The sequence below is a fragment of the Podarcis filfolensis genome (genome assembly GCF_964270895.1).
Source record: "Podarcis filfolensis genome assembly, chromosome: 3".
Classification (NCBI taxonomy): Eukaryota; Metazoa; Chordata; class Lepidosauria; order Squamata; family Lacertidae; genus Podarcis; species Podarcis filfolensis.
Genome location: NC_139606.1, coordinates 42898857 through 43042967, shown reverse-complemented (window position 1 = coordinate 43042967; position 144111 = coordinate 42898857). Strand labels below are relative to the sequence as shown.

The window sequence follows — 144111 nt, the reverse complement described above, 5'->3', positions numbered from 1 at the left end:
TTTGAAGAGGGGAGGAAGACAAAGCTAGCCTGAGGCTTGCTGCAGCACATCCTCATAATGCTGAATGGTTATATATAATTATGTCAGATGGCAGCCAATGTCTGATGAAAATATAAATATGCTTTCCACCAGTGCTGTTGTATCATCACCTGGTGCAGTAGCCAATCATGTGAAGTGGAAATAAAAAGCACAAGTGTTAGTTAGTTCACAACATGAGAAAAACTTTTGTGTGATTTGCATGTTCAATAGCATGCTGTTCTAGTGTAGAGAATTATGTAAGACAGCTTCGGAACTTTTCACAGCTGTCTAAAGTTCTGCTGAAAACAGCTTATGCTCCCATTTACAGATATTCAAACTAGGTCCAGGAAAATGAATTATGTTTGATAGAGTTGTGGTCAGTGGCAGATCTACATTTTGGGGGCCCTGAAACTTGAATTGTTGCAGAGGCCCCATCGCAACCAGCAATGAGGTCTGTGTAATGACTGTTATCTTATTGTGTGGGTTTGTTCCACAACAGAGCACCACATTTTTGAAAAAATAGCTGCTACCTCTGGTTTTGATTAAAATTGTTGTACTGGATTATCTCACATGTCAAAGTCGCTGGTGTGAATAAAAAATTCCTATGCCTTATAGTTTTCAAGGAGGAGGAGGAGGAGTTTGGATTTGATATCCCGCTTTATCACTACCCTAAGGAGTCTCAAAGCGGCTAACATTCTCCTTTCCCTTCTTTCCCCACAACAAATACTCTGAGGTGAGTGGGGCTGAGAGACTTCAGAGAAGTGTGACTAGCCCAAGGTCACCCAGCAGCTGCATGTGGAGGAGCGGAGACGCGAACCCGGTTCCCCAGATTACGAGACTACCGCTCTTAACCACTACACCACACTGGCTCAGTTGATAGAGCATGAGACTCTTAACCTTAGGGTCATGGGTTCAAGTCCCACACGGGGATATATAGTCAGACTAGATGATCCTTGTGGTCCCTTCCAACTATTCTATCATTCTATTGTGGGGGGGTGAAAATTAGGGAAATGTTTTTACAAAGTCAGTTAAGCCCTGAAGCTGAAGCTTCATTAGTTTCATAGTAGATCCGCCCTGGTTGTGGTTCGTGTTCTTCATAGTTTATAGATCACATTTTAAATTCAGCCATGGCTTATATAGCATTCTGCACTCACTCTTTGAAGGAAAAGTTCTCCAAATAAGCTATGTCATTGCTGGAGCCTTCAGGATTTCTAATCAAATCTTGTGATGTTTTCAATTTATACCTCCCTCAAGCCACTAGATATGGTTTATGACCTATCAGCCCTTCAGAGAGAGGTAGCTCATTTACTCAGCGCTGACTCTTCCTTCTCCTGACCAAAACTCATAATCATTCATCATTAAACAGAAAATTATTATAAAAGTGTATCTTTTCTGTATTGTGAAGGAAGGAACTTGTTTTAAAATGGAGAGCATCCAGCATTAACCGTTTCTGTGCCTCACAAGTCAGCAGGATACCTGAATACTTCATTAATATTTGCCTTAAGGAATTTTTGTCATAGATATACATGTACTTAAAATGGCATAGCAAAATATCACTAGAGTCACTTTTCACATTACATTTTGACCATATGGGCCAACTTTCTGAGAGTCACACAAGAGTATGAAAATGTGTATCATTTTAGGGAGAAGACTAGTTTTGCTTAAGTAATGGTGGTTTGATTTTTAAGAATTTATATAGATTGCAGCAGCATGCTTAGCTTCCTGACATCAGTGCTCCTAAACACCAGTGCTTCCAAAGTAGCACAGGAGTCCCCTAGTCTGTGAGAGTCAGACACAGAAACAACATTTCTGAAATAATGCCTTCTTCTCCTTATCATCCTGCCTGGATGAGACTCTCCCTTCCAACTCTACAGTTCTATGCTTCTATATACCTTCTAATTATGTTATACATTGTATGAGAAACATTTTTATGTTCCTGCTTATGATGTATCATGTTTTATATAACCATATTTATTTATTTATTTAAGACCTTTATATATACTGCCTAAATATCTTATTTCTAAGCAATGTACATAAAAACAATCCACAGAAAATTTTGTAAACCATCCTGTGGCCATTTTTGGTGAAAGGCGGCATAGAACTAGAGAACCAAATAAACTCGTGTGGCTTTTCAGGACCAGGGACAGTTCCCAGTGAGCCATTGTGGTCCAGCAAAGCATAATGTGTCAGCCCTTTTTTCTTTACTTTTCATTAACCACATTTGTAAAGGTGACAACACTAAAGCATTGCTATTTTGTTTTTCACTTCCAATTCAATTGTTTCCCCATTCTTCAGCCCACCAGTGTCAACTGCTAATGCTAACCTGTCACCATTTCATTACTGTGGCACTTTATTCTTCATAAATCTTTACCTGGACAAGCACACAGAGTCATTTTCCTGTCATTCTAAGTCTTATCAATGCTGCATGTTAAAACAAATCATTCCAATGGCAACACACTCAACTCCCAGGAGTCAAGAGAGTTGCACACAAACTTTTTAGATGTTCAGTTAAAGATGCTGCTTCTTTAGAGCAAATTGGGGAGACAAAAACATCGCCTGAGTAATGTGCAAAAACATATTGGGATGAACAAAATTCAGTAGATGGCTTCTGTTTACAAAGGATCTCAAGAGTAATTTTGTCTTGTTTGTTGTTGTTTTCTATCATGAAACGGGACTTGAAATATTCTTCCACACTAGGCATTTACTGTGGAATAGCCACACTATATTCATTCAGGTTTTTTGTGGGGGGTGGGGATCATTATCCAAACATCTCCCTAATGCTTTCGCCGTTCAGATTCACCAGACATTTCTATGTACTGCATCCTTCAATCCACTTTACCAAGAAACATTATAAAAGAAACATTCCAAACAGGCAAAAGTGTGGAGTACAACTGGTACATTTGTCTTGTGAGCTGACAGTTCCCCCCATACATAAAACCCAAAGGTTATGCCCAGTATTAGTTGTATTTTGAGGTTTTCAAGGAATATAATCATGTGCTAAGAAAGAAGGTCAGATTAGAGAAATCACTGGATCCCTTATTCTCATTGTTTTAATCATCACCTCTAGTGGAATATTTTAAGTCAGAGGTAGGGAACATTTCTGAGCTTGAGGGCTTCATGCTTTCTATGTGCTCTACATTTTAATCTTAAAAGCATACAGTGCTTGTAAATCGGGTTACAAACACCTCGGGTTACAAACTCCGCTAACCTGGGAGTAGTATCTCAGGTTAAGAACTTTGCCCCAGGATGAGAACAGAAATCGTGCTCCGGCGGCGCAGCGGCAGTGGAAGGCCCCATTAGCTAAAGTGGTACCTCAGGTTAAGAACAGTTTCAGGTTAAGAATGGACCTCCAGAACAAATTAAATTTGTAACCCAAGGTACCACTGTATAGTATATGGTATTATTTATTTGGTTTTGTAGGAAACCGGTGATCTTTTAATTATTTAAGTAACTGTAAAGAAAGATGCTAACACACACACACAAATTTAGCAGCTTATACAGGTAACATGTCTGAAATTATTTCCTGCAGTATGGGTACTATAGAGAGATAACTGTTTCCAGATAAGGTTCTATACCTTGCTGTGTTGCTTTTATTCTTAATTCCTAGTCAAGTAAGCACAGTCAGCCTGTTCTCTTAAGCAGACTTCAAACAGACATGGTGGATTGTCATGCTGTCCCAGAAGTCTTGGCATGAATACATTGCATTTATTATGGTGCTTGTTATCACTCTGAAGCAACTGTTGACCTCACAAAATGAAAGCAAGTTGCTCTTCAGGGAATACTGAGCACAGAGCTGACATCTATTCCCTAGTTCATGGTAGAAGTTTGTGCATGTGTGTGTGTGTGAATTCAGCACAGAATCTCTGTCTGTCTGTCTGTCTGTCTGTCTGTGTGTGTGTGTCTACCACACTATCAAGACTGAGACACTGTGGGGGCCACAATCGTGCCATAAGATAGGGACCCTGAAATCCAAAGAGCTCCTTCATGCACGCTGAAGAACCTAGGTCTGCCCACTATAATTTGCTACCTCTCCCCTCAAATGCCAAATCACAGACTTGTCTCTCAGTTTCTAAAGATGTTTGCCAAGAGGCACTCGGCATTACTGCTTGAGAAAGACAAGTTCCTTAGGCACATAAAACTAATCACATTGTACTTTGGATCCAGCCTGGAGGATCACCAAGTCCAGCCCTACCTTTGGGCAGAGTGAAGCAGCCATCTCAGGCATTGGTTGCTGGTGGAGGCAGGCAGCAAAGTTAAATATTTGAAGAATAGCGGTGAGATGCTGGAGGGCAGAGCTGTCTGTGTCATGCAGCATCCCATTCACCCACTAAACTACCCCATTGTCCTTAGTTACAGCGAAGGATGCTGTCCATTGAAGTTGGCTTCTGTATATGCCATGGCAGGGTGCCATCTTGTCCTTTGTCATAGGTCAGTCCTGAGGAACGCATGCACTTGTTTTGTTTGTTTACAAATGTTTCTAGGCCACCCTTCAGTTAGGGTTCTCAGTAAACACATAAAATATTGCGGAAATAAAACAGCAGAAGCAGCAATTAAAACATGCAATTAATCAGAACGGATAAAACCAATAGCTAGTTCAACTTAGATTACATACCAAAGGTCTTTTTCTGGCACTGAAATCACATTCAATTTGGCACCAGGCAAGCCTTTTTGCAACAAGCATTCCACAGACCAGGCAACACAGAGAATCTGCAGGAAAAGTTCAACAAGCTACAACATGAAATAGGTGGTTTAATCTTCTTCCTCTTTGCCCTCCCCACCCCACCCTTTGACTCTTTCATCATAGCCATCGGAAATGCAAAATATATTCAGATGTTGCACACAAATATCATACGTATACATGGCAAGAGTTCAAATGATTACCACTCACCCCCACATATGATACATTTGCTAGTTACATGCTGGATGCAATTGGTTGTCTTTTTATTAAGAAATATTAAGATATTTTATTAAGAATTTCCAATTGGGAGGGGTAGAAAACAAGACAGAGAGCAACTGAAGACCCTCACAAAGCCATGCATATGTTATATATGCATATGTTCTGAGTTTTCAGAACTCTGATGTCTCCAGACATTTTGCATCAATCTATGATTGCTGTAAACAGTCATCTACTGCCTGACTGAAGTGAAAGATTGATAGATTATTAATTTTTTTAAAAGAATGTACCTTGAACACAGCAAGCATTTCAAGCGGCTGATAATTCATTGGATAGTTAAATACAGTTGCAGGAAAAAATGGATTTGCTTTCTCTGAATAGATGAGTAGTTAAGCATAACTATTTAGATTGGGCAGCTGTTTCCTTATGATCTCATTCCTAATGCATGTTAGTCCCTTTAGCGGACAAACTGTCACCTCAGACCTTCAGAGGTCATAAACTAGCCTCAGATGAACTTGGACTATCAGAGTCTAATATTGTTGCATGCACTACTAGGCAAAATGGTGGATTAGTCTGAGATATGATTGAAGGGGGCAAGATCAAATCATCAGGATCAGAAGAAGAGGGGCTACCGGCCCTTGAAATGAGTCCATTTCATGACTTAGGACTTGCCCCCTCACACCCTTAAGCATCATGTTTCAGCAGCCGCCTCTTAGATCTGCTTTGTTCCTCCCCTCTCCTTTACCTGGGCACTGGATCATGCAAAGCCAGGCATAAAAGATTTACAGTTCTCATGACCAATTAGCATTCTCAGGACATTGCCAGAGCTATGTAAAAAAAATAATCTCTCCCATTTCCCTTCAAAGCAGAACTATTGCTTGGTGTCAATTGCTTTGATTTTGTATGCAATTACATTTCACCCTTTGCTTATTTTGCAATGACGTGGGGTGCACCTCATACATTTGGAAAGTGAACAGTTCAGATAATTGGAAATGTTATTTTACATAAATTTATTTTATGTGGTGCTCTACGGAAGGGACGTTGTGAATTCAGATCATGATGCCACTGCACTGCATAAGCTTAATTTTCAATTTCAGTCTCCAAGGACTATTCCACGCAATCCAAAACATGGTTTCCCACGGACAGTATACTAAATATGGGGAGCAGTAGAATACACGTGTTTGCACAAATAGATTTGTGGCAGTCTCTTGCATTACATTCTTAGGTGTACAGTGGGGGAAGGAGAGAACTTTGAAGCCCCTAGTGCATTGCACAGAATGCTGCACATCTTAACCCACAAATTAAACATATTGTCCCTTATTTCTGTTTTCTGAGTGGACAGGGAACTGTGATTGCCTCTCTCTACCTAATTATACTCTGCATGAACTAAGCTGGTAAAGAAAACTACAATAAAAAAACTGTCACATCAATTTGTTCACTTGGGCTGATTATTTTGCTTTGATTACACAGACCGCTGGGCACAGCAGCCAACCTCTCCATCTTCGACCTTCTCCCCAGTTACCAAACGCAGCAAGTCAAGGTCAAGAGAGGCGTTCTTCAAACCTTCTAAGGGGTGGTTGGCATCTGACTGGGCAGGGAAATGGTCTATTCAAACCACTGAAGCTGATGGTGGGGAAAAACAGGATCGGGACCATGGCACTGGGGGAACAGCAATTTAACCTTTCCCCCTGCTCCATTTTCCCAATGAAAATAATCTCCTCTCAAGGTTGCTGTTTGCCTCATGATTGGCAGCAAATGGCCACCTAGTGATTTTGAAAGCATGATCTGCCAGGATTGGGACATGCACAGCAGTTTGAGATTAACTGGAGACAGGATCAAGAAAACAGACACCAAAATCAGGACCAAAGAGCAACTGAAGGATGCATATCCCTACCAGAGCTCAGAAAGGCCTTGTTGCTGCAGAAGAGTCCAATGGGCAGTGCAGATGGGCAGGATCAGCCCAGGGCCTAAGGATACATAGCTCCCTGGGTGGATTCTGCAACCTGTCGTTCAGTGGCTTATCAAAAGAGGGCAGCTGCACACAGGCCTGAAGCTTCCACGTTTGAGCCCCAGCAGCTCCTGGCATGATAGCATAATAAATATGGCCTCTTCATCATTGTAATCTTCATCACTGGTGTCACAGAATGACTGCACAACTGAGTGCTAAAAGGTAACTGCGAGCTGTTAGAATTTGAATACAACATATGATGGGCAGCTGTTGCTAAATTAAACTGGATAAGCCTTGCCTAAATGCCATGGGCTTTTGACTGACACATGGCGGGTGTGAATCAGTTGAGCAGTTCCCTGAGCCTTTAACTGGAAACAAACAGGCAGGCTTATCTCACTGAGAAGAGAAAAGAGCCATCTCTTTGAAATGGCAGCTGCTGAATAGGTCATTTAACATGTGCTGTTGCAGACGGACACAAGGGAACAATATTTTGTATTAACTAGGAATAATTAGCAGCAGGTTAATAGTCATGTCAAGAGCTGCTGGTTGCCATACAGCATTCTTCAAATGACAGTGATGTCCCCCTAAGTGCTGCGGAGGAAGGATGAATTGCTTTCCAGATTAGATGCAGGTCAATAGCTGATATACTTACATGGTAGCAATTGCTAAAGTCAATGTCTGTCTGCCAATTTAATCCACAAAATAATTCCAAGACAAAAGATTCAAACCCTACAACCAAGCTGTAGAAATAATTACACTGGCTGCATTCAGACATGGGGCTTGTTGTGTTAGTTTTGCTGGTTATAATGTTAGTGGTTCTGGAAATGCCAGCATCAAACATTTCCTTTACCAGTTGTGTTATGGAACTGTGGCTTTTTTACCAATATGCTGCCATGCTTCACTAAATTTTAAGTGACGGGAAATAATTGTCACCTGAACTTGAACTTTCTCTGCTCAGCCAGGGCTATGCCAATGTAAGTCCCTCACTTGACTGAGATATACATGTACTGGCATAAGTCCATCAACCTGGCTCGGCTGGTGGACCCTAAAACAGTGTAATTTAAGTTCCACAAAAAGGGTGTTCTGAGGGCGGGGGCAGGAAGGGGTGAAGATGGGACTGAGAAAAACTTATACCTCTTCCAGGCCTGTTTCTGTTTGGCCATGGGACCTAACAACCCTGTGGAACGCAGCCCACAAAAAGAATGGTGCAAGTCAGAAACAGAAGAATATTTATTTGCATCAGCCATAGCAAGGTGCAAGTCAAATTTCTCCTGGACAGAGTTTCTTTTTTTAAAAAAAATAATTTTTATTAACTGGCTAATCACATCAAATTAAATCACATCACATAAATTCCAAATTACAAAGCCAAATTTTTAAATTTTGTTGGGGGAACCCATACTTCAAGATCCAAAGGGGGATTCAGATCATCTTCTTATTACTGCGTTAATGTCCAAATCAGTCCCAATCAGTCCAAACAAAATTCATAATTCTATCCAGTCTTATCTTGGTGTTTCCACATCATATCTTGTTCATATAATTTCTATTTTTCCTTTACGATCTCTTCTGTTAGTCTCCTTAAGCCGATAAGCAAAATAATAATCCTGTGTGGATTTCCCGTTCCTCCACTAAGTCCAGATGGTTTCCATATATCTCCTTCGTAGATAGCATCGCTCTTTCCATCATAAATTTGGCATTTGTCGCTCTTAAGTCCCACCGAGAAGTTGGTCCATGATATGTAAACAACTCTATTTCTCTCTTTCTCCTCCCAGACCCAAGAGCTCCAACAATGCCTCCCAAAATGGCGACGGCATTTTTAACTGCGTCATTCCAAAACTCTTAGCTTTCCAGCTTCATCTTGAAACATTGCTTTGGTTCGAAAGTTTATCTCCACACAGCCTTAAATCCACAGCTTAAGTCCTTAGTTTCTGACTCATTAGGGGAGGGGATTCTTGTTAAATCACATAAGAAAAAGGAAGGCAGGTTTCCCCCCCTCCCCCCTCAGTCATTTGTCATACCGTATCTTGACATATCTTCTCATATTTTATTCTTGTCTTGTTATCAGAGATCTCTTCTGTCAGCAGTCTTTACTCCCCTTTTTCCTTGAAGCATGTGCAATTTATCTCGTTCAAATTGTTTCTTTTGAAGATGCTTGCAACTAGCGGCGCGAATCAGGGACGGCGTCCAGGAGTGCCGGAATCCCACAGGAGGGCTTTGTGCCTAGTGCCCCCACCCCCACAAATTCAGGGGTGGTATAGGGCACAGCAGGCAAGGGCCGTCCCCCCCACAATCCTGGGGGGGTTAAGGAGGCTAATTACCCCCATCATAGCCTCCAAATTACCTCATGTGGGTCGGAGAGATGTTATTGTCAGCCATCTTCTGATGCGCCACCTAGTGGCCCCCCCTGGACAGAGTTTCAAATGGGGTGATTTATGCCACCTTAGCGTACACCGGCTTTCTATAGTTAGGATTGTTCTATAAGTGTGACCAAGTCTGGATACAGCCCAAGTGCATGTGTTAGTGTTACTTTCATGGAACTCGGGACAGTTTACTTTTAAGTAAACACAGATAAGATTGGGCTGCAATTGCATAGCTTAGTTCTGAGAAATATTTTTTGCTGTTGTTTTTACTCTTGAACTATGCGTGGAGCTGTTAATGTGCTCATTTTCAGTTGACTCAAATTTGTTACCTAGAGACTGGGTTCTAGGTTCATGGGAAGTCAGTTTTTCCTTTTATTTAGAACCTTTATAGAACACGATTTTTTAAAAGAATGATCCGAACGGTGTATAATTTGAGAATAAGGGGCATAGTGCACAAATTAAAATGGGAGGTTCAGGGAAATGAAATATGGGTGTTTAAAAAAAAATGAGAGAGAAGGCACGAGTATGTGTTTGTGTGTGTGTGTCTTTGTGTGTGTGTGTGTGTGTGTGTGTGTGTGTGCGTGCACACACACACGCGTGTGCTCCCAAATTGTGTAGAGACTGAGATGCCTCTGCTGAACTACAGACCCAACAGTTTTTAACTGCCCTTGTCAGCTAAATTAAAAAAATTGTATCCATGAGGTTGGATCCAGTGTCAGTCATACTCAAAGTAGACCCATTCAAGTTAATTGACATGACTAACTTAGTTTCACTAATTATAATGGGTCTATTCCTTGGATGTCATGCATGGTCTGGCCATGTGCAGCGATGCTCTGCTAACCTTCCCTTGTCCCTGATATGATGACAGGATGGTGTGTGCCCCCGCCAGTATTCCATGTACAGAAGCCAGGCAGACTGGCAGATGAACATTACTTCAAGACTGACAATGAAACAGTATCCCTACACCACACTGGAGGGCAGCAGGATACCTTAGGGGGTTGAGGACACACTATGCAGCACAAACAACTCTGTTCTCTAATGCCTTGTTGCAACTCTCACCCGTTATCTGCCGCTTGAGGCAGTCATCTCGCTCTACCCAACAATAGGGCATGTATGATCTTCATAATCAATTGTTGATAAATTTTACAGCAGTTGTCTGGCATCTGACTAAAGCTAATTGGTTTTCCTTTTGAAATACTGTCTTTGCCTTCAAATGTGTTTTCAGCTCCGATCTATAGCTAAGGTGGTAGCAGATATCTAAAAATAGTGTGGCTCATGCAGTTCTTAAGAAGTAGTTAAGTTTGGAGCTACGGTGGCTCTGCCTAGAACAAACAAACCACCTCCAACTAGTCACATTGCATGCAAATATTTATGCCCTTGAACAAACTGTTTGCATGTAATTACAAAACATGATTGCAATTACTAGAGTGTTTAATAAGACCCCAACTCTGTGCTCTAGGGATTCATGGGTGCACCAGTGACCTTGCCTGTTATTATAAATGAAAGCTCTCTTTTCCAGCATGAAACAATGTCACCTGCTAATGAAATAGTTTGACATTTTGTGTGTATGTGTCTATCAGATGGCATTCTTTTGCCTTTTCACAGCCAATTAAATTACAAAGTGAGGATGACATGAGCACAGCTTCCCATCTCTCCACAACTCTTTGAGTGTGTAGCTGGGTAGGGGGAATCTGATGTGATGTTGTTGTGTTTGTGTTTCCTAGCCAATAGAATAATGCAAAGAAAGAGAGAGTGTTAAAAAATGTAAATCCATGTGTTCGCATCATAATACACTTTTTTTTTCAACTCCACTTCGTTGAGGAGATGAAGAGGGAGACTTGGGTCAGTGGTGCAAACATGCTCCCCAAATCATATGGTCTCAGCTGGCCGGACTTCAAGTATAGGATTCCACATCTACGGGTGATAGGTGCTTTGTGTATGTATATATATATATATATATATATATATATATATATATATATATACACACATATATACATACACACACACACACCAGCAGATTGTAGCAAGGCATGGTGGGATAAAGGAGCAATGTTCTTCCTTCGGGGAAAAAATCAATTAGAGACCAAAGCATCCACAGAGAGACCAAACAGTTAACACTACTGTGCACTTACAAAAAAACCTTCCCCATGAAATATCTCCCCCTCTGCAAAAAAAAACAAGTATGAAAATAAAAGGCCATAAAATGTTTAACTTGTGAGTGCATTGCATTGAAATGATGAACTGCAGAGCTTTGCATAAGCAAGCTGTATACATGACTGATCTTGCCATTTTCTCTACAAGCTCTCCATAAATTCAGACCTCCTGTTGACACCAAACCGATGCCCTAAATGCACCATAAGTAATCTGCCATTTCAACAGTAGTAGCTGGGCATTAAGTAGCAGGGGATTCTGACAAGCGTTCCCTAATGACAGTCAGTAGAGTTCTCGTTCACATCATTTACAAGATTAAGGAGCACACTTCCAAGTTTACTTGTGTCAAATGATGGAGAAAATATATACAAATAATCCTCGTTACTCTGCTTTCTGAAACTGACAGCTTAATCAGTTACAGCTGCCATTTGAAGAAGTTTGCTAGGAATTCATAGCAGTTCATTTTCTGACAAGATAAACAACACCTTGTTGGTAGGAACAAGAGAGATATTTAAGTGGCTTGTATTGGTGAGGTATAGCAGCTAGAGGCCACAGGGCCAAATTCAGCCCTCTAAGGGGTGCCAACTCCCCTCTATAGTGCAGGGAGAAGAGTACTTGTTTAAAAGCACATGGTTCATTATGATTAAATTCCGCATTCCCATCATGGATACCATAGAAATTTATTAACAGTACTCATACATTGATTAAAAATATCCATTAACCATTCAAAAACTTAGGCTGGTTATTTGCTTCATTTTGTTGACTACACACAGACACACACACAGGAGAGAGAGAGAGAGAGAGAGAGAGAGAGAGAGAGAGAGAGAGAGAGAGAGGGAGCAGTTGAATACGCACATTACAGTGTTGGGAGTACACACGGCCACTTTGCTTGACAGCATTCAACCTAGGAAGGGAAAAACACAATCAGAAAAGACAGGTATGATATAAGGACAGACACATCATCAGTGTTCCTGGAAGCTGCACCAGCGCCCATGAGGCCACATCCCACCCACACATAGAGGGAGACAATGAACACACAGTGATTGGGACAGACCCTCAAGACGTTCTCCTGTGTATCAGGCATTTTATAAAGGCATGTTACTATTTCATAAAACATTTCCCTGTAACATTCTGAGCCCCCCCCCCGCCATCTTTGCTCCTTTGTATTCTCCTTTGCATCTTCTCTTGCCTTCTTAATTCTGAGCGCAAGCCAGTATCTTTTAGGTAGGTAGCCCAAGATATCCTTCCGCCTAATCGGATGGACTTGTTCCCCAGTTTCATCAATTATTACCCCACTGGATCCATGCAAAATGAATCCTGCTGAGATGGTTCAGAAGCTCTTTTTTAAAAAAACACGATTCCCATTTCAAAAGAGCTAAAGCAATAGGATTAATAATATTCCTCTGTTTCCCTAATGCACCAGCTCGTCCGTGGGAGATATTTAAGAAACATTTCATAATCTACTTGCTTGTAAACATGCCTGGCTGGTTTGTTTCCTTCTGTAATCCGTTCCATGAAGGTAGTCTTCTCCAACCAGGTTCTTCATCCCTGACCATTGGCTATGCTGATTGGGGCTGGTGGAAGTTTGAATCTAAGAACAATGGGAACCCACAGCTTCTCCGCCCCTGCTGTGTAATGTACTTCATTCAACAGGGGTGTGGAACTGTTTTCTACCTGAGGACCACACTCCCTCATGAGCAACCTTCCAGAGGCCACATTCTGACAGGGGGGTGGAGTCAGAGGCAAAAATGGGCGGAGCAATGGATGTAAATCCTACCTTGCACAGTAGAATACATTCCAGCTGCATGGAAGCATCCCGAAGTTCCCTATCCCTGCTTACAATATCTTTTCATTCCTAAAGAAGAGAAGAAAGTTCTCAGAATCCTTCCTAGCCATAAGCATAAAGCAGTGAAAGCCGTCGCTTTATTGTAGGAAACGGCTATTGGGTAAGTGGCAGAAACCAAAAGAATATTTTCGCTCTGGTGAGAAAAAGCAGAGAGTTAACCACTAGACACAAATTTGTCACAGGAAAAGAGCGGCTTGACATTTCAGATATTAAACATTATTATGAAGCAACACAGCTCCAGGCTTTAGCACAACCTTCCTTAGCCTGGTAACCTCCAGATATGTGTGAGGTGTTTTTTTTAAAAAAAATCTTCAATACTAGCTATATCTGGAGTTCCAAAGGTTGCCCATGCCCATGCGTATGAGAGGGGAAATGATATGCCCCTTTTGGCTGATCTATGGCAATGTGGAAGAGGGCTGAGGTGAAGTCCTTCCCTGAACTTCTGCACCCTTTTTCATACCATGCTGTTGAGGGGACATTTTGGAGTGGCAGTGGTGGTTGTATGAAAAGACATGGAGTCTGCATGAACTTACTGGTGGTCACAGGCTGCATCCACACCATATATTTAAAGCACTATGACATCACTTTAAACCATAGGTAGGCAAACTAGGCCTGGGGGCTGGATCCAGCCCAATCACCTTCTAAATCCGACCTGAGGACGGTCCGGGAAATAGCGTGTTTTTACATGAGTAGAATGTGTCCTTTTATTTAAAATTCATCTCTGGGTTATTTGTGGGGCATAGAAATTCGTTCATATATTTTTTCAAAATATAGTCTGGCCCCCCACAAGGTCTGTGGGACAGTGGACCGGCCCCCTGCTGAAAAAGTTTGCTGACCCCTGCTAAACTGTCATGGCTTCCCCCAAAGAATTCTGGGAGCCGCAGTTTGCTAAGGGTTCTGAAAGTTGATAGGAGATGCCTTTCCCCCTTTGCAGAGTGACAATTCTCAGAGTTCCCTGATAAGAGGGATTGATTGTTACTCGAGAATGGGGGTGGGGGGAGAATATTTGCTTCGTGGTAATGCCGTGTGACTCTCTGCCCTCACTCTAAAGTCTGCCAGGGAGAAAGATGGCAACTGCTGCTGCTGCTGCTGCTGCCAGCAATCCAGGAACACAGGAAGCTGCTTTTGACTGATTGGTCCAACTAACTCAGCGTTGTCTTTCCTGATTAGGTAGCATCTCTCTTAGGTTTCAGTCTTCCCCAACCGTACCTGGAGATGCCAGGAGTTGAATCTGGGGCCTGCTCTCTGTGATGCATGGGCTCCACCATTGAGCTTTGGGACTTGGCCCCATCAAGCAGGTGATTGTAGCAAAACAGCTGATTTTGTGGGTTCTTTTATACATATGCCCCAAAGCCCTCCAAAGTTCAAGCCGAAAAAGTTCTGTGTAGCTCCAAATAAAACAGCAGCAATAAAATGGGTAACTTTTAAAGCAATAGAAAGCTGTAACTGGGAGGCAGTGTTTGAGCGGGGGGCAGGGAAGTAGGGAGATGGATCAACATAGCATCTCTGGTACTTCTGCTAAGCTTTTGAAAAAGCCATAGGATTAATCTTCTATATTCTGCTTTTGAATTGTTTTAATTCTATACAGAGCATAGAGAAAAGCCTACCTGTTTAAAAAAGATATACATAGCCATGGTGGAACAATCTCAGTTCTGATCACAAATCTGCAGGAAATCAGCAAAGCCGAGAGCTTTAGGTAAGCAGGGATTTATATGACTGAATAAAACCGCAGAACTTATCATCCCCCTGTCACAGGGAGCAGTACTTCCAAATCAGAGTGAGCAAGCTGTAAGACTTGAGGCAAGAGATTAAATTAATTTACCTGTGTTGCTGTGCTATCATAAGCATCGCTTGCTGCTAGAGCAATTGTGTCGCCTTTAAAACAAAAACCTGTCCCACATATGGGGCTAGACTGTGCCTTGGTTCGCTGGGGCCCCATCTGACCTCGCAAAGAAAACAGTGGGAAACAGACCACATTCAAACAGCCAATGCAATTTAAAGTCAGCCCTGGAATCCTGCCTTTTCAGCTCCAGCTATGAGTGTAGTTTAAATTTCATTCTGATAAAATGCCACAATCTTTGGCTGACTCTGAACCTAATTTGTTGTAAGTGAACCAGAGAAGGATTAGAAAGTCTAGCGCAGCATGTTTCATCACAGGTCTGGTAACTGCATCTTTTTCCCATGTCTGCCCACCACCAACCCCTGGTCAAAAGAAAGAATGCATTCCTGACCTACAGTCCTTCCCATTCTAAGTATGATGAATAAATGCTTAAAATGAAACTCGTAGTTTAATAAGACATATTCAAAGGGGGGGGCAGGATGAGCTATTTAATAATATATTTCTAGATCGATCCAGGTATTTACTTGTCCTGTGCCAGTTTCCTTAGTCCTTTGCAAGTAATCAGTTCAGACTGCTGTAAAAAGCCATTTTCCTCTCCCATGGCAGCCTACTGCATTTGGGGGGGGGGGCGTATCTGATTCATAGAATTGTAGAGCTGGAAGGGATCCTAAGAGTCACCAAACACCCTGCAACGCAGGAATATCAACTAAAGCATCCAAGACAGATGGCTATCCAACCTCTGCTTAAAAATCTCTAGTGAAAAAGAGTCTACCACCTTCTGAGGGAGTCTATTCTCCACTGTTGAACAGCTCTTACCATCAGAAAGCTTTTCCTTATGTTTAGCTGGAATCTCCTTTCTTGTGACTTGAAGCCAGTGCGTTCGGTTCCTACCCTCCGGAGCATGAGAAAATAAGCTTGCTCCATGTGGCAGCCCTTTAGATATTTGAAGATGGCTCTCATATCTCCTCTCAGTCTCCTCTTATCCAGGCCAAACATACCCAACTCTCCCCAAGCATTCCTCATTAGGAAGACAGAAAGAAAAAGGGTTGCCCTGCACACACTGACTTCATCCCACCCATCACCCCAGTCCCCAAGAGAACAGCAGCTTCTGAAGCAGGGGTAGGCAACCTAAGACCCAAGGGCCGGGTGCGGTCCAATCGCCTTCTCCATCTGGCCCACGGACGGTCTGGGAATCAATGTGTTTTTATATGAGTAGAATGAGTGCTTTTATTTAAAATGCATCTCTGGGTTATTTGTGGGGCATAGGAATTCATTCATTTTTATTATTTTTTTTCAAAATATAGTCCGGCCCACTACATGGTCTGAGGGACGGTGGACCGGCCCACGGTTGAAAAAGGTTGCTGACCCCCGTTCTAAAGAATGCAACCCTTGACAAAATAAAAGGCTTCTCTAAATCCACCCAAGTCTGTTCACCATCATTATCTGACTGCAATGTGTAAACAATCATAGCAGCCTGGAAACTTGGCATCATCACAACCAGCATCCATTATTACCTATGTGCATTAAACATTAGTTATGGATAGCGGTAAGAACGTGCAACTGGCAAGAGTAAGAAGCAACAGCATCAGCAAGCACAGAGGACAGAGGAACTAGACAGTGGATGAGGATTAGTGAGGGCAAGAATCCTTTCTCATCCCCTGAATCTGAAAACGAAATCACTGGTTCTCTTACTATATGCCATATCCTTCCTGCTCCCCCACTTCTGTGGCTGTGCACACACTATACTTTTAAAACATATTCAGAGCACGTTATTTCAAAGAATTCTGGGCACTGTGGTTTGTTAAGGGTTGCTGGTAATTGTAGCTCTGCTTGGGGAAAACTCTAGTGCCCAGGATTATTTGAGGGTTTAAAGGAGTAGAGTGTGTACATGGCCTTAGGTGTAAGCCAGGTTGGGAAAACTGTGGCCTTCCCAAATGTTGGTAGACTACAACTGCCCCATTGCCCCTTCCCATTGCCCAGGCTGCCTGGGACTGAGGAGAGTCAGGACTCAGCTACATTAGTAAAGAAAAAAGCATTTTATATGCGTTATAAAACCATGCCACCAGATGGTGCTATGGAGTTCCTTCTTCACCAATGTGATTTCGCACATTGAGGTTTACAACGCGTTTTCCCAAAACGCTTTTTTGATACGTCTAGACCCAGCTTTGGTGTCCAAAACCTCTGGAGAGCCATATGTTCTCCATTCCCCTGGGATTTAAGTGAGGGTGTTATTTCTAACAGCACACACAGAGGTAACTTGCCAGTGAATAGCACTGATTGACTATGCATGTTACCTGACACAAAAAAGGTGTTAATTAGTTTCAAATGATGCAATTGTGAATAAAGTCAATATGCATGTGAATAAATAAAATAGTTCAGAAGCAAAATGAAAAACCACTTGGGGTTTTTTTTATGACACATGTACATCGTAACAAGCACCACCTTTCCTTCTTGTGAGCTCCCATTGAAGTATTTAAGACTCTGCCTTTTATGAATGGCTGGTGAATGGTTGCTGGCTGGCTCTGTGTTCATTGCATGCCTGAATGTTGTGCAGGGCATAGAGTTTGTATGTGCATAGAAACTATATATTAGAGAAAATGACTCTAGACTAACCTTTCCCCTGACATGCTTGTTGTCTATCCACAGGGCTTTTGTGTACAGAAACAAAAAGTTTTCTATGTGCAGAAGTATTCATTTATGTGAATATCCCTCAGCACTCTGAAGCGGTTCGATCCAGACTCAGGTTTACCATCTAGGCCTATGTGTGCATGTGTACAAACGCAAGTACACAAATTAACAAGGCCTTGGGAATGGGAGAACTCTCTGGAGATACGTATATAGATCCTTTCCCATCTTGTTCTCTCCAGTTCCCTCTCTCTCATTTTTCAGAGTCAGATTCCAGCAGTAAGCATACCAATGTTGATTTATCTCCTAATATGCTGCTGATGCAAAAAGTGACACATGTCCCATGCGGAATGACCTTGCAATCTAAATAATATTGAGAGAAGTGTGTCAAGAATGAGAAGCACAGGCGGCAGCACAGTGCAGGTTTCTGCATGTTTTTAAAAAATCAATTCATGATACCCAGGAAAATAGAGAGGAAAATAATTGAAGATGGGCTTGCTGCTGTAAACAGCAGCTTATATAGAGTCCTTCCCCTCCATAATATGACCATGTCCTGGTGCTATTGTTAGCTGATGGCATTATTGATGACGTCATTGGCTGCTACTGCTGGGGTGGAGGAATATGCAAGGCGAGAACTTAAGGACATGGGCTAAGATATTACAGAGGGGAAGAAGGTATCCCTGGTGTTTCGTTGTGACCTTATGCTTCTTTAGTATGATTCATCCTTTGCAAGAGAGGAAATAAAAACTTGGCATGCAGTACCAAGATTTGCATTTCATCTTTATGAACAGGTTGTCATAGTAACAAACACCCAAAACTAAATAAAATTATTGTATTAGTCTTCTTTTGTATGGACCTTTATACCTCCTCTGTATACAAGACTACACCGTTCTGTTCCATATTAATTTATTCCAGAACAGTTTCCACCTGCAACCATTCCAGACTTGCAATCATTAATGTAGGTTAGAAGCCACACATCTGTCTGCATTGAAAAGTATTTTTGGAGGAAGTGATAAATCATATTTTGACATGTTTAGGCTCTCTGATATTAGACACAAATAGCTTGGCTCATTTGTCTCACAACACAAGCTTATCCACATCTATTCAGAAGTGGGGCCCATTGAATTCAGTGAGGCTTTCTTCCAGGAAAGTGTGCAGACATATTAGAGCCTTAAAGAGTATCTGTGTTAATTGAGCTTAAAAGTGACTACAGAAAATCAGAATCCAGTTTATTTTTTTTAACTATCCAAAAAAATTAAAAATAATGAGGAAGGCCTTTAAGCACAATGAAATAGCATTAAATAAAATGTGGATAATGTATTTTGCCATCTGATCCTTACTTTAGTTTCTCATTTGTATCCCTTTTTTCTGAAAGATCTCACAATAAGAAGAGCATTCCATTCCATTTTTTATTTCTGTACTGCCTTGCTACATTATTGTACTCAAGATGGCTGACAGTCCACAGAAAGGATAAAATGTAAAACAAAAACCACACTGCCGTCCTAACAGTTCAAAAGAGAACTAAAAGCAAGTTAACAAAATTCAGTAACCCATTTCTTACCTAGTAATAAATAGCAACAATGAAACAATACTTTGTAAAAAGGTACTCAGAGAGCACAAGGTTAGGAATTTTTTGCAGCTCTAAGTAAAGGTCAAGTTTAGCCTTCCCAAAGTAGTCCATCTGCTGTTGGACTTCAGCTGACATCAGCCCAAGCCTGTGTGGTCAATGGTCAGGGATGATGGGAGCTGGCGTCAAAGACCTCTGGAGGATGCCAGTTTGGGAAAGGCAAGCTGTGAGGTCATGAACACAGCCAAAAAGAATATTCCTATTGCTGTCCTGTATTGTGTATATATGCCAGAGAGGTCCAACCAATTCCTGCTTCCCCAATATGTGCTTCTCTTTTAAAAGGTGTGTTTCTTTTTTAGACATTAATAGCACAAAACTATGGCGCTGTGGGTTAAATTACAGAGCCTAGGACTTGCTGATCAGAAGGTCGGCGGCTCGAATCCCCGCGACGGGGTGAGCTCCCGTTGCTTGGTCCCTGCTCCTGCCCACCTAGCAGTTCCAAAGCACATCAAAGTCCAAGTAGATAAATATGTACCACTCTGACGGGAAGGTAAACGGCGTTTCCGTGTGCTGCTCTCGTTCGCCAGAAGCAGCTTAGTCATGCTGGCCACATGACCCGGAAGCTGCACACCGGCTCCCTCGGTCAATAAAGCGAGATGAGCGCCACAACCCCAGAGTTGGCCACGACTGGACCTAATGGTCAGGGGTCCCTTTACCTTTATGTATGTGTACTCATGTCAGCAAATTTCACTGTGTGCAGTGGGGCTTACTCACAGGTAAGTGGGCACAGGATTGTAGCCTAAAGTACCTCAGGTACACACTAAAAATCTACATAAGGTCTAGGGGTGAGCCACTTCACTGAGAAAGTTTTGTATGATGGGGTTCTACAGGACAGACTTTACTAGTCATTGCCAGATTCCCACAAAGAAGCCAAAGGCCTCTTCAGTCTATCACAAAAAGGATGCAAATTGGCCTCATCAAGCATCTAAATGGAAATGGATCATGGAGCACTAAATTTTAAAGCATACCTTTATGTGGGAAACAAAGATATCATCTTGCTGAAATAAAATTACCTTGGAAAGAAAACCTTCTACTGTTTGGAAGAAACAATTTGCAGTCAGTCATAGTACGCTTTACCAAATATAGTAACTTTGAGAATGACTATTTCTGTGTGTGTATTTTGAAGGAGGAAAGGCGCATTGACTTTAGCATGTTGATTTTTTAATTTTTTTGTGATAACTACTTGTTGGATTTTAACAGATTGCTGGCAATGTTTTCCAGATATACAAAATGGCTTATGCTTTCAGTTTGACACATTTTACAACCTGATAGCAAAAATGCATTGCAAGACAAAGTGCCAAATCATTTTGCCCAATGCTGTATAATTAATTGTTTCTGTTTATAGAGAAGTGAATAATTTAGTTTTCGGGACATAGGAAATGTGTCTGCTCTCATTTCACAGGAAATTCTACATAGAAGAAACACAGAGTGGCATAGCAATGGGAGGCATCCGCCAGCTAGCAAGTTTTTAAGGAGAAGCTGGATGACCATCTGCCATGGGTTGAGATTCCTGCAAAGCAGAGAGTTAGACCGGATGAGCCTCAGGGTCCATTCCAACTCAGCAACTCTGTGATTCTATTATTCTAATCTAAGTCTTTGCTAATTTGATCCCCATATGGGGCAGCCACATATTCCTTCATTGCAGGGTGTTGAACTAGATCAGGCTTTCTCAAACTCAGCCCTCCATATGTTTTTGGCCTACACCTCCCATGATCCCTAGCTAGCAGGTCAGGGATGATGGGAATTGTAGTCTCAAAACAGCTGGAGGTCCTAGTTTGAGGAAGCCTGGACTAGATTATCCTCAGGGTCCCTTCCAACTCTACAATTCTGTGATTCTTTGATTGCATATAATAGCACTATATTTAACACTATATATGCAGTATGGTGGCCTTCAGGTGCTTTAGACTACAACTCCCTTCAGCCCCAGCAAGCATTGCCAGTGTTCATGAAGTGTGGAAGTTGTAGGCCTGCTTTTTGAAAACCTTACACACCTTATTTGTTGGTTTCATACTATTTAGCATAGTACTTCTGTGCAGTAGCTGCTTGTTTGATTATTGTTAATACAGTGGTACCTCGGGTTACATACGCTTCAGGTTACATACACTTCAGGTTACATACTCCGCTAACCCAGAAATAGTGCTTCAGGTTAAGAACTTTGCTTCAGGATGAGAACAGAAATTGTGCTCCGGCAGCACGGCAGCAGTAGGAGGCCCCATTAGCTAAAGTGGTGCTTCAGGTTAAGAACAGTTTCAGGTTAAGAACTGACCTCCGGAATGAATTAAGTTCTTAACCCGAGGTACCACTGTATGTGATTGCACTGGAACTGCTTACTACATTTGATTGATGTTAATTGATAGTTATAAGAGCATCAGACAGCACTCTGTGTAAGCTTGCTATGGATCTCCTTTTAGGATTTGGTTCATCTCTAAAATAATAGATAGTTTTACACACCACTGCTGTCTCCAAACACTGCAAGATCCCAGGCCCAATTGACAAGGCATCTGACGCTCACCTGTATCTCATAGCTCTCCCGCAGCTGCCTCTGATTACTTATCATTTAACTCTTGGGGAAAATAATTAGCATCACACATCATGTGCATGGAAGTAGCAGAACAAGTCTTATCAGTCGCTGACATATGAGCGGATTTTATTTGCTGCTGTTCTGGGCTTCTGGTGCACCAGGGTTTACACCAGCGTAATAGAGTTGGCCAGGATGCCAGAAGGGATACAATTTACGAACTTTCTCCATTATCTGCACAGCAAGGGGTATTCAGTCAACAGTGTAAAGGCTGAGCTGAAGCATTCCCTGCTGGTTACCTGCTTTCAACTGTAGGGGTTGCTGTTTGATAGTACTCAGTTGGTTAGCTGTCAGATTCTAGAGTTCCCTATTGGTGGCTCTTAGGTAATTCACAAAATACAGAGTCCGTTCATAAAACACAGTGTTCATTCATAAAGCAGTAACATAAATCTCCATTGCTACATATTGGGTGTATATTTCAGCAGTTGAACGTACAAGTTTACGGCCATGCTGTAGTGTAGTGCTTATGCGACTGTAATAAAAGGTGGCTGAGCTCACTGTCTTGGGGTTTGGGGGGGGAGAGGTGACAAAACTGATTTTCAAAAAGTACCCCCCATTTATTTCCATAACAGGTCCTTGAGTCTGCACTCTGAATGGTGACACCAGGGACCTAGAAGGTGCAGGGCTTGTCAGTCCAACCCCTGTACAGTCTCATCAGGACTGACCTTAAGGCAACTGGAGCAATTTGGCCAAATTGGGTCCCGCAGGCCACTCCTAAGGGGGACCCTGCACCAGGGCAATCTAGATATAATAATAATAATAATAATAATAATAATAATAATAATAATAATAATTTATTATTTATACCCCGCCCATCTGGCTGGGCCTCCCCAGCCACTCTGGGCGGCTTCCATAAAAACCAAAAATACAATAAAATATCACACGTTAAAAACTTCCCTGAACAGGGCTGCCTTAAGATGTCTTCTGAATGTCACGTAGTTGTTTATCGCTTTGACATCTGCTGGAAGGGCGTTCCACAGGGCGGGCGCCACTACCGAGAAGGCCCTCTGCCTGGTTCCCTGTAGCTTTGCTTCTCGCAATGAGGGAACCGCCAGAAGGCCCTCGGCGCTGGACCTCAGCGTCCGGGCAGAATGATGGGGGTGGAGACACTCCTTCAGGTATACTGGACCGAGGCCGTTTAGGGCTTTAAAGGTCAGCACCAACACTTTGAATTGTGCTCGGAAACGTACTGGGAGCCAATGTAGGTCTTTCAAGACCGGTGTTATATGGTCTCGGCGGCCGCCCCCAGTCACCAGTCTAGCTGCCGCATTCTGGATTAGTTGTAGTTTCCGAGTCACCTTCAAAGGTAGCCCCACGTAGAGTGCATTGCAGTAGTCCAAGCGGGAGATAACCAGAGCATGCACCACTCTGGCGAGACAGTCCGCAGGCAGATAGGGTCTCAGCCTACGTACCAGATGGAGCTGGTAAACAGCTGCCCTGGACACAGATTTGACCTGTGCCTCCATGGACAGCTGTGAGTCCAAAATGACTCCCAGGCTGCGCACCTGGTCCTTCAGGGGCACAGTTACCCCATTCAGGACCAGGGAATCCTCCACACCTGCCCGCCTCCTGTCCCCCCAAAACAGTACTTCTGTCTTGTCAGGATTCAACCTCAATCTGTTAGCCGCCATCCATCCTCCAACCGCTTCCAGACACTCACACAGGACCTTCACCGCCCTCACTGGTTCTGATTTAAAAGAGAGGTAGAGCTGGGTATCATCCGCATACTGATGAACACCCAGCCCAAACCTCCTGATGATCTCTCCCAGCGGCTGCATGTAAATGTTGAAAAGCATGGGGGAGAGGACAGAACCCTGAGGCACCCCACAAGTGAGAGCCCAGGGGTCTGAACACTCATCCCCCACCACCACTTTCTGAACACGGCCCAGGAGGAAGGAGCGGAACCACTGTATGACAGTGCCTCCAGCTCCCAGCCCCTGAAGACGGTCCATAAGGATGTTATGGTCGATGGTATCAAACGCCGCTGAGAGATCCAGCAGAACTAGGAAACAGCTCTCACCTTTGTCCCTAGCCCGCCGGAGATCATCAACCAGTGCGACCAAGGCAGTTTCAGTCCCATGATGAGGCCTGAATCCCGACTGGAAGGGATCCAAATGGTCCGCTTCTTCCAGGCGTGCCTGGAGTTGTTCGGCAACCGCTCGCTCAATCACCTTGCCCAAGAATGGAAGATTTGAGACTGGGCGATAGTTGGCCATCGTGGCCGCATCTAAAGATGGTTTTTTAAGAAGCGGTTTAATAACCGCCTCTTTCAGCGGGTCTGGGAAGGCTCCCTCACGGAGGGAAGCATTCACCACCCCACGAAGCCCATCGCCCAGTCCTTCCCGGCTAGCTTTTATAAGCCAGGATGGGCAAGGATCCAAGAGACAGGTGGTTGGTTTCACTCGTCCAAGCAGCCTGTCCACATCCTCGGAGGTAACAGATTGGAATTGATCCCACTCAACTTGACTAGACAGAACTCTAGCACTCTCCCGCCCCGGCCCTGCTCCCACGGTGGAGTCTACTTCTTCCCGAATCTGAGCGATTTTATCTGATGGATTTTATTTATAGCTATATAAATAAATTTATAGCTATATAAATCCATTATCTGATGGATTTTATTTATAGATGGATTTTATTTATAGCTATAAGATTTTGCAGACTTTGGTTCTGAATTGGGCCCTACAAAAAAAAAAGTTGCGCCCCACTGCTTCAAATTGGGCCCCACTGGATACCCCTGAGTCTAATAGTTGCTGGGCCTGAGTTGCCCTGCCCTTGCATGAAGTCTTGGGTTTCCAATTTTGGAAGAGGGGGCACTGCGGCACTGGGGAGAGGGCAGGCTGGCAAGGCCCCCTAGAGGCCCTAGGCTTCAGCCTACTTAGCCTATACATAAATCTGGCACTGCTTGCCCTGGGTGCTGAGCTGAAGGGAGTGCTGGTCTGAGCTTGGGATCCACAGTGAACTACAGGCTTAGGGGAAATCAGTAACTGTTTTTGACCTCCCACCTGAGCTGCTTACAAACATGATTTTGCATCAGTTAGCTTTAAAGTACGTTTGCTTTTGAATTTCCATTTGATGTCATTTGTTCTAGATGAATGAGACACAGCTTTGAAGCAGCATTATGATGAAGCACTAAGAAATCCAATAAGCACTATCAGTTGGGGGGCCCCCCATAAAGTAGGTCAGGATCAGGGCTAGTGTAAAGGGCTCTAAGCCCAGCAGGGGACCCCACTGACACGAGCCCCCTGGACTTGCTGCAATGAGGAGTCAAACTCTCAAATCAAGGGGAGCTCACGGAGTGTGTTTTGCCTTCCAAAACCTGGAGCCAATATTTATCAGGAATGGATACAAAGAAAGCCAGGGAGGAAACCAGGAACTGGTTTTTGTTTGAAAGGATTGGGAGCTCAGTTCACTATTTTACACTTGGCTGCATCTGTCAGCCTTTGAGGTTCTCTGCAAAAACTGAGTAGCTCCAACAAGCTGGAAGTCCACCTGCCGCTGCTATAAATGAAAGAGAAACAAAATCTACACAAGAGGTCAATTTCAATACTGCATAACTTTTGATAACTTTCAAAGTCTGGATAATCATTTCAAAATTAGTAGGTGGCATAAGCCTTGCTTATGTTTGACTCTTACAAGGTGGTTGCTAGGCTCAGTCACATAGTTACTAGAGCTCCATATTTCAGGCCAACAATAACATTAAAAATTACGAAGCGCCACAAATTTTAATAGGCACTGAACAAAATCTCTAAGCAGCCAGATAAATATCACCAGATGTGATGCACACCACTCACAGTGGAATGGTTAAGTGGCCAAATAAAAGGGTAAGGGGAGCTCTGAGGTGAAGAGACTATGCCCCATCCACACTGTATGTTTAAAGCAGTATCATACCACTTTCATGACTTTCCCCAAAGAATCACAAGGAAATTTGTTAAGGGTGCTGAGAGTTGTTAAGAGACCCCCTTTCCTCTCACAGAACTTCAATTCTCAGTGTTGCCTGGGTAGAGGGCTTGATTGTTAAACCACTGGGGAAATGGTAGCTCTGTGAGGAGAATAGGGGTAGCCTAGCAGTGAACTCAGTTCTCCAAATGTAGCCAAAAGGACATTGATCCCATACGAGAGATATAAGCACACTTGGGAGAACCCCAAGGTTTGCACAGATGCAAACCCTAAAGGGAGAAAAAAATGGAAAGAGTCCGGTGAGGACTGAGTATACTCAATGGTCACAGAATGATGACTGATCATGAGAGGAAAATAGAATGCGGTAACTAAAGGAAGTCATGACTGGCTAAACTCTTGAACAGGAAAAGTCCATACTGCAATATTTCCATCTGTATCCCACTTTGTTGTTGTTAATAATGTTTCTTTGCTTGACTCTTGATTTAGAAAAATGGAAGCTTACTGTGGTCATTGGGCTGCTGTGAGTTTCCTAAGGCTACATCCATAAGAGTTTTCCTACTGCTTTAAACAACTCTGCCCATTTTCCCTTACTGCCCCTTAAGCCTGGAACTCTCTCATTATCCATTTCCCCTTTATGTCATGCCTTTTTGAATTGTAAGTCTATGGGCAGGGATCGTCTTGTTTGTAGTGGTCTGGAAGCCCTTTTGGGATGAAGAGCTATATAAAAATAATCAAATAAATAAAATAAGATTCCCTTGCTGGCCACGTGTTCCTCCGCTGTGCCAAGTCATCATGGTCAATCTCATTTAGGCCTTTCCACTAGAGGCATCACAGTGATGGGCTGTCACAATAGTGTGTTTGTATACAGACAAATATACGGTGACATAGAGTGGAAGATTTGTAGGATTTGTAAAATGAGATACCCCATTTCCCTCCCCATCACACCATGCATGTGCAAAATCTTTTTAACCTGTATCCATTCTGTGAGAACTTTCACTACCTTTTCTAGTGAGAAATTACTATTATTATTATTATTATTATTATTATTATTATTATTATTATTAACTTTCCTATCCAAATGGTTTAAGGATAGGTTTTTATTTCAATCACATTTTTTTTTACTTTTTAATAAATAAAATAATATTATAGAATCCATCAGAGAAAAGTGTCAATTTCAAAAGAGCCAGTGAATATAGTGAACACAACTTATTTCAACATATTCAGTCATCATCTTTTAACTAGAGTGTCCTAGAATGGGTTTGCCAGTTGAGACGAATTCAATCAAAAACTTCAGATTAATTTTAAACCTCTTTCTCACACAGGAATAGCAAAAGAAATAGAACAGGTTCCAGAAATCTACTGTATTTGGCTTAAACGGAGTAACTACGGTAAATACCTTGTGTTTAATTGCCCCCTACCGGTCATAAGTGTATGTTGCTGTCCAAACTAGTAAAGCCATGGTGAGTACTTTGAAATTAAGAGACATTTCCTCTGATTCTAAACACATTCCCTCAGAGTGAGACCTCTGAAATCCTGCACATTATGATCTGATGATTTCCTGTTCCATTTTCATACTAGTCAATACTCTTCTTTTGGAATACTCTCTTAACAACTCACCTGAAGATACATTAAATGAATTCTGAAAGTATGTCCTGAAGAGTGGTGTACTGTACTTGTAATATGTGCAAAGTTTGCTATCTGGGATCCATAAAAGTTGATCAGTGTCTTCAGGACAGCAAGGTGATCCTCCTAATGTCCAACTCTGTATTTGTGTAGCACCTCACAACTTATTTATTTATTTATTTATTTATTTATTTATTTACTGCATTTGTATTCCACCTTCTTCTCCCTGTAGCTCAAGGTGGTGGAAACGGTTCTCCTCCACATTTAATCCCAACAAGAACCCTGGGAAGAAGGTTAGACTAAGAGGAAGTGACTAGCCAAGGTCACCCAGGGAGCTTAAGGGCAAGTGGGGATTTGAACTCTGGTCTCCCAGGTCCAAGCCCAACACTTTAGTTTGTGGACCATACTATTTTAAATTGTGAACCACAACTCAGAACACCACAAGCTTGATTAGATCCATTTTATCTCTTACCTTGTAGGGTTATTGTGGCTGGAGAAATGGTGGAATACACATGGAAGACACACAATTTCTGTATGGCATTACACAGAGACCAGAGCTGAACTGGAATCTGATCACATCTGCTTTATCTCAATGTGTAGTAACTTATTTTTATTTTTCATACCTTGTCCCAGATGGGCCATTGTACACTGAACATTTCCCCTCAGATACAAAATTTCAGAATTCTCCATTGCATACCTTTTAATGGTGCTGGCAATAAACATTAAATCACTGCTTCAGTTTGCTTGGTAATAACTGCAGTAATAGCTCTTGCACCTATGATGATCACTGACAGTGTAGCTTTGTGCTGCTCAGTCTCAAGTTGTTTACACAGAAGCCTTTGCACAAAGAGCCTTTGACAAGGCTCCAATTATTATTTCATTCCTTTTATGGCTGGGGGGGTTTAATAGCAATCGGGGACTGTCAGAGTTTGGTTAACATATCCAGTGTGTGAAGGAAGGAAGGAAAGATAAACTTTGGGTATCATCTGGTAATGGAAGTTTTTCTGTTTATCTTACTAATAGCTTTAGCTATGTGGATGTAATTCACAACATTTATTATATTAACTTCCAGGGAATATAAAATAGTGCACTTTGAGTTATGATATGAAACTAGGCACAAACATAGTAACCCGCTCTAAACACACACACATGCCTCCCTAGTAATATCTTTTTAGATTGTTTTCTTCTGTATTTCTTTGTTCTATGTGAAACAAGCCTTGGTTATATATCTAGGCAGGGATAGCGAACCTGTAGCCTTCAGATGTTGTTAGATTCCCATCTGCCTCAGCCAGCATGGCCAGTGGTCAGGAATGACCAGAGTTGTAGTCCAACAGCATCTAAAGGCCACGGGTCCCCCTTAGTTGAGCTTGGGTATATCAGCTATGCATGCTTCCATGGGCATGATTGACATGAGATGTGGGGCTACCTTTGAAGGTGACCCAGAAACTGCAATTAATCCAGCATGAGGCAGCTAGACTGGTGACTGGGACTGGCCGCCGGGACCACATAACAGCAGTCCTGAGAGATCTGCATTGGCTCCCAGTACGTTTCCGAGCATAATTCAAAGTGTTGGTGCTCACCTTTAAAGCCCTAAACGGCCTCGGTCCTGTATACCTGAAGGAGCGCCACCACCCCCATCGTTCAGCCCGGACACTGAGGTCCAGCGCCGAGGGCCTTCTGGCGGTTCCCTCATTGTGAGAAGTGAGGTTACAGGGAACCAAACAGAGGGCCTTCTCGGTAGCGGCGCCCACCCTGTGGAACACCCTCCCTTCAGATGTCAAGGAAATAAGCAGCTATCCTATCTTTAAAAGACATTTGAAGGCAGCCCTGTTCAGGGAAGTTTTTAATATTTAATGCTGTACTGTTTTTAACATTTGATTGGGAGCCGCCCAGAGTGGCTGGGGAAACTCAGCCAGATGGGTGGGGTATAAATAATAAATTACTACTACTACTACTACTACTACTACTACTACTACTACTATGTGGGTCTGAATCCACATATACAGTGCTGTTCAGGTCCAGCACCAGAGGTCAGTGGGCACCTACTGAGGCTCACATCCAAATAAGAAGCTCATTACTGATCTTTGGAAGGCTCCAACTAAGCAAGCCATGAAGGCAAGGAGGAACGGCGACCTCTATACACCTTGACCTCTTGTTCTGGGAAGTGAGGTTAATTGGGCTGAGGCAGAGGTAAGCAGATGGGCAGCAGGTAACAGCGGTGAGGAGGTGGAGGTCAAGGACGCTCCATAACACTGTAATTCCTCTCAGTTTGGTGCCACCTCAACACCACCACCCTTCTTCATCATCCCCTGAGTGTTCTCTGTGTTGGGAAATGGTTCAAAGAGGGTCGGAGTTTGCAGCAGTGCTTTGAGGCTGGCATGGGTTACTTCAGGGAACTTGCTTGCTGCGTGGATGAGGAGGACGGCAACACTCCTGGCTTCTTCAAATTTCTGAATCATCCTGGACACCAACACCTGTGTGCCAGAGGGTGATCCATCAAGCAAAAGTGGACTGCCATCTCCTGTTCATGGGCCTGACCCAATTATTTGCCAGTGCAGAATAACCCTTCCTGTTTAGCGCCTCTTGTAAATATTTCCCATAAATACTAGAGTGCCCTCTTGTGTTTGAAGATTTTTTAGAGAGAGGAATGCAATACACAATTAAAAGCTCACACTGATCAGTTCAGATATTGTATGATTATAATGGTACAGTATTGCATTCCTTTTCTTCTCCTTGTCATCTGAGCCATAACCTCTTCTCAGCTGACCATGACAACCAGTTCCTATGCATGTACTATGCCACATATACTGTGTTACTGTTTCCTTTACTAGTAATCCTGCTTTTCTTAGGTTGGTAGACTGTTGTTGTTTTAATTTAGTTTGGGACCTTTTGATGGGATTTTGATGGGATTCATTGAGCTTCTTTGCAATCTCCTTTTCCTTTTCAGTATACTGAGCCCTTTGCTGCCTCAAAGTCCAATCACCTTCCTAGCTAGTTCCTGCTTTTAATGTATTGATTTTTTTCAAAAAAAGGGGGGGGGGTGTCTTAATGGCTTTAGCAATATTCCAAGGTGGGTTTTTAAAATCCTTTATTGGCTGCATTTATTTTACCAAAGTTTGTTTTCCTTTTTGTTCTCCTCATTTGGGCAGGTCTTCCATTTTCTGAACCAAGCCTTCTTGCCTCCAATAGCTTCTCTGACTTTGCTCAATAGGTATGCTGGCATCCTCTTGTGGTGCCTTTCCCAATTTGCAGTATGCATTGCAGCTGAATTTCTATTATTTTGGTTTTCTATAAAACCCTAAGTATTCTGGAAAGATTTGATCCTTGACTTTTTCCCTTTCAACTTCCTTTTTACTAAATCCCTCATTTTGATGAAGTCTCCTCTTTTGAAGTCAAATATGACTGTTCTGGATTTCATTACCAAACTAAAAACTATGGAGAGACCTGGTCTGAACAGATATATTGGATTCATTTCCCATTTCTAAAGCTAATTTTGGTCATCTATCCCTTTAAAAATCCCTTGCCCTTCACTGTGGAACCAACTGCCATAACAGTCATCAACAGTTATAAGGTTGAAGCAACCTCTGCTTCAGAGTATCTGACGAAGTGTGTATTACACAGGAAAGCTCATACCTTGAAAGCTTATATTTAGTTCATCTTAAAGGTGCCACTGGAATTATTAAAAAAGATTTTTTCAACTTTCATCTTGTTATTTATCATGTTCTGGATTTCCTTTGCAATTGTCCACTTACATATATGTTGAATTTGATAGCACTGTGGTCACTGTTCCCATTTGATTCAACCACACTTACATCTTGTCAGTTGAGATCATCAGACAGAACCCCCTCCCTGTTGAGCACCCAGCACCTACTGAATACTTTTTTTTATTCCAGCAGGTATTTTTAACTGAAGTCTGATGTAATCAATGTCAACTTTTTCTGCGATGTATTTCTTGTATGCCACTTCAGAGATGATTATAGTAAAGTGGTGTATAAGCTGTTTAAATAGTAAATAGTTAAATGCAATTTTTAAAATAATTGTATAACAAGGGGAAAAATACTTGTATCTGAACATATTTTAATTGACACAGACTTCAAAAAATAGCATCCTAGCAATAGGTTAATTTTATGGAGTTTAAAGCTAAGCATACAAGTTCTAAAAGCATGCCTTGAAATCCATATTAACTCTAGTATGCTGTGGGGGAAGAGGGAGGGGAAAGAGGAAGGATGTTGTTGGTTGAAATGAAGTCCGATCCTGTATAGATCACTAATGGAAGCACCAACAGAAACGTGTACAGATTCCACACGATCATGAGGAAGCCCGCATCTGGGCAGGACCTTGTCTCTTCGGCGTAGTCACTAGTGGAAGCGGAGCGGCTGTTATTCGTGGCTTCTCCACCCAGGTCTGAGACAACAGGGGTCGGGGGACGGGGGAGGCAAGAGGATGGAGCCCTATAAACCCCTCCACGGGTACTGTGAAAACAGACTCCTTTTGTCTGGATCTTCCCCGTGCAAAGTGGACGGCTGTCTTTGTATTGGTGCGCCTAAGTGTTTAATTTGTGTTTAATTGTGTTTAATTTGCCAAGTAACTGCAAAAAGCGACAGGAAACTTGCTCCCGAGTAGTATTGTTGAACCGTATGCAATTCCTCTGAGTCAGCCTGGAGATTTCAGAGGACCTGAAGGCAGCAAGAGGAGGAACGCCTCTCTCGGACCTTCATTCATTCAGACCTCAAAATAAGCAAAAATAAACAAATCCTGCCTTGTGTGGTCTGGCAGTTTAGAAAAAGCCTGGTTCCTTCCTTTTTTTATGTCTTATTTGGTGCTACAGCCCCTCCACCACGAGGTGGCTACGGACGAAGGCGGAGGGAAGTGGGATCGGATCATAAAGAAACAGAGAATCGTTCAAAGCGCCATGGAGGGAGACCCCTTGACAGCCTCGGCTTGAAACAAGCCACGCCTCTCTGCTTCTGCACAAGAGGAATGAAAAAAGAAAAAAGTCTACTCGAAAGCCTTTCACCTCCCCGCCCCCCCGCGCGCCATCCCATCCCCGCTCGTCTCTCTCCTGCATCCAATGAGAGACGGGTGGGCGTCGCTAGCCTCGTTCTGCTCCGAGGATTCCTATATAAAGCACCGGGAGGGCGTCGGTTCGCTCTTTCGCCTGGACCTCGAGGAAGTAGGTGAGCGTTGGGTGCGAGAGTAGCCGTTAAACGGAAAGGGCCGCCATTTTGTGGGCAGGGTGCGCTTCGTCGCTCGCGCTCTCGCTGAAAAAACGGCGCTTTACAAAATTATTTTCGCGAGCCTTCCCTCGGCGTTAGCGCACCCCTTACCTCGGTAGCTTTTGCGGGGCAACGAATGAAGGCTACGTGGAGGCGCTGCGCGTGCAGGAATTTCGTGGTGGGGTGTTGTAGGCTGGGATTGGCAGGCTCCCTCGCACGTGGAGGCTTGAATTAAGAGGATATTTTTAATGATGTGGTCAAGTGGGGGGGGAGACCCCTGTCTTATTGTTTGGCTAAAAGGATTGAGCAAATTTTTTTTATCCCACGTTTTTTCCCGCCGAAAATCGCTCTCCCACGTGTCTCCCCCCCCCCCGCAAATTTGGAACAAATTAAAAGTGGGGAAGCGCGCAGCTACAGGTAGGAAAACCACGAGGGAGGAAGAGAGGTTCTCGCCGCCCCTCTCTGGGGATCTCGTCTCCACCTCGCGGCTGATAGTTTATAAAAAGCACGAGGGAGGAGGTCAGGAGAACGGGCGAGCCCATCGTAAATAAATCCGGCTCTCAGGAGCAGTATATGACTGTTAATTCTTAGCAGCGGCCTTAAGTACTTGCTAGGATTTCTCCCAAATGAAATGAACGTGACTGAAATAGGGCTGGGATTGCCTTGGTTGCCTATTTAACATAGGCCAAATTTCTAACATAATCAGACTAATTTCATGAAATCTTGACCCACCAATCTACTGTCTTAATAACTTTGTTCACCTGCTGATTAAGATTTCACTAAGTCATAGAATCAGAAGGCACCACGAGGGTCATCTAGTTCGACCCCCTGCGATGCAGGAAACTATTCATGACTTGAACCCACAACGCTGAGATTTAAGACTCATGCTTTACCAGCTGAGCTCTCCTTTGGCTACATCTGATGAAGTGGACTTTAGTCCATGGAAGCTTGTGCCATAACAGTCATTATGTTGCCACAAGAGGTGCTCTTTGTTGTATGCTGCAAACCTGGATAGCTGTGTAATCTGCTTTTAACCCTGTCTTTATCTCTGTTCCAGGAGCTATGGAACTAAGATTTGTGTTACTATTGCGGAGACACAAAATGAGCTCTGTGGTATGTATCCAGTACTCTGCATCAAAATACTTGCATACTTTAGCTAAGATTTTGAAAGTATTCCAGATATTAATTACCGTACTTTGCAGCCAACTTTAAGTAGGTGTTAGACATTTGTGTACTTGGAATCCCCATTTTGAATAATAGTGGCATTACCTTATTAAAACACCTCTATTTCTGTGTATGCTTGACACTCTCCTGCAAATGAAAACCTTCAGCTGGAACCTTCTGACTTGTACTTTGTTCTTAACTATATACAACACTATAGCTCAGGTCATAGTATCCTGGATGCATAGTTCATTTTCTGAACATGCATGATTATGGTTTTAAATGGGTGCCTTCTAAGGGAGCAATCCTAACCCTGGAGGCATGCTGCTGGTAGGAGTTTGGAATTTGTGGAGATTGCCCTCTGCTGGGCTTTCTCTGCCAATGCAGGTCAGCCCATATACTGGAAAGGGACCCAAATTGCTGTGGGATAGCTGTTTCTGCCTGGAGCTGCTACAACAAGCATTGCAAAAATAATGCCCTAACCAACAAGGCAGCAGGGCTTTGGATGTGGTAGTGGCTCCAAGTGGCCATGGACCCGTTAGTTAAGTAGTACTAAGCACCAACCTGAAGTATGCATGCACATGAAAGCTTATACCAAGAAGAAACTTAGTTGGTCTCTAAGGTGCTACTAGACATTCTTTTAAATATATTTAGTCTGCGTCAGACCAACACTGCTACCTACCTGCATCTACAACCCTGTTAGTTGTTGTACTCGTGCATTAAAATACATAATTCAGGCAGAAGGAATTAATAGTTTTGTGATGAATCTTGTTTGCCAATTATGAGTCACAGTATTGGTATTCCCTGACTTTATTCTTTTATTGTGTATTACTATTTTTCTTGCTTCTGAACTTTATAAAATTTTATTTTCAGATTATGAAAACACCAACATACGTAGAAAAGTATTCTATGGAGAAGAGTGGATTTTCTTAGGTATGTTAAAATGCTGTTTGGAGACCAAAGTCATAAACTGTAAGGTTACTGTTTAGGAACTTAAAACTGCTCTCTCCTCAGCTTTTGTAAGAGGATGAGAGACTGAGAAACTAGGGAGAGGAAGAATTCCATTGCCGTAACTTAAGTCACTGTAGTGTGCCTTTACTAGTAAACACCATAAGAGTTCTTCTGGATTAGACCAAAGGTCTACCTAGTCCAGCATTCTTTTCTCAGTGCCCAACCAGATGTGCATGGAAATCCCATAAGCAAGGTGTGGATGCAGTAGCAGTCTCCTGCATGGTATCCCCCATGAATTTGTTCCATTTTCAAACCATCACAAGTTGGCAGACATCACTACATTTTTTGGGTGCGATTTCCATATGTTAATTATTTGAATAAATACATATTTGTCCTGAGATCTCCCACCATTCAGCTTTGTTGGGTAACCCATGAGGTGTCAAAACTAAAAAGCCCCAGATGTTGTAACCTTGGTTCATGTGAGAGTTGCTCCAGCCCCTTGTGTCAAACTCCATACCACTTTGGAAGATAATTTATTTTTTAAAATCAGCATGTGCAGGTGTAACATTGTCTCCCTGCATCCCATGATGTGCAGATTGGCTTCATGCAACTTTTCCTTGATGCCATTAACTATGGTTCTATTGCATTTGTACTGCTGTTTTCATGTCTGGTAAACTTGTTTTAAACCATGGCATGCAGTTTGAGCTAAGGAAACATTGGTTTGCACATTGTTGTGTAAGAAATCTCTATCACTGTTCTGCAGAATAAAAAGAAAATTGGGTTTCTTACCAGAAGGAGAAACATAAGAGAAAACATTTCCCTAATACTGTTTTTTCTTTCTTTTCAGGCTTGAAGCTACTTTATCCTAAAGGTATGTGAGTTAAATTTTCATATTGAGAATGTATTGGCATTGGTTCAACCAGTGATGAGCCTATCCCGAACCTGATACAGTTTGATGAAAAACTGCCAATATGGATCCGGCTTCTGAGACTACCACCAGTAAACCAGTGTTTGATATGTAGATAATCTATCAAATTCTGTTGACGCTGATGCTACTTTCTCTCTTCACTTAAAGGTTATAGCAGCTGAAATCCAGGCAGCAGTTCCTTATTCCTAACATACATTAAGCAGGTGGAATGTTTTGAATTGGTAAGTTGTATTCAAACAGGCAGGGGGGACATGCTGGTTTGGTGCCACTGCTTGAAGTGCCTTGGTGCAAAGTTAAGTCTCTAAAACCTTCCTTACGGACTTTTCCAAGGCAAGTGTTGTGTGGCCAGTAGGTTGCTGTTACTGGACTGAGCATCTTCCAAGCAGTAGCTGCACCCTATCAGCTTCTGATGAAGGTCTAGCATAATTGTTTTGCTGATGTGCCTAAGACACTACAGCCAGAATGGGGTACCTTTTGGTCCTCCAGATATTGGACTTCCACCAGTCCCAACAGAGTGGTTAGGAATGATGGGAACTGTAGTCCAGTAATATCTGGAAGGTGACAGGTTCTGTATGCCTGCTCTGTAGACATTTCCATGAAAACCACCAAATAACATGCTGGTTTCGTCTCTAACAACCTGCAGCTTCAAAGTTGGAGAAGATGGTTTGGTAGTTTTCACATTTGCCAGATTGTGGTGTCACACTTGATGCAGACAGGGATTATGTGAGCCTGTAAAAATCTTGGAACTGGGCTGGCTTGTTTTATGTTATTAGAAAGCCTCTGTAATATATAGCAATAATGGATGGGGTTTTTGTACCCCGCCCATCTGACTTGTTACCCCAGCGACTGGGCAGCTTGCAACAGATTGAACAAAAACACAACAGAACATCACATTAAAAGCTTCCGATACAGGGCTACCTTCAGATGTTAGCTTTCACTAACGTGCCTTCCAACTGTTTGGGACTAGAATTCCCATCTGCCCCAGCTAGCAGCGTCATGCTTCCTGTGATCTGTGGTCCAAAACATCCGGAGGGCCCCAGGTTGATGAAGTCTGCTTTGTTGGGCTTCAGTTTGTTAGCTAAGGCCAAACAAGCTTTTATCTTTGTAACTACCATTTAACCTCTGAGCTCAGTGTATAGACATGTGTCATAAAACAGGACTCTTAAGACATAAATGTTCCAGATTTATAATTAATATTTCTCTGTTGACTATAAAAGTTATTTAAAAGTTTCATCATTGCTTTCTGAATAGGGATGGGACGGAGAGCCTAGCCTGTAGGCGGAAGACTCAATTCATTTTTACAGTACCTATTGCAAAAACAGGTAAGAAAACATTTGCACTTGTTGATTTGCAAAGCACTTGAGAATCAAAAGTAGCAACCAATAAAAACCATATAAATGTTTGAAGTGGATTCTGATACGAATGAAGCTCCAACTGAATTATATTGAAGACAACAGTTGAGCGCCACCAGGATTCACAGTAATAAGACCTGAAATATTAAATAGTAAAGACTGGGAATAAGTATGTTGCTTAAATGTATTTCTACTGGTCTTAAATTATTGACCTAGAATACAATAGATGTAATAATCTGCATTAATCTTTTTTTAATTGTGTTTAATTTTTCAGTGATAAGAAGTAAATGCATCAAACAAGGTTATCTGGAATCTACCTGAATGAAGTTGCAGCGTGCATGTGTGCCTCCATTAAGGAATATCAGATTAATAATAAAATATAAATGAAAACCTTTCTTGCAGTTAAATGTTTATAACAATTATATGTAAAGTGGCTTTGCTATATTCAAAGTTTGATGTTCTCAAATGGTTCTTTTTCATGTCATGGGATCTTAAGTGGCTCTTGAGATTGAAGCAATGTTTCAGAATAAAGCTTTACAATCACTGTATTTTAGTTATTTAATGTATTACTTAAGAAACTTTCCTGAATAATTTAATTGGAACTCAAGCAGTTGCAGCACTAAAATTGTTTTGGGGTGTGTAGGTGTAGTTGGCACCTGCAGATTAAGGTGTTCAATTGTGCTGCTGCAGATACATTAAAAGTGGGGAGTGGAGCAATACTACTCCCATATTTTATTTTATTGGTCGCTTGAATATCCATATATAAAAAACTCCACAAGGGAGGGGGAAAGGGTATCATGCAATAGATTTAATGTATCATGTAACATTTATAGTAAAAATAAAAAATAATAATAAACCAAATACTCTCCCTAATTAGCATATAAACTATTTTCCCACTTCAACCTTCCTAGCCCACCTCTGCATAAAGTTTCTGCAGGATCATTGGATCCAAGTAACTGCTGCTGCATTTTACCTGGATTAAGCTTCAGATAATACAAAACTCCCCAAGCAGCATTTTGGAGCTTCCGTTGCCTCCGTGAGATACAACAGTAAATGAGTGGTAATTTGCATACTGCCATGAAATTAGATGGATTCAGTGGTTTATATAGATGTTGCCTGGAAAACCCACCTACTGGAGGGCCTTTTCTGTGGAACTGTCTATTGGAATTTCTTTAACCATTACTGTGCTTTTTAAACCAAGAGGTATGCTTTCTGCAGGCATCGGCTCTTATCACTCTAGAACTGAAGCCTGCTGTACTTTTAAGGCCCCCAATGGTGCACTAGAATCATAGAGTTGGAAGAGACCACAAGGGCCATCGAGTCCAACCCCCTGCCAAGCAGGAAACACCATCAGAACACTCCTGACATATGGTTGTCGAGCCTCTGCTTAAAGACCTCCAAAGAAGGAGACTCCACCACGCTCCTTGGCAGCAAATTCCACTGTCGAACAGCTCTTATTGTCAGGAAGTTCTTCCTAATGTTTAGGTGGAATCTTCTTTCTTGTAGTTTGGATCCATTGCTCCGTGTCCGCTTCTCTGGAGCAGCAGAAAACAACCTTTCTCCCTCCTCTATGTGACATCCTTTTATATATTTGAACATGGCTATCATATCACCCCTTAACCTCCTCTTCTCCAGGCTAAACATGCCCAGCTCCCTTAGCCGTTCCTCATAAGGCATCGTTTCCAGGCCTTTGACCATTTTGGTTGCCCTCCTCTGGACACGTTCCAGTTTGTCAGTGTCCTTCTTGAACTGTGGTGCCCAGAACTGGACACAGTACTCCAGGTGAGGTCTGACCAGAGCAGAATACAGTGGCACTATTACTTCCCTTGATCTAGATGCTATACTCCTATTGATGCAGCCCAGAATTGCATTGGCTTTTTTAGCTGCCGCGTCACACTGTTTGTTGGCTCATGTCAAGTTTGTGGTCAACCAAGACTCCTAGATCCTTTTCACATGTACTGCTCTCAAGCCAGGTGTCGCCCATCTTGTATTTGTGCCTCTCATTTTTTTTTGCCCAACTGCAATACTTTACATTTCTCCCTGTTAAAATTCATCTTGTTTGTTTTGGCCCAGTTCTCTAATCTGTCAAGGTCATTTTGAAGTGTGATCCTGTCCTCTGGGGTGTTAGCCACCCCTCCCAGTTTGGTGTCATCTGCAAATTTGATCAGGATGCCCTTGAGTCCATCATCCAAGTCGTTGATAAAGATGTTGAATAAGACCGGGCCCAAGACAGAACCCACTAGCAGGGGGCAGATGACTGGTTTACATGAAAATTATATTTATGAAAATTTACATACCATTTGATTGGGGGGGGGGAGTCTAGGTAAATGTGAAATAAAATACTAAAATTGTTGACAAAAAGTTACAGGTATTTTAAAACATTACAAAATATGATTAAAATAGGCTTTAAAGAAATAAAACTTATTTTTGGTACCCTGCACATTTTGACTGGGTTGACCCTGCCACTGGGCTGCTTCCAACATAAACTCAACACAACATTACACATTAAGTGTCTCGTTACAGGGCTGCCTTCAGATGTCTATGGTTGTATAATTGTTTATCTCTGGCATCTGACAGGAGGGCGTTCCACAGGGTGGGCGCTGCCACTATTGAGAAGACTGGTTCTGTGTAACTTCATTTCTCACAATGAGGAAACCGCCAGAAGGCCCTCAGAGCTGGATCTCACTGTCCAGGATGAACAATGCTGGTGGAGATGCTCCTTCGGGTATACAGGGACAAAGCCATTTAGGGTTTTAAACTGAATTGTGCTCAGAAACCTACTGGGAGCCAACGTAGATCCTTATGGCCAGTGTTATATGGTCCCAGTGACCACTCCCAGTCACCACTCTAGCTACTGCATTCTGGATTAATTGTAGTTTCCGAGTCACCTTCAGAGGTGGCCCCACATAGAGCACATTGCAGGGGAATGTATCTCTGGCACGACAGTGCGCAGGCAGGTAGTGTCTCAGCTGGCGCACCATGTGGAGCTGGTAGACATCTACATGTCTAGATAGGCTTACCAAACAAAAATGTTTTAAGCAGGGGATATGAAAAATAGTGAAGGAGCCTGCCTGATATCAATAGGCAATGACTTCTGAAGTGTAAATGTAGCCACAATAAAAGATCAGTTTCTTACAACTAAAGAATGAGTATTATGTGGTACCTGTAACAATGCCAGTTCTGTAGATCGAAGCATTTGAGTAGGCATATTTGGGGTAAGGCCATCTCACAAGTAAACTGGTCCCAAGCTGTTAATGACTTTATATAGTAATAATTACCACATAGAACTTGGCCTGGTAGAAAATGGGCAACCAGCACAGATCTCTGAGCAAAGCTGTTATATGCAGACAGGTTCTCACTCCAGTCAGCAACGTTGCTGCAGCATTTTCCACTAACTGCAGCTTTTGGATCAAGTGCAAAAGAAGCATTACACTACAGTAATCAAACCTAAAAGGTAAAGGTACCCCTGACCGTTAGGTCCAGTCGTGGACAACTCAGGTTACGGCGCTCATCTCACTCTATAGGCCGAGGGAGCTGGCGTTTGTCCGCAGACAGCTTGACTAAGCCGCTTCTGGCAAACCAGAGCAGCCCACGAAAACGCCGTTTACCTTCCCGCCAGAGCGGTACCTATTTATCTACTTGCACTTTGATGTACTTTCGAACTGCTAGGTTGGCAGAAGCAGGGACTGAGCAACGGGAGCTCACCCCGTCAGGGGGATTTGAACCGCTGACCTTCTGATCGGCAAGTCCTAGGCTCTGTGGTTTAACCCACAGCGCCACCTGTGTCCCTAGAAGTTACCAAATGGCTTCACAGGACAAGTATGAACCCACTAGATTTGGCTAGAACAGGCATGGCCAAACTTGACCCTCCAGATGTTTTCGGACTACAACTCCCATCATCCCTAGCTAACAGGACCAGTGGTCAGGGATGATGGGAATCGTAGTCCCAAAACATCTGGAGGGCCAAGTTTGGCCATGTCTGGGCTAGAGGGTCAGAAACAACCCCACCCCCACTTTAGACAATAGCCTAACTGTGTCCTGTCCCTACCACCTCCCATAATGGTTAAAAAATAGTCTTCACAATTCAGCTGTTCCTCAGCTGGCCTTCCTAGGAACTGAGGATTCAGCTCAACTTTACCTCAGCTGCCCTTCATGGGAATTCAGGAGTGTACGGAAAGTAGCATTAACTGGCAGCAGTGACTGTCATCTTCCTGTTTAAAGCTGTTTCTCTACTTGACAATATAATTATTGTTAGTTACTGCTACTACTGTTACTAATTTTAAATTGAATAGTACCAAGCTTTGCTAGGCTATGGTAGTGTGTGCAATTATTTTTTTTAAAAATGGAATGTCGAGTTTCGCTGTTATGTCTTAACTGCAGTGCTGGTTAACTACATTTTTAGTCAACACCAACTTCTAGTACACATCCAGGTTCCCCGAACGACTTTACACCGAACTTTAAAAACCCCCACAAATTAAATATATCTCTAATACACAGTATACACAAAAATTAAACAACGTGACGAAGCGTAAAAGCAATATTGCACTAATTGTCAAGAAGTTTATTGCAATAGCCGTGACAATCCGAAATAACTACGGCACGTTCAGAACGCGAAAGTTCCCTCAGTTCTCGAACGTGCCCAAGTGTCCCGGAGTGCTAATTAGGAGTCGCCCAAAGAGCGGGCGGCGGCGGCAGGGCAGGGGGCGCGCGCGCAGCGGAGGCGGGCAGCAACGCACGGAACGTTCTTTTCTCTCGCCTTCCGCAACGTTACAGCGTGCCGAGGACCGCCAGCCACCGTCTGGCTGCCGTAAGCGCATGCGCGGCCTCCCATTGGTCCGCTGCCTTGCCTAAGAATCTAGCTTTGCCAAAGTTAGCGGGCGGGGCGATAACCCTTGTGGATCTGCTCGGGAGACCCCGGCGTTGGGGCTGCGCCAGCGCGCGCGCGTTCTCTCTCCCTCTCTCTCACACGGCGGCGGCGGCGCCTCCTCCTCCCTCCCTCCTGGCTTCTCCCCGCCCTGCCTGAGCCGAGTGGAAGGGGGCTGGGGTTGGTTGGTGCCAGCAGCGGCGTGAGCGCTCGAGCGGCCGCCATTTTACGCAGGCTCCTGCCACATTCTCAGGACACGCTGAGGGAGCGGAGAAGGGGCAGCTCCGCAACCGCGCCCCCCGCCCGCGCCACCCCCTCCCTCTCCGGAGCCCTTTCGCGCGCCGCTCATCGTCCCTCCCCCGCCGCCGCCGCCAGCCCCTGCCGCTCGCCCCACACAGGTCAGCAGCCACCGGGGCTCGTCAGGCGCTGTGGAGAAGGGAGGGGAGAGGGAGAGTCGGCGGGGGGGGGATGGCTTATGGGGGGTGGAGAGAAAGAAGGGGCCCGAAGAGAAGGTTCTCCCCGGGGGGAGCGGGCCGGAGCCCGTGGAAAACGGAGGGAGAGCGGGAGGCAGCCTGCCGCCCGGCCGGTTCCGGCGGGGTGGGAGCTTGGATAAACAAAAGAGGCCGGCGGCGGCGGCCCTGTCCCGCGCAGCTTCTCCCGGCACTTAGCCACGCTAGGCCGCACGATGTAGAGGGAACCGAGGGGAAGCCCTCCCTGCTGGCCCCCTCCCTCCCGCGAGGGGCTCCAGCTGCCTCATTGTCCAGGCGGCAGCGCCATTCATTGGCCACGAGGCGCCTCCGGGGTGGGGTGGGACATGGTGGGAAGGCTGGAAGGAGCAGGGCAGGCAGCCGCCGCCGATGCCAATGTGGCTGCGGGACGACTTCTTTTTCTAATGGTGGTGGTGGGGTTTTGCCGCGTGCTTCGTGTCACGTAACGGGCCGGAGCCTGGGATCCGTGTCTTTCCAGCGCTCGAGTTGGAAGAAGCATGGTGGGAAGAAGGGAGGGAGGGTCTTGATTCTGTGCGTGCGTGTTTTTACCCGGCGGGAGGAGGAAAGGCATGGGAAGGCAGTCATTTTTGTTCGCACCCCCCCCCCCCCTCGTTCTTTCCACATGGCGAAATCGGGCCCAGGGTGTTGCAATTCTTCTCCCGGAGGGAAAAGTGGGGGAGGAGGAGGGACAGGCTGCTTTTCCGGGAGGGGGGGTGGGGTGGGGTGGAGGGAAGTTGGTCGCTGGAGGAAGTTGTAAGACATTTGAACGCGCCGAGCACGTGTTTCCAGCGGGCATATGGCGGCTGCCGCCGCTTGGGCTGGGTGCGGACTGGGAAGCGCTTTGTTCCTTTCGCCTGGTTGCTTTTAGGCCCTGTCAAAGAGGCGGGAAGAAGCTGTAGCGTAGGCAGCGGAACGGGATTTCGCGAGAGGTGCGAAGGGTTGAATGAAGCGATTCGGGTAAAAGCAGCAGGGAATGGCAGTGGCTGTGTCGCGCGTTGGTGGCTGCACGTTGTTCCGCGCCTTTTGCTTCTTGCTCCATTTCTAACTTCTCCAAGAGCTGCTTAGGGCGTTTTAGAGAGATAGAGAAGGGAGGTGAGCTAGAGAGTTCGGCTGGATTGTATAAAATCTGCAATAAAATCTTAATATCCTCGCTAGGCTTTGGTTATAGGGTATGCCTTTGCACTATTAGTCCTTCTCTTGAAAAAGCCTTGCGTGCTTTCTGATTGCGAAAGTAGTAGGGAAAACGGCTTACAGTCTGCGAGTCCCTAGCAGGTAGCTGCATGTATTGACTGATACACCAATAGTTCGGCTTTAAGGTTTATAGCTTAATTATGATGCTTATTGCGTTTGAACAGATATCTGGAAACATGGCTTCTGAACATGTTAATGGGAATGGTACTGAAGAGCCGATGGATACTTCTGCTGCAGTTACCCATTCTGAGCATTTCCAGACATTGCTTGATGCTGGTTTACCACAGAAAGTTGCTGAAAAACTAGATGAAATTTACGTTGCAGGTAAGATGTAAAACTTGCAAAGTCACATTTTCAATATTTTCTATTGGACTTTTCCTTGCTTTGGGCTAAAATAGCAACTTTTTGTGGTTTCCAAACAAAAAACAAAAACCCAAAGATGGGGACTGCAGTCTTCTTAGCAAGTGTTTGGATGATAAACAATAACGTGGCATTTATGCTGCTGTAGGTTAGTCTGTGGTACTGAGTGAATGGGTGGTGGTAGGGGAATGCAGTTGTACTTCAGGCAATAGGAAGAGTTCATAGTGGATTATATTTGTCTTTGGAGCACTGTGTAGTAAGTGAGGCAGTAATCATAAGCATCTCTTCTGGAGGATACCTGATTTAATGTTTGAACCTGTGGGTGCAAAGGCTACTGTGTTTTCAGTCATGTTCTGAAGCTCAGTTTTGGAGACCAATAGAATTGTTTGAGTGCTTTAGTCTTTTTAAACAGTTTCCTTAAGAGGCAGAAAAGTACTGAGAATCACTGCTCAAGTTGAGTCAACTGTTTATGCAAAATTATGACTTTTCAGAGTTTGTCAAAACTTAACAAGTATCAGCATATGTATTACAGTACATTTGTAGATTAAAGCAACTTTTTAAGTAAAGGGGAAATCCTGAAATGGGCCTCTGATCAGTGGAACTGCTTCTGAAATGAAATAACTAAAAATGCTAGAATATAATATTTCTTTTTCTAGGGCTAGTTGCTCACAGTGATTTAGATGAAAGAGCTATTGAAGCTTTAAAGGAATTTAATGAAGAAGGTGCATTGGCAGTGCTTCAGCAGTTTAAAGACAGTGATCTCTCACATGTTCAGGTAATGTACTTCTATAGTGGCATTTCTGTTCCTTGATAGTACTACAGTTTGTAGTAGCACATGTGAAAAACTTGAACAAGTCAGGATGATTGATTTAAAATTCAGCCCTTACACGTTATTTGTGTAATCTTTTTAGAACAAAAGTGCCTTTTTATGTGGCGTCATGAAGACATATAGACAGCGAGAAAAACAAGGGACCAAAGTGGCAGATTCTAGCAAAGGACCAGATGAGGCAAAAATCAAGGTATGTTTCCTTATAGGCCAGTATGCTTATGCCTTTAGTGCTTATTTCTGTGGTTGCATAAGAATGATTTGTGTTGAAGTATTTTTTTAACAATATTCTTCTTGGTCATCCCTTCATTGGTGCTTGCCAGTTGACATTTCTATAAGAGCAGCTTACTCTTATCTAGATTCCTCTGCACAGTATTTGTCCAGAAAAAGTTTCTGGATACAGGTCCTGTTCTGCATTCTGCAGAGGGAGATGTTAGCAGGGTGCAATTGTGAAAGTACCTCTGACATCTGATTCGTGCCACTAGCACTATGCCACAAATTGTTATAGAATGGCAGTTTTATACCCAGTCCATACATTTAATATTGGCATCATGATTTGTAGGCTTTCTCTTCCTTGTTTTTAGTAGATATACACTCACATCTGTTTTTATAGAGACAGGTCATGAATCATCACTATTGGCACTGTAATTTGAGATAAATTGTACCAGCCAGCAGTTGGAAGTTTAGTACAGCCTGACACTGGAAAGACTTCAGTGCTTCATGACTATTGAAGTATACCGCAAATACTTCAGCTTATTCTACCATGAGAAATTATATCTTTTGATAGAGTAACTTTTTATTGTGTGAAAGCCCACAACAATCAAGTACAGAAATTGTAGAAAAGCAATTGAATGTAGCATTTGCACACAGTACATATATTTTTCCATGGCTTGCTTGCTTTTGTTTTTTTGAGTACTCAGTTACTGGAATTCCAATACATTTTGTCCATTATTTCATTCACAAAGAGCTAATGAAATACTGAGCAGTATTTAATCTCTTTAGTCAAACTGAAGTATGCATGTCCACAGGACTGTAGGGCAGGCTTAGTGTTGATTGAAGCATTTATGTTTATGCTAATTCATCATACAATTTGGAGGAGGCGGAAGAGTGGCCTTCTATAAAAAGTGACCTGGACACTTCCAAGCTTATTGTGCTGCTGCTCTACTAGGCATGCTATGTTTCATTAGGCGTATTCTTTTAAACTTGAGGTCTCTCCATGCTTCACTTCTAGCATGCTCTCCAAATTCAGAGGGCACAACTATTCTCAATTGAAGCAGGCTCTGTGTATGGCCAAGAGAAGGCCGATGATGTCCTACAGCAGTGGTTCTCAAAGGGTGTGGTGCGCCACACTGGTGTGGCAAGTGTGAGGGGAAGATTCAAGGATAATCAGTATTATATTTGGGAATGATTAATGTTCTTATACAGCTGCGTTGTTTTATACTTTATGGATGTTCAGTGATCACATTATAAAGTAGTTGTGTTCTGTTTTTTAAATCAAGCACTGCTAGGAGTTGTTTGTTTCAGTTTCCCCATGTATTTCTTATCAATACAAAATTCAGGGTGGTGCAAGCAAATTTTAATTCTGAAAGTGGCCCAGAGAAAAAAGTTTGAGAACTACTGCCCTGCAGTGAGGCACAAACAGGCCTTCATTTGGTGGGATAAGTGTAGGATTCTTGGCATAACAGCTGCCTATGCAAACAGAAGGCAGCAAAACTGACTTTGAGAAGCTTTGCACAAAGGATTTAGGATTGAAATGTACAATAGGTTTTTTCGGAAGGGTGTGTTTTTGTGCAAAAATCAAAGCAAAAATCAAATTTGCTCAAAATTAGTATATACTCAGACATACTCAAAGCTGAGGGAATGCAAGTCGCTCTTAAAACGTAAGTGTCAAAGATTATTTCATTGCAAACATTTGTCTCCTTTTCCTATTTTAATTAGACCGTTTAATTACTTGGTAAACAGTTAGACTTTATTTAAAACTCTAAACTTAAATTTGAAGGCACTTTTGGAGAGAACGGGTTACACACTTGATGTGACTACTGGACAAAGAAAATATGGTGGTCCTCCCCCAGAGTGTGTCTACTCAGGACAACAGCCTTCTGTTGGCACTGAGGTAAGCAGCATCACATTTTATGATGGGGTGGTGTGTCCTTGCTACCCGTATGTGTGATCCTTTTTAAAATATTTTTTTTGTTACAGATATTTGTGGGTAAGATTCCAAGGGACTTATTTGAGGATGAACTGGTTCCATTATTTGAGAAAGCAGGACCTATATGGGATCTTCGCTTAATGATGGACCCTCTGACAGGCTTAAACAGAGGATACGCTTTTGTCACTTTTTGTAACAAAGAGGCAGCTCAGGAAGCTGTTAAACTGGTAAGATTTTTCTTACTGCATTCTTTTAGGATCACCCCTTTATCTAAAAGCAAGTACAAAAATCCCTGGCAGTGGCTGAAAGTATACTCTATGGTGTACATCATGATGTATAGATTAGAATTGTTTAGGTCTCGTGACCTCCAGAACCTCTTTTAGTTAAGCAGTTCTAAGAGTTCCTTTAACTTATTTATTCAGTTTGTTATGTTATATGCTGTTTGTTCTTTTTTTTCTTCCATCCCTCTGAGTGTCAAGGATAGCAGAAATGGAAATGCTTACAGTGCAGTCTTACACAAGTGTACATGGAATTATGTCTTGGGTTAAGTGAGCTCATACTGTACAATATCTTCTCTAATTCTATTAGTGGCTATATGTTAGAATATCATAGATGTGGGGAAAATGGAATTATTGCATGAAGAGCAGGATTTTGAACAAGTTCTTTTTAAAGGCTAAGAAACATGACCCTTGACCTGAAAGAAAACTAGCTGCCTACCATTTTACAAAAGATTTCTGTCTTACTTGCTTGAAAAAGATCCAGGCTAGTGACTGGGCTTATGAAGTACCATTTCTTTAGCTTAAAAGTTCCACACCCGTAATTAAAATTTTGGTTATGGTCTCTAATGTTGAATGTACTGTAGTGTTACATGGTACACTAAATTGGTATAGTGTGCAGTGCCTTCAAGTGGCTTAATTTGATATTAAAGTAATCTAATTGTCCCACTCTACTTAAAATGAGGGATCGTTCTCCATGGTCTCTGTTCCCTCTTTTGCTTTTCTACTTGAGGATTATAGCATATCCTTGGTCTCTGACTTGCAATTCAGGGAATGAGCACTGCCATAAAGGGTCAAGGGGAGCAGTATCTGGGGAGAGAGATTGACAAGGTCATCCTTTTCTCATAGTCAAAACAAGAACAGTGGGACACTTAGCAAAAGCCAAGTAGCTCCATAGGTAGTCTTAGGCTTAACTTTTCCTCACAGAGTGAGATGGCTTGTACAATTACTGAAGTATGGTAAGGATGCCTTCTACTCCACTTTATATTGATGTGTGTTTCCAGTGGGAGAGGATCCTGCTGCAATGCAGGCTGTAGTTGGTTTCTTTGAAACTAAGCGACATTTTGTGTATTAGGAGATGAAAGGCAGAGAATAGATGTGCTCAGGTACCACTGTTGCTGCTTTTCTCTGATCTAGGATTAGAGCAACACATAGGGTTTAACCCAAGGTGTCTTTGAAGATCATTTCCCCCAAATAATCTTAAGAGCTGTAGTTTAAGGGTGCTAGGAATTGTAGCTGTGTGAGGGGTAAGCTACAGTTTCCAGGGTTCTTGTATGCGTGTGTGTGGTGTCCACACAGCTGACAAGCATAGTGTACTCATTTACAGGGTAGCTAGGTTATTCTGTTGCCGCAAGAAAAACCCCATTATTGTGGCAATTTTTAAAAAATATAATATTATTATAGCGTAAACTTTTATGAACCAAGGCCCATGATAATAAAATCCCATAATAAAATTGTCAGTCTTTAAAGTGCCTCAATACAGTTCGTTGATACTGTGTCCAGTTACTTTTAATCAGGTAGGTGGAAGCAACCCAGGGCCATATAGAACCATCTATTTAGTGGCCCACGTAACTGCATTATCACATGGTTAGAAGCCACGCTGCTGAAAATGGTGCACTCCCAATACAGTGGTACTTCAGGTTACAGACTCCGCTAACCTAGAAATAGTAGCTTGGGTTAAGAACTTTGCTTCAGGATGAGAACAGAAATTGAGCTCCGACGGCACGGTGGCAGTGGGAGGCCCCATTAGCTAAAGTGGTACTTCATGTTAAGAACAGTTTCACGTTAAGAACGGACCTCCAGAATGAATTAGGTTCTTAACCCGAGGTACCACTGTACTTGAAGCACTTGCTCCTCTTTTGAAAAAAATACTACTCTGTATTGAGTGATATTTTTGCAAAGAAGTAAAAGTTCAAAGTTTGCAAGCAAGGAAAAGCATAAGCACTTTTGGATGACCTACCCTATATTACTTTCTTTCTTCTAGTATAACAATCATGAAATCCGCTCTGGAAAACATATTGGTGTATGTATCTCCGTTGCCAATAATAGGCTCTTTGTTGGCTCTATCCCTAAGAGTAAAACAAAGGAGCAGATAGTTGAAGAATTTAGCAAAGTAACAGGTAAGTTACTTTGTATCTTGGGTGTGTTATTAAAAGGAAATAATTCAAGTGATCAGTGATGAATTTTTTCACCATCTTTCGGCTGATGTTGAATGATGATGACATTGTAAACTGAGATCATAAGGAATATTCTTGACAGTAAGAAAGAGATGAGCTGGGACTGTGGCCTATCCTTGTGTCATACATTGCTTGAGGGAGGTTTTAACCAAAGCCTCTTATTCAGTAAGTTTGACTGTTTGGAAGAAATTATTAAAGGAGTAATTTTGCTCAGTTCTGCTAGATCTCGTTGTCAATCATTTAGAATATTCATGAACATTCCATGACATCGTAACAGCTTGGCTTCGTTTGCCCTTTATTTTATGTTAACACACTATACTGTGTTAAGATAAAATAAAGGGCAAATGAAGCCAAGCTGTTACGATGTCATGGAATATTCATGACATTCAGTAGAGACATACTATACTGGTCAGTTGCTGAAAATATTTGACTGGTCAAATATCTAGCCCCAAATTAGAGGCAAGTGTTGTACATATGCAGTCTTTTCTTGTTCAGTTCAGACTTTCTTTCTAGAAAAGTACTTTTGATGGGGAGTAAATTAAATTTTCTCTGTTGGTTATCAGTTAGTGCCATGGTATATGTGGGGGAAAGCATCAGAAGATAAGCTACCGTATGTTTCCGTGTATAAGACTAGGTTTTTTAATTTAAAAATTAGGTTACAAATTGGGGCTCATCTTATACACTGGGCAAGCTCCCCCCATTTTCTTAATTTGGAGTCCCCAAAAATGATACACATCTTTTACACAGGGACGTGTTATACACGGAAAAATACGGTATATAAGAAATTCTAACATTTTACTGGGGAATTTTAGCAAATCTAATAGTCCACTGTATCATATTAGGGTAAAAAGATGAATTGTCACAGTTTTACTTCTTTTTTTTAATAAATTTGTATGACTGCTTAACTAAACTCATGTGATTGGCTTCAATTTCAGAGGGTCTCACAGATGTAATATTGTATCACCAACCTGATGACAAAAAAAAGAATAGAGGCTTTTGTTTCCTTGAATATGAAGATCATAAAACTGCAGCACAAGCCAGGCGTAGGCTAATGAGCGGAAAAGTGAAAGTCTGGGGTAATGTGGTAACAGTTGAATGGGCTGATCCTATAGAAGATCCAGATCCTGAAGTCATGGCAAAGGTAAAAGATAACAGTGATACTTTTTTAAAAAAAGTTATAGCAAGCTGAAAGTTATGATTATTTTGTTAAATCTGTATCATATGGCAAATGCTCAGTGTTAGAAACAGAGATATGAAAGCTGAGAGCTAAACAACACCTTAAACCTAGGTTATGGGTGCAACAATGGAAGGCACACTTTTTTATAAGAAGAATGCAAAGCTGAAAATGAATGAACTGCAGCTAAAATATGTTCATTTTTCACATGGTCTAGTCTTTCCCCTGCCCACCCCCCTAATATTCTTAAGAGGGTCTCTTCTCCAGTCTTCAAACAGTTGCTGGAAGTGGGGAGGCAGAAAAAGGTCCTCCTTTCCTCCACTTTGTAGTTTTACTCTGAAATCTTACGCGCAGTACTGAGCTCAGAGCTCAGAAATTGCTTGCCCTAATGAAGTTCCCTGTTGCAAAATGCACCTACAACAATGGGAGTTTCAAACACTGCAAATGCTGTAGAAGGAATAATGCTTGCGAAATGATTTTCTTACAGTAACTTGAATGGCTTGTTCTGCACTCAGAGCAAGAACATTTGTGAAAGCCTCAAAAGTTTACTTAAATCTTCAACCAAACCATATAATGCTGATAACTCAACAGGTGAACATGTGACACAACAGGTGAATGACACAAAATTTGCAAATAGGATCATAATATGAATTTTCACTGCTTTTAATAATTTTTATACAAATTTTGTTTGCATGACCAGCATTTATCAGACTAGTATGACAAAACTAGTTTCAGTTAGGATAGGGACAGAACTTTACTGCATTATCTCATTACATTTTGTCAATACAAGTCCTGCCTTCTTTTTTGTCCAGTCTTAGTATCCCCATTGTTGTAGGTGATGGCTTCAAATCACCAAGTCTCATCACTGGGATCCTTTATTATCATTTACTGGAACTGGGTTTCATTTCCACATTAGGTAAAAGTCTGGGGGAATAGTGAATGTGCGTTGCTGGGACAGATGACTGCTTTAGGCAGGAGTCAGATGCCTTTCTATGCTGAAACTATGTCAGTACCTTTAATGTTCCAGCAGCTAACTAGGGACTTGGGTGCTGGGACTCGCAACAACATACCACCACTCTTACATATCCCAAGTGACATTGGAAGAATGAGTATACATTCAGAGCTAGTAGGCTTTTTTCCAGCTATAAGCATCTTTGAAAAAAATTGTGGGTGGAGTTGTTGTTGTTGTTGTTGTTAATAATAATAATAATAATAATAATAATAATAATAATAATAGCTTTTAGGGAAATATGTTGTCTGAATTCTTTATAATAGGAATTTGTAAATGTTGAGATCCAGAATGTGCACAACAGAACTTTGATCTTCCTTGTCTGCATCCCCTTGAACCCTTTCGAAACCTTCTGAGGGTTAAGGGGAACCCACAGGACTAGATTTTGGGTGTGCATGAGAAGAGGATGAAGGTCCTGTTGGGTGACTGGAAGTTGCTTTTGCAGTGTTTGATACAACTCAACGGCACATCCCAAGTGCTCTTGGCAAATGCCGGTATTTCAAAGAATGAAACAAAATTGTAGTCTGAATTAACCCTTGTTGCTTTATTTTAGGTGAAAGTGTTATTTGTGCGGAACCTTGCAAATTCAGTCACAGAGGAGATACTAGAAAAGGCCTTTAGTCAGTTTGGAAAGCTGGAGCGAGTGAAAAAGCTAAAAGATTATGCTTTTATCCATTTTGATGAACGTGATGGTGCTGTAAAGGTAGGTTTTGATTAACAGTGCAGCTATTGCTACATGATCAAATTATTTTTAAGTCACATGTTTAGCTAAAACATTTGTGTTATAAAATGCTTAAAGCTTTGTGCTGTAGTTTTGGGCTCTAAAGTGATATGAATACAGCAGTTGGCTGTTAATGTTCAGAGAAGTTTGGTGCTCATTTTTGCTGTCTGTCTCTCCAAGTAGAAAAATCATTGCTTCTCCTATGCTTACCTTGTCCTATACTCTTTTAAAAATAAGGATAGAATGCAGGCTGTTCAGTTCACTGATCTGCTCATTTTTAAGCCAGAGTCTACTCTAAAACCCTTGTGCACAGTGCAGAAACAGCTGAGTCCAGAGTTTTCATGAGTGGAATTCCATTTACAGAAACCTCCAACCTGGGCATTTACGCCTTTCCCCTGAAAAGCCACTCTGGAGGTCTAGGAGACCCCTGAACAGTGTAGGAAGTGACATGAGGCTTGTAGTAGGAAGGAGGAATTGGTTAAATCGCCTTTCTTCATTGAGAACCCCTGCTGCATCTCTTGTCTGTTTCATGAATGGGACCCTTCTATTTGCAAATGAAGTGTTGCATGTCCAAGTAGGAGTTAGAGTGGCTAAATATACCTGAGGTTTTCTAAACTTAATCATGACACCAAATGCAATCATTTACATTTCTGCCCTCCCCCCCCCCAAATAAAAATAGAATTGTCATAGGGGAAAACGCAGTTTCCAATTTTGGTCATCTCAGTATTTGAAAGCTGAAGAATTACATTTTGTTCTCTTTGTTTATACAATTCCCTATTCTCTTTGTTTTTACTTTGAACAATTTTACCTTGCAACCTATTTTGTGGGAATGTGTAGCTGCTTTAATTTCAAGTGTTTGCTTTGCAGCACAGATCTTTTTGCAGATCTGGTTTCAAGCCCTCATGGGTTGCAAGGAGTATTTTTGAAAACCTACACATTGGAAAAATCAAAGGACCTCAGAAAGGGCCTCTAGTGGACAGGAGGTGGGCTTTTAGGTGCTACATATCTACCAGCGGTAGATCTCTTACTACTACTCAACATCTCTTACTATTCATATTGTCTGCATTCTTTGCATATTATTAAAAAAAATACGTTTTTGGAAGAATTTATTGCCAATATGCATTTCAAAACTATTCTCCACAGGCAATGGAAGGAATGAACGGAAAAGATTTAGAAGGAGAAAATATAGAAATAGTTTTTGCAAAGCCACCTGATCAAAAGAGGAAAGAGCGGAAAGCGCAGAGACAAGCTGCTAAAAATCAAATGTAAGTGCTAAAGTGTGTACATTTGACACTAAATGACACTTATACAAGTGTTGTGGGTTTGCAGTTCTTGCTGTATGCTGAGCATACATACCATGGAAACATTTGTAAAAAAATGTAGGGTTCTTTGATGACATTTACTGCTCAAGATATCGACTTCCCTTTATGCATGCTTTTCCAAAAATAAAAGTGCAGCCTGCATCTTTTGGTCTATTTTTAAAAGTGGAGAGAGAATTACTGTGTTAACTACATAACATCTCCAGGTGAGAAGTAGTGTTCTGTTCGTTACTTAGGCCTGTATATACATTTTTAAAATAATATGTCCTCAGAAGTGATCAGGCAAGTGCAGCTTTCCCCCCCTGAGATACCATAAGAGAAAGTGGAAAAAGCAGTAGAGACATGTAGCTGATCAGAAAGTGTCTCTGGGTCTAGGAATTTCTGCTTATTTTATTCTCCTACATTCACTGCATTCAGTATTTAGAAGCTTTAGTCCTTTGTTACTAATCCTCACCTTAAGCTTTGTGTTGCAATTTTGTGTATCCTCTGTGGTTTTTCATGACACAATAATTGACTGCTGACAATATTCTATCCAATAATTTTAGAAAATTTAGACTGAAATCCTGTGCACATTTTGTGGTATGACAGGAACACGTGTGTAACACTCCTTGTGGGGGACAAACTGTATACCATAAATAATATACTCCTTTCCCCCCACTGTTTATTTGTCATCCTAGTAGCTATCTCAGCTGTTTCTACACCACATCCAATGTTGTACAAGTGCATTTCTACTTGTGCAGCAAGACATGCATTTCCTCTTCCCACTGCAGCCCTCACCGCCTCCAAATCTGTTCTGGAGTGTCCCCAACACTGAAGGAGATTTTGGGAGCATGGGGAGCTGCAGTGGGGATGGGAAATCTGCTGGTGGATGGACACCATTGAATGTCAGCCTTTTATTTGCATTTCTGGAATAAATTAAAAGGAAGAGTTACAAATATTCATGTGTCTCAAGCATTGCTTTACAAGAACTGTAAAAGATGTGCTAATCACAAAAGGCAAAACGCAGCTTTATGGGAGACTTGGGTTTGCTCATTGGGACTTGGCCTTTCCCCTGCAGTGCTGCACCCCGTCTCCTCATTCTCTGGAACATCCAAATCAGATTTTGTTGGTACAGGGAGGACTGAACTTGCTTTATGTGAGTGGAAGTCCATTCTGTGGGTGCAGAGACAGTGTTGGATGCAACTCAAAATGGAAATGATGCAACTCCTGATGGTGGTTCCAGGTCTTAGGCAACCATGAGCATGTATATATGTTAGCTGTTTATAGATCAACAGATTGAATTTGATTATACTGCTGGTTTTCAATTATGAATGGTGCATGCTCTGATTACATCCAAGGCTTATTTACTGCTAGTTTGTAATCTCATTTTAGTTGGCATATCTACCCTTTGAATGTATTCTGTCAATGAAAGTGCATGTTCAAAGAGGCTTTCCGATAGCACCATTCATCTCTACACTAGGTAGTCCTCAGAGCTATCATTTTGCATCACATATGGCTAATTTATGAAAAGTAGTGGCAGTGAGGCTTGATTTGCACATGCTGTCCCCTGCACTGCTACAGTGAGATAGTCCAGTTTTGTGCTTGACCAGTTAACATGCGACTGCAAGTGCGTGGGTCCTTTTGGACCTGGAAGAGGGCAAGAGGTGCTCCACTGACGTGTGTGGAGGCCAGGAATGGAACTCCCATGCAAAAGGGTCACTGCCTATACTTACTGTATCACAACTAATTGAGATAGAGGCCTTCTGAGTTTCCATGCGGGTTGTACCCTCCTGGTGGTGCAGCAGTAGTAATACTGCTAGCACATTTGTAAAGCTACACTTACATTTGACTAAATCCTGAACACATCTGGGCAGATCTAGGCTCTGGCCAGATTGGTTTGAGACACCCCTGGTCAAGTTGACTCACTTGGAGCAATTTGAGACATAATTGGGTGGGGAGGCAGGCAGGTTCTGCTTCATTAGCATGTTCCCTGCATGAAATGTGGTGGCGAAGCAACACCCAGCAAGGTTGAATTCCCTGCTCAATAGCTGGTGAACAGAGGGTTAAATAATGATGTGGGTGAAGGATTTAAACCCTGATTACGAATTTGGACTGGCCCCTGAATTGATTTGGTGTCAATCCAAAGTGCTGGATTGGGCGTGTATGTGCACAGACCTAATAGTTATCCAGCCCCAAGTGTCCTCTTTCTTTCTGCTTTGTGCTCATGTATATTCTCTTTGGCTTGAACCTGCTCCCTCTCTTCATGCAGTTCATATCCCTTAATTATTATTTGGTGGACAGTGACTCTCCTACTTTTCATGCTGTTAATGTCTCTTGGGCAGGTGCTTCTGTCTTTGCTCCCTATTCCACACTAAAGCATCAGCAAATGGTGTCTTTAGTCAATTTTGAAACATGTCTACGCTGTGGTAGTTTTTGAAATTAGGAAGGGGCCCTGCATCTCTTTCCCTGCCCCCTCCTTCTTGTTCATGGGTCTTTCTGTATTCCCTGTTAGTCTGTGACTAGCCCATTTCAGGCATTCTCTGTCCATGGAAGGGATGTAGAGATGTATGTGCTGACCCTGTTCCCTTTCTGATAATGAGGACTGTAAATGTTTCACTCAGGAAGATTGGGGTAGAGAGGGTGGGAGCAGTTCATACAGCTGTTTCATGGATACATTTCTAAAGAAAGCTTTAGTTGTCTAGTGTAACCTATTCTCTGGATGATAGCACTCCAAAATCTGGGTTATTTGGGTTCAATCTGTTAATTTTCAGCAGCTGGAGGATTCTGCTGTAAGATGATGAAAGGACCTACACAGAGTAGGTGTAAAGCATGTGGCATAGAAAAGTTTCTGAATCCATACGTTGTTGGACTGCAACCAGTGAAATGAAGCTGGAAATTTTTGTTTCATAAATTCATCAGTGACAATGAATATACTGTAATTGCAAACACAGTATATTAGGCAAGGGTCATAGTTTCAAAGTCTTCAGCTTTATTTACTAAATAGAAGTAAAAGAATTGTGATAGAACAGTGTAGGGCATCAAACGATTTTCCAATGAAGATTGCCCCATTTGCCAAAGAAAAAATTCCAGTACACTGAATGCAGTAAAAACAGTATGATAAAACCCAGTAGTAAACATTTGAGGAAGCTATTCTGATATTTGAATTAATCATTCTGGTGTGTATGTTTGTATTTAGATATTATACTTTGAGAGAGAAAATTAAAGTGCAACTTTTATCTCTTGCCAGGTATGATGATTATTACTACTATGGCCCTCCTCATATGCCCCCACCAACAAGAGGCAGAGGTCGAGGAGGTAGAGGTGGCTATGGATATCCCCCTGACTACTATGGATATGAAGATTATTACGATTATTATGGCTATGACTACCATAACTATCGTGGTGGATATGAAGATCCTTACTATGGTTATGAAGATTTTCAAGTTGGAGCTAGAGGAAGGGGTGGTAGAGGAGCAAGGGGTGCTGCTCTTTCCAGAGGTCGCGGGGCTGCTCCTCCCCGTGGCAGAGCCGGTTATGCACAAAGAGGTGGTCCTGGATCAGCAAGAGGTGTTCGTGGTGCGCGAGGAGGTGCCCAGCAACAAAGAGGCCGCGGGGTACGTGGTGCAAGGGGTGGCCGCGGTGGAAATGTAGGAGGAAAGCGCAAAGCTGATGGGTACAACCAGCCAGATTCCAAGCGGCGCCAGACCAATAATCAGAACTGGGGCTCCCATCCCATTGCTCAGCAACCGCTCCAAGGTGGTGATCATTCTGGTAACTATGGTTACAAATCTGAAAACCAGGAGTTTTATCAGGATTCTTTTGGGCAGCAGTGGAAGTAGAACAAATAGGGCTTCTGTAAAATTAGAGACTGATAGGTTGATCAGAAACTGGCCCTTAATCTGAACGGTTGCCGCTCTAATTTGTGACATCTGGCAAGATTCCCTATATGTATATATTTTAACAATCCGCTTGGACGTGAACAAAACCACACTTCTAACTGCTTCTGGCGAACTGATTTTATTTTCATTTTATTTTTTCAATAAAGGCATTCATAGTCATTAGTTTGCATACTGCTTGGGAAAACTTGGCTCAAGTCTATTTGGCTGTAGTGTGTGCAATGTTTCAGTAGTAGTTAGTCTTGATGTCTTTGGAAAAGGTAGTTGATAAACTTAAGTGTCTCTTCAAATACCTTGTGTCAGAGTATTTGTATGTTACCAACTTAAATTGCTAGGAAAAAGGTAAATTGATTACACAATTGCTTTTTAATTTAGATCTTTGAACTAATTTGGTTTTTTTCAATTCATTTTGGCTACCTGTATCTTTATGCTGTTGTTATTTCAATAAAAATTCACACCTAAATGTACACGTTCTAAAATTGTGTTTACAATTCGTTTTTGACAAATTTTATTGCAAATTTGGTTCAAATTTTATGTGGCATAGCAAGGCAGCTTAAAGGTCTTAATGCCTTGTAATTGTTGTATGGAATATGTTTGGCACACTATGCAATGCTGATTTATCACAATACTTTGCTTCTGGTATAAAAGTGATAGTTTTGCAACTGACTTCATGTTTCTATCAAATAATAAAGTTCTTGTAGTAAGTTAAGTTGGTAAGTATTTAAATTCAAAACAAGAACTACCAAAGTTTATTTCAATTAGTTCTCCATATGAAATTTCCAAAGCAAATTTCAATCACTAACATTTAATTTACTTTCACAATAAAATTTTGAAATCAAAACTGCTGTAGTAGTAGATACTGTAGTAGTAGATATTAGTTTCATTGAGCCTAGTGCATAGCTTTTGGATTCATAGGCAGAATCTTGAGAGAGCATGCATGTTGGAATTTTTAAAATGTCTTGCTTGTTACATCCTCTTTAAATCATAATATTTGTTTGAACCGTGTCCAACTTTCAAGCAGATGTGTGCACGTATGTATTGATTTTTTTGAAAGTTGCATTAAAGAGGATGTATGATCTTTAAAGCTTTTAAAGAATTCAGTTGGTATGCGTCCATGTGGTCTTCCGCCTCACCTTGAAAATTATCTTAAATGGTTGCCTATACTATATCTTAAATTTAATTTTCAATTCCCCTCCCCCCAAATTAGAGCATGCACCGTATAGCAATGAGGAATGCATGTAATTGGATAACTGTAATTTATACAATGAATATGAGAATTTTGAACTAAGCTATATAGAATTTTCAGTGTTCTTTTGATAACAGATAAAGTTGTTGAAAACATTCTAATGTAAAGTTGTTGAATGGAGTGCACAAAACCAAAACAAGTGCTGAATTATAAATAAAATCAGTTTGAACAAAATTTAAGGCCCGAAAAGGGTGGGGGGATTCAAATTTAGTGTTAATCAAATGACAAAATGTTCTTGGCTTTATTTATTGTAAATTATTTTACTCATTTTTAAACAGTCTTCCTGATTTGATTTTAAGATTTATCTAACTGATTCCTTTTGTTACCTGGCTAGCAGGGAAAAGGGGTCGAGGCCGGTCCTGACCTGTTACAATGAAGACTGACTTGCTAAGTGGGATTACACCAGAAGCTTGCAGTGGAGTAATGGTAAGGAAATCAAGCAACCTTAAGTATCGCGGCTGTATAGGAGCAAATTATTTTGTAGAAGATTCTTCGTGCGAAGATCATGGAATCAAATATGGGACACTTGGACTTTGATATGAATTTCTATTAAGTTTTCTCTGCAGTGCAAATTATAAATCTAAAGCTAATATTTTTCCCAATGTGTACAACAAATTCTTTATCTCTAGCATGGCCTCTTAAATAATGAAATCTTCTTAAAAATGAAAAAAACAAAAACATCTACTTAAAGTAGACCTTTCCCTGGTGTTTTTAAAATGGATTCCAAAAGTGGTATTCTTTTATCACACTGAGAAATCTACTGCAGTGATAGGTGAATATCATAATTGGCATCCTTAACTTTTTATTTCTGCTCATGAAGGGTTAATCATGGTTGTCTATATAGTAATCACTTTGAAATGTGTTCAGATACAGCAGTTTCAGGTGTAATCATCAGAGCTGGTTAGTCAGGCATTCCAGATAGTGGTTCTTTTCAGAACCTTTTTTAAAGGGTTGGTTAACTACCTCAGTAGCAGAGGATTGAACTATACCCTATCTGTACTGTACATAGAAATTTTTTGTAGATAAAATCAAGGCTTGTTTAATTATGACATGAGGGTAAAATATATACCAAATGTAACATTCTTAGTTGCCTTTAATTTCAGAGGCTTTGTAAAAGAATCCCTCCTGTTCATCATAACAGGCCTTGTTTTTGTCGTATTTTGTGGCTGAAAAAGCAGCCTTGCTTCTTCAGATATTGTAGTTATTTGGATGTATAATAGTTTAGCAAGATGTTACTTTTTGTAAGACATCAAATGTTAAAAAAGTGCATCAGCAACTTGTACTAAATACTGCAGTGTCCCTTTATAAAAGGTCAGACCAAACTGACAACTGTACAGTGAAGCCTGACATTTGGATATTTTGAAGTTTTTCATAAATCATAGAAGATAGTATATGGCTGTAGTTTAGCTTTTTAGGTAAAGGTATGTTTTCTCATTAGTGCATTTCTTATTGCTGATTGCTGTAAAAACAAGCAGATCAGCTTTCCATTTTCTCTTTATGCAGATCATGATAACCTGTAGAGTAGAATACAATCATTTGTGCTATGTTTTAATTTTCTAAAGCACCTTGATGACAGTGAGTGTTAAGTGGTGAAGCATCCTCTATTGAATCACCCTTCCAAAAAGTTCTGTCAAGTCTAAATATGCATAGGTAAGATAAATAAAACTATGATTTAATATGGGCTTGGCAGAAAGAGCTTCCCTTATACCCTTCCCAAAGGGATACTGCAGTTGTTACATACCCGTAGGCACCACAATAAGAACTGAGACACCGAATTAAGGTTTTATACACACCAGTTCCCCAGTAAATGAAAAAATTAACAAAAAATAGATGTCATGTTAAATGCTCATTGCAAACAATCATTTTGCATTCCTGCAAATAAAATTGTTTTATACTGTAAGCTGGAGGCAAGTGTAACTTATTTTTGTAATAAAGTTTTTATTTTTTTTATGTGTCATTAATATAAATGTGTGTTAGTGCAGAAATCTTCTGGTTTAAAAACTCGTGCGCACACATTTCAGTATGTTTACTTGTATTTACATTTCTTAGAATAGTGGTTTCCAGTAGTCTGTCTCTCACATTAATTGAATTTTTGTTACCTTAATAAATCATTTTAGTATATTGTATGTCAATTACTGGGATAGCTGGGACATAAAGTGTAATTTAAAATTTGTCAAGTATTCATGGGAATATGTAAATGTGCCTTGCTAGATAAGAAGAAACTAAGTGGCTGGATGGTAAAAAGTCACTGCTTAATGAGACACCTGCTGCCACAGTTTCATATACTGCCCATGGTAAAGTTCTACTTTCCATATTTGAGTAAGAAACATGAGTGTTGCATCAGCTTCTGAAATCTTAACCTTGATAGGATGAGGCTTATGGAACGTAGGTTTGCTAAATGTAGCCTTAAATACAACTTTGATTATATTGTAATCCTTGGTGCTGGCAGTCCCAGTGCCAAGGAGGTTTAAATGCTCCCTTCAATGAGGCTGTTGTGCCAACTGGCATCTTTACTGTCATAGTCTTATGAAGAACACTGTCAAGGTGTTTATGCCAAATTTGATCTGATATCTAATGGAGGTGTAGGAAGAGGGAGAAACCTTCTGACTAAATCTTCCACATTTCTCCCATTGCTGGAAAACAAACTTCTTGTAGGCTTTCAAGCATCACTAATTTTGGCTTGGGGAAGAAGGGAAATTAAAAAATTGGCGTTTTTCAGAATTGTGTACTCAGTCAATGCAAATGCAAAATGAAATTTGACAATATGAAAGATAAAATTGAGGTCAGATGGTCCTCAATTTCAGCTGTAAAAATTGTTGGGTTGTGGGGGTGCATGTTAAAATTGACTGGAAGTGGTCTGTATAGTTTGTAAAGCAATGGTGAGTAATAAGTACCGGAATCTTGACAGTGTTCTTAAATAATGATGAATTCAAGCCATTATGACTTTTACAATTAAATATTATTTGCACTGTTCTGACATTGGTGCAGTTTTTTTAGCATTATAATGAAAAAGCGACAGTAAAATGCATGTGGAAACTTGTATTGTGAAAAACGATATTTTAAAAAGAAATGTTAACATTGAAAATTTTAAAACAATATGTGAAGGGAATAAGCTTTCACAATTAGAAACTAAAGGTGCTGAATCATGATTTTAGATTATCTTTGACTGGTCACTTTAGGTGTTGATGTTACAGACTACATCAAGCTTTAGTGAAATTATTGGGACGATGCTTATATGGATATCATACATTATATTGGCATGGTAACACAGATTTCCTGTTACGTTGTAGCAGAAATTCTGATGCTATTCAGTTCTGTGCCAGCTTATACTAATGAGTCTACATATGTTCCAGAACAGATGAAGATAGTTTATGCTAGTTATTACTACAACTTATTTTTTCTCTTTAAGATACAATTTCCCATGAACTTGTGTTGACATAATTATTCCCAGTTTTGCATAGAATGCCATTCAGCATAAGTGAAGCTGATAGCAATATTTCTGGTGAGGACTGGAGAAAATAAATAAGCAGGGGTATGTACATTTGAAGACATTTTTATAGAAAGCGACTTGAGCTGACAACTAGTTCAGTTGCTGAAAAGAGAAGAGAACAGAAGTGCCTTAAAGGCATTGTGAAATTCCCTTTTGTCTATAAACAAAGATAATTCCTTTGGAAAGCTTCAGAAAGCTTTTCTGTATATTTTACATTCCCTATACATATGCTTCTCATATTCAGTTATGTTATATGAAGTAGATTGGAGAGGTAGTTGTAAACATTTCACATTACAGTACAAGCTAAACACACCCTGGCTTGAAAACAAAAATGTGAATCTTGTACAAATTGAATAGTAATATGTTCGTAATATGTTAAGTAACCTTTGATCGAGCAAAGAGATTGCATGGGCTGTTTGCAGAAATGTGAAGCTTCTCTAACTTTGCAATTCTGAAACTGACCCAACAGGGGTCTTCTGCACTGGTTTTGTTTTGAGATTAGAGGATAAAAGCTGAAGGTGACTGGCTGGATGCTGCAGTCTTCATCTTGCGCAGAAAGTTGTGGCTGCTAAAACAGGTCTTTGCCAGTGACCTGAGTACAACTGTGCTGCCACTTAGTGTGCCAATAAAACTACTCCTTTTTGTAGCCATTATATCACTGGATGAAAGCCCCCTCCCAGCAAAACTTTAGGATAAAAAGAGGGTTCTGCTTTCTGAAAATATTACATATTTGGAATTCTCTGAAAAGATGTAGTAAAGGAAGAACTGAACTAATAAGAATTGTTGGAACACAGCATTCCTTTTGGGACATTGCTCAACTTAAATGAAATGAAATAGCTTCATTATATATAAAGAGGAATGTTATCCTAATATTTAAATAAGAGAATCGCCTGAAGATGGTGGCACGATTCTCTGCTGTTCTGGATGCGTGGCTCAGGCAATGGATTACAGGTAAGCAAGTACACGAGGCTTGATTCAAAGCTGCTTATTCCTCCAGAACAGATGGGGGTGGGCAGACTGCAGAGGGAGTTGGCAAAAATTGCCTCCTCTATTTATGGATGCCTCCCACTGGAGCAATACTTCTAGGAGGACCAATTGGATTCCTCCCTTTGTTTGGTGAAGCCTCCACTGGATTTGAGCCTCTTCTGCAAATGGAAGTATATGTGTGTACTGTTTCCTAGTTTCCCCTTACAGCCTTTCACAGTGCCTCGCACTATTCTTGAGAAGTCCCTCAATCCCAGAAACGATTTTTAAGGAAGAGGAAGCTCAGGCCAAAGGGTACAATGTTCTAGAAGCAGAAGTCTGGATCTGATCATTTAAAAAGTATGCAAAATACACAAATCATAGAACATGATACATATTATAAGATTCATACAAAACTCAATCAGAACAATTTACATAAAGAAAATAAAAAACATGCAAAAGAATCAACTTTATAAATTCCTCAAAAAAGTAATCTTAGACAAAGCAGTAGTATGCTGTTTTGGATAGCAATCTAAAGGGGGGAGGAAGTACTTTTCCCCAATTACTAATGGGGCAGGTTACCAACCCTAAATTGCATCCTGGTACTACATTCTTCAAATAACAATAGAACCACTCTAGTCTGCTGCTGCCTCCCCCTCAGCCGTAGGGTGGCTGAGGGGGAAGCTGTGGGCAGACGCAAGCCCCATGCTGCCTTTTCGGGCAGCGTGGAGCCTGCAGGTGCTAGAGCCACCACGTCACTCCCAGGGTCAGGTCCCTCGGTAAGTGCTGCCCCCTGTGGTGTGGTGCCTATTTGCGCCCCGCCCCCTATCTATGCCTCTGCCCTAGGATCTGCTGGTAAGAGAATAGTCTGCAATTTCTTTATATTTCAGTTATCTTCAAAGATAATTGGAGACGTATAATTGGTTGGGAGACGGAGAAGTTTGGTGTCTCCACACATGTTAATAAAAATATTAATGTTTGTTATTTTCCATATTAAATAATAAACTGGGAAAGAAACAAGTGGATAAGAAGCTATTATAACAGGAAGAAGCAAATGTAAAAGGAGTGATGAATAAAACTTGCAATTTGTGTGGCGATATGAGTTGAGTGAAAGGAAAAAGTTATAGGTGAGTAAAAATAACAGGTGTGTGGGTGAGAAGGGAGAAATATGAAAAGACCTCCAGAGCCTCTGGATCAGCAAACTGAGGGGAGGCTGTCACAATAGCCTGTAGTTAGGTCTGTACTTAACTTGTGGGAACCTGAGCTGTGGAGCTTGTTGCCACAAGGAAAATACCATGGCAAAGAATTTAGATACTTACAAAGATGGATTTGATAACTGGAAAATTATGTCTGATTGCCATCTGATTATGTCAAGTGCTGCCAACATTTTGTGATTAGCTCTGCTCACCACTATTCTGTGATTGCTGGGCCTTAGCAATTAGTCACTGCAAGTGGGGCCTGGGAGTATAACATTTGAGAACCTCTGTTGTAGAACATTTTCCACATCTACACCATTACTATTCTTGAAATGCTAGTTTTTTATAATTGCATTTTGTTTAAATGATTATTATTTTAAATTCAAATGGAGCCTCAGATTCTCACAGTCAAGGGTCAATGCAAGGGTTCTAAATTTCTGTAACAGCATAGTCTGGAGAACTGCAGCTATAACTGCCATATCACAAACCCAACACCAGCATTGCTGACGTTGGGATTATAGATGAAAATTTTTTATGTGCACAGAAACCATGTTTGTCATATTTAAAGTCAAATGTAGATTAATTTGTTCAAGAATTTAACACTGATCCTGGGTAAAGTGCTTAAATGAAAACATCTGCATGAGATACTATGGGAATGAAGGAGACACATAGGCAAGGTGAGCTTAGCTCCTGTACATTTGACGGTCCTTTTTTACATCTGATAAGTAGAAGATGGATGTTTGCCTAATCTTTAATACCAGATCTTCAGAATGGGCTTGTAATGGTAGATAGACTAATTTATTGCTGTCTAGCAGGAACAACAAGTAAAAAGTGTTCCAGCTGTTGGAGTTTGTCTTCACTGAATAGCAAGTATTTATGCTAGGCCTACTGCTCAAATGGTGTAAGCAGAGTGGTAATTTGGATATGCTGCTAAGCATTAGTGCAGAAGGGATTGCTTTTGATTCATTCATAGATATCAACTAATCTGTAGTCAGTTATAGAACAGGACTTGAGAAATGAGAAAAATCTTGCCTCTTCCCTCCCACCTCGGGGAAATTGCCAATGAAGAAGAAACTACTTAAAATCCCCATCAATTCTATGCCATCTAGCATTCGTAGTGCTGTGCCTTTTTCGGTCATACAACATAGTCGGGGGGGGGGGACTTCTGTAAAAGTTTTGTGGACATGTCCTTCCTGTTCCGACGATGTGGATGGCTGTTTTAACTTATGCCAGTCGACCCTGTCCAACTGTCATTTCAAGCAACATGGACAAGGCTACTCTTAGCAAAAAGGGGTGGGCCAGGGAAAGGCGGCTGTATCATGCCAATTGCCGGGGAGGGGGAGTAGTCCCAAACCTGATTTGCTCCAGATGGTAAGACTCCAGTTCCCATCAGTCGCAGTAAGGGTGGCCGTGGTTAATAGTGATGGCAGTTCTAACCGAGAAGTGTGAGCGCGGCGCCTGGTTGGAGTAAATTGCTCTAAGCTGACAACAGGCTAGGTCACAACAACCTTTGACGTTATGTAGATGTCGGTACCTCCGTACCTGAAGGTACCACAGTATTCTTGGTTGGTTTATTATTATTTGTGCTCAAAGGGTGCAGAAACGATGCGAACTGGCTTTTCCTTTGTGGCGAAGGGTGAGCAGGTCCTGAGGGACGTACGTGTCGTAAAGACCACTGCTTGTTCGGACGCTGCGCCGGCTATTTAGTAGCGTACAAGACCTATGTGGTGCAAGACCTATCCTATTAGAGTTGGCGAATGTTTCCTTACTTCCCCCGCCCCAGCTTTCGTCGGGCCGCCATTTTGAGCGCTTTTACTTCCTTCTACAAATTGGAAGTCTGCAGGAATGGGCGGAAGTGCTTCAGCGGTTCCGCTTCTTTCCCCCGCCCTTTTCCGTTACCCACGGAATAGGGTGTCCAAGCGGGCGGAGGGAAGAGGCGGGCAGAGGGTTGCTGCGCTTTTCAGGGGAGCTCTTCCCCAAGAGACCGAGGGGAACCAAAATGGGAAAAACGCTTCGGGGAGCCGCTGGGCGCCAACTTCCTGCCTGGGACACGTGGCAGCATTGGCCCGCCTCTTTCGCGGCGGTGGGTGGGTGGGAAGTCACGTGAGAAAGCGGGGTGGGGCAATAGGTCACGTGAGAGAAACCGGAAGTCGGGAGCGCCGAGTCCCGGGTGTTTTCTTCCTGACCGCGGGGGCCGCAGGTGCAGTCGGCGTCCCGTGGTCCGCCACGGCCCCCTCCACCATGAGGCGGGTGCGCGCGGCCGGGGAGAAGCTGTGCCGGCGCGTGCGCGGCGCGGAGGCGCTGCGCGAGACGTGCCGCCAGTACCCGCTCTTCTGCTGCCTCCTCCTGGGGCTCAGTGCGGCGACGCTCCTGCTCAGCCGGTAATGGGGATGGGGGGGCGAAGCGGGTTCGGCGCTGGGGGTGCTCCCCGTCACGGAAGCGCACGAGCGGGGCAGAGCCCGCTCTCTTGCTCGCGGAAGGCGCTTCAGGTCGAAATGTATTTGCCACCAGTCAAATAAAACACATCCCTTAGTAGGTGTAGCCGGAAGGACGGCTGTGGAAGGGGCGTGATAAACCCTTTTTAGTAAACTGCTCGGGTTTTGTGTTTTAAGAGCAAAGGTAGGGCACAAAACTCAATAAACAGAAAGAAGGTTTGTCTTTACGTTACGTTGACCTTCGTTCGCCCCCCTCGCTGAAGTGAAATTCACGTATGGGGATCGTTTCCACGAACCACTATCCCCCACCTGTTTTCACAAGAGTACTTTTCTTTGCTGCAGCCTCTCCTTTCTGCGTGTCGAGGAGAGGCCCAGTGTGAGTATCTGTCACCCTCCTGCAACACCATCAAAATGCTGCTTGTGAGCAAAGGACAATGTGTGTGAATTGGCACCAGTTGGGGGCAGAGTCTCACAATGCCTAGAATAATTCGTATCATAGAGCTGTAGAGTTGGAAGGGATCACGAGGCTCATATAGTCTGACCCTCTGCGATGCAGAAATGTTTTGCCCAACATAGGGCTTAAACCCACAAATTCCGAGTCTCACTCTCTACTGACTAAGCTATCCCAACGGTTAATGATGGTCTCTTTGCAGCAGTGACTCTGATATTTTGGAGGAGTACCCGTATCTCTCTTAACATTTATGACTTTAGATGCTGCACAGTCACTTACTGCATTATGCTTATTCCCATTCAGGCTCCTAAGTCTTGGCGCTTGTAGGTTAGGCACTGAAATAAGCAAAGAGTTTCTTCACCATTTAGCACAAGTATGGAGAATTTGTAGGCTCCATAAATTCGTCAGGGATGATGAGAATTGTAGCCCGTTGGTCAAGTTGGTTGGGGTTGATGGAAATCTTAGTCCAACAGCATCTGATATGATTGTCTTGAAAGCTGTGTAAATTTCTGTTATAGTATATGTAGTGTTGAATATAGTTTTCCAAAGTTCGTAGTAGAAACATAACCCGATATACGTTTTTGTGCTGCTTTGTAGATTGTAATTTTTCTCTTTATTTTTGAGGTATCTTCACATTCTCATGACCTTCTGGTCATTTGTGGCGGGAGTTGTCACATTCTATTGTTCCTTAGGACCAGATTCCCTCTTACCCAATATTCTATTTACAATAAAACATAAAACCAAGGTAAAGTATAACTTCATTATTATGCTTTGATACCTCATATGGAAGAAACAACTGAATACTGCTTTCTTTTATCATTGTGGGAGCACTAGGTTTATGCAAATTTAACTGAAACATTAGTTAATGATCAAGAACTACTTTTAGTTGATGCTGCTGCAAGTTTACAGCATCTTTGTTTATTAAATACTGCATTTGGCACACTTCCTTCAATATCTCAAAAAGTACCTATGTTGAGACTTGGGTAATATACAAATTTAGATTAAATTAGTTAAAAGGCTGATGTTTAATGAAATTATTTCATAGCCATTTATTTTACTGAAAAATATAGAAATATTTGTAGATTGTATGGAACACATGCCACATCAAAATGTATTTGCAAAAGGCATACATGCTTATTTTGAAGAGACAGAGGGACTGTGCATGTACAAATATTTCTAAATGATGCTGTGTACAGTTTCAAGGGGAAGGGGGTGTGCGCAGGTGGAATATGCTAAGCTCTTCACCCCCTCAAAAAGCTGGGCTTACTTTTTCAGTGTCAAAACCCAGCTGGGGCTGAGTGGATAGATTTCATTGGGGGAGGGGGGGAGAAAGTACCAAATGAAGGAAAGGTTGGGATATTGTAGTGGGTGGCATGAAGTTCCAAGTGTGAGAGGATTCTTAGACACACTTTCCCTCCTCACCACCAGCTAAGGTTTGGTATCACTGATGCTTCTGCCATAAATGAAAAGAATGTCCTGGTATGAAGCTGTTGGTGAGAAGGGAAAAGATCCTGTAGAGCCTTCATCTCACTCCTTTCTCACCCCAGCTGAGGTTTGGCATTGCTGCCTTTCCCCCCATTTGCTTTAGACAGATTCATAGGTAGAAGAGGTAGTGGAAGAAATCCATTGCTGCTGTCCACTTATAGAATGGCATTTTATTTAGTGAAAGTGTCAGCTTATGTAACAGAAGGAGAGGCAATTTTTGTCATTTCCCCCTCCCTTTCCCTCTGCAGTCACCTATGTCCCTCTCAGATCAGTTCTGGAGGGTTGGAGTGTGGAAGGTATAATGCTATGGTGGAAGGAGAATTGGAAAAAAACCCCACCTCTTCTGTTTGGTAGATGCTTCAGCTGGATCAAGCATTGTTCCACAAGTGGGATAGCAGCAAGATAAGATTGTGGGAAGGAGCAGGAAGGTGAAAGCAGAATGAGTTTCGGAGAGTAGCCTAATTTCAAGACATTTGAGATGTGCTGTGGTGTGAATATTTGCTTGATGTTACAAGCCTTGTTTTTTTGGGGTGGGGTGGGCGGTGCAGACTGTTTCAGTATTTATTTCTGTGTTTTATACTTCTGTCAACATTTCTTCTTATGTGATTAGTTTCATTGCATAATCATTAAACGTGGCCAATGCTGAATTATTTCCTTAGGATTATGAGTAATGGAACACTTGTTTGTTTTCTTAGCAATTAGAACTGCAAGAACTATATCCTCAAGGTTACACCTGTACAGTATGTAGTAGCGTCAAATGTAATAGGCACAGGTAAGTGAAAAATAGCATTTTAATTTTCTTTTTTGTACCTTGAGGAATGGACCACTGCTTAACAATCTTCTTTATTCTGTAGGCCTACATTTCTGCTACAAAATTATCAGCCATGGCTGAACTTGAAAGTTCCTTCTAAAGTTGATGCATCTCTCTCAGAGGTAACTGTTTAGCATCACCAGGTGTTAAAACAAATCACTATCATCCTTGCTTTGAATACCAGAATTTTGCATTTGCCCTGTTTGTAAGAATTAGTAAAATATGGGTGGATCCAACATAACACTAAGCGAATGTTCAGCCGGTGCAAGGATTTCTGCTTGTGCAATAGAATGTCTTCCCTGTCCAAAATCTGTTCCAGCAGGAGAGGAGGGGAAAGGTCCAGTTTTGCATAAATGAAAATCCTTCTGCTGACAGGATGGATTCATTCAATACCACCTGCAAAGATCTTGCCCCTAAAATGTGGGGCCCATCCTTGGTGGGTCAGCTGGTGTCTAATATCCAGGGCTGCCACCAACCTTGCAAAGTATACTGCCATCACACCTTATGTGGTCTGGGCAAGGAGACTCCCATACCTTACTGGACACCCCTAAGATTCCAAAGAAGCAAAAGCTTAAAAAATAAAGAGCTAAATGCTCTCTGAGCCTCAGGCTAGCCAATTATTCAGTAACAATTAGTTAGGAACTGGATTCAGTACCAAGGCTTGTATCCAATCTGAAATAAGATAGCTCTATTAAAAAAGAACAAGAAGAAAATGGAATAAAAATAACTGCATGTAGGGGGGACCAAAGTACAGTTAATAGCTATATTTAGGAAATATAAATCAGACTAAAATAAAAAAGGTAAATCTGAATCCTGTATATACCACAAAACAGTGATTCAGAAATGAAAATCCATAGCATAGCAAATATGATCTCCCAGATAAAAAAGTCAAGGAAGGCAAAAGGAGACTAAATGGAAATTAAATGGAGAAAAGAGACAAAGGAGCAATGGCTAACCTAACATTAAAAATTATAGCAACTGAGGTTGAGTCCCCCAAACTAATCAGAAGACTTAACACCTAGAAGCTTCTAGCACTTTAGTGTACATGCTTTTCATAGCTGAAACCAGTTCCTAATTACCAAGCCCCAGCTCTGACCTTGAAACCTAGGAGCAGCATACCTAGGAGCAGCTTCAACTCTGTAAGATCACTCCAATTACTTGAGAGTAGCTCCCAGCTTTTTACATAGAGGCCTAAGCAAGTAAACTATTCCGTTAACACTGTCCTATGAATATTGATGAAAAACGAGCACTTTTATCCTTTTTAAAATTATAATTGATTGATTGTAAAAATAATTAAATAATGAGCACTGTGTGAGAGGGTGATTTTCTTTCTGTCACTGCATCAATGGGAAGGGAGATATTTTTGGCTTGTTGCCGTTCACATTGCTGGTAGTAAACAGACCAGTTGATTCTTGAAAAAAATGCATGCTCGCAGTTCTGCCGCCTCTCTACCAACATTGTATCCCCAGACCTGTACCACACATTGCTTTTTAAATGCTTTTGGGGCTGAAGATTCATGCAGTTTACACAGCTGCCTTTGTTGCTGAAATGCTTCTGCCAGTGGCATGCCATTCCTATGTTGCCTCTTTTACTGGGAATATTTTAACACATTATTTAATTTTTCACTGTGATTTTATCTTCAGGTGTTTGAGCTTGTGCTGGAAAACTTTGTCTATCCTTGGTACAGGTAAGATTCCTTCAATGAATCTTTATTCAGTGGTTTTTTAAATAGCCCTATATCCATCTACACATAGAAGTCACGAAGGATGGCATATAAGACAATTAATTCTTGTGTTGCAAATTCTTAACCTGTGGACGGTAGAAGTTCCTTGGATCAATATTGTATTTTAAAGCTTTGCCTCATTAAGACAGCAGAGGGAGCTGAAATACCATTTTGTCTTAAAATAAGAGCGCTTTGAGTATTTGTTCACTGATAAGGCTTAAAGTATATGAAACACATTTTGAAGCCTCATTTTGTATAATTATATATATTTAAGCCTCTAGATGTAGTTTTATTTATTTATATTTTATTGAAGTGATTTCAATTAAAAGAAATAAAGTGATACAGAAAAAGAAGAAGGAAAGGTGATGGGGAATAAAAAAGAACAAGTGGATTTTGTAATACTTAGAAATTAAAAGCTCACTTTAATTGTCTGGTGAGCATGAAAATTTGGGAGTATAGTTTGGGAATCTGTGAAATGTTGTTCAGTGTATCGTTTCCCGTAGATAGTGTCCGGAGCCGTATTAACCTAAATATTTATTTCATTGCTTGATTGTTAAAAAACACCACCACCACTCCAAGTGGTTTACAAAAAAAATAAATCAAGAAAAGATAGCAGGCATAATTTTAAAACATACAAAGGTTAAAATACTAAAATAGATTAAAATTACCTCAACTTTATAAGCATCCTATGAAATGACTAAGCAGAAACATAGATGAATGTATTTGCTTATTAATAATGATGCACAGTGCTTTCTTTTGAAATTTTGCAGGGAAATAACCGATGATGAATCATCTGTGGATGAATTAAGAGTAACACTGAGATTTTTTGCATCTGCAGTAATTCGCCGAATATACAAGGTAACAGCGCTATGGTGTTGAATCGAAAGTAAATCATTTTCGGTTGGGCTTTTTAGAAGAGGGTAGTAAAGGATTACTTGGGAAACACTGGGTGCACAGCCCCCCCCCCCCCGCAGACTCATATCTGTTTTATACCAGTCCAGTGCTTGCAGTATTTTTCAAATAATCTTGGGAATTGTATCTTAGGTTGATTGGGAATTTATGTTCCCAGCCCCCTCTCAGATGTACAGTTCTTGCGAGTTTTCAGGAGGCAGTGACTTTTAAATAAGTTTGTGTACTTACAGTCCTTTATGTTGGGACACTTTGACTGAATTAAGCTCTTGCATCTAATTTACAGTTAAAACAAGAACCTTCAATACTGGTCTTCTTTTTTGACACTATTTAAATTATGCAGCTTGAATGTTGCTATATAAGCAAATGCACTTTGTTGTCATCTTTTTATTAATAATAGGGAAAATGGTTTCTTCTTCTACTTCTCATCCAGGTGGATATTCCAACGGTTATTACAAGGAAAATGCTGAAGGCAGCTATGAAGCATATAGAAGTAATAGCCAAAGCCAGTCATAAAGGTAGCATTGACAGTACCATGCATTTAAATGGTTGTTAGCCTGGCAAAACCCCATTGTTATCTTTATGAAATGGTTGGTATCTCTTCAGAGTGCTTTCCTGGATAAAAACCCATGACAGTTTTTTTATATATATATACCCTATCATTACATTGACTGGGACAAAAAAGTAGCCTTGTGGCAAAAAATAATAATCAGGTGTACTGAATATCTTTTGTCTCAAGTGCTGTTTGTTTACAGAACAAAACCTGAATTGGCCAATGGATTGTTATCATGCTATTTTTGTTCAATTGGCTTACAACTGTTGTGTCTGTGTTATCATCGGCTGTTTTTTTTTTTTGTTAATGGCGCCTGTTAGTAATGTAATTATTGCAATCTGTCATTTTCTACATTTTATTCCCATCTGACCTCACCGTTCATTTCTGCCACTACCCCCTCCAACATGTATATCTGTAAATCAGAACATTACTTCATGCTTTTGATAAAGTGGTCAGTAGTCCATGGAAGCTTATCCAGTAATAAATACGTTAGTCTTTAATGTGCCACAAAACTCTTTGGTTTTTATGTGCTGCCAGAGAATTATCATGGCTACCTTTCTGGAAACAGTAAGTGACTGAAATATTGGGAGACAATAGAGTATCTTGTGTCTGTAAATTCTGTAATGACATATGCACCTGGTGTGAATTTTACCCAAATTGATTGAATTCTTCTTTCATCAACAAACTAAAAAGCTTTACTGCAGTGTATCTTGGCATAAGTTAAATGTTCCATGCCCAAATCTGTATTTGTGGCATTAGAAGAAAGTGTGCATCATAGTACTGAAACTTCCAGAGCCAGATAACACAACTTTGTACATGAGATTAATATTTGTTTTGAGTAGATATTAGCCCTTCCCTTTTTGGTATATAGATTATCCAGCAACTGTCTCAAAAAAAACAAATGAAAAACTGCTACAGTCAGGAATAAACTGAGTTTCTGGTAAAATGCTTGGGGAAACTTTGGCAGTTTCCCATGCTATTTCTGAATAATCCCCACCCCATCGCATATGGAAATTGGAGCAAATTCTGAGCACATCTTTTGATGAGAAATCATGGGTGTTTCTTACAGAAATATCTCCACCTTTAATGTGGATCGTTGTCCAACTGTTTCTTTTGTCTTGAGACTGCAAAGTTCTTTGTATTTATGGAATTAGTATGACATCACGTAACATAAAGTTCTCTGAATCACTTAGAGTAAGTAAGCTAGGTAAAAACATTTACGGTACAAAGTGAAACAGAACTCTCTGACTCTCCCCAGTCAGATTTGAAAACTAGCCCAGATTACCCAAGTTTTTAAAAAGAGATGGGTTAACACAAGGTGCTTCACTTGGTGCTGAAAAGTTCACATACATGGCTCAGTTGGTTAGAGTGTGGTGCTGATAACACAGCAAGGTTGCAGGTTCAATCCCTGTATTGCAGGGGTTTGGACTAGTCACGTGATGATCCTCAAGGCCCCTTCCAACTCTACAGGTCTGTTATTCTTTGGCTTCATGTGAACCAAGATGCCACTACTGCAAAGGCCCTTTCCCTTATGGAAAGGCAGCGTAGTCATATGCTGTTTCAGACTTTAAAGGTTAAAACTAGCACGTTCAATTGGGCCTGGAAAGGGCATGGGAGCCACCGTAGCTTGAAGCCCAGTCTGTTTCCAGACTGTTTTTTAAAAGGCAGCTGTACACAGAACACATTGCAATAGTCTGACTGAGCAGCTATATCAATATATCTCTAGAACTACAGCCGGTCACTCTTCATAGCTGCTCTTCACAGCTGAACTGTGTTGTAAAGTAAAATATGAAGGAATTGTTACGTAAAGCTATTCTATATAAATTTTATATAAATCTTGCTGAATTTCCTTTTCCCCTGCAGTGAAAAATGTTGAATATTTACAGCAAGCTGCTTTAGAAGAATATGGACCAGAGCTCCACGTGGCTTTGAGAAGTAGAAGAGATGAACTTCATTATTTAAGGAAACTTACAGAACTTCTTTTCTCCTTTCTTCTACCTCCAAAGGCAACAGACTGCGGGTATGCTATGAATTTAGGATTCTGATTTATTTGCATTCCATACTTTTTCGTTGTGTGGTTACGCACAGTAGAGTTCAAAAACAAATCTTGTAATCTCAGAAAATCTTACTTTGCTTCCAGGACTCTTGTGCAACTACACACCTGGCTAGGGTCAACACTTGGCAGTGTTCATGAAAAACCAGTTGTGTGGGAGTAGGTTCAGTATAACCTGGGCTTGGTTGTGATTCTTCTCAAAGGCTTCAGTCACAATCTCCAATTAGTAGGTTTTCCTTCCACACAGATCTCGGTTGTCACAGAGTGTTTGTTGTGGGGAAGGAAGGGAAAGGAGAATGTTAGCCGCTTTAAGACTCCTTCGGGTAGTGATAAAGCGGGATATCAAACTCTTCTTCTCTTCTACAGAACTGCTCCTCTTCCGTCTGCCCGCAAAGCTTAATGGCAACATCACCAAAGCGCCATATTCTTCAGTTATTTTGCACCCTTAATAGTAGTGATCAGTACACATTCAAGTGCTTCAAATTGGCTCTGGTCTGCAAGACAGAAAGGCCAGATCAGTGCACTGTGAGCAGCAGTGTGAGGAATTCTTGCATATTTTACAAAATATGCAACAGCAAGTGATTTTTCCAACAGTTTAGAATGAGTACTTTATGAAAGCTCCATTGCAATGAAAGAAAAAGCAGAAATGTATAAAAATAAGCTCTTTTATTCCTTTCAGGTCATTCACCATACTTATAAGAGAAATCCTTTCAGGTTCTGTTTTCCTTCCCACCATGGACTTCTTAGCTGATCCGGTGAGTTTTGAGAAGTTCACTTAGCCCTGTTCTCATTTTTCAACGAAATGCTACAGTTGGACTGCTATAAGAATGAATTATTGTATTTGTTTTCTTTTTATTATTGCATTTGCCTCAGACCTTTTCTCCAAGCTTAAGGTGCTGCTGTACGTGGTCCTCCTGTTCCTCATTTTATCCCTCATAACAACCTTGTGAGGTAGTTCAGGCCGAGGGACTGGGACTTCCCCAAGGTCGCCCAGTGAGCTTCATGGCTGAGTTAGGATTTTGAAACCTTGTCTCCCAGGTCCTAGCCTGACACTCTGATCCTTGTTTGCAAGGTTTTATTCATTTTATGTTCTGAGTGGCTTTAGGGTTTTTTATTAATATTAAAGAAAATCAGGAGATAAATTATTAAAATAAAGAAATGTTCTAGGAAAAGCCTCTGCAACATTATCACTTGAACTAGGCATTTACAGGGCGTCATTTGTAATAGCTATACTTGTTGAATATATAAGATTTTTCATTGTTCCAGCAATCATTTGATTGTATTCCCACTAAATGCATTTTTAGATTTTTTATTTTATTTTTTTGATGGCAGGTTTCAGTCTGCGAACGTGCTCATGCATTCATAAACAACTAGCTCATTATGATCTGAGCCAAAATCCTTTTACAGTTGTGGCTTGGCTTGTACATCTTCTTGGCTCATTCTGAGCCGTCTCTGCTCCTTTCCCTTTTCTGGAAACATACCTTCCAGCAGCAATGAAGGGGGAAAGCAGGCTGCACAAACTGGAGAACTGCTCTCCAGGCCTTGGTTCGGTCTTAAATCCTTTAACCGATACAAACTTCTCAGTGCACAATAATAAATTCCCAGGGCCTGCAAATTCTAGCAAACTGTGGTTTTGTTGTCAGAGTCTGATAAGCTGATAGGTTGTTGTCAGAGGTGAAGATTGAGGCCACCAGTCACGTTGCTTTGGATGCGTTTCAGCTTGTGCAATCCAAGGATTTGGCTGAGGCTGCTTGGAACATCGGGTGCCACCACCTGTGCATGAAATCATTGTCTTTTCTGGCTACTACAGGTTGCTAGGACCAAACATACTATCTGAACCATGTAGTGAGTCATCCTTCTCTGAGGGAAGGGATCATGACTGCTGCCCTGCCCATGTCCTTTGTTTTAAAAGATCAAATCTAGATCCAGTGGTCCTTGATAACTATCCCCTGGTGCCCAGTGTTCCATTTTTAAGCAAGGTCTGGAGTGGGTGGTGCTGCTGCAATTCCAAGCAGCCTTGGATGATATTGATTATGGAGCCATTCAAGTCTGGCTTTCAGCCTAGTTATGTGATGGAAGCAGCCTTGGCCATTTTGGTGGATGACTTACTCTGGGGAATGGATGGGGGATTGTAGCCTTGTTGGTTCTCCTGGGACTCTAGTGACCTTTGATAACATTGACTATGGTGCATGTGACCCAACAACTAGTGGGAGATGGTGAGCCAATCATCTAGTCACAGAAGGATAGACTCATAGAATTGTAGAGTTGGAAGAGATCCGGTGGGTCATCTAGTCCAACCCCCTGGAATGCAGGAATCTCAGCTGAAGCATCCATGGCAGGTGGCCACCAAACCCCTGCATAAAGACTTCCAGTGAAAGTTCAGTTCACCACCTTCCACCGTCTAACAGCTCACTGCCAGAAAGCTCTTCCTGATGTTTAGTCAGAATCTCCTTTCTTGTAACTTGAATTTGTTGGGTCGTGTCCTAGCCTCTGGAGCAGGAGAAAATCCTCTTCCACGTGTATGTGTGTAAGAGAGTGAAATTTAAGCGAAGTGCTGACAGCTGATGGTCAGCTAGGGACTGTCTGAGAGATTTTCTCTGGGTTAGACAGGAGGCTGGGATTAGAGAGAGGGACTTTCAGGGTGGGCAGAAGGGGTGTCTGACTTATCTGAGAGGACTCAGAGTTTATCTGTCATCGGGGACAGATAGGGAATTGGCTCTCAGTTAAAGATAGGGATCGTCTGTGGACAGGCAAGGTTCTCTCTCTGTGTGGGGGGGATGTTAGAATTCTGGAAGGGGCTAGGAGTCTTTTACAGGTAGCGTAAGACAATAGCCACCCTAGAAAGAATTTATCTGTCCAGTGGCAGGTTTATAGTGTGAAGTTAAGGAAGATCTTAAGTATCTCTAAGCAATAACTTTATTGAGTATAAACAAATGAAGTTCTAGTTTTGGTTCTAAGAGTGTCTCATCCTTACTCAGTTCACCTGGATGGGGGGTTGAACGGCCACAGTTTCGTGCTGCTGTAAAACCATTATTATTATTATTACTACACAGTGGCTCTGGTCCTTTCTGGTAGGGCACGCCCAATGGCTGGTGTTAGGGGACTTCTGTTCCACTCTTGGCCTTAGGCCTGGGAAACTGCTGGAGGAAGTGGAGGTTTGGGCTGCAGCGCCATTAACATGCAGATGCCACTTAGCCCTCATTTCCACCTCATAGTTCTGCGGAGGCAGTGGAACGTATGAGCTGGCAGTCTCACTCTGAGGTGGCTGCCTTTGTGGTCAATCATTAAAACCATAGCATAGAAACAGACCCTTAGTCAAAGGGAAAGAAATATAATATATGTTAGTCATAGTTTACATCTTGGGATCAAAGGGGTGGTGGTTGTTGTTGTTGTTGTTTATTCAGCGCCATCTATGTGCTTGGTGCTTTCTGAAGAACAGGTATGGAAGTTCCCTGCCCTAAAACAGATGCAGAGAAACTACACAGGAAGGCAGTGTCACAGAGCTTTCTTCACATGAACGCGCACAAACACCCTCCAAGGGGGGAAAGCATGACCCACACAGCTCCAGCTTTTCGGTAGTATTGCCACCACTCTTCCAATAAGCCTCTTAATCCAGGAATTGGGAAACTACCTGCATATTCTCTCTCCAGTCATCGCTGGAAGGCAGAGTCAGCCCATCCTCTCCTGATTCCCTGCCTGCCCAAACCTTGGAGCGTGTTCGGATCAGCTTAGCTCATAAGCTGTAGTGATCTCAAGCCACCATCCAACCTCCAGTATTACAAAACGATTATGTCTTTATTTAAAAGAAATAATGAAAAAGGAAGGGGGAGGAAGGAGAGCAGAGTGCAAGACAAATCAAAACGTAACATCTAGCTAGCTCACTTGAGCAAGCTATTAGGTTTAACTGAAATACCTGGAATAAACATGGATCTGCAAGTGTTCTGATGAGGACCAAATCTAGTAAAAACAAGCCCTCGCCTATATCTTGGGTGGGCAAGGGGTTGGTGGGGGAGCCCAACCAATGCAGAAGGGTTCATACGGCAGCAGGAGACAGGACACCTTTAGAGATTGGTGCTTTGAAAAGAGTAGGAAGTATGAATTTGAAAGATCTCAAGGGCTCCCATCAACAGACTTGACTAAAGAGAAAAAGCTAATGTATTGCGGCAGGCGTGCACATTCCTGAAACATGCCATTCCAGTCTTTGGTCTAAGGAAAATTGTGGATGGACAGACAGGTTTGTGCAGATCACCATGATGGGCTTTTGTGTGTGTAATGAGAACATGGTAGGAAGGGAAAGAAGATGTGGTTATTTCAGTTGCACATGTTTTGGATTGTGTGCAGTAAGGCTTCCTGGAAAAGAGGAGTTTTGAACACTGGCTTAAGGTGGTCAGATAGTGGCAGTTTAGGGCTTAAGGGGCAACAAGGGAAGATGGGCAGAGTCTTTTCAGGGAATAGGAGACATTTGGATAGATGGTGGTGGTAGAGCTGGATGAGCAAATGTCACAGGAAGGGGTGCGTCAGGAAAACAGAATGGAGAGATAAGGGGTGGCAAGGTAATTGGGGTTATCGAAGGTGACACAAGAAAACTTTTACAGGATCTCAATCTAGGACTGGGCTACTGCCAAATCTCTACAAGGAGGGTGGTGCTGCAGGAGCCTGATGTTTTTCTTAGAACTGTTTTTCTTCCAGTGAGTAGTAGTAGCCTCCACCAGTGGAAAAAAAACGTGTTTGAAACAGCAGTTTCAGGGAGCGGTTCGCCTCCTTCCTGTCCATTCTGTGCTTTAAATCCCTCCCGCAGGATTCCACAGACGCCAAGTTTCGTCAGGCTGTATCTCATCTCGTTTCAGCTTCAGATCTCTCTAGTGTTCTTAATGTTTTGATCTGAATTCAAGTTTCTGTGTCCAGAAGGATGAGCAGATGTGCTGCGGCTAGTAGCTTACAAGCATGTGTCTGATACCTCTTCCCACTGGCGCTGCTTTGGTGCCTTGTAGAGTACGACTAAAGACGGGGCGGTTTTTCGGAAATGGCAGGCAATATAGCCATTTTGGTTCCACATTAGGAGGGGTGCAGTGCTGCAAAGTTTTCATGCAGGTGTGGCCCTTTGGGCTCCAACTGTTGTGTGTAAAATATTTTTTCTTAATCTTCTCTTTAGGATACTGTGAACCACTTGCTACTTATCTTCATTGATGACAGCCCAGTGAGTACTGACAAAATGCGAATACAATTTTTCTGCTTCTGAAATCCCATGGTCTTGCTCAGTTGACTTGCTCTTCTTCTGCAGCCCGAGAAAGCAACAGAACCTGCTTCTGCTTTGGTTCCCTTCCTGCAAAAGTTTGCAGAGCCCAGAAGCAAGAAGCCCTCTGTAAGCATGAAACAAAAAGTTTAAATACTGTGCATGTTTACATTGTTGTTGTTCTTGTTTTCGTTATTGAAATTAAACAAGGAATTTTTAATTTATTTATTTTTACTTTTTATTCAGGTCTTACAATTAGAGCTGAAAGAAATTAAAAACCAGCAGGATCTTTTCTTTCTCTTTATGAACTTTTTGAAAAAAGAAGGAGCGGTGCATGTATTGCAGTTCTGCTTGGATGTAGGTACGGTACCGCAATAAGTTCCTACTGCACCTGTATTAAATAGCCATTATTGTGAGTGGTATGACTTAACTAGCTGAAAGTTCCCAGCGATGCTCAATAATTCTAATACACACACACACAAAATACTGAGATTTATAAATGTCTAATGTAATTCACTCATTTCTGGGGCTCTGTACAGCCACCCCCTCCCTAAGCTGACCGCAATAATATCCAACCAAAATCTTGCCCCGAATCAATTCAGGGTGAGGTTGATGTTTAACTGGGACATTTCAACTACATCTGCATTTGGGAGGGGCATCTCCTGCAGAGAGCAGGGAGCTTCTGTTCTTCTGGGTGCTGTTTCACAATGGCAAAGCAAAGCAAACCCTTGCAGTCAGCAAGATTGCACCCTTGGCAGGTGGCTCCTGCACTGCTGCATCACGGCCTGCCAGATCTGCTTTCCCTCCCCTCACTGCCGCCCCACCCCCATGTAATTGCCACCTCAACGTGCCCCAGCTCACTGCAGTTCAGACAACCCCATTCCTCTCTGTCACCGACTGCCACCTTCTCCCACTCTATGGCTGCCATCACCGCAATTGCATTATGGGAAGCGGCTGACTGAGCTGGACTCACCTCACTTGCCACTGATCCCCAAACCAACTCTTGCATCAGCACCACCGTGGTGATGATGAGCGATGGTGAGAGAACGGCCGGCATGGGGACAGTAGCTAGTTTTTTTCTCCCCCCTCTCCCTATGCCTCAGTCTCCTGCTTTGGGACCTTTGTGGTCTTGGCCATCCCCTTTTCAGTCCTCTTCGGTGTGTTCCCTTCAGATAACATGCCAGCAAAGCAGACCCCTGCAGCTAGCAGGATTGCACCCTCTGCTCACTGGCTCAGATTGACTGTGATGCATACCCGCTCCCTGACAGCCGCAGATCGCTTCAGGGTTTTCTTTGAAGGGAGTATTTGCAGTATTCAGAAATAATGCCTTTTTTTCATTTTCTTCCACCAACAGAGGAACTTAATGACAAAATTTTGCAGCCAGAATTGTCAGATTCTGAAAAGATGTCCCTTCATGAAGAAGTACAGAAAATCTACAAAACCTACTGTTTGGATGAAAGCATTGACAAAATTAGATTTGATCCTTTCATTGTGGAAGAGATACAAAGTAGTAAGTGAGACTGGGTGGAAGAAGTGGTCCCTTTGGTAGTTGGCTCTGCACCTGCAATTACTTTCTCCCTTATCTTGCCAGTTTCCACAGGATAATAGAAATGTTGGGCCAGATTGTACAGTACCTGTGTAGTCAAAGCACATGCCTTGATCAAACTTGGTGGCCTTGATATTCCCACCCCCACATGTCTCTTCTTGACTACCAGAATAACTGCTCTTGTCAACCTCCCAATATCAAGAGGGCAGAATTTGATGATTTAGTCCGTCCTGAGAATATCTAATCCTCCTATTACTGTGCATTTTTATGCAGCTGATATTTTGCACACCAACATTCTCCGCATTTTCACCTGTAGTTGCTGAAGGTCCCTATGATGAAGTTGTGAAGCTGCAAAGGATGCGATGCCTTTTTGAAGCCTATGAACATGTTTTCTCCCTCTTAGAGAGCGTATTTACACCTAGGTTCTGTCACAGTGGTGAGGTAAGCCCGAAGATGAGAGAAAGCTCATATTTATTTGGTCAGATGTATTTTAAAAGCAGAAATGCAATACAGTGGCTTTAATGCTTGCCCATTTGTTTTTAGTTAAGATGGTTTCCATTATTACAGAGTTTTGGTCTCTGCAATATGTTTAGCTCAAAGGTGCTTGTTATTCTTCCTGGGCAGAATTCTAATGTGGAGTGATAATGCTCTATTTTTAAAAATAGACCTCTGAATATAGATCTTCCAGTTGCCTTAACTGTGTAGGTGGGAGAGGAGGAAGAGCAAAGGAAGAGAAAGGCTTGACCCAAGCCCTTTACCCTTGCAGAAAATTGTGTGGGGAGAGAGTGAGGGTACAGCCTGTACAAACCCCTTCTCCTTACTTGCAAAACTCCGTTGGAAAAGGACTAGCATCAATGCACTTCCTGCAGAGGGCAGCGCCGAGTTGTTAAGCCTTGCCTGCTGAGGCAGGGACTTTTCTTGTTAAGGGGAGAGAAACTGTTCTTGTCAATGTCAATAACTGGGGGAACGCTCAATAGAACGCCATGGATATTGTTCCCCATTCATGATTCCCCCCACCCCCCGCCCCAGATTATATTATCACCTTGAGACAAAATAAGGAATCTGCCTTGAAATGACACTTCTGCTGATTAAGAGCAGGTTACAGAAATCCTTTAGATCAGTAGTTCCCAACTGGTGGTCCATGGACCTCAGGGGTCTGCGTAACACATGGAGGGAGTCCATGGCACCATTCACATAGCGAAAAACTAACAGAGAGATATCAACATTTTCAAACTCAAGGGGTCCATGGCTTGGTTTATGAAAAACTGTGGGTCTGCAGTACTTAGCTAATTGGGAACCACTGTTTTAGATCCTAGTAGTACAGTTAATTTCAAATTTAATAGTATCAAAATGTGTCTTTTTATTTTGAGTATTTCTGACAAATGAATCATCTGCTTTATTATGGAAAATATAATTATGAAATGAAAAAGATGTGCTTAGCCATTTTTAACTTTCTTTTCCTGGCTTAGTTTTTCAGACATCTCTTAAAAGTAGATGAATCTCCAACACGCAATTCTAAATCAAACAAGTAGGTGTATTATACTTGCATGTTTTGAAAGCTTTTTTGGGGGGGGGGACAACGACGGCAATAAGATTGTCAGATGTATTTGGCTTTTATTAAACTTTGTTTCAATACAGACTCGAGAAAACAGAGCGTGTTATGTTAAATAATCATTGAAATGAGTTGTCGTACATTGACCACAATACCTTCCCTGTCTTTGACAAGCTCCAGTTAAGCACTACAGCTCAGTGGTAGAGCATCATGGGTTTGCATGCAAAGGGTTCCCTAGTTTGATTCCTGGCACTCCCGGTAGGGCTGGGAGAGATCCCTTTCTGAAACCATGGAGAGCTGCTGCCAGGCATCCCCAAACTCGGCCCTCCAGCTGTTTTGGGACTACAACTCCCATCACCCCTAGCTAACAGGACCATTGGTCAGGGATGATGGGAATTGTAGTCCCAAAACAGCTGGAGGGCCCAGTTTGGGGATGCCTGCTGCAGACAGCACCCAGCTAGATGGACCCAGTTGTCAGACTTACGTTTTCTATGTTTCTGTGCAACCGGACACCCTTGGCACCAGACCACTTTATGGGGTGGGGAAAGGAAAGATGATCCCTGGACACTATTGATTGCCCACTGTTTGAATATGACCACAAATGGCAAAAAAATAAATGAAATTCAAGCTTTTAAAACGAATGCCACACAGTGCCTATGGGTGTGGGCAGGGTATCAGTGACAAGTAAAAATAAATAAATGCAAATCAACAATTTAAGTAAAGCCCATCTTCCTGGGTTTAGGTACATGCTAGTATCCTGTCGTCTTTGAGCAAGGAGAGGATTCGTGTCCTGAGCATTGCAGGTGTCTGCTTGCTTCGGGAAAGATAAGAATTAATGAATAGATAAGTGCAACTTGATGGTGGCAAGCAGCACATCATTGCAGACCCTCCTACTTGCAGTTTGCATTGGTATGGTTAAAATGCTCGCGCCACTTTATTCTTGGAGGGGATCTCTATTTCTGCATGTGCACAGATACTGTCAACCCAGATTTATTGATACACATGGCTGGGATCCAGAGTCACAGGTGTGCATTATGGCAGGCAGAGTTCTATGACTGTGAATGCACAAGTTTTCCAGTTGTTTTTTTGTGCTGAGAGTAGGGTAGCCCTATCTGCATACATGGGACTGGATTGCATGTGAAATGACCCTTGCCTATTTAGCAATAATACAGTCCTCTTATGCTTAGTGGTAAGTAACTTTTGCTATTCAGTCTCCTAATTAGCTACGTAGCTCCACATTTTGTTTGTAGATATTTCCTATCTAAAGAAGAATGGCGTGTGAAAAACAATTGCCTTTCTGGAGTATGCGCATGTTGTGTCTGTTTGTGTAATTCTCAGTATTCTAATATCTCTCATAAAATTCTTTATGATCTCATGTAATTGTTGGGCTTGGTTTCTGAGTTTAAAATAGTGCACGTAGCTAGTTTTTAAAGTATGTAATGTGTTACTTTATTGAATCAATATTAAGGCCAATTTTCTTTTTTAAAAAGAAAACACAGTTGGCTAACTAATCACGTGTGTGTGTAAGTTATATATTATCCTCAAGGTTAAGAGCTTACAAGAAGGTGGAGAGAGCTTGCCTTCTATCCTTCCAGCCATGTTAGGATTTTAAGTGTGGAAAGAGGGCTTGTGACAGCTCTCAAGCCAAGCCAAGGGAAGTGGTAAGACCACACCTTCTTCCAAGCGCCTCCAAAGCCCAGTGTCATGTCTGGGGAATAACCAGTTCATTGGCAACCACAAATTTTATCTGGTTATAAAACAGTCAAAAACTGAAGACATCTGCTTGGTGCTTACATGTTGCCATTGGATTAGTGTCAGTTGGATTGGAATGCAATGAAATGCGGCTAAAATAAGGGGCTAAAGAAAAGAAAAAGGGAAAAAGAGAACTAGTATGGCTTTCATTAGTATGAAAATAATTCAGGAATGACTTCCTTGCAGCCCTCAGTTATTCTTGCTACTTTTAAATCATTGCTGACATTTGTATTCTGGGAAGGATATTCTTTCCTCTTAACTGCCCACCCCAGATCTATGCAAGTGATGCATTTCCTGCCATGCAGATGCAATTACCATGGAAGTGTCACCTGTTTCTGTTGTCCTTTCTGGGTAGCTGTAAAAGGCACAGAAGTCCTGCCCCCCGGGGTGTGTGTGTGTGTGTGTGTGTGTGTGTGTGTGTGAAATGGGCCATCCTACTGCACCATTGTTTCAGGGCTCAAAGAAGGAGAAATCAGATTTCTGCTGTGATCTCACCAGTTCAGCAGACCACTTTACATCTTCGGTGCACAGCTTCGCCAAATGCATTACATTTAAGTTCAGCTCCAAGCAAGCATAACTGTGGTGTCACAAACTTTATGAAACAGTGCCAGTACTTTTTTATCATACTGTATATGTAAGCGAATGCAAGATCAAGCTGTTGTGAAGAAAAGCAGATACGTCCAAGTGCATTTGGAAATGACAGCCACTATAGCAGCTACTAACATTTTTAACTGCACTGTTCGAGTAGAATAGAAGTGTAATGGGATTCACCTTTTTCTTGGCTTGTGGAATACAGTACTATTAGTTGCCTAGCTGGAGAGGTAGTCTCTGCTTGGATTGTTTATAGTAAATTGAGCTGACATGCCATTGTTGCTTGTTTACGCTGTATCTATTTGTGACTATATCATATTTCACTTGTACACATTTTTAAAAAATTAATAAATACATGGAAACTATTTCCAGGCTCAAGTGATAGTTCAAGTAACTGCACATTTCTGTCTTGTTTTGAAACATCAGCAAAAATGGCATTCGGTTTGGCTTTAAGGCATAGCTTTCCTTGGATATTTTCTGAACTCTAGAAATCTCCCACTAAGCATTCCTAAATCACTAGCCACCTGTTGTACCCAGCCTAGTTTAATGATGCTGTTTTAATAACTGGGTCAAATAGTTGTGCATATTCCTTTTTCTTTAAATGCACTTCTTCCCCATTGAGGTTTTATATATGAAATGTAAATGCACACTGCAATCAGAATAGTAAGGGTTAACAAGGAGATATCTGAAGACCCTGTTCTGTTCAGCAGTGCTTTTGTTAGCAGAAAACACAGTCCAGTTATTCCATAGCTATTACCAGATGGTGCTCTCCTCCCTCCCCCCCCCCCTGTTTTTTTATTTACCATTACTACCGCTTTTTGAATAAGACCCACATTTTGTGTGGGGGTTTTTCCACCCCCACTCGGATGCTTGGTGTGTTTCTAGAGTAGGAAATGAAGTTGGCTTTGTTTGGTGTAAGGGCGTCAGGCCAGCGTGCATGCATGAAGCGGCTGTATATGTGAAGCATGGCTTTTTTTTGTGAGGAATGCAGATTTGTTGGCTAATGTCTGTCTTTTCATTTGAATTTGCTGCCTTCTGGATGCTCTGTTATAAGTTGCTCTAGCTCTGAGCAAGATTATAAGCCATGCATCAAGCCACCTTCTTTAGGGCAAGCCGCTTTCGCCAGCCAGGAGGCTTCGTCTGCGTCTGTTTTCCCTCATTTTCAGTCAGTCCTAACCCTCCCATCTGGCTTTTTTCCATCTCTCCCTGCTGCTTTAAAGTAAGTTAGGGCCGTCTCATATCACACATGCCTGTGCAAATGCTTGATTATTTATGTGCAAGTTTAACAATAGCTTAAGCTTACGTTATTCAGCATCCCCCCCCATCCCACTCACTGTGATTTTTGCAATATGAATAGCCAGTTTCCTTGATTATTGTCACTACATCAGCTTCTGTTTTGTATTTGCCAGAAAGGGTGCTATAGTAAGAAAACAATTAGTTCATTGCCCCCCACACTCAGCACTTGGAGCAGGCATGGCCAAACTTGGCCCTCCAGCTGTTTTGGGACTACAACTCCCATCATCCCTAGCTAACAGGACCAGTGGTCAGGGATGATGGGAATTGTAGTCCCAAAACAGCTGGAGGGCCATGTTTGGCCATGCCTGACTTGGAGGGATGCATTTCAGAAAGCTATGGGTTTTTGTAATCTGTATATTTTGAGCTGTTTCTTTAACATTCCGTCACACTTCTCTGGCCAGAAATAGAACCCTTCTCCAGACAGTATCAGGTGATGAAGAGGGAGCTGTGCAGACAGGAATAAGTTGGGTTATCAAAAGGTGGCATCATCAAGGCTAAGGAGCAGGTTTAGCAGCCCATCCTAGTGCTGTCCCCAAATGCTCCTCTTGCTTTCTCCAGTGTAAGAGACTGGTTGCTGAGCTTGGGCAGGAAGCAAAGCTGGCCTGCTGCACCTAACCCTGGATAGCCTGAGCCCTAGAGAAGTATTTTATGGGGCTAGAGGAGGGTGCAGTACGTTTACACATTAACAATGTTACTGTGTCTGAATTCACACACCCACACCCCGTCGAGGCCCTTGCAATATAAAAAGCATTCTTTCCATGTACCCAGCGTTTCACAGCTGATGATGTTTTCTGTTGTTGCTTTCGGATGTCAAGAGAAACCATGGTTTGATGTGACAGGGACAAGCCTAGCCTACCTTCAGATTCACATCCTCCCACTCTTCCTCCAGTGTAACATCATCATCATCATCATCAATTTATTATTTATACCCCACCCATCTGGCTGGGTTTCCCCAGCCTCTCTTAGGGAGCTCTCAGCTCCATTTCTAATTAATTGCAGTTTCTCGGATCAGTCAAACCCAACGAAGCATGATTAAGCTTAACTTCAAATCATGCGTTATCAGTCTGACATCTTTCACCAAACCACAGTTAAGATTAACCATAGTTTAGGATTTGGACAGCATGCTAAACTGTGGTAAGCTGAAATTGGCAGCAAAAGTTTCCTGTAATCCTCATGGCCGCTCTGGAGAAAGTGGGGGAGAGTGAGCATGCAATCCCAGAAGGGATAAACCATAGGTTATTGCAATTTCTAAATATAGTCATTTTGTGAAATTTACACTGTAAATCAGGGATGAGGAACCTGTGGCCCTCCAGATGTTGCTGGACTCCACCTCCCATCAGTCCAGCCAGCATGGACCAGTGGTCAGGGATGATAGGAGAGGTAGTCGGGGGGCAGGCTTTGGTATTATGGTGCCCTGAACTAGGCCAGAATTTTGCGCCTCCTCCCCAGCCCTCATGCTATGCTGGGCTTTTGGAAACAGGTGTGAGGATTCCTGCAGGGTCCTAGAGCCCCCTATCCCACCCCAAAGCAGGGCAAGTGCTAACTAGGCTTTAGAAAGGAGGAAAGAGGACCCTGTCAGAGCCCTCACACTTGCTTCCCATAACTGAACAAGTGTTTACTGGGCTCCCTTTCAGCTTGGTGCCCATTGCGGGGGAACCAGTTGTGCTGCCCTAAAACCACCTCTGATGTAGTTATTTTGAGGGCCAAAGGTTCCCCACCCCTGTTGTAAATGCTAAAGTGAAATAGATCATAGGCCCCAATCCAGAGGGCTTTGAATAGAGGACAGGGTATGCATGTGCCAGGAATGTGTCTCTCTCTTTACCAAGTGACCAGAAATATCAGAACTGGCAACATGGAACATCTGTTTGTATGGGTCTATTACTAGCAGAAGCCTAGTTCCTTTTCCCTTTGGTCTCCCCTGCTGGATTGGGGCAAAGAAATGTCCCCATGAATTGTTTGTGTTGTAGAGTCGCTTCAATGTTCCCTTTGCGGTATTTTGGTTTTCTCTCCTTGGAATAGCTATGCAGTATGCATTTCCTTTTTATTTCATGTAGGAGCATGCAGAGAAAAGGAGAATCGTCCGGAATCAGAAGTATTAGTAGCAAAATTAAAGGCGTGTTCAAGAGTACCACAATGGAAGGCGCAGTTCTGCCCAACTATGGCCTGGCTGAAGGAGAGGATGACTTTGTGAGTTGGTGGTTCTTTGTCCTAGCAGCTTTGACTGCACACTTGTCCTCTGTCCTGTTCACCACATGCTGCCACCAATCCGTTTTTTGATTGCTCCCTGTCCCGACTTCAGTCCATTCTGTCTTTGCTTCATTTTATGGTTACCGATTAGCAACACAAGTGCGAGAACACGATCACATGAGTTTCATCCTTGAAGAAGTTGATTGGCTCTCTTGAGAGCTTGTGTCACTTTGTATATATTGCGTTCAAGGCAGATTCTTTCAGACATAGCTAAATAAGGAACTGTTGTGGCAGTGCTGCAACACCCATCGTCCCTCATTTTTTGTCACACTGGTTGGAGCCTTCTTGAAACTTTAGATACAGTCTTGGTTTTTATCAGTGCTTTTTTTCTGGGAGTACGCAGGGGTACGCATACCCCTAAACATTTCCTGAATTTTTGTACTTTTGTCCATTTACTGTATTTATTTCCCCCGATTTGAACTATAAAATGGTGATTTTATTGAGTCAAAATGAGAGTGCCCCTAAACATTTTTTTATAGAAAAGAAGCACTGGGTTTTTGTTTTTTGTTTCATACAGTGCAATTTAATACTTTGTTTTGTCAGTTTTGAATTGTAAGCTTTCCTGAGCTCTGTGATTATAGTCAAAAGGCAAGATACATTTGTTCACATATGGAAACACATTTTAAGTTACCTTGAATAAAATAGGCTCAAAATGGTCTCTTGATGCATGAATCTTCCACTGTAGATTGAAGAAGGCATCGTGGTAATGGAAGATGATTCTCCCGTGGAGGCACTTAGCACACCTAATACCCCTCGCAATCTTGCAGCTTGGAAAATTACCATCCCGTATGTGGACTTCTTTGAAGACCCCCCTCTTCAAAGGAAAGAGAGAATTCCCGTATTTTGCATTGATGTGGAAAGGAATGACAGAATGGCAGGTACTGGTACCTTTACAAGTGTATGCCTATTTACCCTACCTGCCTTAATCCTCTTGATTTGCCAGCTCTGGTGCACACTCATTTTATCTTAGTTGTTTTCAAGATCCTGTGAAGTCTTGAAAAATATTAAGAACCAGCAAATCCAAATGCATTGTCTAAAACACTGATAAACTTTTATTGAACATTGCACCTGTTAGGATGACTGGGGTATTTCCTTTTGTATTTATAGTTTGACTGCAGCAGGATATTATTGCTGCTGTTGCTGATAATAATAATAATAATAATAATAATAATAATAATAATAATAATAATAAATAAATAAACAAACAAACAAACAAACAAACAAATAAATAAATAATAAAAAAAAATACCACCACACCTTCTGAGGACTTTTTCCATATTGTCTTACACTTGTACATTTGCCTGTAGAACTTTTTTTTTAACCCTTCTTGGATGAACAAGAGGGAAAAGTAAAAAAAATAATCTGTGTGTATTTTCAGTTGGTCACAAACCTGAACACTGGTCGGTCTACAGAAAATACCTTGAATTTTATGTTCTTGAGTCAAAGCTAACAGAATTCCATGGTATGTTCATTTCCTACCCTCCTGTGGAGGTTAAAATAGCATTTTACTTCGATAAAATTTACACTATCATTTTAGTGCAAGTGAAAATAAATCTTCACTTTAACTATATTGTACCTATTGTGCTATGATCAGGTACATTCCCTGATGCACAGCTTCCTTCAAAGAGGATCATTGGACCAAAGAACTATGAATTCTTGATGTCAAAGAGAGAGGAGTTTCAGGAATATCTGCAGGTATGAAGAAGCTTCACTTGAGATGTACTTATTTCTGTGGATAGCTTGGGTTGCTGCTCATCAATTTCCTATTCTCTCTGTGTACATTTGCCATCTGATAGCCACACAACACATTTTGAATGACCATGATCTCAAATGGCATTTTAATTCAAATTGTATCTCATGATTTTTACCTTGCAACATTTAACAGTCCTAAAGAGAAGCTAATTTGAGTGTAATTGCTTGTTTTTCTTTTTGTCTCCCTCAAAGAAACTTTCACAACATCCTGAACTAAGCAACAGCCAGCTTTTGGCTGACTTCTTATCCCCTAATGGTGGAGAGACTCAGTTTCTTGATAAAATGTTGCCTGATGTCAATCTAGGTATGTAAACAACAACAACAACCCTATAAAGGTAAAGGTACCCCTGCCCGTACGGGCCAGTTGTATCCGACTCTGGGGTTGCGTGTTCATCTCGCTCTAGAGGCCGTGAGCCGGCGCCGTCCGAAGACACTTCCGGGTCACGTGGCCAGTGTGACGAAGCTGCTCTGGCGAGCCAGCACCAGCGCAGCACACGGAAGCGCCGTTTACCTTCCCGCTATAAAGCGGTACCTATTTATGTACTTGCACTTAAGAGTGCTTTTGAACTGCTAGGTGGGCAGGAGCTGGGACCGAACGACGGGAGCTCACCCCGCCGCGGGGATTCGAACTGCCGACCATATGATCGGCACGTCCTAGGCACTGAGGTTTTACCCACAGCGCCACCCTATAGCTGAGGGCAAAATTGCACATGTTGGATTCTAACCAATTAAAACATTCCTTCACCTCCTGCCACACACCCACAACTGCTTTCTGCCACACGTCTAAACCAGCTATGATTCATATGATTGTAGAGTAAAAAATTAGAAGTTCCCATGTGCATATAGAAATCTTTCTCTTTGGTAAAAGGTAAAGGGTAAAGGGACCCCTGACCATTAGGTCCAGTTGTGGCCGACTCTGGGGTTGCGGCGCTCATCTCACTTTATTGGCCGAGGGAGCTGGCATACAGCTTCCAGGTCATGTGGCCGGCATGACTAAGCCGCTTCTGGCGAAGCAGAGCAGTGCATGGAAATGCCGTTTACCTTCCCGCCAGAGGAATTTATCTACTTGTACTTGACGTGCTTTCGAACTGTTATGTTGGCAGGAGCAGGGACCGAGCAACGGGAGCTCACCCCGTCACAGGGATTCGAACCGCCGACCTTCTGATCGGCAAGCCCTAGGCTCTGTGGTTTAACCCACAGCTCCACCCACGTCCCTTTCTCTTTGGTAGCTAATACTAAATAGTATATAGTTGTACCTTGGATCCTGAACGTCTTGGTACTCGGACATTTTGGCTCCCGAATGCCGCAAACCTGGAAGTGAGTGTTCCGGTTTGCGAACATTCTTTGGAACCAGAATGTCCAACGGGGCTTCTGGTTGGCTGCAGGAATCTCCAATCAGAAGCCGTACTTTGGATTCCGAACATTTTGGAAGTCAAATAGACTTCCGGAACAGATTCTGTTCGACTTCCAAGGTACGACTGTGGTTTAAAACTTAGTTACGTTATCCTGATGGTCCAGGAGTGGTCCCACTGGCAGAAGGTGGGTGATTTTTTTGCCAGCTCTCCCAGAAAAGCATGATCTGGAGCAGCATGGGAGGCGATGTGGAGGCTGAAAGAGGAAGGAGGCATTGGAACGAATTGCCGATTTTAACAACATGAGCCTCTGCTCTGTCAAAGTCCCTTCCACAGACTGAGGGAACCCTTCATTCTTGGAAAAGCAAGTCTGGAGCCAAATATTTGTCATGTAGATAATAACGTGCGTGTTCTCTTCTCACCTTCAAAGGCATGACTTACAGGAAGGGTGTTACAAACAAGTAGGCAATTAGATAATTAGGCCATGTGTCACAGATGCTTTAGCTGAGATTCCTGCATTGCAGGGGGTTGGGCTAGATGACCCTTGTGTCCCTTCCAACTCTAAGATTCTATGATTCTTTGGTAATTCTGAGCAAAATATGACATTACTTAAAGTATGAAAACCCATAATACTAACACAGTCAGACTAAGTAAATAATAATAATAATAGTAATAATAATAATTTATTTATACCCCCACCTTCTGGCTGGGCTTCCCCAGCCACTCTGGGCAGCTTCCAACAAAATATTAAAATACAGTGGTACCTCGGGTTAAGAACTTAATTCGTTCTGGAGGTCCGTTCTTAACCTGAAACTTTCTTAACCTGAAGCACCACTTTAGCTAATGGGGCCTCCCGCTGCCGCTGCACCGCCAGAGCACGATTTCTGTTCTCATCCTGAAGCAAAGTTCTTAACCCGAGGTAATATTTCTGGGTTAGCAGAGTCTGTAACTTGAAGTGTATGTAACCTGAAGCATATGTAACCCGAGGTACCACTGTACAGTAATGCATCAAACATTAAAAGCTTCCCTAAACAGGGCTGCTTTCAGATGTCTTCTAAAAGTCTGGTAGTTGTTGTTCTCTTTGACATCTGGTGGGAGGGCGTTCCACAGGGCAGGCGCCACTACTGAGAAGGCCCTCTGCCTGGTTCCCTGTAACTTGGCTTCTCGCAGTGAGGGAACCACCAGAAGGCACTCGGCGCTGGACCTCAGTGTCCGGGCAGAACGATGCGGGTGGAGACGCTCCATCAGACTAAGTATCTATTTTATCTGTTTCATTCCATGCATGAAATACTTCAGTATACACAACAGCAACGATGGCTTTGAATGATAGGAGGTGCAGTCAAGATTAAAAAGAGAATTGAGCTTTTAAAAAGAGCAGGGGACAAATTTTGCAGATTGCATCCAGCCAGCTAAATTCTACTTTGAGTAGACATTGAAATTAATATACTCATTAATTGCAGGGATTCTACTTTACGTATGATGTAGCTGGATATAACCCAATTCTATAAAATAAGTGGAGGAACACAGTTAATGCTATGTTATTGCTAATGCGAATCATTGCTTATTTTTCCCTACTGTTTTTCATTTGCAGGTAAAATTATAAAATCTGTCCCAGGGAAGCTAATGAAAGAGGTGGGTATAACTTAATTAATTGTGTTTGTAATTACTATGTCCCCTCCCGCCCAAAAACTAGTAGTAGATTTGTCCCAGAGAGCTTTTCTTTTGAAAACGTTCCATTACAGCTATTGTTTGGTTAATTTCAGAAAGGCCAGCACTTGGAGCCATTCATTATAAATTTTATTAACTCCTGTGAATCTCCCAAGCCTAAGCCAAGTAAACCCGAGCTTACTATTCTCAGTCCTACTTCTGAAAACAACAAAAAGGTATGTGGTATGTCTGCTGGGGTGAGAAACAAAATCAGATATTGTAAACACAACCTTTTATCAATACCTATTTATACCATAACTTTTGTCTGATTGAATAAGCTGTAAAGTCTGTAGACTGGGAGCCAAAGAGCTAGACTTAGGCGCACTCCAAATCTAGTAAGAGTTTGATTCCCCTCTTAAACAGCAGATCCCCCTCATTCCATCTCACAAACTTCCCTTGAAACTTTCCCTCCTTTTCAAAAGACATGCCCTCGTACATAGCAGGGCAGTTGCTGCTGTTTGAGAGGGAGAAGTCTGTAAACCAGTTCCATGTACAGGAACAGGCTACATGGTTCATTCAATCCTGTCTTTTCCTTCCTCCCTCTCCATTCAGATTCCTTCAAAATCAGAATATCACAGGTGTGAAGACTTCATTTTGGCATAGCTGAAGTGCAAGACTAGGGTTAATGGTTGACATGGCTAAAAACTGCGTAAAGCTGATGTTTCAAACTCTCAGATAATTTCATTCAAAATAATAGAACATCCTTTTTATGGTAATATTGGATAGCATTTCAGAACTTCTGACCGCTTCAGCTATTCTGTTGTTGCCAGAGAAAAGTGATGTGGCTTCCATTAAATCTGCAAATTACTGAAGAACGGGTTTTTTTTTGTGATGTTGCTGTTTGAAAACTTGATGCTCTCCTGTTTCAGCTTTTTAATGACCTGTATAAGAACAACGCAAACCGCTCAGAGAACTTAGAGAGAAGACAAATTCAGAACTACTTTATGGAAATGATGACTGTTGAAGGAGTCTATGACTACTTAATGTACATTGGTGAGAAATCATGTCTTGGTTTTTCTTTTTCAGCAGAGGGCCTGTTAATACAAGAGGCTTATCTACCACATATTATGTGTGTTGGGAGTTTGTGCCAGGATCAGATAAATCTCATTTCAAAGATATGGGTGTGGAAAGTTTTGTTATTGGCACAATTCCCATGCTGACTCGATGTTGTTTTTTTTCTCTCTCCTTCTGCAATGTGGGACTTTGATCACAACTGTGCTGATGGAATTACAGCAGAAACAAAGAGAGAACGCTTTTTGCCACCCACAGAATTTTTGTTTCCAAAAATCACCACAATGTATATAAAGCCCTGGGATCTCTGAAGTTTGGGGAGAAATAAGATTGATGAGCATATTCAGTAACTGTGGACAGTTTTTTCAGCCCTGCTGAGTAGGAGGCGGTGGCTGGAAGAAGAATGGGATTTAACTTACCATGTGTAGATGGTTCATCACAAATAGGAACCACTCACTAAAGATGGAACTCAGAGACCAGGCATACCACCAGAATCCCCCTTCCCACAAAAAGAGTATCTGTCAGCAGCCAGGAAAGCTCCAGCAGCTACAGGTTTTTTTACTCCCATGTTGTCTTCTGCACTCTCCCTTTACTTTCTTTATTAAATCAAGAGGGAGGTAAATGACTAGTATTTTGAAAAAGTGCTGTGCACACCAGTCATCATAGAAGGTGTGGCATAACACAATATGGCTGCCAGGGTGGGGTGGGGCATGGCATAACACAAATTACAGCAGAGTCGTTGCTGCTCCACTGGACAACCTGAGGCTTACCATGGTTATCTGGGTTGTGAAGATCACAAAATATTAATATCTCACACACACACACACACACACACACACACTATTGCTGTGAACATTTCTCATGGTAAATAATAAGAAGGTTTTGCCTTGTATTACAGGCTCTAAATTTTTTAGAAACCTTACTGAAAAAAATAAAAGCTTGGAATATGAGGATTGTGGTTCATTCTGGGAGCTCCAAAAAGGCTTTCGTGGGCACTCTGGTCCACAGCATGCCTGCAGTAGGTGAAGGCAGTAGCCTTGCCCCCCTGTTAGTCTCCACTTCTGGATCTCAGAGTGTTCTGACTTGTAGTGTGGAAGTTAATGCTTAGCTACCATGGCTAACAGCAATACGTGTGTCTTGCTGGCATTTTACAAATATCTGCAAGATGAGCTTTTTAAATGTAGTTCGTTTATATACGTAGCCATTTCCCCCCAACCATTGTTTAGAACATGGAGGCTTAATCAGAGCCTCTGTAGCTGCTTTGAAACGTAAATGTGTTCTAAAAATTAAAAAAAGCATGCCCATACACTAAATATATGTAATGATAATGACTTTGCAGGTAGGGTTGTTTTCCATATTCCTGATTGGCTTCACCATATCTTGATGGGAGGGCGAATTCTCTTCAAGCGCACCTTAGAGGAGTACACAGACTACTACCTGCAGCACAAGCTAGAGCAACTCTTTCAGGAGCATCGCCTGGTGTCACTTATAACACTTCTGAGAGGTTAGTGGAAAGTTATCCCTTTATAAAAAGACTTGCTCTGTTTTGTACTTGCAACTTATTTTGGTACTTGCACAGTTGCCTTTTTTGTTGTTGTGTGTCTTTGCATAAAGTAAAAACTAGCGCATACTTCAGCAAGAGCTGTTAACTAAAGGGCTTTTTTTTAAGGTTAGTATCTTTTGCATTTAATTAACTGAAGTTCACCAGGTAAGATAATTAAAGCAACAGTCAACCTGTGCTGATAGCACCACAGAGCAAAAAATGGGTTTCTTTTGTTTCAGATGCTGTATTTTGTGAGAATTCTGAACCTCGATCTCCTCAGGATAAGCACAAGAGGGCAAAACAGACCTTTGAAGAAATGATGAAATACATTCCAGGTTCAGTATTTTTGCAGCATGATATGTCAAGAGAGGCATGCTAAATGACGAGGCTGAATGGCACATGTTAATACAAATATCCAGGGGTGCACATTTTTTAAGGCATTCTAGCTTGAAAGACTTGGGAGATGGTTTGGGATGCATTACATTTCTAAAACCTTTGTGGACCGTAGAAATTATCATGTGACAAATTTGGTGTGGGTTGTGTGTGTGTGTGTTTTTTACTGTTTTATACTTTCTCTCTTCGTATAAACTCTTTAGCAATATTGGCAGTGGCATAAGCATTGCTGGATTCTTGCAATTTATCGGCTGGAGCATCCTCTGGTCCTGCATTTCAGATACAGTGTCATGTCTTTGATAATTCATAGTTTAATGCTTCGAAAAGAGCACTGTAGGAGGATGGGATTCCCAGAATGCAAAGGGCATATTTGCTGAAGGTGTGCTTGCTGCTTTCCAGTAAAAGATGTCCCTATGCAGTCTCGTTAGACAATCAGGAGGATTCCTTCATATCTGCTGCTAAGTGTATCGTTTCCTATGGTGCTTTCCCCAGCCCCAAAGTGCTCCTTTCTTGCTTGAGGCTCCTCTGTCTGGGCCTTTCTTGTGCTCCAGGTGTGATGCAACCATCTTCCCACTTTATGTAGAATGCTAAGAGAACATCCATTCTTCATACTATGCTGAGAAGGTGTGTGCCACATTCATTGGGACACTTTCCCAGTAGCATGGGTGCCCACAACTCCACAGTGTCACGGGCACACAGAAACATATTTGCTGCTAGCTGCTTACCTTTTTATCTTTGCCCCCCGCCTTGTAGTTTGAATCTAATGCTGCCCCTTGCCAAGGGTGCAAGGGACCCTAGATATGCCTCTGAGTGCAAGGGATTTTCTTTTCTTTTCAAATAATATTTATTATTTTCAGTAAATAAACATAATAAAAAAGAAAAGATTAACAATAATAAAGACAAACAAAAAATAGGAGAAAAAGAGAAAAAAGAAAAAAGATACATACAACATATTACCACTTAATTAATTAAAATTAAGTGCCATCCATCTTCATAGACATAGTATTTGACTTCCTCGAATCTCTTCCATCTGAATTTCTTAGTAATTATATGTAGCAGTTTCCAATATCAGTGTTTCAAAAGACCATATCACAGTCCTAATCATAATACATAGCTTTCCTTATCGTACATTTTCTTATTTATAAATTTAATTCCATTTTAATCCTAGGCCTAATCGTTTCTTTCAAGTGGTTACATATCTTTAATATTACAATATTTATTCAATATTTATTTGAGAGAGCAAGGGATTTTCTCTCTTAACTGTGCATGATATAAAGAACTTGTATTTGAACAAATTGTGATGACTACAACAAGTTGACTTGTAAAGGACTTAACTCTTCTGTTTTATGGAACGCTCCACCTAAATGTAGTCAGACTTCTCTGACTTGACCTAAGTCATACTGCATTGTGCATCCAGCAGAGGATTATCAATGCAGTTAACATAATTTAAGATTGGATAGGCACAGCCGGTTAATCATTACATTGGAGCAGAACATGATAATGCCTCTGTGCCCCCAAATGGGACACTTGTTGGTTCATGAACTTCGAGGCATGAAGTCACTCCCTTGTCAAACAATAGATGCTGTAGGAAATGTGCTGCTTGCCCCAACACAATATGTCGGGGTGCTGATCTTGCCCAAGTGTTTCAGGGAAACTGGGTGTCACCAGCTGATCTCTTTTGCAGAATAATCATTGTTGATAACTTAAAGCTCTGGGGATGATCTGGGCATTGAGTTTCTACTCCTCCTTGTTTGAGTTGCCATAACTGGTTTCGTTTTGGCATTTTGTCCAGATTTGATAGGCAAGTGCATTGGAGAGGAGGCCAAATACGAAGGCATAAGACTTCTGTTTGATGGACTGCAGCAGCCAGTGCTCAACAAACAAGTAGGTGCTCTCACAGCCATTATTTATAATGTTTTGAAATGACCTCCTTTTCTCTTCTGCCGGAGAGAAACCAGGGCCAAGGGCCGGTAGAGTCCAGTTCTTCTTCTTACAGTGGTCAACTATGGAAAGCTTGCAAGCCAAACATGAGCGCAGAAGCATTCTCCCCACTTGTGTTCCCCAGCAATTGGTATTCGGAGGTATGCTGCCTTGGGCAGTGGCAGTGGAACATAGCCATCATGGCTAGTGATAGCCTTATCCATTAATTTCTCTAATCCAAGTTGGGGGCCACTATTACCTGCTGTGAGAGCAACCTCCAATGTTTTAACCTGGTGCTGCATGAAGAAGCCCTTTCTTTTTTCTGTCCTGAATCGTCCGACATTCAGCTTCATTGGATTCCTCCATGTCCTAGTATTACAGTGGAGTGAAATAGGCTTTTCTGTATTCACACCATGCGCAGTTTAAACACCTCTATCATGTTCCCACCCCCCTTACCTTTTTTTCTAAACTGCCCTGCTGCTGCACAGCTTTAGATCCATTTCAGTCCGGTTTCTGTCCTGGTTTCGGGACCAAGACAGCTCTGGTCGCCCTAACAGATGATCTCTGTAGACAACTGGATCGAGGCTGGTCAGGACTGCTGATTCTTTTAGATTTGTCAGCAGATTTTGACGTGGTTGATCACGATCTTCTGGACCACCGCCTTGCCACCGTGGGGATTCAGGGCACAGCCTGACAATGGCTGTGCTCCTTTATCTCTGGTCGGGGACAGAGGGTGTCGCCAAGGAGGGAGATATCATCGCGCCACTCCTTGGTGTGTGGAGTGCCACAGGGCACAATCCTTTCCCGGATGCTTTTCAACATCATTATGCACCCCCTCGCCCAGATTGTCCGGAGCTTTGGGCTGGGTTGTCACCAATATGCTGATGACACTCAGCTCTATCTGCTGATGGACGGCCACCCTGACTCGGCCCTGAACACACTGACCAGATGCTTGAAAGCTGTGGCTGGATGGCTTCATGGGAGCCGACTGAAATTAAATCCTTCAAAGATAGAGGTCCTCTGGCTGGGTCTGGATGGCATGGGGTTGGGGGACCAACTCCCTTCTCTTGCGGGGGCTCAATTAGTGCCATTGCCTTCCGTTAAGAGTTTGGGTGTAATCCTTGATGCCTCCCTTTCCATGGAGGCGCAGGTTGCAGCAACAGCCAAGGCGACATTTTTCCATCTTCGCCGTTTCAAGCAGTTGGTCCCTTACCTTTCCCGCCCCGACCTGGCCACAGTGATCCATTCGATGGTCACCTCCAAGCTTGACTACTGTAACTCGCTCTATGCGGGGCTGCCCTTGAAACTGTCCCAGAAACTCCAGCAGGTGCAGAATGCTGCAGTGAGGCTCCTCACAGGGTCCTTGCCACAGGAGCATATTCACCCAGTGCTCTACCAGCTGCAGTGGCTCCCGGTGGAGTATGGGGTCAGGTTTAAGGTGCTGGTTTTGACCTTTAAAGCCCTATACGGCCTAGGACCCTCGTACTTACGGGGCTGCCTCTCCTGGTATGTCCTGCAGAGGACCCCAAGGTCCATTAATAATAATAGCTTAAAGGTCCTGGGCCCTAAGGAAGCCAGACTATCAGACTATCCGCCAAGGCCAGGCCTTTTTCAGTGACTGCTCCGACCTGGTGGAATGCTCTGTCCCATGAGACTAGGGCCCTACAGGACTTGATCTCCTTCCGCTGGGCCTGTAAGACAACTATTCCACCTGGGCTTCAATTTGAATTAACCTGATCCTCTATTCCCTTTTCGCTTTCCTCTTCTATGAAGAAACCCTTTCTGGTTAAATTCTTCTCTGGTCTCCTTGCTGGCCCTAGTAGGACCAACTTGGCCAGTTAGCCCTGGTGTTCATTCAATGTCTACTGACTGGGGTTTTTTCCTTCCCAAAATGACCCCTGAATTTTATTGATGCTGCATTTTATGCTGTATTCTATGCTGTTTTAAAGTCGCATTTTAATCAATGTTTTATACTTGCTGTTAGCTGACCTGAGCCCGGTTTTTAAACCGGGAAGGGTGGGGTATAAATAAAAATATGTATTTATTTATTTATTTAGGAGAGAAATGCCAAATCTGTGATATTGGTGCCAAAATAAATTCAAATAGATAGCAGTAAGGTAGCTCATGGGAGCATAGGCAGGAAGGGTGGGGGTTATACAGAATTTGGCAAGATCACTTGGGATTTGTGATGCCAGTGCCACTCCAGCTGTGGCATGACAAAATTCTTCGCTGTGACACTTCGGTGCAAGGTTAATAAAATTTGCCACTTGAGATTTGGCAGAATGATGGCACTAGATTACTGCCAGCTTATCTTGTCATGGCCAGGTATTCAAAGTGGCGTGTGTCAACAAAAATAGAACCTTTTAAACTACCGTAGTTTGTTTTAAAAAGGTTCCATCTCCTAGTATATAAGCCCTTAAAGGTTCATTTGCATCTGGGTGGGGTTGTACTTTTCTGTCAAGTGTACCGTGGGAGTCCTTTTAGGTTATTGTTCGGGATTTGTTACCATGTAGGTGGCGATTCTTCTAAGTGGGGGCTTACTAATCACCTACAGTCACTGTAGTCTGTATTGCTAATTCCTGGATGTAATTTATCTCTACGTTTTATTTTAGTTAACGTATGTTCTACTGGATATTGGGATTCAGGAACTATTTCCAGAATTGAATGAGGTATGTTGTGACACAAAGTCATATTTATCTGTTTTAGTTGCCCTTCATGAAGGCATTGTGCTCTTAATTTTAGTTGCTCTTTATGGTTCTCAGCTCTGCTATGCAGTCTGCACCATATGAATTTTAATAGTGATATGTATGCCATTCCTTTTCTAAAAGAAAAACAAAAAACCTAAGTTTTTTCAACTAAGTTATGGCACTGTTTCCAGCCAACCCCCGTTCTCATCCATAAGCCCCAGCTGATATTAATAGAAATTGTGCAAGGGGCTTGGAGCTACTTCCACTCACTGCAGTGCCATTTTTACAGAATATGCTGGTACATTGTGCCCCTTTACTCATCAGTGCGTAACTGAAGATTATGTTTGTTGCTACATCAGCCAGTTTGAAGCTATCGTTTCAGAACTTTGCACAGGGGACTTTAGATTTCACCATCCTGAATGGTTTTTGTGACGAACTGTGCTTATCTCAGTATTCCCCTGTAATACTAGAGCACTTACACATTACACAACTTCTTAATGCATTGCTTTGAGCTTGTACTGTAATTGTATTGCCATTCCATAGCTGGATAAATTTAAATCACAGGTATTTTCTCTTTCTCTCTTCCCCAATACTGCTGTTGACAGGTTTAAAAGTATGCTTCCTCCGGATCATAGTGGATGAAAACAACAAAATACTGGATTAACTCCATTTTATAGATAGTTGCTATGTGCTAATTTATTGAATAGGTCATGTATTTAGTCTTGTACATTTCCTTGTAAATAGAATGAACTTTGACTTCAAAAAAAATATATTCACTGAAGAAAGATTAAAGTTTATTACTGGCTGAATTTCAGTAATACCTCACTGTCTTTCTTCCTAATAAAAAGTACTGCCAACCCCACCCCACCCCCAAAAAATATTTTTTTATGCATGGTAAATGTTCCGAGGCACTGCACAGGTAACTGAAAACACCCACTTCCACCCCACCCATTTTTGTGACGTTTTCAGGTCACTTCTGGGTTTGGCACAATGTGCATATGTGCGGTTGCGCACCTATTGGACTCGTGTGAATGGGGAGTCGCCTGTATGAGGATACTAGCGTTTGCCATTTATTGAAGATCCTATGAAGGACCAAACTGAGAGAAGGTTCACACTGACTTACACAGAAATCTTAAAAAAACAAAACAAAACAAAACAAAACCACCCTGGGTGGAAACAGCTTTACACTCAATAGGCCAGATCTACATTTATGCCAACCATGACAACATAGCTAGAAGTTACAGCAGCATTGTACAAAGACTCTTGTGAGCTCTTTGGTTTGGGTAACATTTTGCAATATGCCCAGCACTCAGGGTAAAGAAAAACAACTTGCTTCTTTTTGTTTTTAATTTTCTAAAAAGTGACGGTATGAAGAACAAATATACATATCAGTTATATACATAACTCAGTTCAAACGCAGTATACATACAAAATACATTAAACCTTATTGTTGAATTTTATGTCCTTTAATGGCCATGCCCGTAATAATTTACATTCTGCCCTCTGGGAAGAGTGGAAGCAGCTGAGATTGTCTTTTAAGTATTAAGAAATTTATAGAATGCAGAAAAAGTCAAGTTCCCCTGCAGCAAGTGAAAAACTAAAAAACGAAGCACAGAAGTAAAACAAATAATCCGGAAATCAAAGAAAGATGTCCTTGGAAAACAATTCCAGCAGAAAACCTCACGCGACCTTCAAGCGCTGGAAATACCCTTCCCATTCTAGTTATGTAGTTGGAAACAACAGCGACATCAAGATCACCTATTTAAGAAAAGGAAAAAGAAACACCAAAGTTCATGTCAGTCAAATCATTGTAGCATCTTAATCACACCCAGTTGGTCAACATTCTGTAACTACGGTGAGTAAATAGTTTGCGGAGCTGTGTTTTCTAGGCAAAGCCACTGTACCAGAAAAGAGATTTTGCATCTTTTTGCCACCTCCTATGATGACCTCCTCTTGGAAGAGTCCTCACAGCCTCTTGTTCCCTAGTATGCATTCCCTGTTGTTAAATATGCAGTGCTCTCTATATACGATTAAAGCAGTGACATGCTACAGTAGATGCCCAAATCCAAATTGTAACATGCTTAGGGTTTCTGCACAGGATATTAATTGGCTGCTCTTTTGAAAGAAACTCTTCAGCTTTGGTACAGTGGTACCTCGCAGGATGAATGCCTCGCAAGACGAAAAACGCGCAAGACGAAAGGGTTTTTCGTTTTTTGAGTTGCTTCGCAAGACGATTTTCCCTATGGGCTTGCTTCGCAAGACGAAAACGTCTTGCGAGTTTGTTTCCTTTTTTCTTAAAACCGCTTGAAGAGGTGCAGTTGCGACTGACCGTGCTTCGCAAGACGAAAAACCGCGCAAGACGAAAAAACTCGCGGAACGAATTAATTTCGTCTTGCGAGGCACCACTGTATTCTGTTTTAAAGGCTCGATCTGGAAGGCCCTACCCTCTTTAAATGCTTTTCCTTGCATTGTCACCAGTGTCCACGCAGTTGCTCCTACACCAGGCCAGATGACGTGTGAAGGCTTCTTTCTATTGTCTTCCTTCTCCCTGCTGACTTAAACAAACCACACAAGCAACACTAGAACTCTAGGGAGGTCTGCATGTGTGATTGGCATGTAAAAAGACTGGCACAGGAGCAACTGTGGTGACAGCAGTAACCATGCTAGGAAAAGCCTGCGTAAAACTGATCTGACTTTAGAAAATTCTTTTGTATGTCCAACACATAAATTCAAGATCAGCTTGAAGGCAAGCAGTAACACACTGAACTTTTGCTTTTAATTATTAGGTGCACTTGTTTTGGAAGTGATTGTGATTGTACTATTACACCTGTGAAAATTTCCTCATTTTTGTTTCAAACGTATTCTCTTGCTTTTCCCATTCTCTACTTTTGGATGAACTCCAAAACCAACCTGAGTTAAATATTTCCTGTTGCAGCTAGAATAAATAAAGGTTTGCCTAATAGCAGCATTTTCCACACTCATGGGAGAGTGGTCTCCTACAGGGACATTAATTCCAATATACATTCTATGTTCCATATTAGAGATCGCCAGGAATAATTTATACATACCGCTACTGTGGTTATTTGAGCTTCCCTTTAGCATGTGGTACCCGTCTCCTCCTCCAGCAAGGAAAGAAGGTAGCAGCACTTTGTATGTTTTTTCCAGCTGCAGTGGTTCATAGACCGGTACTCTACACTCTGTGCAAAGAACCTTTAAGCTGACCACTCTGCTTCCCGGACTTTCAGAAAGATCATACACCACCTGTATACCTATCAATGAAGCACAAGTTTGAACAGCATTTTTAGACATCAGCTCTTGCATTCTTTGGGTCTATAAAAACTTGCTTGAAAAAATAATGACGCTGGCTCCTTGGAAGTTCAGAACCAGAATAAACTGATGTGAGCACAACATTTAACCACAGGACAGGACCACACTGCAGTGGCAGAGCAAGGGTAGAGCACATGCACTGCATGCAAAAGGTCCTGGGTTCAGCCATTGTGAAACCTTCAGCTATTCCTTAATCTAAAACCTTGGGAGCCATTGGCAATTACTCAGTGCAGATAATACTGTGTTGGGTGAAGCAATGGTCTTTCTGGGTGTTACTCTGCTTCCCATGACACACTGGATTCCAAAGCTGAATGAGTTAGGTGGCTGTCTTTCCTCCAACAATTCCTCCAGTGATCCCATATCAAGCACACTCTATAGCAAAGTAGTACCGGAGGATATTTTGCTTTAAATGCATTTAGTTTCTCCACAAATGAGTGTCTATGGTGTATAAAATTGAAAACTAATCAACAGATCCAGAAAATGGCATTGACATACATAACCACAAGGCATCATTTTTTGTTCACGTCCAATGGACTTTATTCTTCTATATAGGTTTTTTCAAAGTCTCATAAAGTAACAGCTGGTGGCTCACACAAAGGCGTATAAAAATATTCTTGTCCTAAATGGTGTGTGTGTGTGTGTGTGTGTGTGTGTGTAGGGTTGTGTCCAATGTTAGTCATACTCAGAGTAGGCCCATTACAATTAATAGACTTATGTTAGTCATATTCGTTTCAATGCATCTCCTTCAAGTACGACTAACATTGGATACAATCCATAAAGTCACAGTAATTCCAGTGAATTTGTTGATGTGGTCTGTGACCTAAAATCCCTACACACGAAGTAGTTTTAGTTATAAGAATTTTATTTTCATTTATTTCATTTATTAAATTTCTTCATTGCCCTTCATCCAAAGATTGCAGGACAGTTTACCATCTAAAAACACAAAAATATATAGCATAATAACAAATGAAAAAAATACCCCACAAACAGTTTAAAATGCCACAGGTAATTTAATTAGCCAGTATTAATATTTATATTTCTTTATTGTGGGCCTTTGTGGTGAGTTCTCCCACCTTTTTTCCCAGAAAAAAAACCACGGGGGCAGAAACTAATTGGCAGCCAGTGCAGTCGGGACAGAATTATCCTTATGTGCTCAACTTGTCTTGCCCTGGTGAGCAACCTGGCCTCTGAATTCTGCACCTGCTGAAGTTTCAAAACCATCTTAAGAGGCAGCCACGTGTATAACGGGTTGCAATAATCTAACCTTGAGGTTACCAGAGCATAGGCTATCCCTGTCCTGATAGGGACACAACTGGGCCACCAGCCAAAGGCGATGGAAGGCACTCTGTGCCACCGAGCACACCTGAGTCTCAAGCAAGAGCAATGGATCCATAACTACTGCCAAGCTACATACCTGCTCCTTCAGAGGGAGTGTAACCCTACCAAGAGGAAGCCACCTCCCATCCATCTGGTCTAGGGGACCGCCCACTAACAGTGCCCCAGGCTGGATTGAGCTTCATCTTATTGGCTCTCATCCAGTCCATTATCGAGGCAAGAAGTCCTGCTTAGTTTATTTGAATAGTGTCATAAGTACAATGGGGTTTTCTTCTTGTCTTAATATGAGCAGTATAGTAATTGTGGCTCGTGCTTGTTTTTGCTGTTGGTGAGAGGGCATCCATGCTAGAAACATTTGTGTACTGCTTGCTTGATGAATTGCACCACCCTTGTAAGATAAACCTAACCCTGGGATGATCTCCTGCCTGGTTCCACCACACCTAACCTTGAGAATGGGGCAACGTTCCAGATACTTCATTGTTTTAAAAGCAGGTAATCCTCTTACAATACTCCTTTGTGAGTATGTGTGGGTTTAGGACCTTGAACAGGCAATGCTGGCAAAGTAACTTACCTGAGACCTGCAGGAGTTCCCCTGTCCCTTCCCCATGTCTGTAAACGCTGTGTTCAAATGCTTCCTTCAGAGTAGAGCCTTTGATCTGCAGCAAATCGAACGTTCCTCCAAAAGGCAATACGGACAGCAACTCTTCCAAAGTAATAGTTCCTGAATGGGACAGGACGTTTCATAAAACAATCGGTTTTGTGTTCTATTTCTCACTTTAGGAGACTATGATATTGTAGATATAAGCGGTAGACAAGAGAAGGGCTGAGTTCAAACCCCTGATCAGCAGTGGAGCTCACTGACTGCCTTCCAACAAGTCACAATCTTGCAGTCTACTTTAAGGTGCAAGCTTGTTGTAGGGATTGTAACATGAGAACCTTGCTTATGCCACCCTAAATTCACAGGATAAAGACTAAGAATATTATAATAAATAAATACGTTTCTGATAGTTCTACCCCCACATTTATCAGAGTCTCCAGGCAGCTTATAGTATAAAATTTAAAGCAATAGGAACAATCAAACCATAAAAGCAGCAGAATCCCTTGTAACATGTGGAGAGTCCCCAGGGCAGGGCTACCATGCACAAGCTTGTGGCACGGGGATTTTCCAAGTGGGAAGGCCCCATTTGGTACGGGTCATAGTATTCTCACATGGAGACACTGCCAAGTGTTTCACAAGCCTTCGTATGAAAACAATAATCATTAAATTGGTCCCCAGCATTTCAGCATCCAGAAATGTATATTATATATCTGAATAGGTGTAAGATTGGTTTTAAAAGCATACGCTAGAAAGGTATGTATGTATGTTCAAAGGGGAGGAGAAAGTCAAATCTTTGTCCAAGAAAAACATTGTGAAATATAGCAGATAAGCTCTAAAATAAGAATCCCTAAAACTAATTATCTTATTGAGAGAAATGTGGGGTACGAAGAGGAAATTTTAGCAGCGTTCCCTTGGGGAAGAAAAAGCCCTAAAGCTAGATATACCATTCTTGCTTTGTTCATCAATGGGTCCCCGTATTCCACCACCATTTATGATGCACATCGAAACATGATTCCATTGCTTATCATCTGGATGTCTCAGGTTATTGTAAACCTAAAACATTTACACACAAAAAAAATTCTATCAGTTTCAGTCTGCACTTTGTCTCAGCTTCAGGAACTTCAGGAAGCCAGCAAAGGAAAACATCTTATAAAGTGATAGGGGAAGGGGGAAACTGGGATATTATCTAGCAACAAATCATTTACTTACACAAATAAAACAACTGCAATTAAAGACTAAAGAACATTCATAGTAGTATACTAAAATTCATTTATATCAGTGGACTTGGTATGGAATCAATATAGGATACAATCCATTATTTATTTCCACCCATCCCTTACTCTTTATCTAAGGAATTCAGGCAATGTACAGGTTCTTCCCTCTCCCTCTTTTACCTGCCCAACAACCCTGTAAAGTAGGCAAGGCTGAGAGATAGTAGCTAGCGCAAAACACCTAGTGAACTTCATTATGAGTGGGGATCTGAACCTGGAGCTTCCAGGTCCCAGCCCAACAGGCTTGTGGAGATCTAATACGAAAAATTTCAGGTTTTTTTTTACATGCACTGTTATCCTTTGAAATGCAAGCACAGCATTTCTTTTCCTGTTGAAAAGTCTACAACTCCCTTTTTCTGCTGCTGTATTTCTGCTTCACAATTGGGGATAATTTGGTGGGCATGTGCGTCTATAACAGCAAGTAATCTTTGGGGATTTCTGCCTGCTTACAAACTGAATACTAAACCTGATGTGGTAGTTCTTATAAGGTGCACACAGGCAAATGTATTGTTACACACCACCGCCAATCTCCACAGAAGTGTGAGATGTCAAGGGGGTTCCAGGATGAAGTATGTTGTGGGGAAAGGCCACATATACTGTCTTGAGCTCCTTGGAGGAAAGGCAGAAGTTTAATAACTAAATCATAACAAACTCACATTTGAGCATGACCAGTGTTCAGGGATGATGGGAACTGTAGTCCAATGGCATATGGAGACTGCAGGTTTCTTATTCCTGGCTGTCCATAGTTTATTGTATTGACTTTTTACACTTCAGTTTTATATAGTACTTAATTTTTTATGATGTGTTTTTACAGTTTACTGATTTTGTATACCTTTTTGGATATTTCTTCAATACAAAGCAGTATATAAGGGTTTTAAATAAATCAAGAGTGGTGGTTTTAAAAATAATAATAATTCTGAGGCTGAAGTCCTAAACATAACTTACGTACAGCATTAAAGAAAATGGGATTTACTTCTAAGGATCACTCTGTAAACCTCACAGAGTCACTTTTAGTTTCCAACTAGCCTGTGTAAGAATACAACTGGGTATCTTTTTTCCAAGAACAGCATTGGCAGAAATTAAATTGCAATCTGACACAGGAACATTAAGTCATTAATGCACTGCATATCAACTGAAAGATGCCCTAAACTAATCTGTGGTCAATGTTTAACTAAGTCTACTAATAATTAGCTGTAGAAGGGATATCATTCTCATCCAAACAAATTAGTGCAATCAATTAAATATGACACCTCTCCTAGTCAATGATTGTTCATGAATCTAAGCAAAGTAGCCTGTATAAACAAGTCAAGTAGTTTTCTATGGAGAGCCCTTTAGACACTTCCGTGACAGGACGGTAATGCCTGGTCAACCTAATTAATTGTGCAAACCTTATATTCAGATTTTTACAAGGCAACTATGGAAGCCCAGAATGAATCCCCCTTTCCCTGGCTGCTTTAGAGGTTACTCAACTAATACAGTAAGGAAGTTTGCACACTTAAAAGGATATTCTGAAGGCCAGTGCACCTACTACTCCAAGATTTAGCTGTTCATATGTGAGTGACTCACAACTGACAGTTCTCCCAGTCCCTTGCCACCACAATCTCTCTCATTCTTTGTAATTTCGTATATTCAAGAGCTGCTGCACACAAATACCTCTTTACATGGTGACAGTCTCCATCTGCTGTAATTTAAAGCTATAAAAAAATGTGATGTGATGCCAGTACTCACATATTGATGAATGTGCCATGGGTGTCAGCCCTAGGCAGCAAAAGGAACTGCCAGTACTTTATAATGGTGAGCAATGTCACCCAAAAAGACCTGTATAGATCCTAAGAAAAATTTCCCAGAGGCAAGTCTCGAAGCAAAAAGAAAGACATGCAGAAGTGAAAGTCCGACACCTACTTTAAAAGCTTGGGACTTACAGCTTTCAAGCTGTTTCAGGCTTTTGTCACTAGTGAACAATTAGCTAATTCTACAGTTGTGCCATCAGCAGTTTCTGTTCGATAGTTTCAATGTCCACAGGAAGGACTAACAAGACCTTGCATAACAATTTCATAGCCAGCTGAACCCCAAGTGAAGATAAGCAACCCTAGCCACAAAACCATATCTTTCATATAAAAGATAAAGGCCCTGGATGGTTAAGTCCAGTCAAAGGTGACTATGGGGTTGTAGTGCTCATCTCACTTCAGGCTGAGGGAGCCAGTGTTTGTCCACAGACAGCTTTCTGGGTCATGTGGCCAGCATAACTAAACCACTTCTGGTGCAACGGAACACCGTGATGGAAACCAAAGTGCATGGAAACGCCATTTACCTTCCTGCCGCAGCAGTACCTATTTATCTTCTTGCACTGGTAGGTTGAACTGCTAGGTTGGCAGGAGCTGGGACAGAGCAATGGGAGCTCACCCCGTTGCGGGGATTCGAACCGTTGTGGGGATCAACAAGCCCAAGAGGCTCAGACTTTATATGAAACACTTGAGACTTTAAATATCAAATAATGAACCACTTAAAGTAACCTGGATTATTATCTTACCACAGCATCGCAAATTAAATTCCCCATGTTGCACTCTTGAAAGCGGCATGCTTGACTTGTACCGTTTAAATAAACAATCGTTTTTCCTATTTCCCGGGAAGAATAATTTTGTAGTTGAAGATGCATCTTGTCAACTTCTGCTTTCACATCCTCAGCTGAAAAAGAAGTAGGGCATGTTGAAGGTTATTACTGGCCAGGCAACTGATGAGGATGGCATATTTGTTTATCTACAGCACAACATTAGTTCAGGGTTTTTTTCAGACTTGCACTCCAGAATACTCCCAACAAAGTTCCAGCTTGCAATAGTTTGGATCCAAAGGAGTCACACAGCCATTAACTTGGGTTTCTTAAAAGCAGCCCTCCCCTATTCTGTGTCATACGGTATGGCTAACTTCTTTTAGAACCAAGCGGACTTTCAGAAGCAGATATGATATATCAGAACCAGGTAAAAAAAAAGTCAAAAGTCAAATTCCCACTAGTTGTGTCCAAACCTTTGGATGTGCCTAGAGTAACTCTTTAGAACCAGTCTTAAGTTTGGGGGAATATGCTTCTGGTTTTTTGTGTTTTTTTTTAAAAAAAGTGTGTGAAATTATATACTTTAAAACAAGATACTTTATATATATATAAATATATATTTAATTTATAGTGGGCATAATGTGAGTTCATAGCCATCCCGCATAATTTATTTTAGAAAAGGAAAGAAGGCTAGATCCTGAGTTCTCATAAATGGAGCAACGGTCACCACATACTCCCTGCAGGAGGGAGATGATTTTTCACTCATTTTGCCCGCATGCCCTGAAAAAGCTGCTCTGGAGTGTCGAGAGACCCTCTGGAACAGTATTCAACTTGGCACCAGGGGTGGGGAATACAGGAGGAAGGGAGAATCTGCAAAAATCATTCCTCCTACAACAGGAGACTCCGCCATATTTCAGCCCTTTCTACAAAAGGGAGAGAGCTGTTCCGTTTGCGGAAAGACAACTCTGGATCCAACCCAGAGTAAAAGGAGGAGGAGCAATAACACGACACATGACATCATGCATTTATCTAGTACTTAAATTAGGTAATCATCAATGTTATAAATAGGCGACCTACAGGAAATAAAATTCTCCTCCCCATACATACCTTCAGGAATACTGCTGTTTAGTAAGATAGGGTTTCCAGACGCTTTAATTACATTTCCTTTGTCGTCAAACACAATGTTCAAATAGCCAAGGTATTTTCCAAAAGCATAAGCTTGAACAACAGGAACGTCACGCCCATCATCTGACTTCACCATAAATGGATATTTACCAGCTGGTATATCATTTGAAGGTGGGGTGCCTGTAAAAGTGGCCAGAGAATGAATGACCTTTTCTCCCTTCCTAGCTTTCAAAGGAAGTCCTGAATACTGATGAGGCAAGCACATCAACTGATAGTGATATTTAGGGTGCAGAAAGAAACTGCTTGTGTGTGAAAGCAAGAAACATAACATGTATACAGCATCTAGGCAGGTTGTCAGATCATTCCCTTCTCCCTTCTTTCCCATGTCAACAGTTCATTTGGAGCTTCACTCTGAGACATTCAACAATGTCTGCCTCCTCCTGGGAAGGACAAGAGTGGGTCATCAGGCAGTTCCCCTTTCCTCAGCTCCTACTCAATTCAGCAGCTGATCGGGGAATCAGAGGCTTCCACTCTGTTCTCCAGCACTAATGGTGTTTTGAGAATTATATATATATATCACTTCTATATACAATAACACTTCTATTTGGGTGTAATTCCCAGCATTAGTGATTTAGGAAATACACCTAACCTTAATAAAACAATTAGCAATCAGGTTGTGCATTTTCAGAAATGTAGCTTTAGCTGTTTTGCAGTTGTTTTATTCTTATCTAATGTTAGTCACCCTGAAAAGGTAGGGAAGGGAATACATAAATCTTCCTGCACCATGTCACACTTCACATCTTCAGGGGCAAAGAGAAATGAGGGTCAGGAAAAGCCTTGATGCACACATGCAGTGGACATCCACATGATTCTTCCCTTTGACTCTTGGCTTTGGAATATGAGAGATCGGAGAAAAACATGTTATTCTTTCCTAACAGAAAAATAATAAATGGTGAGATGTAAGTCCCCAAATGGGAAGCTGAGCTTTTTTATTTTCAGTTACCTCATGTGCACTGTTTGACTGAGATGCTATGTCACTAAACACACACTTCAGCAGAAGCGGGTCCAAAAAAAAAACGTTTCATTTTATTTTGCTCCCATATTCCTTTTGCTAAAGGCAGTATGTTTCACTGCAGAACATTATCAGTGATTAAGGCAATAAATATATTTCTGATTGAAAGTGTTACTAGGATATTGATGGGTGCACTGAAAACACTGCCACTAGATTTTATATTCTGCACCCAGCATCTCGTTGCCATGAATGATTCTTTCTGAATGCAGGCACTGATCTCTCTACTTGTCTCAGAACTAGACTCCTGGACAGCTCCCAAATTCACTCATTAATAGTGCCAGAAAATGCAACATGTAGCTGCTGCTGGTTTCTCAACTTTCAGCAGCAACAACAAAATCCATTTCAACAGCAACAACACAATTTGGAACATTTCAATAGGCTAAAGAGCCTGTAGAGTCTAAATAGCTTCACCTGCATATGGTCTTAGCCAAGCACCAGTTGTGACAAGAGATAAAACTTAATAATGTTCAGGCTTCCTTTTATCTCAGGTATTCATATGCTGTTCAATATTCAGAGTATATATCCTGAGGGATAGCTCAGTCAGCAGAGCTGTGGGTTCAGTCAGGGATGTGGGTTCGAGCCCCACATTGGGCTAAAGATTCCTGCATTGCAAGGGGTTGGACTAGATGACCCTTGTGGTCCCTTCCAACTCTATGATTCTAATATTCAGAGGTTTGTCAGCAAAATATAACAGTATCAGTCACAAGCACAATGCTGCATGTTCCAAACTGGGAAATTAATATGAAGGCTAGGCTTGGTGCACTTATCAAAATGTTAGGTATGCTTTTTGGATGTGTCTACTCATGTATGTTCTTTCTATGTCAAGTAATGTATTGGTAAACTCATCTTCTTCCTTTAAAAAAAGGCTTCAATGCTTCTACCCAAGCTTCTAAGAATCAACTCTCTACCTTTCCTTTATAAAGTGCCTTTATAATTCCACAGAAGTTTTCAATCCCTACAATGCATTATGAACGATCTGTAAATGGTGTGCGTAAGAATGAATGTTTAGCTTAGTAAAGAGTGCTCAGACCAGGAAGGAGGCAACACGCAATGTTAATTTTATCAGAAAGTCTGGTATGTAAAACTAAAAAAAGACACACTTCAGAGTTTGAGGTATCTCATTTCCTATTGATAAACAACAGCACAGCACCCAGCTACACCATTATAACTAAAGTATAACTAAGTGTGACTTCTGCCCGGAAAAAGACCCCCAAATCAGCACTGGTGTTACTAGACTAATGTCAGTCTGTGGTCAGAGTAACAAAGTGTATGATACAGAGTGGCTTGAGGAACACAGAGCTGAGAAACCCTCATAGCTGGGAAAAAGTATATGAGATCCTGGGTGAAAGACGTAACTTGTGCCAGATATATGTGTGTAAAGTCTATCTAGATCCACCTGGAGCAGCATGACTCATCTGATCACAACACCCTGCCTGACCTCACTGCTTCCTCTTCAGCACTCTGAACTCCTAGACTGCCAACCTAGCACTAAGAATACCCATCTCTGTAACTACACCTCTTGCAGTTCAGGGGTGGGGCGAGAGAGACAGAGAGACTGTACCTGCAAGCTATTTTGTTTTCTGAACTGTTTTCACTAAATGCGGTTTTACTAGTTTTTGAGGTTGGGCTCTGCACACACCAGTTTATATAGTGAAGAATGCAAAGGAGTGGGAATGTATGTACCCATAGTTGTTGAATACACATGTACACTAAAACATTAAAGTAGCAGGACAAAGGCATTAGCATTGCCCATGCTAAGGACAACTAGGAAATCAAAATGTTTTCAATCTGGCCCAGCTAAAGGCAAACAGAACATCCAGGGAATCAAAGTCTATCCCTGCTAGAGATAGAAAGAGGACCAAGGAAGGAAATAGATTTCTATGCTCACGTTTAGGCAAACGGGAAGCCACTGGGATGAGATTCTTGCCCATTTCAGCAAAATAAAAATAAATCAAAAGATTGGGAAGAAATTCTAAATAGGAATCAGAGCAAACTATGTTCAAAAGAAAACCCAAAGCGTCACTCAGCTCCATCAACTTTGCCTTTTATAGTCAAATCCTCCCTATAAAATTGTGGAAGTTCAAGGGGGGGGGGGAGTATTATAAAAAGCTGAAGACTCTCATTAGCGAATAAATTCCATAGCGTGGCTATTGTGGGGGAAACTATAGGTTAAAAGTTTCACTCCCAATCAGATATACAACAATAATCAGTGAACGCTTGGCAAGCATTCAGCAGACCAGGTTCTGAAAGCCAGAAGCTTTACAGGTATATCTGAAAAAAGCAAAGTGTTTGTGCCATCTGTACATGACCAATGTTATAATTAGAATAGAGCGAATAGTGGGAAACGGAATGTTGTTTTTTTCTGAACACATCCTGGAAAAGTTTCCAATTTCTGAGCCAGTTTTGAATATTGCTGAGGTGAGTTATCCCACCACTATTTCTGAAAGGGTTTAAAAACAAACCACTGTTTCAGAGGAACATTTCACACACAGGAAAGTTTACCCTGATCTAGTATGAGGGAGGCTGGAGAAATCACTGAACAATCCTGGAGGAAGGTGTAAGACGGGAGAGAGAGAGAGAGACAAAGTTCATATTTATTCTGGACCAAGGGCAGGAAAAGACACATAGACACAAGCAGAAACAGCAGAGGACAGAGACATGATTCATTTGTGTACAGCTATGCAAGCCACTGGAAAAAGGCCCAGCATCCTTAGTGTTTAGTAGCAAACCAAAAGCCAACCACTTCCTGAGGAGAAAATGAAACTCTGATGAATGAATAAAAGACTGAAAGCTATGACCAAGGTAAATTCAAGATGTTAAAAAAAGAAACTGAACAAGAAGTGTCACTGAACTTACAAGAAGTGTTGCTGATATTCCATTGATCTTTTATGCTTCTCAAATAACAGCACAATTCTATTCATGTCTGCTTAGAAGACCTAGTCAGTTCATTCGGCATCTTACCCCCATTGTGTACATGATGCCTTCTAGATGCTGATAGACTACAAGCTCCATCATTCATGGCCATTGGACATGCTAACTGAGGCTACAGAGAGTTAGATCCCTATAGCAGGGGTCCTCAAACTACAGGCTGCAGGCCAGATCTGGCCAGCCAGGGTCCTGAACCCGGCCCGCCCGGCAATTGCAGAACCCACAGCACTCCTCCTTCCCATTGCCCGGATGGCCACAACCAACGCAAGCTTCCTTCCCTCTGTACCACTACTACTGCAAGCAGCTGGGTCCAATCCTTTCTGGCTTCTCCTCAGACCACTCTCTCCAGCCCCAGCCCACTCAGCTGCCCATCAGTCCCATCACAATCCCAGCTGTGCGTGCGCATGGGCACACCAGGGAGGTGGTGTGTGCGTGAGAGAGAGAGACTGCTGAGAAAGGACCACCAGTTCGGTGGCGCCTTTGTGGCAGTGACCGCAATCCCCCCCCCCACCTGGCTTCTCCTTCTCCACACATGCACCTCCTCCTCCTCCTCCTCGGTTGTCAGGTGAAGCGGGTCCGAAGGGGGAGGGATTGGCCCATGGACCAGCCAGGCCTGGAACGGAGCCCAGAGGAGCCGCCGCCAAGGAAGGCTTGTGGAAATGCGGGCATAGCGGCCGTCACCAGCGCTGCAGATGGGTCCGGGGCGCCGGGTCTCTCGCTGGAGGGCACTGAGGGAGGAGCAGCTTGATGCTGCTGCCACTGCCTCTGCCCAGAGCCTGGGCTGCGCCTCTTTCCTTTCCTCCTTCTTATTTGGTCACTCTCCTCCCTCCATATCTCTCTCTCTCTCTCTCTCTCTCTCTCTCTCTCTCTCTCATATCCCCCCCCACTGAAATACTTATAAGTTTATGTTGATTAAAATTGTTCTTCATTTTAAATATTGTATTGTTTTTCCTGTTTTTTTGTTAAATATTCAGCACCCTGTTATAACTGCTGAGACATAGCTACAATAATTAAAGTACTAACCAATCAGAATCCCCTCTTTTTGCCAAGGAAATGACATACCTGTATAAAGAAAGGTGTTTGTATGTCCCCCAACTACAACATCCACACCTCTCACTTTCTGAGCAATGTTTTTGTCCACAGTAAAACCAGAGTGACCGAGTGCAATGATTTTGTTGACTCCTAAAGTTATAAGTTTGTCCACTTGTGGCTGTAATGCTGTAACTTCATCTTCAAATGTTAAATCCGGCCCTAAAAATCCAGAAAAAAATGCATTAATGTTTTGTATTTTATTTTATTCTCACAAAATGATTTGCCAAAGCACATGAACAAATATATTATACATATATAACGTATACACTATACATAACATTCTCTCTTGGTTTAACAAGTTCCTTTCAAGTACAGTGGTACCTCAGGTTACAGACGCTTCAGGTTACATACGCTTCAGGTTACACATTCCGCTAACCCAGAAATAGTGCTTCAGGTTAAGAACTTTGCTGCAGGATAAGAACAGAAATTGTGCTCCGGTGGGGCGGCAGCAGCAGGAGGCCCCATTAGCTAAAGTGGTGCTTCAGGTTAAGAATAGACCTCCGGAACGAATTAAGTACTTAACCTGAGGTACCACTGTAATGGAAGTTACACTGATACATTGCTAATTTGCTAGCTCCGTATTTCTGTGGACCCCTCATATGACAGGAAATCATTTGGTTGCTTTAGCAGAAAGGGGATGGTATTCAAATAAAATCATTGTGCAAGCAGAACAACTTCCACTTGTGCAAGGGGACATCTCCCTAAGGTCCTGACAAGAGAAGATTGGAAACAGAAGTTAATGAACTACACAGAAATGGCGAAACTTACCGGGAGAATAAGAAATCAAGGAAACAATTCTTTTTAGACAGGAATGGAAATGGTTTTTTTTGAGTATTTACAAACAAACTGTAAACAGATCAAGACATTGGGAGGATTACTGTAAATACCTGTTCTATATATATATATATATATATATATATATATATATATATATATGAATGAATGATATATACGGTAATAGATAAATAAAAGAATATGTTGAAATAATTTGGAGTATGCAGGAAGATGAAAAGAAAGGTAAAGAACCACAGAAAGAGGGGGAAGGGAGCCAGAGTTTAAAATGTTAAAATTATGATTGGATAATTGTTGTGTTATATATAAATGAAACTTATAATTTAAAACTTTTTAAAAGGGGGGGGCATCTCCTTGCCCCCAGCACACACTGTACACTCTCCCCAAACCAGCTCTGGAGGGTAGGGGTAATATCAATTAAAACATTATGCAGCAAGCTATCCCCACAAAAATAATGCTAATAAGAAGATCCAATCTACCCTAGCCTCCAGTGTTCCAGACACCTTCAGAAACAAGAAGACCGTAAATAATGTGCCAACGTCAGAGTAGAATCAGGAAACCATGTTCCCATTATTAATTTTGGAACTATTAGCAGGCTCTTTATGTTCCCATTATTAGTCAGTACTAGAACAGCTACAGAACGTATTCATTCACTGAAGCATTTATGTAGCAGTTTGCTAACATGCAGTCAATCAGCAATTCCTTACTCCTGGATATGAAATAGCAGTGGATATCGGCTATTGGACATGAATGAAGAACACGTGTCTAAACAAAAATGGCTGCCCTCATTTTGGCCCCGGGTTTGTATGACACTGAGCAATAGCTTAGGCTTTGTTCCATGTTCTCACAATAATAATGGAAATCATACATGAAAGTATTCCCAGAAAAGCAAAAGGCTGAGCTGCATGGAACACCATCTGGTAGCTCGTAAAGCCAACAGCCTTTTGCTCTGGGCTCTGAAGTAAGGAGTGGCATTTCCTTTTAGCTCAGAGCAAATGCAGCTTTCTTGGCCTGATGATTTTGCATTTGTACAGCCTATATATCTATATCCTTTTGAAATTCATGCAAATGTCTTAAGTTGCTTGGACAAGGTGATTTCACAATTCTTCCCCAAGGAGGAAAGGGAGAGGTTACACAAAGCCCCAGATCTTTCACCAGAGGACAGATGTGTTTTTTTGAAATACACATGAACAGTACAGGAAACCTAAAGATATGAATCCGAGCTAATGACTCCTGGTAGAAATTTTGGTCTAACTAATTAACCATTAAATAACCATTGGGCGGGTTTCAAATAACGAGTCCTGTTCTCTTTTGCAATGGGTCTTCCTTCCCCGCCCCTCTCCTCCCAGCCACCCACTATAACTGGCTGGGGTGTGTCAAGAGAACCCCTGGAACAGCTTACATCTGGCAAGCCAAAATACCGTAGATTCCGGCGTATTAGGCAACTGGGCGTATAAGACAACCCCCAACTTTTGCTGTTCAATTTTAGAGTTTTAGAGTTACAGAGCTTGAGCACTGCCAGGGGCAGAGCGTGCATCCCCTCCACTGCCTCTGCTGTCGCAGCAGCAGCCTGGGGCGAGGCGTTTGGAGGGCGGGCAGGCGAGCGCTGCGCTTGGAAGGACTTTCCATGTCCCCTCCTGTGGGGAGAGAGGAGGAGCGATGGCAGAAGGGGCGCCTCTGCTCACCGGCTCCCTCTCCTTCTTCCCAATGCGTATACCCGGCGTATAAGATGACCCCCGACTTTTGGGGTGATTTTCCAGGGATAAAAAGTCGTCTTGTACACTGGAACATACGGTACTTGTCTTGATGACTGCCTTAGTACAATGTTGAATTCCTCTCATAATCTTTGAGACCTGTCCAGATGCCTGTGACTGGATGACACATTAAGCTGATAATTAAACAAAGATCTAAACAGATGAAAACCGTGTGTGTGTGTATATATATGGGGGGGGGAGGTTCTATCATCTGATTCCATTATAGTCACACATATCTGGTGCTCACTTTTTATCTTACTTTGAGCACCATTTAATATAATTGCTACAGGAAGGAGAAATAAAATAGGGTGGGAGTCACATGATCCAAAATATATTTATTTGCATAATTTTTACATTGCAATATATTTATTCGCATAATTTTTACATTGCAATATATTTATTTGCATAATTTTTACATAAGCATTAAAAGAAAGAATACCTGGATTTGAAAGGACAGGTGTCTCCTTCGAGGTATAGCCAACAATTCCCACTTTTTCCGAGCCAACTTCCATAATTTTGTAAGGAAGGAAATATCCTGTGATGTTGCTTGCTAGTTTCTTGTTTGCTTTAATGTTTGCACTTACAACAGGAAACTTAACATTTTTCAGCAGTGGATCCAATAATCCATTCACACCATTGTCAAATTCATGGTTCCCAATTGTCTGCACAACATAAAAGAAAAGAAAAATAGAATCTCCTATTGACAAGAAGTTCCCGCAATCATGAAAAGCAAAGTACAGCATAAGGACATATTTTAAAATCTACACTGTGATCCATCCAGTTCTAACACATGAACAGTATGCTATATCCAAATAGTATCTTTTCAAGCTCTCTTACATCTATTTCAGTTCAGCTACTAATATTTGGAGGTGCATCAACACAGTTCTTCAGCCTCTGAAACGCTAAGATTTAAAAACCTGTGGCCTTCTAAATATTGCTGTACTTCCACTCCCAAAACCCCCAGGCCGGTGTGACCAATGGTCAAGCCTGATGGAAGTTGGAGTCCAGCAATATCTGGAGGTGAATAAGTCCCTCAGCCCCATTTTCAAACAAGAACAGTGTCAGCATCCTCTCCAATTGTCACAATGGACTAGATTTGGAATTTTAAGCCAATGAGTAATTGTATTTAAGAATTTAAAATATTTGGAATTTCAGTGGCCCTCAATAATTTCTTTAAAATGCTTAAATTTCTTTATCTTTTTGCAAGGTTCAAATCAAGGCTCTCCCATAACCACCTTTAACCAGACTGCTCACCAAAGGAACATATTTGGGTGTAGAAGTTGCCTGACTTCCGTTTCAACTATAGGTTGAGTCTTTTAAAAAATGCCCCGTGGGACATGTGTACTCCGTATCCACGGGGCCTCTTTTAAAGGACTCACCCTGTATAACTGTAAAAAGCACTTCAAGATGACAGTACTTACTGAAGCAAAAGAAAAGGACTTTTATCTTGCTGTCTTTATCCTTCTACCCTCTTCCTGGTTTAATTTTGAAGACCAGTAAGAAGCAACTGAATGATCTTGCACCCTTTTTTCCCCTGAGCCAAAGATCAATCTGACCAATCAACACTGCACAGCATGACAAAATATGTGCTTACTCACCATGCCTTCAGCAGAAAAGATTTGGAAATGTATGTATTACACTGCAAATATATCCCTGTAATTTATTGTTCTCTTTTTTAAGCCATGATGTAACAAGCTACTCTCTTTTTTATTATTATTAAAGATTTTCTTGTTTTACAGAAGTATGTGTAATGTGTTGGGGTTGGCCTAGGGTGTGGTTGTTCGTTTGTGATTGGCTGTGGTGATCTTTGTTTTTGTGTGTGAGTGGGGTGGGTGGGTGTTTTGGATCAGGTTAGCCATATTGATTTGTATGCTGTTGGTGGATTATTGTCATTGTCTTGTTGGGCTGTGTATGTGATAAAGGGGAGCCATAAAGGCGTCTTCTTCTGTTTGTCCCCATGTCAGTTTCAGTTTCTTGGTTAATTTTTCTAGTAGGGCTGTTTCCCATACTATTTGGTACCATTGGTCCATGCTTACTCCTGACAGGTCTCTCCAGTGTCTGGTTATGGTGTTTCTGGCTGCTGAAAGTAGGTGGGTTATGAGTGCTTTGTGGTGTAAGTGTAACAAGCTACTCTGAAGAGCCAATATTTCCAAGCAGCTTCCTTCTACACTTTCCAGGGCAAACCATTTATCCGATTTCCACCCTTTTAGGCAATGACAAGGATTCTTGAAATATGAAACATGCCATTCAGGCAATGCCTGGTCTTGCATCCCTGTCCCTTGTGTGCTTAGGGCAGGATACAATGTTATAAACATGATACTGTATTCTACATGTAGTGTTATTAAGTTGGACTGAAAATGGTAGGCAGATAAACATATTTACACACCTAACCGCAATATGGCTCAATAATACTTTCAGAGAGGTTTGTGTCTGTTTACAGTAGGCACCTATTCATCTATTGTGGTCTGCATGGAAGGCACCAGATAACGCACTGTACTATGTTGCAGTGTGCTGAAGTCATGTTTACCGTCTTTTCTCCAAAACAAGTGCAGTGCAGACCAAACAGAGCTGCCCACACTGTGATTTGGATGTGGAAACAAACAACTTGAAGCTACGTAAAATGCCAAGAACAAGACCTAGAATGGATTTAAAATATATGATACTTCACATGGTTAAAATAGAATGAAAGCTTGAGCAAAACAACTCAGCACTGATTACAAGCCTGATTTGACATATTTGTCCAGAGCTGATCACCCACATGTTATGTGTTCCCAATAAAAGCAGATAAAATCTGTATATTATAAAAGTAGCATCTAAGCAAATAGTGAAATTTTCAGCAATGAAGTATTTAGAATCTGGCTTGTGCACATTCCAGAATTTTCTGTATACTTTGAGACTGAAACAAACATCTGCTTTTACTTTGCACATATAATTGAGAGCAGGACTCTTTCAATCTTGTACATTTCATTTCTTTTTACAGATTATTTCAAAATAGTTCCCACTATGCTTAAACAGATTTCACCAAAGAAAAGCAATTTGGGGATCCAAAACCACATCCCATGGAGCTTTATGCAATAGTTTTTTTTTGTAATTTATCCAGAAACCAAAAACAGTAGTACCAAGCAAAGATGGGACTGGCTTTAGCTTGGCCCCAAAAATCTCCACCCTAACCCTGTGCTGCTTAGGAGAGGGAACGAGGTATGGCATAATAATCTCAAATCCGATGGCCCTGCTGTGCCAGCCAACGCTTGGATAAAAGGAGGACAAGATGTTCCCTTGCCCAGACACTGCAAGTTATATATCTACGTCTCCTGTTGCTCTCTCATCTCACAAAAACAGATTAAAAGACCTTCTCTTCCTAGAGATTTTCATATTGATCGGAATGAAAGGATGTTCTGCAATTCACACCACAGAATGAGAAAAAGAGATGAGTCCAATATCCATCCCAGCCTTCTCTCTCACATTTTCTTTCAAGTAATCTTATATTCCCATTCGCTTAAGTTTAGTGCCAAGTGCTTAACTCCTTGTTGCCACACTGCCTGCAGAGGTTTGATAAGTGGAACAGATGTGAGCAGGCTGTTGTCACAAAGCAAAGTAGCCACCTTTCTAGATTCAGTGACACATTTAAGAGTGTGTGTTTTTCTAGAGGCCAGAATAACGGCAAATGCTTTTCCTATGCGCAACCGGCAGAAGTGTTTCCTGGAAGTATATATCCCGAGGATACAAGGGGCAACAATAATTTAATATAATCACTTTAAGATAGGATACTATGACAATTACACTGGACAAAGCTTGCAGGTTATGGAAGAAGCAGGCAGTACAGTTATTGTTAACAGCACCGGATTTTGGGATATTAGGTGTTGGTTCACTATTTCTTCATCATCCCAACAGTCTTCCCATGTGGGATTACGTTTTCTACGTCCATCTTTGGTCTTGTGCTGTTTTGTCTTATTAATAGGCGCTGCTAGGAATAATTCAATGTGATGCACACTGGGGCAAAAGAATTCTAATTTCACATATATGCTCATGGGACCTGAACTGGTGGTAACTGATCTGGAACTAGACCTTATATACCTTGACAGAGGTATTTGAAATTATGCATGGTATGGGAAAAGTGAATTGGGAGAGGGGTGTTCTCTCTCTCTCTCTCCTCTCTCTCTCTCTCTCTCTCTCTCTCTCACTCTCCTATACTGCGAGAGCTTGTAGCCATCAATTGAAACTGAATTGCTGGAAGAATCAGGGCAGTCAAAACAAAGCTCTTCTTCTGTCAATGCATAGTGCCTTCTGTGGGACTATCAGATTTTACTCTCACGAGATGCAGTGATGGCCTTCAGCTTGGATAGCTGTGAAAGAGGATTAGACAAATTCATGGAGGACAAGGCTATCTGTGGCTGCTAACCATGATAGCTATGTTCTACAACCACATTTGGAGGCAGTATGCCTCTGAATACCAGTTGCTGAGAAGAGAACTGCTGCCCTCAGGTCCTACTTAAGAGGCTTCCCATAGGTAAATTGGTGAGTAGAGGATGCCAGATGGCCTTTAGCCTGCTAAAGATGGGCTCTTGCCAGGACATCCCTAGTGTGTATGTACAGCATAGAATAAAGCACATTTGCCACGGAAAATGGCGGACGTATTCCTGAGGTATCCCCAAGGAATTTCCAATATGTGTTATTCTATCCCTCCAAATACTCTACCTCTAACTGCCTTCAGGCTCCATAACAATTAATCAATCAATCAAAATGTATTTATATCTTCTCAGTAAAATATCATCAAGAGAACTTCGACATAAAATTAAATTATTACCAAGGCTGCTTCAACGAAGAATTAAAACAGCATATCTAAATCACAATGGTATCTTCTAATCTAAGGCAACTAAGCAGCAGTCTAAAAACCATTTAAAAAAACAACAACACAACCCTGGAAATATAAAAGCATTTTAATTTTGTGGCTAAAAGTTATTAAATTTGTAATCAGGTGAATTCATAAAGAGAAAGGACACTTCACTCCTGGAGCACCATGATCAAATAATCCCGTATCTGGCTGCTACCAACTTAAGTTCACAAGTCAGGCCTCAAATAATGGTTTTAATATTAGAGCAGGGCATATAGCAGTATAGTAGATGGTCTTCCAAATGCCATGGTTCCAGACTTACAGCTTTAAAGGTTAAAAATCTGCAGCACTTGGAATCAGCAGTGCAGCTAAGTATTTTAGACTCTGAACTTAATGTCCAAAGTCTAAAACTGCATTTCAGGGGCTCCTGCTGTTTAGATGGGAGTGTGTATTACTTAACTTACTTCAGTGTGTGATAAGCCAGCCCTGCTGCATTTGAATGAGCAGCCCTCCTGCTCATTCTTCTGAGTGGGGGACCCTTGATGTCTGCCCCAAAGTCCTGATCTGATGGCACTATCACTTTTATTTCTACTCAGCAGCAGTCTGGAAGCCAGTGGAGTTTGCTAAGTACTGCCGAGATGGGTTCATTTTTGGATATACATATTAACAGCTTCACATATGTATTCTGGGCTTGTTATTAACACATCCAAGTCTTCAGAGGCAGTTCCATGTAACCGACAGCAGTAGTTAGGCGATAGCTGGATCTGATCAAAGGTGCAACTAGTCCAGCACTTTCTTTCCAGCAGCAGGCCTGCAGCTCCTCTGCACCCAGAGAGTAAGCTAAATGATGGGAGTGCTTCATTTTTTTCTTACATGGAGGTAAGAGAATAGGCACCAGGTTCTGCTTCTCTGGAGCATCTCCTCCAAAATCCCAACCTCTTCTAGAGGAGCTTCTCAGTGCTGAGTTTCACATCTTCTGGTTGTGGTTGGCTGCTGGCCTTCTCCACTACTTAAGAAGAAAGGATTCCTCCATTCAAGATGGCCAGCTGATCTCTTAAGGTCCACAGCTTAATTTTATTATCATTTACATGGTGCAGGTAGTGTTTACAGGATCTGAAGCGCTCAGGGTTTGGAAAAGTTGCCTCAAAATAAAGCTGACCAAATAGAATCAAGGCGGAAAGTGGAAAAGCTGAAGGGAGATCACTGTTGTTGTTGGTTAGTATCCAACCCCTGGAACATTGAAAAAATGGTTCAGACTCTTGCTTTTTGCTACCCTAAACAGAAGAGCGTCATTACCTCAGCCCTGAACCGGTCGCCTGCCAATCAACTACCTGAGGGGAGCCTGAGACCCTTCAGCTATGAAGGGGAAAGAAAGAAAACCGGCGTCTTCTCATGCCTGCTCAGATCTTTCTTATGGCCTCCCTCCGTACTGTTGGGAGGACCCAATGGCGCCACAGAAAGTTTTTTTTGGAGGGGGGGAGCGTGCCAGACCCTCGCGCCCCACCTGACGGGTTTGCCCCCCTCTCTCGCCGCCCCCCCCCCCGCTTACCATTGCGTCATAGCCGAGGAGGTTCATGAAGCGCACCACCTCCTGCCCTTTGAAGAAGCTGAACCACACGGTGCCCTGGTACTGGTCGCCGGCGTCGAGGAGCAGCACGTTGCGCTGCGCGGCGCGGACCCGGCGGATCTCGGTGGCGCGTCGCGCGACGCCTCCGTAGCAGTCCTGCCCGACGCATTTGCCCGAGTCGCGGCTCGTCTGCTCCACGCGGGCGTGGACGTCGTTGGTGTGCAGGATGGTGAGCTCGAAGGCGCCGGCCGAGCAGGCGCAAAGCGCGCCCAGCAGCAGCGCGCCCAGGCTCCGCGCGCAACTCTGCCCCGCGCGCCGCTGCCGCCGCCGCTGCCTGAGGCTCTCCATGAGGGAAGGCAGCGCGCGCTCCTCGCCCCTCGGCGCACTGACTGGCACTGGGGAGCGCAGCTGCCGACAGAGGCGCTTTAGGCGCAGCCCGGCGGGGCGGGGAGGAGCTGGACGGCCGCCTCCCGCGCGCCGCCATCCGACGCCCCCTCGAATCATGACTAACCCCCCGCCGCGAGTTCCGCGGGTGCTGCCTGCCTGGCTCCTCTGGAGACTCCCTTCCCGCCTTCGCCTTCCCGGCTTAGTCAACTTTTCCCGAGAGGAGTCTTGGCATCCTTGGGCACTTTTCTGGGCAGATCTGGGGAGGCTTGCTCATCTTGTCATTTCTGTATGTGAACTCCGGGCACCAAGCACTCCTTAAACCAGGACTACTACTACTATTACTACTACTACTAAATGCAACATTACACAATACATAATTACATATGGTAATGTTTCGCTTGGCATGATGTCTCCAGTCCTTGATCTGAGCACAGCTGCCAACTGACTAACCTGTTCCTATTTCCATATCAACCCAAAAGGTTACAAAACTGAGTGTGTGCCTTCCACTTTGGGCACATTCCATTGGCCTTAGTTGCCCTAAAATAAATTTGGGTTTTGTTTTGTTTCTTGTTGGGCAATGGGGCTACCTTTAATTTTCCGATTTATAACTGGGAGCTGCAGTCTAAAAAGGCAACAGGCTCCCCTGCACAGTCACTTGCATTGGGGGACCCTTCCTTCGCATAACTCTGTGAGGTAGCTTAAACAGAGACACTAATTTAGAATCATAAAATTTGAAGGGACCCAAGGGTCATCTAGTCCAACCCCCTGCAATGCAGGAATCTCAGCTAAAGCATCCATGACAGATGGCCATCCAACCTCTGCTTAGAAACCTCCAAGGAAGGACAGTCCTTCCTTGCTTCAGGCCAGCCAATGGCCAATTCACATTGACCTTGGATGGCAAATTTTGCAGTGCCAGATATCATACAGTGTGAAGGGGAGCCAACTGCTTCCAAGCAGTGAGGGCACTCAGTAGCTCACTGCTCCCACAGCCCATTGCCGGAGAGCCATAGGTCAAGTGTGGCTTACTTGATTGACAAAGGGCTTGTGCATTCATGGCAGATTTCCTTCTCACTGCCGCAAACCAGATAGGACACGCATATGAAACACAATACAGTGGTACCTCGGGTTACATACGCTTCAGGCTACAGACTCTGCTAACCCAGAAATAGTACCTCGGGTTAAGAACTTTGCTTCAGGACGAGAACAGAAATCATGCTCCAGCGGCGCAGCGGCAGCAGGAGGCCCCATTAGCTAAAGTGGTGCTTCAGGTTAAGAACAGTTTCAGGTTAAGAACGGACCTCCGGAACGAATTAAGTACTTAACCCGAGGTACCACTGTATTACTCTTTCATGTTCATTGTCCTTCCATGTGACACTGGTGAAAGTAAAGTGCTGACATGTGATTTTCCACTTGTTTACTTTTAAGTAAACCAAAAGGTTATATGCGGCCAAGCAGGCCTATGGATCTAAATGGCCGCTAGGGGCCATTGTAGGGGACCTGCCAATGACACCTCAAACTGCACTATTCTATCTATGCACACAATGGATAGAATATCAATCAATCAGTTTATTACAGTCATAGACCAGCAGTCAGCAAATAGAATATTAAGTGAAATATTTAGTATAGGTTAAGTATAGGGCAGTTAAACTTTTTCTTTTTAGTCAGACTTCTGAACCTTCTCAGCTGCTTGGGCTTCTGTGATACAGTACAGTGGTACCTCGGGTTACATGCACTCCAGGTTACATACGCTTCAGGTTACAGACTCGGCTAACCCAGAAATAGTACTGTGGCGTTCGTACGGAGCCCCCGGTCGTCTCACGGACTATTGACCTGCACACCACTAATCTGCTGCCACCAACCAGGTCCTCCCTGGTAAAATCACTTCAGTCTCAGTCAGCTTTTCAATTCATAAAGAGTGTATTTTATTTTAGACACAAACAAAACTTTTACAGCATTCCAAACGTTGTTGCTCTTTACTTTCTTAGTCTTATTTTCCTCTCTCTATCTCTTCTACCTCCCCACACTCAAGAACCCACTGCCCTAACTGTCTCTCTATTCCCAACTGCTTCTCCAACTGCCTTTCCCAACCAGCCAACCCACTAAAACCAACCAACTGCCCACCAACAACTCCCAATGAACTCCTCCCAGAACTAGTTTTATAGACCCACTGACTCCAACCCCCTGGGTCCTGTCTGTGCAACCTATTTAACTATTTCCCCTCCAGCACTCTCTCATATATGTTAACGTCACAAGTACCTCGGGTTAAGAACTTTGCTTCAGGATGAGAACAGAAATCGTGCTCTGGCGGTGCAGCGGCAGCAGGAGGCCCCATTAGCTAAAGCGGTGCTTCAGGTTAAGAACAGTTTCAGGTTAAGAACGAACCTCCGGAATGAATTAAGTACTTAACCCAAGGTACCACTGTACTTGCTTTTGCTTTCTATTGCTTGCTTTTTTATTGGAGAGGACACTTAAAGCTCTGTTTACATTATTCCACACCTCTCTCCTTAGGAATAAGAGCAGGAAATATATTATTTCAAGTGAATAAATACAGCCAAAGGTTGTGTCACCACTCCTTCAAATTTTCCAGTTACAAAGAATTGACAAAGTAATCACAGTTGTTTCCTAGAACAATATGGAGAAAATGGATTTCAGAGAAGCCTGAAAATCTATCCTTTAGTTAAGGTGGTATGGTGCATGTTCTTCCAGTGGTTTAGGGATAGTACTAATTTTAATGACAATAGCATTGGTCCCGTCTCCTTTCTCAAAGTTGAATGCAAGTTTATCATGCAGACAGTCTCCAAAATTTATCTAACCCAAAGTTACTTTTTAAGGGGCAACCATTGTTCTCAAACCTAAGATCTTCAAAGGATCAAAAGGATCACAGACCATATTGCTGCTGCTCTTCCTTTCCTTGATATCACAGCTTGTCCTTTTTGCTGCCTCGACAATTCTTCACCATTCATTTAACGCCCCGCCCCAATGCAATCAGAAGGGTTGGGACTGGGGACAGAGAAGTAAGCTTCAATTGATAAGGAATGCCATTGAACTTATCTTTGAAGTTGATGTACTCTGCTAAAGTGCTCATTACTTAAATAGGATGTGCAACAGAAACCTCTGCATTTTTACTCAGAAGCTCATCCCATGCTGTCCATTGGAGATTTCTTCCTAACTGTGTTTCAGTTTTCGCTACTGTAACCCTAAACACATGTAGTAAGTGATAGGTACCTTGTACTGAAACAAAGTAAAATAAAATAAAATACAACACCTACTTGGTCAGGGGTAGAAAGAATGGGGATCTGGACCTCAAGACTTGGGGATTCTCTATATAAATTGCAATGTTTCAAATGATGTGACCACTTTTTATCCTCATTAGAGAGAGGGGAGCAGCTGTGAATTGCATCACAGAGGTGTGAAATCTGTTGCAAGGGGAACTGTTGCAACTAATTCTATTCTCTGGAAAGATCAGTTATTGTTGGACTTTATCGGCAATACCCCACCCCAGAATGGTCTCCGCATGCATCATTATTCTGAATTCCAAGCCAAGAGATTATGAAACACAATGGAGAAGAACGGCATCTTAAAAACAAAGTTGATTGGGGAGTGTCTAGCATAGCATGCCAATTGTAAACATATGGAAGTACAGAAATGAGCAACAAAAAGAAGTTTCACCCGCACAAACATCGACAACAACACAAAATTATCCAGAGCATTTCATGTATTTGTGAAGCAGGCTCGAGTCTACAAAACATTATACTACAATTAATTTGGTATTCTCACAAGGTGCTATGGGACTCTCTGTAATTCATTATTTGGCCTCCCTAACTTGTTACATGTTGTCTCAATTATAACATTAGCATCTGCCCATGAAACCAGAATGTCCTGTCTTCAGAGGGGGCTTGGGAGCATTCATGCCACAGTTAAATAGCCCACTGTACAGGAATTCAAAAGAGCTGCTGCTGATATTTTAAACACAGATTTGCCAAAGAGGTTGCTGGGGGGGGGGGGCGCTGTGTTCTGAAGAGAAGAGAATAGCAGCAACCACAGAACACCAGGGATTATGCCAGGGTTGCTTTCAAGCTGTATGTGGCAATAGGAAGAGGGAGGAAATGGTGCTTTCGTAGCTATGCCTCACACACCCAGTGATTACTTGCTAAAATGAAAGGCATTTTGGATTCCTGAAATTGCCTCTGCCCAAAGTTACAAACTCTGACTTGGAAAACTTGTTCTTAAATGCAAAGGCTGGCGGTAGTAGCTACACTGTGAGAAGAAAAGGACTCTGCATGTGCACGGTAGTTACAACCAGTACATTTTGAGCTTTGAGGTGAGACTGCACCTGTGGGATTTCTGCTTGCCTTAGATAAAGGCACAAAAATAATTCATTCATTCATATGCCGCTTTCCCACAAAAAAACACTACAAAAACAATTTCATAATAACATTGCAAACCAATAACACAGTGACATTTTCAACATAGCTAAACAATAGCAAATATAACATACAAAAACCTGCATTTCATTACTATAAATATAACAAGGTTCCTTAAACAACATGCAGCATCAAATATTTTTAAAATAGCAAGGGAGCTTTGCAGTTTTACCTTAGTCCTAGAGATACCCTCTTCCCATGACGTTGCTCCTGCTAAGAAAACAGATAGCAACTCTAAAGAAAGAGTTGCATTTTAGTAGGAAAACCACGAGGTGATTTATCAATTCATATTTTGTAGGGGTTTTTTTTTTTGCATAACATATAAAAAACTGTTACTCATTTTTTAAGCGCTCGAGTTTGCTGTGTGCTTTGAGTGTGCTGAGCATGCATACAGTTATCCCCCTATTTTTTTAAATGCAGAATCCAAATGCCTTCCTCTTAAAACGCACCTCTTGTGTGGTCACCATACTTTCCATGTGGTCAGTCTTGAAAATATTGCTACCAGGAGGGGGAAAAAATGTGGCTCTTCACTAAGCTATAGTGCATCTCTTTGGTGGTATTGTTATTGTGTGGAATGCTGTAATTTTAGTCGGTACACAGTGTGAGTCTGTAACAGACAGCTATTAAAATAAAATTGCATCCTTCATACATATTATGACTTCACTATTAATCACTATTGTTCGTTCTGTTATGATGTAAGGGTGGCGATAGCTTTTCTGTGTATAATTAACTATAATTAACTTAGACTAAGCTGTTACTTAGGAACGTAAGAAGAGCCTGCTGGACCAGACCAAGGGCCCATCGACTCCAGCATCCAGTTCTTATAGTGGCTACACAGATGCCTGCTGAAAGTGTTCAAGTAGGAGCAGAGCGCAGGAGCACGCTCATCTCCTCCAGTTTCCAGCAGCTAGTATTCAGATGCATTGCTTCCTCCAACCATGGAGGCACAGCACAGCTATCACTGCTGATAGCCCTCCTATTCAGTCCTCTTTTAAAGGCTGGTTGGTGGCCATCACGCCCTCCTGTGGAAGCAAGGGTCATAGTTTAGCTCTGCACTGTGTGAATGAAATTCTTTCTTTTATCTGTCCCAAATCTTCTATCAATTCAGTTTTAGTGGAGGTCCATAAGTTATGAATTATTGGGAGGGGGTCTCTATCCACTTTCACCATGCCATGCATAATTTTGTAAACTTACGTCTTGGCACATCTTTCTTACCTTTTCTCTAAACTGAAAAGTCCCAAATGCTGCAATATTTCCTCTTTGGCAAGTTGCTACATCCCTTTGATAATGATGGTTGCCCTTTTCCAGCTCTACAACTACCTGATTGAAGTGAGGTGAGGCAACTGGTCTACTCCATTGATTTGTCAATGATGCCTAACATGGAATTTGCATTTTTGACAACTGCCACACACCGGGTTGACTTCTTCATTGAGCTATCTATGACAGCCACAAGGTCTTCTTCCTGGCCAGTCACTGCCAGTACAGATCCCATAACGTGTATACATGAAAATTAAGATTTGTATCATTACATTACTTTAATATTTCTAATACTTCCAACATCTTTAAATTACTAGTTATGCTTACATTAAGTTCTAGTCATTCATATAATTCCCTTCATACTTTTTTGTTATTAATATCTTGTTTGTGTATTCATTGTATCCTGTAATGCAATGCTATACATTAGCCCTCTTGTGCTTTTGGATCCCGCCCCCAAAATAATCACAAATAATGTGTGAAGTGGCTTTTAAGGGAGAGAGCTAAACCTAGACTTCTCTTAATTTCCTAACTAGAGGATTCCCTGCAAAGGAATGAAAGAGATAGATAATTTATTACGGTCAAAGACCAGCTCACATAACATAACACAATAAAAACAGCATTCATAAAGATAAAATATGCAACCGGAGCAGATTGCAGCAACAGCTCATGAGTTAAAATTGAGATATATCCATACACCGGTACAACTGAGATTTGGGCTACCATAGAAAATTGACCCTGAGGCACCCCAAAGGGCGACTTCAGCATTTCCCTAGTAAGCTATTTTATTCTAGAGGATGATCTGTGCCTACAAATGTGGGTGCAAAATCTGGCTACCAGCTAGGCCGTCTTGTGATCTTTGCCTAAGAGGATGCAGAGGAGTGTATATCATCATTGTCAGGGAACTGCCATCGGAACTAGAGGAGGAGGCGAGGCCCCACAACGATGCTGGAGAGGGGCCAAGCAGGGAGAGAGGCAAGTCTCCTGTTGGGGAAGAAAATCAGCGCTACACCAGGGATAGAGGGGGGCCAATGGGGGAAGCAGAGAGCCAGCTCCGGGACTCTTCACTGGACACCAGCGGGGAGAGCACAGGTCCTCCGCTACCCACGCCCTCCCTGCGCAGAAGAATTCCGCGCAGGGAGAGTAGGAGGAGACTGGGCGTCAAACAACTTTTATGTTGGAAAAGGTTTAAGAAACGCCCACTGACGGATTCTGCCAGCGACTGAACAGCCACGGAGTGGATGGCTGTCCAGCGAGAAATGGTTTAACCAGCCAACCTAGCCCAGAGCGGCGGCTCTTTACGCACAAGCAACCCCTAAAGCCATTACAATCATGTTGGGAATTCACAGGTTGGCATGAATTTTGCAGCTACAGCACATCAGCTTTTGCAGACAAAGCACTTTACCATAAAGAACTTTCAATTTCTTATTATATGGGTCATCTGATTTTTGTGTGTACAGAAGCACAACAGTTGGGTTTTATGTTCACATTCAGATGCGTGTCTTGGAGGCAGGTTTTAAAGGATTAAAGGAGCTTCAAGAAGGGAAACAGAATTAATTACCACCTCCGCAAAAGTCTAATAGGCCCACGCACCCCAACCCTTTCTCTCAGTGATAGTGAAAGGTATTTTATCTACAGAAGCAATCTGCTCCTACTCTTCCTCCTGGACTTGTTTCATCAACTCCTTCATCAGTGTAACTTATCCTGATAAACAAATGCCATAAATTGCTTGATTAAAGGTCATTGGGATACCAGATCAAGAGTTAGTCAAAGACCGAGAACTGGCGAAACTGACATACAAATTGTGAGATAAGGACAACTGTGACTTTAAAGAAGAATGGGAACTTTTTACAAATTATTTAAAAAGACAACAAAATGAACTGGACTCCTTGGCAGGTTTTGAATAAACATACACAAATTTATTGAGGGTTAATATAGTAGATAGATAATAAAAGGATATATGCAATTTTACAGTATGCAGAGAATAACATGAGTTGAGAAATCAGAGAGAAGAGCTGAGGGAAGTCTTAGGGGGGAGGGAGGGAAGGTTCTTGGGGGAGGGGGAGGGGGAGGGGGAATGGGGGGGAAATAATGAAGATGATTTGTTTTGATAATTTGTTATGTTGAAATTTTTAATAAAAAAATATATTAAAAAAGAGAGTTAGTCAAAAACCGAATTTTAAAAAAAGAACCCTCAAAAGCAGGCAACATTCAAGAAATACAGTAAGCAGCAATCGGGGGGGGGGGGTTCTCAGAAATGGTTTGTGGACGATTCAGGACTTAAAATGGCAACTTTCAAGCTGCCATGCCTTTTATATTTTCTGGCATATGCAAAGCATACAATACAACTGTGCGACAAACTGCGCAGCAAAAAAGAAAAGAAAGATTTGACCTGTGTAGGCAGAGAAGCCAAAGCAACCAATATAAAGACTGGGTACTGTGGGATTATACTAAAGCCAGAATATGTCTGGAGCGACCCTTTCATGAACTAAGGAGATGGCAGAACTGTATCTGCATCAAAGAAAGGAATGGGGGAACCTTTCTCCCCTAAGGGTTGTATTCCCTTGGGGAAAAGTTCTCAGAGGGATGCATATGGGCTTGGTGGGCGTAGCCAAGGGGGGCAGCTACCACCCCCAAATCAATAAAAATGCATAGCAAACTGTTGCTCTGTCCCCCCAACAAAAGGCCTGCCCCCTAACAAAAGTCCTGGCTACATCCATGGCACCTTGCCCAGACACATTCTTTTACACACACACACACACACACACACACACACACACACACACACTGCCATGCTGCACATTGACTCACCACCCCCAGTCCTACTCAGCTCCCGCCCTGATTGCAATGGAGAGCGGAATCTCTTCCTCAGTTATTTTAGGCTGAAAGACAGAGAGTGCACTATTCCTGCTTTGCTTCCAGAGAGAGAGAGAGGCTGAATAAATCCCTGCCCATAAGAAGCTGATCAGGCTAACGAAATAGGCACAGAGTGCTCTGCTTTGCCATCCGCACTGGTGCCAGAGAAAGTGTTTCCACTATCTCCAGAGTCAACGCAACGTGGATGTTGATCTGGCGGGTGAAGCAGGACACTACGTCATCAGCCCATTATGCCTGGCCTTGGAGGAAGAGATCAGACTCCTCCCTCCATAGGTTCACTCATAATGGCAAAACATATTAGAGGGGCAATGAGTTAGGTGGAGGGGAAAAGGCAGGACATGAGAGAGGGCCAGGTCCCAGATTTGGCCTGCAGGCTGGGGGTTCCATATTCCTGACCTAAGGGGAAGCAGGAGGAAAGCTTCAACTGTTCTCAGAACAAGATCCTGGACTAGATGAGCCATTGACCTGATCCAGCAAGACACTACTTATGTGCACAACCATCTAAGTAAAATGAAAGGTTACCCATAACACAAAGTTATATGATTGTATGTTGTGTTATGCCTGTTGTCTTTGTCCATGGAGTTTTCTTGGCAGGGATACTGGAGTGGCTTGCCGGTTCCTGCTCCAAGTGGACCATAAAGAAGGCTGATCACCGAAGAATTGATGCTTTTGAATTATGGTGCTGGAGGAGACTCTTGAGAGTCCCATGGACTGCAAGAAGATCAAACGTATCCATTCTTAAGGAAATCAGCCCTGAGTGCTCACTGGAAGGACAGATCCTGAAGCTGAGGCTCCAATACTTTGGCCACCTCATGAGAAGAGAAGACTCCCTAGAAAAGACTCTGATGTTGGGAAAGATGGAGGGCACAAGAAGAAGGGGACAACAGAGGACGAGATGGTTGGACAGTGTTCTCGAAGCTACCAACATGAGTTTGACCAAACTGCTGGAGGCAGCGGAAGACAGAAGTGCCTGGCGTGCTCTGGTCCATGGGGTCACGAAGAGTCGGACACGACTAAACAACTAAACAACTACAACAATGTTGTGTTATGCCTGGGCTCCTCTGCGAGGAAAGGCAGAACAGAATGATTATTACTATTCTTAGCATTATTAATATAGACATGTCGTAAGTCCTGCTGAGCTCTGTGTGGCTTTCTCTCAGGTAAGTGTGAACAGGATTAAAACCAAAGATGAGTAAAGGACTTGCAAATTCTTAATATGCAGTCGCTTGCAGGCCAGCAACTCGCTAAAAGAAAAGGGTTACCAAGCACACATTAATACATTATTGGCAGGTTTCTGTTTGTATGGTTTAATGCTGCACTCTGCAGGAACAGAGCTGTAATTACAGTTTTCATTTATGACACTCGTTCTCAGCAGGCTTATTTTACATGCTTGTAGACCACTTAATACGAAAAGTCTCCAAATGGTTTACAAAAATATTAAATACTAATGTGTAAAAAATGAAACTGGAAAACGACAAGACTAAACTGCAACACAACAACACAATATAAAACGATAAAATCCCCCTGAAGAAATATAATACGAAAAAAATAAAATTTCCCCCAAGAAAAACAAAAATTAACAACACACATAGTGTACACCTGAAGGAGCGTCTCTACCCCCATCGTTCAGCCTGGACACTGAGGTTCAGCTCCGAGGGCCTTCTGGTGGTTCCTTCATTGAGAGAAGTAAGGTGACAGGGAACCAGGCAGAGGGCCTTCTCGGTAGTGGCGCCCACCCTGTGGAACGCCCTCCCATCAGATACCAAGGAGAGAAGGAACTGTACAACTTTTAGAAGACATCTGAAGGTAGCCCTGTATTTAGTTTTGAATGTTTGATGTTTTAATGTGTTTGATGTTTTAATTTGTTGGAAGCTGCCCAGGGTGACTGGGGCAACCCAGTCAGATGGGCAGCATATAAATAATAATAATAATAATAATAATAATAATAATAATAATAATAATAATAATATATTATTATTATTATTATTATTATTATTATTATTATTATTATTTGCTATTACTACTATTACTACACACACACACACACACACCAAACAAACAAACAAACACTGAAAGTACATTCAGAGCACCCACCTTCTTGCCAAGACACAACCTTTGGTAACTTAAAAAAATAACAACAATGAAAAATAAGAAGAAAAAATATTGGAAAAGGCAGCACTGGAAACTACTGACCAACTGATATAGTGCAAAAATGGGTGAAAAATAGGCATCTATTGAATGCAAAGGGCACAAATTACTCACGCAGCAGGTCCGTGCCTATGTAGGATTTATTGCTTTGTTACCCCTGGGTGAGCTCAGCCCCTGTGTTGCTAGTGATACAGAATCCTATGAGCTGCTCTCTCAGCTCTTACAACTACCAGGCAATTAACATCAAGCAGAGGAACGTTCTCTTTATCCCTACAGCCACCAGTGTTTTCAGATGCTGAAGCTGAAACAGAATTAGTTATCCTACAAAGAAAAGATCGCAGTTTCCTGCAGAATCATATGCTATGTAACAACACCAAAAACAACAACCATTTAACACTACCATCTGCCTGTAAAGCATTTGGCTTCTAGTCTGACCGCACATGTGTAGAATCTCCTTTTTACATCCTGAACTCAATTTGCATTACAGCTGAGCATTACAAGCTGGACAAATTCACGTTCCAAATGAGGTAATTATGAACTTCAATGACATCAACAGCCTGGATGTCAAAATTGGCTAAGCAAGTATACTTCTGAGGATACCTGCCAATGAGATTTGCCAGCCCAGATTTTGAAATTTGCCAGGCGGCAGGAGCGGACAACTTTTTTCCTGCCAAGGACTGCATTCCCTCAGGGCTAATCTGTCATTGGCTGTATATCAGTAGTGGGTGGAGCCAGAGTAAAAGGTCGGAGGGCCTTCCCCTTTCTCTCTCTTTCTGCTATCACTTCCCCACCCCCGTTCATGCCACCCAAAAGAAGTTAGACCAAGGGCCATGTAAAATGTAGATTTGAGGGCCACAGGTTGCCCACGTTGTCTGCCATTCTTGCAATTTGTCTATTTCTGGAGAGGAAAGAAAAGCTGCCATGCCATGCCTAGGAGTTTCCCCACATGGATGTTTATTTAGCAGTGCTGTTATTTGATATTCTGGATACATTTTTTTGTTCTATTTTCTCTGGAGTATCCATTTTGAACTGAGACACACTTCTTCCATTTTATTGTGACCTGCCTAGAGATCCTAGGACAGTGGTCTATGATTTAAATATCATCAGAATCATCACCCAACCTTCACCCACATGTCTCTGGGCAAGCTACAACATTAAAACACAAAATCAAAACAATTTAAAACAACTTAGAATCATAAAAATAAAGGGGGGTCCTTTACACCTTGAATGTCAAAAACCAGGGTGAAGAAGGGTATCTTCAGCATCCTCTGAAAGCTGTCTAATGAAGGTGCTGGACACAACTGTGGGGAGTTCGTTCCACGGCTTAGGGGCCAACACGGAAAATGCTCTCTCCCAGGGATCCCCCAAGCATCTGAGGGCAGATGAACTACCAAGAGAGTCCCCTCTGCCAATTTCAGCAGCAGAGAAGATCTGCAAGGAAGGATACGACCTTTCAGATATTTGTGGACTGCGTTGTTTAGGGCTTTAAACACTAATGTGATTACCTTGAATTCAGCCCAGAAACAAACCGGCAATCAGTGTGTCTGCTTTAAAACAGGAGTTACATGAGATCTAAGTGGAACCCCAGTCAGATGTGCCAATACAGAACTAGCTGCAAAAAACGCCATAGATGTCAAGCACCTGAGTGTCCATAAGATGGTGCTATTTTTCCTCTTACTGAACAAATGTTAGTTTCTTGGATTGGACTCAGCCGTCATATAGTCCCTCCATTATTTCTCATTGCCGCCAGTGAAAGTCCCAGTCAAAGTTTATTAATTTCCCTTTGTTTGGGTTGTGGCTTCCAATGATGACGGGGAGAAAACCTGAAAAGTCAGTGGAAGTTAATTAATCTTCATTCAGTTATAATAAAACGAATAAGCTGTGAGGACATAGGAGGTTTCGCAGTTTTCCCATGACCAATAAGGCCCCTGTTTGAGAAAGCTGGTGAGCTTTTGACTCTGCAATCGGTTCAGACAAGTGTTGCAGAACCTTATGATTTGCAGGCTGCTTAGATGGGCATGCACATAGCTTAACAATAAAATAACAAGGAGCAAATTTTCTGGACTTTATAACTTTTCCTTGGTTGCAGGCAAATGCCATTATTGTGTGAATACAAACAATAATTCACAAAGTGGGTTACTGAACCCAGCACACACACACAAGCACATGGTGTAGTTGCTGTCTGTCAGTGTGGTTGTCCACCAATCTGCCTGGTAAGAACACTACAATTCCCAGAATTCTTTGGGGGAAGCCATGACTATTAGGCCACATGTACACATTACGCGGGTGGCACTGTGGGACGCGGGTGGCGCTGTGGGTTAAACCACAGAGCCTAGGACTTGACGATCAGAAGGTCAGCGGTTTGAATCCCCACGATGGGGTAAGCTCCAATTGCTCAGTCCCTGCTCCTGCCAACTAGCAGTTCGAAAGCACGTCAAAGTGCAAGTAGATAAATAGGTACCACTCCGGCGGGAAGGTAAATGGTGTTTCCGTGTGCTGCTCTGGTTCGCCAGAAGCGGCTTAGTCATGCCAGCCACATGACCCGGAAGCTGTATGCTGGCTCCCTCGGCTAATAAAGCAAGATGAGCGCCGCAACCCTAGAGTCGGTCATGACTGGACCTAATGGTCAGGGGTCCCTTTACCCTTTACCTTTACACATTACCATTTACTCTGACTCCAGTGTACTCCCACCCACTTGTGTTTGAAGGTATGGATGGATGACATTATCCATATGTAGCCAGAAGTTTCTAGGGAAACACTGTTTGATGTGTTTTCCTTCAAAACAGCTTCCACCCCATTTGAGAACAGAAGCCACGGTTAAGCTGAGGTGTACATTTGAAACAGCCATTGCCAGTGCTATTTTTCTAGAAATAGAAAATTCTATTCACCATGAACACCTCCCTTGTTCTCTTATAATGGCAATGGCACCCACCCAGACTGAGAGGTGACAGAACAGAGTTCTAGTGCACAGATGATGATTTCATTGAGTAGGAGTTTGGGAAGGTTGTAGGAGCAGGGCAACAAATCAGGTACTGCAAATTGCATGAAGACATCCCTGTTCCCTCTCTCATGTACCGCAACATACAAATGCAGCCTCAACTGCAGCAGGGCTGGGCTGACCTTGCTGTATTTTAAGCAGCTAATGTATACATGGTCCTAAAGTTGTGTAAGTGTGCTTTAAATGTATGGTGCGGCTATGAGACTTTAAAAATATCTGATGACAACATTATGTAATACACGTTTTGCATTTTTATTCTGCGGTTCCTCTAAAGAAATTATATTCTTGCAACAAACCTGAGAGCTAGGCGTAGGCCAAGAAATAATGTAACACCCAAGACTCTTTGAAGGAAGGATGGAATACAAAGTAAAAAAGAAATCTCAGCCAGCCTTAGATCACCTAATGGTGGCCAAGCCGTGATTGGAATCTGTGTCTCCTCAGTCCTAGTTTGACAATCTAAGAAGAGCTGGAGAACTTGTGGCTCTTCAGATGTTGGTTACAGCATGGTCCTGATAACGCAGGTTGAATGCCCCTCTGGGCCAGCTGCATATTCCTGTATTGGAGGGAACTGGACAAGATGACCCACCTTCCAATTCTATGGTTCTATGAATTCCCATCAGCCTCACCAGGGATGACGTAATCCAACAACAGCTGGAGAGCCACAGGTTCCCCATCTCTGCTCTAAGCACCACACCAAATGCTCTCCTTGACATATTAAGCCATTTATATCCTCTGTTCAGTGTGGTTAACATATCAACATAGAATCAGAAATCCAGAGAAGCATGCCAGTGCTGCAATTATCCTAACTAAGCTACCATTCAAAATTCATTCTGCTCAGGTAGAATAGATTGAGAAGGCAAATACAAGTGTAAATGGAAAGACATGTAATTGTCAAGGATTTAAAATCCAAAAGCTTCCTTTTGAGTGGAGTTCTCTTACCAGCAGGGGGCACTCCTGATCCTACAGAAGAATGATGAGTTTCCTGATGCAACCTGGCCTGCTTAATCTGGAAACATATGACACATGATTTATATCTGGCTGGCATCTGTATTATGAGTCAGCAGATGATAAAGTCAGATATTTATGACACCTCCATTTACCACCTTTGACAGAACAGTGCTAAATATCATATAACTTGATCTAAAAGTCACTTGCAGTAAATTAGTTCGAGGCACTAACTTCTCAGTGCAATATTTAGGCTGCGAGCTTAGCTTGCTAAAAGGAAACATTGGCAATAAAACCAGTGTTTCTTCTGCAGTGTCTTCAGAGTCACGAGGCTTCTTCACATGACTTGTTGAGCCCATGGCAGCCATTCGAAAGCTACTTAGTGGATGTCAAGTTGAGCAACAGTGGCTTTAAGCAATCACTATGACTGCAACTTTCTGAGAGGTTGCAAGAGTGTGAAAAGGGCTCAGCTCAGTGTACCAGAAGAGGCAATGGATAGTTAAGTCAAGTAGCAAAAACAAGGGCCTACCACTATAAGCCTCAAAATCCTGCAGCTTTAAAAAAAATGGCATACATTGGGCTAAATTTGAAATACACGATCTACTTGACAAAGCCAACAAACACACCAAATTTCAAACCAACATGATAAAACGACGACAGGTAAAGCTGAAAATTGCCCCCTAGACTCCCAAGTTTTAAGAATGTGTATCACACATGTCTTTTCAATTCTAGTGAAAACTATTGAGACGCTTCCCCCAGGCTTCTTGGGGAGCACATACTTCCATCGGTTTGGTGAAGTTCTGATCCGTGGTTCAAAACCTGTGCAGGTTTTCCTGACCCACTAAAGTCTATAGAAAACAAGTTCCGGCAAAATAGTGTCATGCAGGACTGAATGCAAAAAAACAAAGCTAAAACGTTACTAAAAGATCACAATGTTTTCTAAAGGAGCCACCTAGTGAATGCTATGTGCACTGCCTCTTCCTTTAGTTCTGAAGTACACACGGGCTCATTTAGAAACCTGAGAAACTGTAGTGGAAGGCCTCATACCATACCTGTGCATGCAAACACCCCACTGCAGCGCCAACCCCACATGGCCATGTAGTTCAGTGATTAGATGAGGGGTTACCAACCTTTTCAGAAACATGAGAAACTGTCATAGGAAGCAACACACCCCACAGTCTTACATGTGCCCACCCTCCCTGCAACCAACACACTGTCCAACTTTGATTCTTCTCACAAAAGCACACTCCCTCCACACCTACGCTGAACACAAGAGGACAGAGGCGATTCTGTTCCAGCCTTTAATCTCATAACAGCCCTGTGAGGTAGGACATGTGGAGCAAGAGCCATGGCAGCAATGCAACCCCACAAGATGTGTTTAATCAGTCGAATAACCAAATAGAGACCACACTCCACAACCGTGCATGTAAATCACACTGCAAACCTACTATTCCATTCATGATGCAAGCCCCTTGCATCCACAGTGAAGCACCCACACGTACCCTGCCCCACACTAAGAGCTCTTCAGCACACTCCACCCCATACTTAACACCACCACCCCTCTCTCTCACAGACATGCTATCCCATTAGAGCATCTTTTCAATTTTTGGAGAAAGCAGTTTACAGACCCTCCAGGTGCCCCTCTTTTCCAGGGACATCCCTGATTTAGAGAAGTCGTCCCGGTTTTGATCCTGGAATCCCACTTTTCCATATTTTCATTGGAGAAATGTTGGAGGGTATTGAGTTATCCAACCCCCGACAGCACTCCCGAATAGGGAAGGTTTTTTTTTTAAAGTTTATTATGTTTTTATATATGTTTGAAGCTGCCTAGAGTGGCTGGGGCAGCCCAGTAAGATGTGTGGGGTCTAAACAGTAAAATTATCATTATGGAATGGGACATTCCTATTGAGAGCCAGTGTGGTGTAGTGGTTAAGAGCGGTAGACTCGTAATCTGGGGAACCGGGTTCACGTCTCCGCTCCTCCACATGCAGCTGCTGGGTGACCTTGGGCTAGTCACACTTCTCTGAAGTCTCTCAGCCCCACTCAACTCACAGAGTGTTTGTTGTGGGGGAGGAAGGGAAAGGAGAATGTTAGCCGCTTTGAGACTCCTTAAAGGGAGTGAAAGGTGGGATATCAAATCCAAACTCTTCTTCTTCATGAGAGAAATATTGACAGTATGCAATTTATATTTGGAGCACTTCCTCCACCACTTTGCATACAATGACTTTCTCAGAAAAACACAGTCACTCCATTTTAAGTGAAGCATTCCCCTCCTCTTTCCTTAAAATGCGACTGGAATTTAAGTACATTGAATCCAAATTGCTTCTTCCAGAACCTTTGGCTGCACAAGGGTGCTCCCCAAGCCAAGCCTAGTCGATTGTTGGGGCTTCAGCTATGCAGGGCTCTCTTCAAGCTCCAACAACAGATCATGGATACTTGTCAAGAGCCCTGCACTGCACTTGGAAGCACCAGAAATCAGCAGAGTTGGGGATTCAAAACACTTTGCCAAGGACCATCCCCTCCCCACGTATGTGTTGAAACCATCTGCAAACAGGAATAAAGGTTTTAGGACACTTCTAGGCTGTCACTATTTTGGTGTGTGTGTGTGTGTGTGTGTGTGTGTGTGTGTGTGATTCAGCCACACAGCAGCACATTAAGTTTGCTCATATACAGTTGACTGGGGTGTTTTGCACAAGAAACCCGCTCCCCCAAATGTTCAGACGTCTTGCGATAAAATATGCTGGAAACAATTGCTTTGAAAGCAACGTTTAGTTTTGAAGCGCCATCATTTAACCTCTCCACAAACAAATCAGGATGAATGCTCACAGAGCTACCATTTCCAGAGATCCCCATGAAGAACGACGGACTGTTAAACCACTCTGACAACTGTAGCTCTGGCAAGGGGGATAAGTGTCTCCTAGCAGCTCTCAGCACCCGTAACAAACTACAGTTCCCAGAATTCTTTGGGGGAAGCCATGATTGTTTAAAGTGGTATCACAGTGGTTTAAATGCTGGGTGTGAATGTGACTTAAGCTGCTGTAGTGACCACCAATTAAATAGAATTATATTAGAAACTGCAGATCAATTTCTTGCGAAATACCTGGGGTTCATTTCAGAATTTGTAATCAATGGGGTATTTATGATTGAGGTATAAACTATAAACCGTTATGTACATATAAATTTGCCACTGCCACCATGGAAAGAGCACTATAGTTGATTAGATATATCCTACTGTACCAAATACCTCTAGAAAGGATAAAGGTATCCCCCCGCCCTTCTCACCAGCCTGCTAGATTTCAGCTCTCACCTCATAACTATAAATAATAGCTCTGGGGTTAGTTTTGTTTCAGACAGAGACAGAGAAAGACAGGAATTAGGAAAAACAAAGTATTTCTTCTCTCTCCCTCCCCCCCCTTGTGTCACTGGCAAACTACAGCTCTGTTGTGGTCAGTGGTAGGATGTGCAAAGTAGTGTTTTGAGATTCCATAAGGGCCTGTTTTG

At 42.2% G+C, this 144111-nt stretch overlaps 4 protein-coding genes across 17 annotated transcripts; 3 read left to right on the top strand and 1 right to left on the bottom strand.

Annotated features, from left to right (window-relative positions):
* The first annotated feature begins 31229 nt into the window (after window positions 1-31229).
* Window positions 31230-37563, top strand: LOC310760251 (uncharacterized protein). Of its 3 annotated transcripts, none has more exons than XM_083608467.1 (7): window positions 31230-32584; window positions 33681-33733; window positions 34658-34717; window positions 35583-35606; window positions 35811-35884; window positions 36915-36985; window positions 37290-37563. In XM_083608467.1, exons 1-5 carry the CDS (start codon window positions 32388-32390, stop codon window positions 35822-35824), a joined length of 348 nt encoding a protein of 115 aa, XP_083464593.1. In that variant the 5' UTR covers window positions 31230-32387; the 3' UTR covers window positions 35825-35884; window positions 36915-36985; window positions 37290-37563. The 3 variants fall into 3 exon arrangements, 2 of the variants coding, with proteins under 2 accessions (XP_083464593.1, XP_083464592.1); XM_083608466.1 differs by having other exon boundaries at window positions 33681-33736; XR_014546848.1 differs by having other exon boundaries at window positions 32559-32580; window positions 33681-33736.
* Window positions 37564-41877: 4314 nt separating this feature from the next.
* On the top strand, window positions 41878-61666 carry SYNCRIP (synaptotagmin binding cytoplasmic RNA interacting protein). Of its 12 annotated transcripts, none has more exons than XM_083608360.1 (12): window positions 41878-42277; window positions 43723-43882; window positions 44575-44693; window positions 44830-44937; window positions 46744-46857; window positions 46944-47120; window positions 49153-49288; window positions 50281-50486; window positions 52082-52231; window positions 53393-53514; window positions 56795-57161; window positions 59024-61666. In XM_083608360.1, the coding sequence occupies exons 2-12, from the start codon at window positions 43735-43737 to the stop codon at window positions 59063-59065; spliced, it is 1689 nt and encodes a 562-aa protein (XP_083464486.1). In that variant the 5' UTR covers window positions 41878-42277; window positions 43723-43734; the 3' UTR covers window positions 59066-61666. The 12 variants fall into 12 exon arrangements, with proteins under 12 accessions (XP_083464486.1, XP_083464479.1, XP_083464487.1 ...); XM_083608361.1 differs by having other exon boundaries at window positions 41896-42277; window positions 59027-61666; XM_083608359.1 differs by having other exon boundaries at window positions 41896-42277; window positions 56795-57303; window positions 59027-61666.
* Window positions 61667-66329: 4663 nt separating this feature from the next.
* SNX14 (sorting nexin 14) lies at window positions 66330-102149 on the top strand. Its single transcript, XM_083608272.1, has 28 exons — window positions 66330-66719; window positions 67849-67969; window positions 69405-69481; window positions 69564-69642; window positions 71164-71207; window positions 72014-72101; window positions 72586-72670; window positions 74569-74725; window positions 75438-75513; window positions 79911-79955; window positions 80040-80120; window positions 80238-80352; window positions 81346-81501; window positions 81854-81978; window positions 83007-83065; window positions 88783-88915; window positions 89661-89853; window positions 90354-90437; window positions 90570-90670; window positions 90920-91031; window positions 93671-93711; window positions 93843-93962; window positions 94656-94779; window positions 96137-96301; window positions 96580-96675; window positions 98526-98617; window positions 101266-101322; window positions 101946-102149. The coding sequence occupies exons 1-28, from the start codon at window positions 66580-66582 to the stop codon at window positions 101949-101951; spliced, it is 2772 nt and encodes a 923-aa protein (XP_083464398.1). The 5' UTR covers window positions 66330-66579; the 3' UTR covers window positions 101952-102149.
* Window positions 102150-102492: 343 nt separating this feature from the next.
* On the bottom strand, window positions 102493-126032 carry NT5E (5'-nucleotidase ecto). The gene is made up of 9 exons (XM_083608377.1): window positions 125560-126032; window positions 119619-119841; window positions 116604-116792; window positions 111524-111721; window positions 110402-110556; window positions 107545-107653; window positions 106574-106723; window positions 104409-104609; window positions 102493-103098 (listed from the first exon to the last, which is right to left on the bottom strand). The coding sequence occupies exons 1-9, from the start codon at window positions 125923-125925 to the stop codon at window positions 102938-102940; spliced, it is 1752 nt and encodes a 583-aa protein (XP_083464503.1). The 5' UTR covers window positions 125926-126032; the 3' UTR covers window positions 102493-102937.
* Window positions 126033-144111: the final 18079 nt, after the last annotated feature.

What these genes read in the sequence shown, in the direction of transcription:
- LOC310760251 (XM_083608466.1), top strand. Translation starts at nt 32,388, where the DNA reads ATGAAAAAAGAAAAAAGTCTACTCGAAAGCCTTTCACCTCCCCGCCCC. An exon ending in CCTGGACCTCGAGGAAGTAG is followed by an intron (nt 32,585 to 33,680) that starts GTGAGCGTTGGG and finishes TCTCTGTTCCAG; the next exon opens with GAGCTATGGAACTAAGATTT. An exon ending in AGAAGAGTGGATTTTCTTAG is followed by an intron (nt 34,718 to 35,582) that starts GTATGTTAAAAT and finishes CTTTCTTTTCAG; the next exon opens with GCTTGAAGCTACTTTATCCT.
- SYNCRIP (XM_083608352.1), top strand. Translation starts at nt 43,735, where the DNA reads ATGGCTTCTGAACATGTTAATGGGAATGGTACTGAAGAGCCGATGGAT. An exon ending in AGAATTTAGCAAAGTAACAG is followed by an intron (nt 49,289 to 50,280) that starts GTAAGTTACTTT and finishes CTTCAATTTCAG; the next exon opens with AGGGTCTCACAGATGTAATA. An exon ending in CAAGCTGCTAAAAATCAAAT is followed by an intron (nt 53,515 to 56,794) that starts GTAAGTGCTAAA and finishes ATCTCTTGCCAG; the next exon opens with GTATGATGATTATTACTACT.
- SNX14 (XM_083608272.1), top strand. Translation starts at nt 66,580, where the DNA reads ATGAGGCGGGTGCGCGCGGCCGGGGAGAAGCTGTGCCGGCGCGTGCGC. An exon ending in TCTTCATTGATGACAGCCCA is followed by an intron (nt 79,956 to 80,039) that starts GTGAGTACTGAC and finishes CTTCTTCTGCAG; the next exon opens with CCCGAGAAAGCAACAGAACC. An exon ending in AATGATGAAATACATTCCAG is followed by an intron (nt 96,676 to 98,525) that starts GTTCAGTATTTT and finishes CATTTTGTCCAG; the next exon opens with ATTTGATAGGCAAGTGCATT.
- NT5E (XM_083608377.1), bottom strand. Translation starts at nt 125,925, where the DNA reads ATGGAGAGCCTCAGGCAGCGGCGGCGGCAGCGGCGCGCGGGGCAGAGT. An exon ending in AAACACCTTTCTTTATACAG is followed by an intron (nt 111,722 to 116,603) that starts GTATGTCATTTC and finishes CCACTTTTACAG; the next exon opens with GCACCCCACCTTCAAATGAT. An exon ending in TGATGAACAAAGCAAGAATG is followed by an intron (nt 106,724 to 107,544) that starts GTATATCTAGCT and finishes TGTCCCATTCAG; the next exon opens with GAACTATTACTTTGGAAGAG.